Genomic DNA, 108,861 nt, shown 5'->3' with positions numbered 1-108,861 from the left:
TATACCACCTGTCAGGGTTGGGTGGCTGAATGGGTGAGGTCCCCTAAAAAGCAAGTACAACAGACATCAGCAACAACAGCAAGCAGCACCTTAATTGTCTGGCTTGTGTATATTACCCAAGTTTACATTCTTGTATGCTGACATAACCGAGTAGCGCATGCATAGTGGTCTAGATATGCGTAGATAAATGTATCCCACTGTGCACCTGTGCCCAACAGCAAGGTCGTGTCCTTATGCATGCTCAGACACCCTGGGCTTTAAAACAGTCTTGCTGTGGCTCCTCGCACTGTTATTCCATTGAAGTGTACCATAACATTATGGGCTGAACTGCATCTACTTCCTTCCATATTCATATGTTGAGGTCCCCCCAGTACCTCAGAATGTGACTGTGTTTGGAGACAGGATCTTCAAAGAATTAAGTTAGGAAGACGACATTAAGGCAACCCTAACCTACCTGGATTGGTGTCCTTATAAAATGGTATGTGGGTGCAGGCACAGAGAGAGGACCGTGTAAAGATATCTGAAGAAAACCATCACAAGCCAAAGTGATAAGCCACAAGGGAAACCAGCCCTGTAGATAAGATACCTTGATCTTGGCAGGACATGGTAGTGCTCACCTATAATCCCAGCACTTGGCAGAGTGGAGCAGGAGGGTCACCATGAATTTAGGACCTGGGCTACATGGTCAGTTCAACGCCAGCTTGAATACATAGTTCAAAGTCGCACACACATGCGCATGTATGTGTGCATGTGTTTTAGACAGACTTTCATTCTGCAGTGCAGATCTGCCTCTAGCTCACTTTATAGCCCAGGCTGGCTTCCAGCTCCCAGCAATCCTCCTGCCTCAGTCTCCTGAGGGCTGGGATTATAGTGTGTACTCCCACACATGGTGAGACCCTGTTTCAGAAAAATAAAAATAAACAAACAAACAAGTTACCTGGATCTTGGATTTTTGCCCTCCAGAATTATAGAATTAATGCCTGCTGTTTAAACCACATCCCTGTGGTGTTCTGTTGTAACAGCCCTATCAGACTGACTCAGTACATATAATGAGAAAATTTGACTTCACCCAGATGTATAGTTGAAAAGGGCAGATTTAAAAAATTTGTTTTGTGCTGGAAATGGAACCCAGGAGCGTTACCACTGAACTATCTTCTAGTCCTTAAAAAAATTTTTTTTTAATTGTGAAAGGGTTTCACTAAATTTCCCAGCTGAGACTCAAATTTGCTTCTGCCTGCCAGAATGCTAGGATTACAGGTGTGCACACCACCACACCTGGCCAATGCAGACCATTTTTATGGTGGATCTGTTTTTTCTCTCTCTCACTTTTCTCTCTTTCTTTCTTTCTTTCTTTCTCTCTCTTCTTTCTTCTTTCTTTCTTTTGGCATGAGGAACTGAACCCTAGGACTTTATGCCAAATTATACCCACAGGAAGCCCCTTTTTTATTTTTTAGTTTGAGACAAGATCTCACTGAGTCACTAAATTACCCAGACTGGGCTTGAATTTGTTAGTTTCCTGCCTCAGCCTCTTGGAGTGCTGGGATTACAGGTATTACCATCATACCCAGTTTAATGATCTTTATACATAATTGTAGCTCTCTTTGATACTGTACTAAAACTTGACAATTAAAAGTTTATTTTGGCTGGGCATGGTGGAATATGCCTATAATCTCAGTACTTGGGAGGCTGAGGCAGGGGATCACCATGAGATCAAGGCCAACCTGAACTACATAGCGAGATCCTGTCTTAAAAAAATGCAAATGTATACACACATATATAGTTTATCTTATAGGTTAACTGCACAGTGAAATCTGCAATCTGCAGTCCTGCCAATTAACTTTTGTAGTCTCATATTGAAATTCATTGGTTTGCTTTGCTATTTGATTGGCTCTTCACTGGTGTGATTTTGTAATGTTATATTTGCTCATGGGGAAATATTGTTTCAGTGAGTTATGCAGATTTTTCAGATATTTTCCTATACAAAATTTAAAAATCACATTTATTAACATCACTACCAATTTAATCAGAAAAGAATGTAAATCTTGGAAAGCTGTCAGATTCACAGTGGTAGATACAAATTTTCCAAATGCCAATTTACACTTGAAAACTCAACTTTTATAATTGCTAACAAATCTTTCCGTCATTTTCCTCCAAGTGACAGGCTCATTTCATTTACTGCTAAGATGATGTTTGCCAAATGTCCAAGTCTGGGCACCCCTAGTTTTTCCGTCAGTCATTCTTGCATGGAAGAGGATAATTGTTCTTTTATTTATTTATTTAGGTACCAGGGATCAAACTCATGACCTAGTACTTGGCAGGCAGGTGCTTTGCTTCTGAGCTATATCCCCCACCCAACAATCGTTCTTAAAGGGAGCTGTTTGTTTGGCCACTCTTTCCCTCAAGCCATTGCTTTCCCTCGAGATGACCACTGACCTTGGTTGGCAGAAGTGCTCTCTAGTTCATCACACAGACTATTAGAAAATTCTGGACTCAAGTCAAGATTTAAGAGAATTAACCATGTTAATGACTTCATCAAAGACTTGCTCAGTGAAACAGGCTTCCCCACCAGGCTCCTCACTGTACAGTGGCAAAGAGACAGTAAATTTACATTTACTAGTACATCTCAAAGCCATCCCGTCTCACTGAAAACTGTCTTTCCTTCCTGGTCTGAGCCTCAGCAATCTATCTGATTACTGCAGAAACTTTCCAAGTGGACTCCTGGCACCATGAACAGAGCCCTTCTAGCTTTCTCCACACAGTTACCAGCCCTGGCACACCCCCTGCTTTCTCACTAGGCTTTGGTTTTCTTCCTAGCCCTTATTGCTCTCCCAGGCAATGATTTTCTTTGCTTCTTACCTGTAGAGCTACATAGCAATTGCTCAATAAACATGAGTTTGATGAATGAAAAAGTGAATGCTCCGAGCTACCAGTATTAGGCTAAACCTCCCCTACCAAACTCCAAAGGCTGTTTTTTCTCTGGCTCGCCATCCTCTCCCATTTGTCCCAGCCCTTCCTTGAACTTCTGTGTTTGGCCCTGTGGTTGGCACCACAGAAGCAAGTCAGACACAGCCCTCCCTGTGGGACTCTGCTGGTTGAGTGCAGAAGTCAGACACATCTACAGATGGCTCTGATATGGTTCAGTGGTCAGCATCCAGGACTCGGGGTGACAGAGCCATTTTCTTAACCCTGAGCCTCAGTTCCTTATCTGTCAAGTAACACTAATGATAGTACCTATGTGACCATTTGTGCTTATTGTGAAAATTAAGTGAGCTAATAATAATATTTTGCATATTATGTACTAAGAGTAGCTGTTTTTAAGTGGCAAAGGTAGAATTTGGTTCTTTAGGCCTAGCTTCTAAAGTCTAAGCGTGGAAGTTGCAGAGAGACAGGGAAGACAAGATGCGGAAGGGGGCATCCGTGAGGAGGGACTGGGAGACCATATCTGAGCCTGGCTGTCTTGGTGAGGTTTGGTGAGGTGGCTCACTGACGTGGGGAGTGATGGGAATGGTGCAACCTGGACGGGCAAAGGCTGGATGGGAGAAGAATTTTGCTTTGCTTTTGCTGTAAACTGAAACCAGAGCCTTTATCCCCAGCCCTTTTTATTTTGACATAGGGCTCCACTGAGTACCCAGGCAGGACTCGAACTTGCAGTTTTCTGTCTCAGATTCTAAATCATGAGACTTTTGTTTTTTGTACCAGGGATTGAACTCAAAGTTCTGGGATTATAGATGTGGGCTACTAGGCCCAGTTTTGGATGGCAGAAGACATTATGACCATCCTGAGGTGCTGGGGCTTCTTGCTTGCAGGCAGGGACAGGAACGTGGTCCTAGACAGGGTAAGATGATCAGAAGGGTAAGATGATGCACAGGATAAGATGACTGACAGCTTGGAGAAGGTGGGCTGGGAGAGGCAGGGAGACCTGGGGGTGGGTGGGGCTCACAGGATATGGTGGGGATGAGTGGAGGTGGACAGGGTGGTGGAGGCTGAAGTGACTGGGGAAGAAGCCTGCATTGGAAGAGCCTCAAACATCATGTTGAAAACTGGGCTATGGTTATGACTGCCCCCCCCCCCCCCGTTTCTTGCAACTGTCAGTTGAGATATTTGTTGCCCAAAGCTTTTTGTCACTCCTGTCTGTCTCAGTAAGATGGTGTAGCTGGTAATCCAGAATGTCTATTTCTGTAGTGAGGCAGGATATTTAGCAGCTAGTCTGACAGATGGGTCCCTGGCCTCTTATATTGCTTTATTCTACAGCAAGGGACACACAGAGGGACAGTTGGAGCTCTCTTTAGGGATCGGTTGGTTTAGCTACATCACACTTCAATCCCCCAAAAGATCTTCCCATTCAGATGCTTATTCAGTAAGTCCTTATTGACTGATGAATGTTAATGATATCAGACAATTTTGAAATACAATAATCTTTGTTACCAATTATTTATATTGAATGTTCTTAAAATGAACCGGGCTCTTTTGAGCTGCATGGAGAGGCTGGGAAGATGACAGCCTGCCTTCTGTAAATGTTCCTTACTATATAAAAGTCACACATGCTTATTAAAGAAAAAGAACAAAATTGAATGAAGCTAAAATAAAAGATCCTATTTTCTTCCCACCACCCCCACATCCTTAACCCACTCCTCAGAGGTGTGGATGTAGCCTGTCAGACATCTTCTAACTACATCTTTTTATAATGTACTAAAAAAAAAGTAACCAGAAATGAGCCCCCCTACATCCTGTTTTGCATCTTCTTTTTTCAGTAGATGGCCTTTTGGAGGTTCAGGCATTGAATTATACCCCATTCTCTCTTGGCTGCAGTTTTTCTCATGCAGGATTTATTCTTACAGGAAGTGTAGCCTCAAGCCTGGCCATCTTTAGTATAAAAGAGAGAACTCAAAGCGACCAGCTTAATTTGTCAGGGGATCCTTGGAAAAAGGGCAGTTTTGTTTTTTGCAATGCACCAGCCTGTGGCTGGATGCCATGTGCCTCTCACTTATGGAAACGCCAAACCTCCCCAGGGAAGGAGGAGATCGCAGCAGAGGGAGGCGGTGGCCAACCCATAGAGCAAAGGGAGGGGGTTTGAGGCTCAGAAGGGGTTTGAGCTCCTGCTGAAGGAGAGATCCCAAGAGCCCCAACAGAGCCTGGTTAGACACATTTTCCATTTCCTCCAGGGCTTTGGTCTTTGATGCTGAGAAACATAATAGCAAGTTGATTGATATCAAGATAAAGTTCCTCTTAGGGAAACTATAGCATTCAGCAGCAACAGTGTAGCAATAATGTTTCTTTGTTATAATGAGGTAGTTCTATGGAACACAAAGGAAATCCTCTGTTAGTTTATGGAGGCCTATACAGAAATGTTTACTATAGGATTATTTGTTAACATTTTAAAACTTGGTAATAAAATGTTTATTAACAAGAAGATGAATAAATTAAGGCATCCTCATAGGATAGAATGTTTGACAAGAATGAAGATGAGTGGACTAGATTTTAAATTAATATTGAGTGAAGGAGTAGTGATATATAGGTATAGGATATATGTTATAAGATCATTAAAAATACACAAGTGTTATAAATACATGTGATTAGTACTAAAAAAAATCTAATAATGCCAGAGTTGTGGTAATGACAACCTCAAGAAGATAGGCCCAAATGAGCCTGGACTTTCCCTTTCCCTTGATGTTAATTTCTTCTTCCTCTTCTTCTTTTTTAATTTCAGAGGAATTTATTAGAGCTTTTTTTTTACTTATTTTTTGACCAGCTTTATTGAGGTATACTTGATAATAATCATATATAGTGATGGCTTTAAAATGACATTTTGATATACATCTATGTTGTGAAGTGATTGCTACAATCAAGCTAGTTAATATATACATGACCTCCTATAGTTACACTTTTTTGTGTGTAGCAAGAACATTTAAGATCTACTCCCTTAGCAGATTTCAACTATGTAATAGCTTATCATTAACAATAGTAACCATGTTACACAATAGATCTCCGGGATTTGCTTATCCTTCCTAACTGAAACTTTGTAGACCTGGAGCCACAGCTCCCTAACCTGCCATCCCCACACCTTGCAGAATTTCCTTGTGCCTGTATTATTTCATTTAATGTAGTGCTCTATAGGTCCACCAATGTTGTTGTGAAAAACATGCTTTTATTCATTTGTGATGCCAACTAGCATTCCACTGTGTATGGATACCATGCTTTCCTTACCTGTTAACCTGTTAATGGACAATTAGGATGATTACCTTAGGTATTATGAACAAAGCTGTATGGACATAACAGTGCAAATAGTTCTTTGAGGTGCTAATTTCACCTTCTTTGGCTAAGTATTCAGAAGAAGCATTGCTCTGCCACATTTTCAATTTTTTGAGGACTCCTTCCCACACTGTTTTGCATAATGGCTGCATTAGTTTACATTTTTACAAGCAGTGTACAAATGCTTCCTTTTTGCTACATTTGCCAATACTTTTTCTTTTTAATAATAGATTTTACATTAAATGTAAGGTAATACATTATTGTTTTTCTCTTCAGATGATTAGTGATTGTTATTATTGGTATCTAGGTGGCCACCCAAGCCTCATGTGCCTCATGGAGGTGGCTGACTCTAGCACTTGTGATTGGTTTGTTGTCTAGCTCTAGGATTGGCAACGTGAGTGCTGCACCTGCCCAGGAGTGGTGTCAGCATACAAAATAAGGGAGGAAAGAAGAAGTGTTTTTTGCTCTCTTTTGCTCTGTTTGCACTTGCTGGTTGCAGCTGCCCTGCATGGCTGCCCCTCAAGCCACACCACTCTACTTGGAACCAGCTGAGTATGGACTGAATCCTCCAAAACTGTAAGATAAATAAGACTTTTCTTCCCTAATTTTGGGTCTTAGGTATTTTTGTCTTAGTGATGAGAGAAAAGTAACCAAGACACAATCTGGTCATTGCTATGACTATATCTGACAATGTGGTTCAAGTGCCTTCAGAAATGGCTGATGGGGAAGAGTTTGGAAAGGTTCAGAGATGTTGCCTGAATGTGTAGAGTTGGAACAGCTTGTTTTCCATGGGAGATTCTGGTCAGAGCTCAGGAGACCAGAAGGCTGATAGGAAGCCTGTTAGTAATGATGAGGCTTGGGAGGTTTCTGCTGGAAAGAAGGAGTACATTGGTTGTTGGACTTCACAGGATGTGTGTTATGGCTTGGCAGAAAGTTTGTCTGCATTTTGCTCATGCCCAGAGACTTTGCCTGAGGCTGAGCTTAAGGGTGGCAGACTGATTAATCTAGCAGAAGAAATTTCAAGACAGTGAATGTTGAGATGGTAGCATGGCTGTTGTTGAGGGTTTTTAGCAAGATTTATGTGGCAAATCAAGAGCAAAGAGCTCAGCATGGTGATATAAAATGTTTTGAGTTTGGTCAGAAAGCTGTGAACTGTAAAGATAGAGCTGAGCCCTCAACTGCTGAGAAGAAATAGAGAAACACTAAAGATGGCCTAGGAGCATCCCAGGAAGCAGCAGGTCTCCACTCTGCAGCTTCAAAACTGCAAAAGTGAAAAACTTTGCTCAGAGAAGAAAGCTGCAGAGCACCATGTTCCAGAATGGTGGCATAGAAAAGCTGTTTCTCACAATCAGGTTCAGAGAGCTCAGTGATTCAGACACTCCCCACTACACCCAAAAGAGAAGAAAGCCTGCCTACTGCTCTAGCTGGCAGCAGACCTTGGCAGCATGTATGTGATACTAGTTTTAGGTGCATGGAGAATACATGAGTTCTGAGGTTAAAAAGATTTCTAATCCAATTTCAGAAGAAGACCTGGGATGTAGGAAGTGTGCCCCTGAGAGGGTGGTGTGTGAAGCTGTGAGTGTAAAGTCAAAAGTTGCAATAGAGAATCCAGAAATTTGGAATCCAGAAAGCTACAAGAATTGAGCAGAATGGGCTTAACAGAGAAGCCCTGGGAGCTAAAACCACTGGAAGTGCCATGGTGGTGGAATTACTCAAGTCTTTTGGAGCTTACAACCAGATTGTTTCAGATGCTGAGCATGGAACTCCAGAATTTAATGTTTGCCCTGCGGGATTTTGGACTTTCTTTGGTCCCAATCCTTTGTATCCCCTTTGGAATAGTACTGCTTATCTTGTGCTGTTGCATGTTGGAAGTGTTTAATTTTGTTTTCATTTGTACAGGGGCTTACAGCTAAGAGTTTGCCTTAGATCTCAGAGGAGACTGGATTTGGATTTTTCTGTAATATTGAAACTGTTAGGACTTTGGCAACTTTGTGGATGGACTAACTGTCTTTTACATAAAGGATGTATATGAGTCTTCCGGGCCCTAGGGGTGGAGTGTTATAATTTGTGTCTAGTGCCCTCCCATGCCTCATGCAATCATGGAGGCAGCTGAATCTAGCATTTGTGATTGGTTAATTGTCTAGCACTGGGATTGGAGCATGGTTTCCCTCTCTTTCCCTGTGTACTCTTGTTGTATGCGGCCACCATGAATGGCTGCCCCTCAACCACACCACCCTGCCGAACAACCAGCTGAGTATGGACTGAAACCTCCAAAATAAATAAAACTGTCCTTCCTTAATTTTGGGCATCAGGCATTTTGTCTCAGCAATGAGAAAAAAGTAACCAAGACAGTGATATTGAGCACTTTATTTTCATATACCTGTTGACTATATTGTATATCTTCAATGTTTATTCAAGTCCTTTGTCCATTTAAAAAATTGAATTATTTTCTCAGTTGAGTTACATATATATTTTAATACTAGTCCCTTACCAGCTGTATGGCTTGCTAATATTTTATCACGTTCCGCAATAGGTTATCTCGTTGCTCTATTGGTTGTTTCCTTTGCTGTGTAGATCTTTAGTTTGATGTAAGAGCCTACTTGTCTATTTTTGCTTTTGTTTCTGTACTTTAAGGTCATTAAAAATTGCCAAATTAATGCCAAAAGACTTACCTTCTATATTTATTTCTAGTAGTAACACATCTTCACATGATTAAATCTTTTATCCATTTTGAGTTAATTTTTGTACACTGTGTAAGATAAAGGTCCACTTTCATCTTATGCTCATGGGTATCCAATTTTCCCAACACCACTCACTAAAGAGATTTTTCTCTCTTCCTATTGTATGTTTTTGGCAACTTTGTTGAAAATCAACTGACTATATATATGGATTTATTTCTTGGCTCTCTATTCTGTTCCATTGGTCCGTGTATCTGTTTTTATCCATGTACCATATTGTTTTGGTTACAGTTTTACAATATATTTTCAAATCAAATAGTGTGGTGCATCTAGCTTTGTTCTTTTTGATTAGTTTAACTTTGTCTATTCAGGGTGTACATTAATATTCATATGAATTTTAAGATTGTTTTCTATTTTTGAGAAAAATGTTACTGAAATTTTAAAAGTAATTGCATCAAATCTAAAGATTGTTTTGTGCATGGACATTTAACAATATCAACTATTTCAATCCAGGAACATGGACTATCTTTTCAATTATATGTCTTTTAAAATTTCTTTTGTCAATGTTTTATAGTTTTCAGTATACAGATATTTCCTTACTTGGTTAAATTTATTCCTAAATATTTTTATGCTATTGTAAATGAGATTGTTTTATTGATTTTTCAGTTTTTGTTAGTGTATAAAAGTGCTACACTGATGTTTATTTTATAGTTCTGCAACATTATAAATTGATTTATCAGTTTTAGAAATTATTTGAGAAATCTTCAGGGTTTCCTGTATATAAGATCATGTTAACAATTTGTGGCTGCAACATTCCTTTCCAGCCTGCAACCCTTGCTACCAACTCTTTCTGTCTCAGTGGTTCCAAACACAGAGATGGCCTGAGCAAACAGCAATAAAAATTCAGTACTTGGTTGTCTCAAAAGAACCTCTCTAAGGGGTTTGAGCTCTATGAGGGGAAATTCATTGGCTAATAGCTGGAGCAGAAACAGACACAAGTAAAAGGCAAATAAAGTCCATAAAAGCTTTTAAACTATTGAATGAAATTTGGTTGGTCTGGGACAAAGTTTGTTTCTTTCTGCTTATTATAAGTGGGAAAAAATACAAAAATAAAATAGCATGGAACCATGGCTGTCTAGGATGGGAAACTTAATACGGGCTAAAGCCACATGGGAATCCATCATATGATGCTGTAGTTGCCTTCCAGGAGTCTGATTGAAGGCACCAACTTAACAAACTGCTGTAACTCACAAGAGAAAAAAAGGTGAGCTCATAGTACAAACTCAGCACCATAAGAGCTTGGAAGGAACAATGTTTTAAACTGAAAGAGTGGGGACTTGAAGACTTAGTGGAATTTGATCACATAGAGATCACAGGGAACAACTTGAATAAAGATTCTTCATTTGGAGATCACAGAATGTGGGCAAATGTGGAAAGTAATGTAGTTAGCAAAAAGCTTCTGCATTGGGTTAAGGTAGCAAAGGGAAAGGAAATATATTAAAAGAGCATTTAAAGAGAGTAAGTGAACATAGCTGAGGGATTTTACCAACACTGACACGTAAAATGAGGTTCTAATTTAATCTTAGTTTGATGCATTCAAAAATAACTTGTGGGCCAAGAATATAGCTCAGTGGCACAGCACTTGCTTTGCAAGCACAAGGTTGTGAGTTCAATTCCTGGTACAAAAAAAAAAACACTTGTAACTGGATACATTGCTAAAAGAATTGAAATCAAGAGTGTAGACAGATACTTGTACATCGATGCTCACTGGCAGCATTACTAACAATAGTCAAAAGATGGAAATGGCTCAGATTTACTACTATGGATGATAAAATATGGCATTTCTATAAAATAGTATATTACCCAGCTTTGAAAAGGAATGAAGCTTTAACACATGGTACAACATGGATGAACATTCAATACAATATGGTAAATAAGTCAGATACAAAAGAACAAATATTGTATGATTCTATTTATATGAGAAACAGAAAATAGAACAGAAACAGATTCCTAGAAACAGAAAATGGAATGGTGGTTGCCAGGGACTAGGGAAGAGAAGGGGGTGTTATTATCATTTTTATTATTATTTTAGAGAGAAAAAAGAAAAATTATGATACAAAATTTCAAAGATAATAGGAGAGTAACAATGGTTGATACATTATGCATTGTTATTTTAAAATAATTGCTCAAATTACAAGCTGTAGATATGAAAAATGAATCAAACAATAGAAGTGCAGACCTTTCTTTTCAATGAACTAAAAAATAGTATAACTATCTTACATATTTACATATATATTTTTTTCTTTTTCCCTTTTCTTCCTTTCTCCTTTCCCCTATTTAATTAAGTTTCTCTTTCCTTTTGAACAGTGTTATGATTTGTGTTTGGATGGCCTCTCAAGCCTCATGCAGTCACAGAGGCAGCTGAATCTAGCATTTGTGATTGGTTCATTATCTAGTGCTGGAATCAGCAGTGTCAAGCTGCATCCACCCAAGGGCGGGGAGCCAGCATACAATATAAAGGACAGAATGAGCTGTGCTTTCCTGCTTTTTGCCCTTTCACTCTTGTCGCTCACTACCACCATGAATGGCTGCCCATCCGCTCCACTACCCTGCCTTGGAACCAGCTATGGACTGAAACCTCCAAAATAAATAAAAGTTTCCTTCCCTAATTTTGGGCATCAGGTAATTTTCTTCTCCCAGCCTTCTTGTGTACACTGGGACTCTCCTGATGGTGGCAGATACACAGGGCTGTGTTTGCCTGATTCTCCTGGTGGGTGTTGGCTGCCCAAAAGAAACAAGAGTCTCCCATGGTGGCCTGCAGGCCACACTGGGTGTATCTGAATGTGTCTCCCTGCCTGTGCTGGCTGCCTGCAGGAACCCAAATGACCATTTTTGGATTGAGTGTTTGAATTTAGGTGGACTGATTTTTTTCAATTCTTTATATGTTCTAGATAGAATTCCTTTGTCAGAGGGACAATTGGCTAATATTTTTCTCTCTGTGTGGGTTTTCTTTTCACTCTGTTGGTGATTTGATTTGATGTGCAAAGCTTTACAATAAGATGAGATACCAACTGTTGATTCTCTAAGTGTTTCCTATGAAGTCTGGATTTTGGTCATAAACTCTCTGCCTATACCTATGTCTTCGAGATTTCTACTTTCTCTTCCAGTATATTTAGTGTTCCTATTTTAATATTTAGACATTTGATACATTTTGAACATTAATTTAGTACATGGTGATAGACATGGGTCTAGTTTTAGTCTTTGGCATATAGAGAGACAGTTTTCCAGCATGAGACTATCTTTCTTCCAGTGAACGTTTGGCTCCTTTGTCAAAGATAAGGTGGTTGAGTGTGCTTACAGATGTGTCTGCATCTTCCTATCTGTTCCACTGATCCTTAGGTCTGTTTTTTGCCAGTACTGTGCTGATTTTATCATGGTAGCTTTGTAGTATAATTTCAAGTCAGGAATTGTGCTGTCTCCTGCTTTACCTTTGTTGTCTAGGATTGCCTTGGCTGTTGTAGGTCTCTTCTGGTTCCAGATGAACTTTAGGAATGTTTCCTCTAGATCTGAGAAATATGCTAATGGTATTTTGACTTGGATTGCATTAAATCTATATAACAATTTTGGGAGTATGGCCATTTTCTTAATGTTGGTTCTTCATATCCATGAGCAAGGAATATCTTTCCATTTTCTGATATCTTCTTTAATCTCTATTTCCGGAGTACTGGAATTTTCAATGTATAGATCTTTCACTTCCTTTGTTAGATTGATTCCTAAGTATCTCATGTTTTTGGATGTTATTGTGAAGTGTGTGGTTTCCCTAATTTCTCTCTCAGTGAGTTTGTTGTTTGTATACAGGAATGCTATTGTTTTTTGAATATTGGTTTGTATCCAGCTATGCTACTGAATTTGGTTATTAAATCTAAAAATCTTTTGGTGGAGTTTTGGGTTCTTTCATGTAGAGTATCATGTCATTTGTGAATAATGATAATTTCACTTCTTCCTTTCCTATCCTTATTCTTTTTATTTTTCTCTTGTCTAATTGCTCTGGATAATGCTTCCAGAACTATATTGAATAGGAGTGGTGATAGTGGACATCTTGTCTTGTTTCTGAGTTTAGGTTGAAAGCCTTCCATTTTTGTCCATTTAGTATGATTCTGGTGGTTGGTTTGTCATAGATAGTCTTTATGAAGTTGAGGTAAAGACCATCTATCCTGATTTTCTGTAAGGTTTTTATCAAGAGTGAATGTTAGACTTTGTCAAAAGCTTTTTCTGTATCTATTGAGATGATCATGTGATTTTTGTCTTTTGCTCTATTGATATGGTATATTGCATTTATTGATTTACATATGTTAAACCATCCCAGGTTCCCTGGGATGAATCCCACTTGGTCATAGTGTATAATCTTAATAATTTGTTGCATTCTGTTTGCTAATATTCTATTGGGGAGTTTTGCATCTATGTTCATTAGGGAGATTGATCTGTTGTCTCCTTTTTGGTTGGAGCTTTCTCTGTTTTTGGTATTAGGGTAATATTATCTCAAGAATGAGTTACGGGGGGGGGGGGGATTTAGCTCAGTGGCATAAGTGCCTGCCTTGCAAGCAGGCAGTCATGAGTTCGATCCCTGGTACCAATGAAAAGGAAAAAGACAAAAAAAAAAAAAAAAAAAAAAAAGAATGAGTTACAGAGAATTGCTTCCCTTTGAATTTCGTTAAAAAGTTTGAGGAGTATTGGCATTAAATCTTCTCTAAATTTCTTGTAGAATTCAGCTATGAATCCATCAGGACCTGGGCTTTACTTTGTTGATGTTTTTAATTGCATTTTCAATTTCATTAGCTGATATTAGCTATTCAGAATTTTTAAATCTTCTTGATTCAGCTTTGGTAATTCATACATATCTAGGCACCTGTCCATTTCCTCTGTGTATTCCATTCTATGAGACTAAAGATTTTTGAAGGAGATATTGATGATGTCCTGAATTTCCACAGGATCTGTAGTGATTTTACCTTTTTCATTCCTTATTTATGCATTTTAATTTTTTCTTTACTTTTTTGATGAGGTTGGCTAGGAGTTTTTCAACTTTTTATAGTTTCAAAGAATCAATCTTCAATTTGTTAATTCTTTGCATTGATTTCTTAGTCTCAATTGTGTTAATTTCTGCTCTGATCTTTACAATTTCCTCCCTTTTTTGGTCTGTGGGCCTCACTATCTCTTCCTTGTATAGTAGCTTGAGGTGTAGCATTTAGTTGTTTATTTATGTTCATTGTTTTCATGATGTGAGAATTTACTACCATCATTTCCCTATAAAGGCTCCTTTCATTGTGTTTCACAGGTTTTTGTAAGTTGTATTTGCATTTTCATTTGATTATAGACATTGTTAAATTACTTCTCTAATTTGATCTGTGACTCATTGGTCATTCCAGAGAGTGTTATTTAATTTCCATCTGTTTATGGGGCTTTCTTGTTTTTGTCATTAATTTCCAATTTCATTGCACTATGGTCAGAAAACACACAGGGGATCATTTAAATTCCTATGCATTTACATAAGCATGTTCTATGGGCTAATATATGGCCTATTTTAGAGAATGTCCCGTGTGCAGCTGAGAAGAATGTGTATTTTGATGTTGTTGGGTGGAACACTGTAAACATCTACTAAGTCCATTTGTTCACAAGTTTGGTTCAGTTCTGTTATTTCTTTGCTGATTTTTTTGTCTAGTTGATCTGTCTCTTTGTGACAATGGATTGTTAAGGTTCTCTGTTACAATTGTGTTATTGGTTATTTGTTTTTTTGTGTCTATTAATATTTGTCTTACATAGTTGGTTGTTCCCATATTTGGTGCATATGTATTTATGACTGTTATCTCTTCCTCTTGAATTTTTCTTCTAACAAGTATATAGTGAACTTTTAAAATCTCTTTTCATCATTCTTAGCTTTGAAACTCACATTGTCTGCAAATATAGAACTATCCCTGCTTTTCTCTGGGTTCCTGTCACACAGAGTACTGTTTTCTATCTTTCACTCTATGAATTTCCTTTTGCATTAAATGTATTTCTTATATACAGTATGTTGTTGAATTTTGTTTCTTGAGCTACTCTGCCAGTCTGCTTCTTTTGCTTGGTGAATTGAGGCCATTTTATATTAATGGTTTCAATTGATATGTAATGACTTATCTTGTCATACTATCTTCTTGCTGTTGGTTCCCTACTTTTCTCCTCTAATTGCTTTCCCTGATTGGTGGCTTATTTTTCTCGGAATTGTGGTACTCTCTATCTCTTTCTAGACTATCTTTCAGTACTCTTTGTAGGGTTGGTTTGGTGGTCATGAATTTCTTCTGTTGTTCTTTGTCATGGAAGTATCTTATTTCTCTATCAGATTTGAAAGATACTTTTGCAAGGTACCTCAATCTGGATTGGAAGTTGTCTACTTTCAGGACTTGAAATACTTCAAGTTCTTCTTGACTTGATAGTTTGTGCTGAAAAGTCTGCCATGATTCTGATGGGCTTTCCTTGAAGGGGATCTGTTTCTTTTCTCTAACAGCTTTTAATAGTCTGTTCTTGTGCTGAATTTCTGGAACCTTTATTATATGTCTGGGTATAGATTTATTTTAGTCATGGTTAATTGGAGTTTATAAGTCTCACTTATCTGTTTTGTCAGATCCTTTTCCTGTGCTTGGGTAACTTTCTGTTATTAATTCTGCAAATAGTCCTCTTATGTTACTTGTGTTGACTCCTGCTTTTTTGTTGACACCTTGTATTGCTATTATTTCAGAATGTTCCAGTATTTGACTTCCGATTTTGTTATTACAGTCAGCTTTAGATTTTCCCTGGGTAGGTTTGCATTTTGCTTCTGCATCATGTTGTTTTCTGTTTTCTCTTTTTTATTTTTGTTTTCTTTTCTTTGTTGATGCTTGCCAATTTCTTTGTTGTTTGTTTTGGTACTTGGAATTGAACTCAGGACCTTGCACTTGCCAGGCCGGCACTTATGCTGCTGAGCTATATCCCCAGCCCTTGCTGATTTATTAAGGTAGATAGCTTTATTACTAGTACTGAGGCTTCCTGAAGAGACATCTGTTCTTCAAAGATGTCCTCAAGATGTAGATGATTCTTTATAGCTATCACAAGAACCTACCTTCCCAGTTTGTAAAGGATGCAAAGTGACTATTTGGTTCAGTACCTAGTTCTTTTGTACTGAACTGTGGTGATGATTACTACCCCATACAATTATAGTGTTATCATATAGAGGAGAAAAATTGATTATATCATGCATGGCTTCTTGGCTAAAGTAATGCAATTAGTAATAGCAGTTTCAAGTACAGCTTAATTGCTGACACTATGGTAACCAATAACTTATTACCTCTGTGCACAGGTGCAGTCCCTAAAGTTATATAACAAAATCAAATATATAGCATGTACTTGTGTTCGGTGATCTTTTTCCCCTTAATGGAGTGACTTTACTCTGCTTCTTGGGGAAAGAGATTAAGATCAGTAGAGTACAGGGTAAAGTGATAGATGAGGTCAGATGTAGTGGAATTAAGGCTGGAGGTTAAAGGGTGATCACTGAGTTTTGGGAAACTGGAGGAAATGGCAGGGGCGGAATGAAATGGAATGTGAAGGAATAATCAGAAAGGGAAGAGACACTGTTTAATCACTTGAAAGTTTAAATCCGGGAGTTAGTTGAAGAAAGAGAGAAAGAGGATGAGTAGAAGAAAACAAAAAAGAAAAATATGAAACCTAAATAGTCAAAGAAGGGAGAAATAAGAGAAGAATTAAAAAGAAAATTGAAAGAAAAAAAGGGGACCAGAAAAATAGCAAAAAAGGAATAAAAAAACCCCAAAAGACAAAAGGACCAAAAAATACTAAACAAAACAAGACAGAATACAATCAGACAAGGAAGGGAAAATAAAAATAGTAAAATAACTGGAGTTTACAGTTTTGTGATAGTGTCCAAGTCAGTTCCCAGAAATGTGCTGTGTACTCCAGCCATGTCTCCTTGGGAACTGTGCTGGGTATGGAGCTGATCTTGGCTTCTGGGTGTGGGAGCTGGGATTGGTCTTGTGTTGGTGGGTTTCTCCAGAGCCCATTGCTGGCTCCTTGTTGTTGCTTCAGAGACTTCCAAGTTAATGGTCTGCTGATTACTCCAGCCATGAAAGGCATGTGTGCACCCGTGTGTCCAGGTCTACCTGACCTTGATGTCTCTGGTGATGGTCTGGTGGCTCCATCCACCAAAGACATGTGTGCACCAGGGGTCCACCTCTAGGGTTACTTTTTAATGAATCAAGTTTTAGTTTGAAAATACGAACAACTTCTAGAGATGAATGGTAGCAATGGTAGCAACATGAACTACTTGATGCTAGAGAACAATATGCTACAAAGGCATAGCAGGTTTTATGTTATGTATATTTTTCACAATATAAATAAATGAATAAATGGAAAAAAGCAAGGAAAATGGTAGACTAAGAAATTCTAAAATTCTGGCAAACATGGTTAGAATTAAGTTTTTCAGAACTCTGTACTAACCAAACCTCAAATGTAACTAGGGAACCAAACCTCAAATGTAACTAGGTAAATGCTTAAAAAGAAAAACCAGCTTAATCTCAGTAATAATAGTGAGTTTTGCTGTGTGTTAGCGTGCTCTGGTCCCATACCCTGTTCGCCAGGACCTTAGAGAAAACAGCTCCTATCTGCTGTAATGGAACTATACCAGAAGAAACAGATTGGACCTCATTCACAAAAAACTGTAGTTGCTTGTTCTGACTTTTTTGTTGGTTCTATGGGAGTCTGTCAGGGACTTGGCTAAGATCCCAAAGAGTCTGTATGAGGGGTACAGTGAAAAGATAAAACGAGAAGCAGAGACAAATTTATTAATGCATGACAGAGGGGCTGGGAGGTCAATGCCTAAGGATGGGCAAAGACAATGGTATGCTGAGCCAGTCACTATTTATTGGGTACACACGATAACTGAAGGGAGTATTGGATGACTCAGAGGGGGATCATCTCATGCTGATGTAATCTTGCCTTGGAGCATCACAACATCATGGAGCCATTAAGGCCTCCAGGCTCTACCCTCAGTTTATAATATGTGGCCTCCAACAAGAGACCAACTCAAAGGGCTTGGCTTTTATCTCATCTAGCTCAGGATCTCTTTCAGTGCTGAGCTAGCTATCCAGGGGTGTTTGTTGAAAACATTTGGTGCAAATATATTTGTTTCAGCTGCCTGAGTTAAGAGATAAGAGTTGCTGGGGGGGGATGGACTACAAAGCTCAGAAGAAAGACTAAGAAATGATATGATTTAGAGAACAAGACTTGTGAAAAGTTCTGATACTTTCCTGGAAATCTAGAAGAATTTATGCATGCCCAGATTTGCATACTCAGAACTAAAACAAAAACAAACAAAAAAACCTTGAGCTCTCAGCTCTGGCTGACCTTTAAGCCCACATAATAGGAAGTGAAGGCTAAGGCAGAGCTGTAAACTACCTAGCTGCAGGCTGAAGTTCTGCCCCAACACCCACATAGAAGATGTGAAAAGATGAAACATTTATTAGATTCATGATGAGCATTTCCAATTGTTCATCAGTAATCTAAAAGAACAGATACTCTGTAATCCACACATTAGTTCAAAAACTTCAAAAACATTAGTTCATCAAAGTCACTTAATGGGCAACAACTCTGACAAGCAGAAGCAACAAGCCCTGTAGGGAAGGGAGAATCTGATTTCTGTAATTTCCACATTATATTTAAAATATCCAGTTTTTAACAAAAAAATATGAAGCATGCAAAGAAAGAAAGAATGAATGGCCCACACACAAGGTGGGAAGAAGCAATAATAGAAACTGGCACCGAGGAAGTAACACACTGGAATCGTAAGATACAAATTTTAATCAGCTATTTTAAATATACTGAAAGAGGTCACTGGGAAACCAAGCAACCAGCTCGCCCCTCTGGGAAGCGGCTGTGGCTTGGCAAGCTGTGGCCGCCCCAGGGTGAGAACCACCAGTGACTCCTGAGATCCACACCATGTTGGAACTTAGGGTGCTGGGAATCCAAGCAATCAGCAAACCTCCCTGGTAAGCAGCTGTGGCCACCCCAAGGGGAAAACCACCAGCATCTCCTGAGATCCACGCCATGTTGGAACTTAGGGTGCTGGGAAACCAAGCAACCAGCTTGCCCCCTTGGTAAGCAGCTGTGGCTCGGCAAGCTGTGGCCGCCCCAGAGCGAGAACCACCAGCATCTCCTCAGATCCATGCCATGTTGGAACTTAGGGCATTGGAAGAGCAAACAACCAGCTTGCTTCCTTGCTAGGTGGTAGTGAGCCTACCTGTGCATGGGCTGAGAATCCAACATCTCCTCCCTCCCATTAGCAAATAAAAGCCAGAGATCTGAGCACTTCTTGGGAGGTTGACCATATGCAAAATAGCAAATAAGGGAGGTTTCCTTCTACCATCTCTTTGAAGGCAAATATTTTGACCATTGTTTTGCTTTATTCTGATTAAATAAATTGCTTTATTCAATATTCTGTTTTGATAAGTTCTAAAATCTTCTGTATTTTGTTTTACTTTGCTACATGTGATTGAAAGAAAAACTATTGTGCAGATAATGAGACATACTGTGGTACCAATTACTGTTATCCCAGTTACCTACTGTGAAGTTCTGTACCAATTTCACTACATTGTCTAAATTGGCTTTGTTCTGTTGTATTTTACTACCTTCAAAATAAAAAATTTTAAAAAACAAATATACTGAAAAATCTAAAAGAAATAAATATACTGAAAAAACTTCTGAAACAAAAGGAAATCTCAAGAACAATGTATCAAGAAATAGATAATATAAGTAAAGAGATGGAAAGTATAATAAGAAACCAAATAGAAATTTTAGAGTGGAAAGCACAGTAGCTGAAGCAGAATGCACTGGAAACATTTCAGCAGCAGATTTGAAGGGATAACTAAATTTAATGTTAGATTGATTAAGACCTTCTAACCTGAGGAGCAGAAAGGAGAAATGACAAAGACAGATGAACAGAGGCTGAGAGACCTCGGAGACATCTGGAAGCATATTAACATTTATAGAATGAGAGGAGAAGAGAAAGGGCAGAAATAGTTGGAGAAACAATGAGCAGAAAATCACCAAATATGATGAAAGCCATGATTCTACACATCAAAGTAGCCCAATAAATTCCAAGTAGAATAGACAAAGAGTCGCATTATTCTTACAAACCACAATATGGAGAAAATAAACCAAACAGGTGTGGTAGCACACACCTATAATCCCACCACACGGGAAGCTGATGCAGGAGGGTTGCTGTGAATTTGATGCTATATAGTGGGTTCAAGGCCAGCCTGAATTACACAGAGACCCTGTCTCAAAAAGCAAAATAAGACAAAACATGTGTAAACAATCTGATGTCCATCCAATTGAATGGTTAAACAAAATGAGGTATATCCATACAATGCTGATACTAGTCAATCAAATAACAGAAGGAAATACTTACACATAGATGAACCTTGAAATCATAATGGTAAATTCAAGAAACTATACACATAAGACTCCATATTGGGGGATCCAATTTGGACCAATGTCCATCACTGGGAAATGCACGGAGATGCAAAGTAGCTTAGTGGTTGCCAGTGGTTACAGAGGAGGGGGAATAGGGAGAGGAAAGATAATGAGAATGTTCTGAAATTAGACAGTGTTGGTGACTGCACAATATTGTGCCCACATTAAAAAACCACTAAACGGTATTTATACCATAAAAGGGTCACATAGTTTTCACTTTTACTTTATGGGAAGGAATTTGAGCTCAATAAAAAAAAAAAACCATGTTACAGGATAATAAAATGAAATAAAAATAAATTGTATATGAAATAAGATTAACCCCCAAGTATGTATTTTTCTGCCCTTCTAATTTTAAGGAAGCGCCATTCGTTTCTGTCAGTCGCAGTCAGGAGCTGCTAACTTGCCTGCCAACTATAGTGCGGGCAGTGTCCCACTCTCTACAGGTTCCAGTGGTCTAGGTAAAATTCAAGGAGGCCAAGGCAACAATATTTGGGTGGCAATGTGAAGAACCTTATCCTTACACAGATTACATGATAGTGAGAAAATGCTTTTTCTGGAGTTGGCAAACTACATGCAGTGAGACAAACCAGCCCCCTTCCTGTTTTCATCAGACTGGTTTTTGCAAAGGTGAGGAGGGAGAGGTGGGTGTAGGTCGCCCAACATTGCTCCTTTGGCCTTGCTGGCTAGAGACGAGCTTCTGGGCCCTCACCTGGCAAGCATCTGCTGTGAGCCTCGTCTCTTCCCTTTCTTTTTTCCCTCCAGATGTCCAGGCCCTGGGGAGCTGTGAGATAGTTTGGCTTCACAGAAGGAAGGATTTTTCAGGGCTCAGAGTTATCACTCAGCTGAAATATGGTCTTCCAAAAAGAATTTCATTATTGACAGTACATTTGTATTATAAAAAATCATATATTGTTATTGTTACTTAGTTACTTTCTCTTTGCTGAGGCAAGATACCCTGACACCCAAAGTTTATTTTATCTTACAGTTTGTAGAGGTTTCAATCTAACGTTGCCTGGTTCCAAGGCAGGTGGCATGGCAGAGGGGCATGGCAGCCGAGGACCAGTCCATGGCAGCCAGGCAAGAGACAGGAAAGTAGCAAACAGCAGCGGCGGGGGCAGCAGCCCACTTTTCCTCTCCCTTTATATTCTGTCCAGACTATATGCTTATTGATTGGTGCTACCCACATCCAGGGTGGATCCTCCATTAGCCACACCCTCAACTATGCTAATTCCCCTCAGTGGACTAATGGAGTGCCACAAATACTTAATCCCAGTATCATACACTCTAGATCCAGTCAGCTCCGAAAAGCCCCACCTGTGAGCTCATGTTTGGGGGCACATCTAGATACAGGCCATAATAATTATTATTGTGTTTGTATTTTGTCAACGAAATTTGGACATTCGATTTTTCTTTTGTTGTATATGTACCTATATATATTTCAAATTTTCTTTTGGTCCTTCAAAGCCCAAAATACATTTGGAAATAAACTATATGGCTGTTATGGCTTGAGTAAGAGCACTGTCCTTCCAAACACCTGTGTGTTAAAGGAAGTGTTTCCAGTGTGGCACTGTGGGGAGGTGCAGTGAGCCTTTTGTAGGTAGGTCCTCCTGAGAGCTCCTTGGGTTACTGGGGGTGCACCAATTAGGTTATTGGTGTCTCTCCACTTTTTGGCTGGAGATACAAACCCTCATTCCCACACATATTTTCTTGGGATGTGCCTTTCTCAACAGAGACCGAAACCCATAGGACCCCCTCATATTGGACTTGACTGTCTAGAGCTATGATGTAAGCAAACCACTTCTCTTCATAAGTCAATTGACTCAACTATTTCACTGTAAAATGTGAAATTGACTGAGACACTGGTTCTTGAAGGAAAAGGTTTTGTAGCCATGTGTGGTGGCCCATACCTGTATTCCCAGCCCTCTGGGAGGATGAGGCAGGAGGATTGCAAGTTTGAAAAACACCTGTGTAATTTATTAACTTAGTGAGATCTTATCTTAAACAATAAACAAGGGTTAGAACAGTAGCTCAGTGTGAAGGCCCTAGGTTTAATTCCCAGTACTACAGAAAGACAGTGTGAAAGAGAGAGGTTTCAGAGCTTTAAATTCTCTCTCTTCTCCTAACATTTCTCCTTCATCCCTTTCCTCCTCTTCCATTTTCCTTCCTTCTTTTCTTCTTTTCTTCCTTTTTTCCCCCATCCTTCCTCCTTCCTCCCCCATCACACACACACACACACACACACACACACACACACACACACACACACGGAAATGAACAAAGGGCCTTTGCATTGACCTACATCCACAGCCTTTTTAAAAATAATTATTTTTTAAAATTTTGAGTCAGGGTCTCACCAATAATTTGCTAAGTTGCCCAGGCTGAGCTCCAATTTATAATTTTTCTGGCTTAGTTTCCCAGAGTGTTGGATTACAGCCATGTGCCACAACACCCAGTTTCTGCTACTTTTTTTGTTTGTTCCCTGCACTCCTGGGTTTCCTTCTTCTCTGCATCAAGACACAAATATCTACTTTTTTGCCCCACAGAAGCTTGATCAGAAAACTCTAAAGCCAATTGCTAGCAATGAAGTGTGTTAAAACTGCGGCCTGGTGTTTCCCCTCATTCCCTCACTTAACTGGAGGCGCTGGCCTTTCAGTGTTTTGATCCTTTCACTTCTGTGGCCAGGTGGTCCACATAAGGGGATCCATTTTCCTGGGGTCTAGAGTCTCCAGGGAAAATCAGACAAGCAAAAGGGATCTTATGTCCCCCAAACCTTACCCATATGCAACTCTTTCACCATCTCATCTTTAAAATCAGATTGCTTTTCTTTATTTTCTTTACTGAACATGCATTTGTCAGATTGTGTAGAGTTCCCATGATAAAATATTTGCCATATTACCTCAAAAATTCCTTTGCCTAAAAATTTCAATCTATTAATAGTAGATACAAAATGACAAAGTACCCTCTTGTTCAAATCCCCTTAGTATTCATTTGTTATGCTATGTTTATTGAGACATAAGTCATAATCATAAATATTTTACCTTTTCAAATAATTTTAAATGATTCATTTGGAAATAAATGTTTTATGTTGTAGAACTGGTCATTGATATGAGATAACCTTGTTTTAAAGAACAGGGCTTGCTGAATAAATATATCTTTTCTTTGGAGGGGAAAGTGTGTACTAATTTTATCCTTGTCACCCAGAGATGACACATAGGTTTTTTCTTGTGAAATAACTGGGTGATCAGTAATGGCTGCCTGTTTGAAAAGTATTTCAAGGAGGGAGTCCAGGTTCAGGGGAAAGGGTGTGGTGTTAGTGATGTTTGCTGTGGCCACAGCACTGGAAAAGTGTAGTGTGACTACCAGTTATTTGCAGTTCTGGCCAATCATTTCATTTCCTTTTATCAGCTTTCATGGAGGGTGAATCACTTACCATTTCCCAAAGGGTTCTTTAGGATATATGTGAACTTCTTTTCCACAGATAAGTGATTAGAGAGAAATCTGTGAACAGGTCCTCCTCAAAAGTACTTTGGATTTCTTTGAAGGACTCTTTATGTTTATTAAAATTTGTGTTTTTATAAATAAATTCCAAAGTGCCATCTATAATTCTGGTAGAAACTGCTCCCAACATTGTAAGTATGATAATTGCAGATATAGACTGGTGAAATCAGGTGATATGTTTGTTAAATTGTTCATTATAATTTGAGTCTTATTTGTGCTGTTTATAAAGTAACCAGTGAGTGACAAACATATGTTAGATCCATTAACTGCTTTTAAGTTGGAAAAAGTATCTTCAACACCTGAACCATTCAAGAGATGACATTAGGGACACTTCATTGATGGAGGATAAGTGACAATTAGGCGCTTTGGGTAGGAGGTGGAAATCTTTAAAGGGAAGCTTTGAAATAATTTTCAAATGAGGAATGTTCAGCCGGGCAAAGTGGGTTTTTTCCTCAAGCCTCTCCTCAATTGTTTTATCTTTATACTGGGACTATTTCTTGATTTTTTTTTGGCAAGAAGTAATAACATGGATTTTCTTTTCACTTTCTTTAAAGGGACAGCAGTGAAGAGAACATGTACATTTGAAATAAATCATTATTTGTAAAAGTTTTATTTTTCTGATTATAAAATTGATTTAACTTTGTAGTTCAAACAATATTTAAAAGAACAATTTCTCATAATTCTAATCTTTCATTCTTCCTCTAGAAAACCAAGGTCCAACTTTCTCTAGCAATATTTTATTAGTATTTATTTTATAAATAATCATATATATTCAGTTTTGCCCACATTGACTTTCAATAGCTGTATACATCTATAGTTGTGTCATTTTCAACAGTAGACATACAGTATTTTGTAACAGTATTGTTTATTTAGTCAGTACCCTATTGGTGGACATTTGTGTTGTTTCCAATTTGTCACTATGAACTACAGACAATGCTGTGACCATTTCCTCGAGGGTGCCCCTGTCACCACTTTATTATTGTTATTATTAATACTGGGGGTTGAACCTAGGGCCTTTCCACTGAGTTATATCCCCAACCTTTTTATTTTTATATAGAATTTCACTACGTTTCCTAGGCTGATTTTAAACTAGCGATCATCTTGCCTCACCATCCTTAGTAGCTAGGATTAAAGGCCTGTTTTACTGTACCCCGTACCACTGTCACTGTGAAACATTATGAGTGTGCTATCTAAACTCCTCTCCTGTGCGTGAAGAAACAGGCAGTGCTGTGGTGCAGATCTGGGGCTTAAGAGTGAACAAGATTGAGGTGCATTCTTATTGTATCAGCTTTATTTGTGCAGGATTTCCTGTTGCTGGGGAATTTGCTTTTTATTAAAACAATGTGATTTTTCTCAAACTAAATAATAATAAAGCAACTTTGTGTATTTGGGTGGGTGAAAATAAAAACCCTGTGGAGTCACCCTGGCTGGGAAGGAAGAGGAACGTGGTGGGAAAGGGCCAGCGAAGGGCTTCAGATAAACCCTGTACTGATGCCTTGGCCTACCTCACAGGCCGGGGTGTGGACACCCAGAAATGCCATTTTATGTTTATGTTGTATAATGGTCTGTTATAGAAAAATACCTGGGGCTGGGTAATTTAAAGAGAGGTTTATTTTGCTCACAAGAAAGTTTTCTTTCGAGGATGAAAGTCCAAGCAGCATGGTACAGGCTCTGGCAAGGTCAGCCTGACTGAATCGTATCATAGAGGACGACATAATGATGAGAGCATGGCAAGAGGGGGTGACTGCATGGCGAAACAAGATGCCAGTCCTGCTCTTTAACAACAGCTTCTCTGTCAAGAACTGAAGTCTCATGTGAGCTATATTAACCCCTTCTGAAGCCAGAGCCATCAAAGACCTAGTATGTTAGTGAGATATTCATCACAGTGACCAAATGCTTGAAAAAAAAAGCTTTGAGGAAATATATTTATTTTGGCTCATATTTTTAGAGGGTTCAATCCATGATTGGCTGGCTCCAAGGTAAAAAGATCACGGCAGAAGGATACGGTGCAGAAAAGTGCTCATCTTATAGCAGCAAGGAAGCAGAGTGAGATAAAAGGGCCACAGAAGAAAGGGTGGGAATGGATATGCTTTCCAAGGTCACATTCTCGTGATGAATTCCCTTCAACTAGGTCCCACCTCCTAAGTTTCCATTATCTCCCAATATTGTATCAAATTATGGATTCATTAATAGATTAACCCATTGGTAAAGTTAGAGTCCTCATGGCCAATAATACTCTGAAAGCCTCATCTTTGAACATGTGAGATGTTGGGGGAACATTTTAGATCTAAGTCATATCACCTATCTTGCATTAAGCATCCCCTATAAATCCCATCACCCCCCCTATGGTTAAGATATAAAATGGCCCCTCAAACCTCATGCATTTGGAAAGTGATTGGGTTATGGGGTTGCTATAGCTGACTTGATGTTAGGAGGTGAGGACTGGCCAGAAGAAGTGGGACTTGTTTACTGGGGGTGTGGCGTGTGCCCTGAAAAGGTATACCTTCCCCACTGCCTCTGTTCACTACTGTCTGCTTCCTTTTTCCCCCCATGTCCTCTCCAGCATTGGTTATTATTTGATTTGCTCATGATAGTCATTCTTTCTGGCGTGTGATGGCATCTCAATGTAGTTTTAATTTGCATTTCTCTAATGGCCAGAGATGTTAAACATTTTTTGTGTATTCATTGGCATTTTTTGTGTATTCAATGAACTGTTTATTCATTTCAGTTGCCCATTTTTTATTGGGGGGGGTCTGGTTATTTATTAGTTCTTTATATATTCTATATGTTAATTCTCTGAGGAATAACTAGAAAATCTTTTTCCTATTCTGTAGATTGTCTCTTCACTTTGTTGGTTGTTTCCTTTGTCATGCACAAGCTTTTTAATTTGGTATGAATCCATTTGTTAATTCTCAGTATTATTTCTTGTGCCATTGGGATTCTGTTCAGAAAGTCTTTGCTTATGCCTATGTCAAGATACCTATTTTATCTTCCAGCAGATTGTTTCTGTTTTAACATTTGGATCTTTGATCCATTTTGATTTTAGTTTAGCACAAGGGGAGGTGAGTCTAGAGTTGATCTTCTGCATGCGGGTATCTAATTTTCCCAGAACCATTTATTAAAGAGGCTGTCTTTCTTCCAGTGTATATGTTTGGCACCTTTGCCAAAAATCAGATATGTACCTGGGATTGTTTCCTCTTCCTCTATTCTGTTCCATTGATCCACGTCTATTTTCGTGCCAGTACTGAGCTGTTTTAGTCACAATACCTTTGTAGTATAACTTTAAACCTGTGATTATGATGCCTTCTGCTTTGCTTTTGTTATAAGGATTGCTTTTGTTATTCTGTGTCTCTTCCTATGAATTTTAGAATTGTTTCTCCAGATCTGTAAGACATGCTATTGGCATTTTGATTGGAACTAGATTAAACTTATATGTCAGTTTTGGAAGTATGGCCATTTTGTTTATATTGGTTCTGCCTATCCAGAAACAGGGGCTGTCTTTCCATTTTCTGATGTTCTCCTCAATTTCCTTTTTCAGAGTGATGTAATTTTCATTGTAGAGGTTTTTTACTTCCCTTGTTAGCAAAGACCTAATTATCTTACACTAGTCCCAGCTCCTATTTTTAGATCTCAGAAAGGATGGGGCAGGGAGGTTTCCTCAACTGGCAGCAGGGTGTGTTGCTGGTCTGGCTGGGTGGTGTTTCCAGCTTGACACAAGACTCAAGGATGAGGAGATCCAGAGGCCTGTTTGGGATTGAAATCCTACCACTGGGCCCACGGAGATACTAGGACTATGAGACCTTAAAGCCACAATTTACAAAAGATGATGTCTTGGTTACCTTTTGTCTCTTTGCTGAGACAAAACATCCAACACTTAATGTTAAAGAAGGAAAGCTTTATTTAGCTCACAGTTTGTGGAGGTTTCAGTCTGTAATCAGTGGCTCCAAGGCAGGGTGGTGTGGCACAGGGCACCAGTTCACGGCAGCAGAAGACAGCAAAAGTGACAAGAGCAAAAAGGTGGAGTGAGCCCCTTCTCCTCCCTTATACTGTATGCAGGTTAAATGCCCTAGGGAGGATGTAATACTCAAGCCCCTATTCCCAAAACTAGACAATGGATCAATCACAAGCTAGATGCAGCCACCTCTGAACAGCCTGCTCCCCATGACCACATGAGGCTTTGAGGGGACATACAGACACAAACCGTAACAAATGAGAAAATGGCCAAACGAGGCCAATGAAGCATACCGTGAAGATGAAAACTAGGAACATAAATACTGTAACTCAATAGAAGAGTGGCCAGGACTCACATGTGATTCACCTGTATTAGGAGAAGTGGATCCAAGAGTATAATGAGTTCAAGTGAACAGCTGAAAACCTGGATGAATAAAATCAAGCATCAGCAGCACCAAATCCACAAGTGTGAACAGGAATATGAGACTGCCTGAAAATCATGTTTATGCTACTGGGAAGCCATCAGCCCAGTTTCTAATCCCCAGTTCATTGTAAAGATTGGTCCATTTTGGCTTCAAATTCACTGCTAACCAGGTTGTCTGAGAAGGCTGTCATGCAAAACACCCTTTGATTTATTTTTGCTCTTGCAAACTTCAGTAGAGAATTCCAAGAGAAGTGAGCTGAGGTCGGAACTGCTAAAAGCTGGGGAGGATTGGTTTCCTGAAGGCAAGGGCTTTGTAGAGTTTGACCTGTGGAAATTGTAAACCAAGCCAGAGGCTCTGGTTAGTGGCGCCCTCTGGTGACCAGTAGTGAAAGGAGCAAATTCTCTCAAAGATCACCTACCCAATTTAGATTCCTCATCCTCCTGGATTAAGACTAGCATTTAGGATGAAGGCACAAGGCAAGGTGAGCCACTTTGTATGACAGAAGACAGAATTAAAAAAAGATTAGAATTGTTATACACCTTCAAGAGCACATCTTGGAAATTTAAGATACCAAATATAGAACAACTAAACACAAAATGGTTGAAGAAATGAAGGCTGTAATAACAAGCATGTGTTCTCCCCAAAAATATCATCATAGGCAGACAAAGATAGAAAAATAAAACTCGTAGAAATTTGAAAAACAAGTTTTTTCTGTTGACTTACCTTCTAAGGGTGGTTGAATGTAAAATTAAACATTAATGAAGAGAGAATTAACAAAGTGGAAAGTATATCACAGTAATCATCCAGAACACAAAAGAGTACTTAAAAGATAAAAATATATGAAAACAACAATAAGAGATTTGAGGAACAATATGAATGTCTCTCATCCCGGTACTCTGGGAGGCTGAAGCATGAGGATTGCACATTTGAGCCCAGCTTGGACACAGCATAAAGGTTGTGGGTTCATGAGAGAGACAGACAGAGAGACAGAAACAGACAGAGAGAAAAAGTGAAATGAGAAAATATGACACATCTATTTGGACTCTCAGAAGAATAGGAGTGTGAAGAGAAGAGGAGGCACTATTTGGAAAGACAATGGCTGCAATTGGTCCAAAACCTTTAGGAAAATAAAACACAAAAATAGAAAGACAGAAAATGAGGCATACTTTTTTTTTAGTACCAGGACAGAACTCATGACCTTGCGCTTGCCAGGCATGTGCTTGTGCCGCTGAGATAAACCCCTCAGCCCCAACAAGGCACATCTTAAATAAAAAGAAATTCAGTGTTCAACTTATCACAGTGAAATCATAGTACACTAGAACCAAAAGTTGTTTAAAGCCAGGAAGAAAGGTCAGCTAAGAATGAACAGGATTTTCTAGTCTTAGAGATACTAAAGAAAATAAGTCATAGGAAAAAAAAAAACCACCGCCACACAAAGCAAATACCAGGTTCAAAGAGTTTTCCGAGTTCTTCAAAGCTTCCGAGAATTGGTCATTTCTGTCTTCCAACCAGTTCAATGAGGTCAGTATTACTGAGAAGAAAGAAGGAAGTGTTCAGACTAACCTAACTCATAAATGTATTTTCTAAAAATTCTATATAAAACACTGGTAATAGTGTATAAAAAGATAAAAAATTAATCCTTGTAATTCTACAGTTGTTTAATTCGAGGAAGTCTATAAATTTCATTATTAGCAATAACAATTTATTTTGTTTTCTTTTTTGAGCAAGGTCTTGCTATATAATCCAGGCCAGCCTAGAACTTGCTATGTAGCCCAGGCTGGCTTCAAATTTGCAGTCCTCAGTCTCTGAGTACTGGGATTGTAGGCATGCACCATAATGACATATTAACAAATTAAAGGATAAAAACCAATGATTATCTCAATAGATGACAAAAAGTTATTGGACAAAATTTAACCTTAGATTTTTATTAAAACAACAAAAAACCTGGACTAAAAAAGGAGTTCCTTGACCTGATTAAGTAAATCTATTTAGCAATCTATATGCACATGTCATTTTAGGTAGGGAGGTGATGGAAACCTTCCTTTATTATGATGGTGAGAAGAGTGTCCCTAACACTGATTCTATTAAGCTTTGTCAATAGATCTTAGCCAAGACAATAAGAAAAAGAAATGAAAGGCATAACAAAAGGAAGAAACAATTTTCATTATTTTCAGGTTATATAATTATTTACACAGAGGACCCAAAACAACCTAGATTATTAGAAGTAAGACATTTGGTCATTAATTAACCATAAACTACTATGAATCAAATATTAATAAATGTCAAAAAAGTATGTCAATAAGAGAAAATATTGATTACAACCAAAATGTGTTAGCTATCTAGGAATAAATTCTATCAAAAGAGGTATCAGGTCTATGCAGAAAATAATAAAATTACATTGAAAAATCTTAAAGAAGATCTAATTAATTGGCGGCTGCGGCCACTGACTGTTAACGAGGCTTGGGTGGTTGTCTTGGAGAATCAAGATGCTGAGATGGCAGCCGCAATGGCCGCTGAGGAGGACACAGAGCTCCGGGACCTGCTGGTGCAGATGCTGGAGAACGGCGGCACCCTGAACTGCATCAAGGTTGAACTCCGAGCAGCTGTGTTTTCAGCACTAGAAGAGCAAGAAAAAGTGGAGTTGTACCAAACATCTTAAATATCCTGTAACTTGTCAACAAGAATCACTTCTTCAATTTCTAAACTCTTTCTCATCATTCTTGGTTTGGAAGAAATTTTAATGCTTATTTCATCCATCGGACTCCTTTCCTGTTGCTGCATAGGAACTGCTCAAAAAAAGTCAGCCAAGGTCCCGCTGCAACTAGCCAAGGTCCCACCGTGACTTGCCAAGCCATCCGAGGTCCCACCGCTTCGACTCACTGGAGGTGCAGTTACATTGAATTCAGGGGTGGCGACCCAAATGGAGAGCTGAGTTGGCAGGGTTCTTACGTTGACCTGTGGTGAGTGATGGGAGTGGAGCCATTCCATAAATAGGGGGACTCCGGCAGATGACATTCTGGGACTGGGCAGGACTGGCAAGTACAAGGGGCAGCAGTGACTTCAGTCAATTGTTCCCTTCCCAAATGGGATTGGTGGAGTGATCCTGGGTCACGTGACCTGGCTAAGACCCAATAGGTTATCCAAAATCAAGTCCCTACAGCGGTGGTGCACAGTAACCACACTAACCCAGTGAAGCTTCAGAAGTTTGACTGACCTGGAGGGGAGGGGGCTCAAAGTAACACAGTGCAGACCACAGCAGCTTGACTGATCCAGAGGGGAGGGGCCAGCATACGCTGTCCCTGACTGCAACTCACTAGCACATGGCAGTGGGAAGGGTCATCTAGCCAGTGCACTTCAGAGGAATCGTAACCAACAAAGAAAGAGACTGGGGCCTCCTGGAAGAAGTGAAAAAGATAGGAAGAGGAAGCAACAACAAAAAATCCTCAGGTCCCAACCCTGAGAACATTGACCCAGGACAGGTAAATACAAAGGAGAATTAGAACAACAAACATGCAATATCAGACACGGAACCAGTGGACATAAAGAGATATATTCGTGACCTCATGGATGAGTTCAAAAGTGAAATATTTAGTCAAATAAAGCAAGATATAAGAAGATTAATAAAAGACATACTAAGCACCCCTCAAGCAGACACAGATGGAAGAAGGGAGGAACTCAAACAAAGGAGAGAACCATCTGGTGAAGAATATAAAAAATATATAGAATACATGAAGCAGATTCAAAGAGATTACCAGGAATTAAAAACTATAGAAAGATGGCAAATCAGCTTGAAAGAAACTAAGGATAGATTATCCAAACTGGAGGACAATTTTGCAGTGTGGGAGTATGAAAGGGAAAACTTTTTAAAAATAACAAGGAAACAAGCAGTAACAATGCAAAAGCTAGAAGATGACAAAAGGATCTATAACTTGAGAATAAAGAATGTGAATGAAGAAGCTGGGTTACAAACAAAGGAACCACAAAGGTTATTCACAGAAATAATTAAGGAAAACTTCCCAAACATAGGAAAAGGAAATGATATTCTGATATATGAGGCATACAGAACTCTAGCCACCTACAACAAAACAGAGCTACACTCAGGCATATAATAATCAAGATCCCAGAAATCCAGTATAATAACAGAATATTAAAAGCTGTTAGAAACAAGAAACAGATCACCTATAAAGGAAAGCCCATCAGAATCATGGCAGACATTTCAACACAAACCATCAAGTCAAGAAGAACCTGGAGTGAAATATTCCAAGCCCTGAAAGAAAATAACCTCCATCCCAGATTGATATACCCTGATAAACTGTCTGTAGAAATTAATGGAGAAACAAGATTCATTCAAGACAAAGAGGAACTTGGGAAATTCGTAACCACAAATTCAACTCTATAGAAAATACTGCAGGGCATTCTAGAGAGACAGAAAAGTACTAGGATTCCAGGAACAGTGGCAGAGAGGCTTCAATGAATGGAGCAGAAGACAGAATGGAGAAGATAAGCAGACAACTGATGGCAAAAAAAGAGCATAACAGAAATGAGGCAGAGAAGATTTTATTCAAAACTGATATGATTGATAGTATCAAGTCTGAGAGTCTACACTGAAGATGACAAGACTCTGCGATACACATTCTGACTTGATAACTGCCGGTTTTTGAAATTCTATACTACATATAAAGTTGTGTTTTTATTAATACTGTTATGTACTGATATATTCAATTATACTATGTCTGATGATATAGCCAGTTCTATTGGAGATAACAAGAGACAACACAGGAACCGTGGTAGAACTCTTTGTACAACAGTCTTATATATTTATTTTGCTTCACGTGTTTATAGGAATATGTTTTGTTTTGCCTTGCTTTGTTTGTTTCTCCCTCTACAGAAATACATGTTAAGACTCATGCATGTGTGGAATCTATAAACAGTTTATGAGAACTGATCTTATGACACATGATGAAAAAAACAGATACTTTGAAGAAAAAGAGACACTAAAACACCCAGTGCTGATCCTGGAGTGTCATAATGTTAAATCCATTATTAGTATTATTCTTTGTTCAGGGTGATATTAGCCTACTTGGGTTTGTTCAATCTCAACATAATTGAAGATATGGATAACTGCATGTACGTTTAAGTGTATAGGATTGATAACTATACTTCTAAGTTTTTGTTGGATAGTTGAACAGAACTGGTTGCAGTCTCACTGTTTGAATCCCCACTTTATATGCTCCACTTTAGTATCTTGAATAACTATTTGTAAGAAGACAATGTGTAATTGTCAACTAGTTATTTCTTACTGTTTAGTTTTTTCTTTGAAATTATGTATTATTTTTACCCATTTTCTGTTTGGCTTAGTCTTTCTTTAAACTTTTTCAAAAGATACTATAGTACCCAGTGCTGATCACGGAGTGTCATGACATGAAATCCAGCAATACTGTTATTCTTTGTTCAGAATGATTTTAACCTGCTTTAGTTTGTTTAAACATAAATGAAGATATGGATAACTACATGTATGTTTAAGTGTATAGGATTGACAACTATGTTACTAAGTCTTTGTTGGACAGTTGAACAGAACTGTTTGCAGTCTCGCTGTTTGAATTCCCACTTTACATGTTCCATTTTTGTATCTTGAACAACTATTTGTAAAACGACAACATCAACTAGTAATTTCTTACTGTTTATTTTTTTCTCTGAATGTATGTATTATTTCTACCTATTTTCCGTTTTGTTTAGTCTTTCTTTAAAATTAAAAAAAATAAAGAAGATCTAATTAATTGAAAGAAGCATTGTGCTACTGGATAAGAAGATATTAATTTATTCTCAAATTAATCTATATAAGCAATGCAATTCGAAGGCAAATACTAACAGATTTTTTTTCATTGTGGTGCTGGGGTTCAAACCCAGGGCCTTATGCATAGAAGGCAAGAACTCTACCACTGAGCCACATCCCCTGTCCCCCTTTTTTTGTATTGTGTATCAAACATAGGACCTCACATTTGCCAGGTAGGTGCTGTGCTGCTGAGATGTATCATTGGCCCCTAGCAGGAAATTTTAAAAGAAAGTGTCAAGTTGTTTCTGAAATATATAAAGGACACAGAGCCAAGAACAGTAAAGATACTCCTAAAAAAATTAGGTAGGTGTTAGGGGTGAAGTTGTCTGTACCTAGGGTATCTAGGACAAGGCCATTGCTTCTCTTGAGATTGGCAGGGCCCCATGAAATTTGTGCACAGCTCAGGGAGCTGACACACATGATGAGCTGAGCTTTCCTTGGGAAAATATAGACAGTTTCCTTCTTGTTCTCCATGAAGGCACCAAGGCAAGCTGTTCTGCTAAAGATTAGACACTCTTCCTGTCCCAGATCCTACCCTCCCCTTAAACTCTTCATGAACTTATTGTGCTGATTGTAGAAACAAATGTGCTGTGGGTGCTTGACAGTGCATTCTCCTTTCAGGAGAAGGGGCTCCAACCTAACCTCATATTCTGTATATTGACTCCTGTCTTCATCCTCCACTGTGCTCCCTCCAGAGTTTCAGGAGTTATGCTGGACACGTCAGGAAGGAATCTTAACTTTGTTGGATATGAAGACTTACAGAAAGCTATAACACTTCAGATTGTGCTGGATTGGCACCAGGATGTAGACCAATGACCAGTGTAACAGAGCCACAGATCTCAGAAACAGTCCCAGGCATTCATGATCTTTAATATACAGCAGAGTCACACTAGAGACTTGGCTCAGCTGGGTTTCCAGTAGGAAAAAGTAGATCCATACTGAGTAGCCAGCATTCAATATTAATGCCTGGGGAGAGTTTAAAGGAGGAAAACTTCATTTTGGCTTTTAGAAGTTTTAGTCCTGTGGTTGGCTGGCTCTGTTTCTCTGGCCTTTGCAGGATATCATGGCGGGCGCATGTAGCAGAGGTCACCTCATGACATCCAGGAGAGAGAACAAACAAGATTCCTTCTAGCAATATACAAGGATATGCTCCCAGTGACCTGTTTACTCCAAGTAGGCCCTACCTCCAAAGTTTTCACCAATAATACTATAACGTTATACATATATAATTGGATTAATCCATTGATGATGAGCTCAAGGCCCTCATGATCACCTTCCTGAAGTCCCTTCTTCTGAATGATGCTGCACTGGGGAATGAGGCCTTCAATGCAGCTTTTGGGGGACATTTCAGATTCAAGTCATCACACACACCATAGACACACACATACAAGCACACACATACACGCACATACACGTGCACACACATCGAACCTAGATGAATTGAGGACTTAATGTGAAGGATAAAATTTTAAAGTTTGCAGAGTAGATGGAGAGAAATAGATCTCTAAAGCTATTACTCAGCCTTGGAGATGATGTGACACCATGGGTTTGGAAAGATCTGGCTAACCCCTATCCCTGCCACTTATTAGTACGTGACTTGCTCACTCTGAGCCACCCTGTTCTATCAGTAAAACTTAATTTTCATCATGCCCTGGGACTGTGGCTCATGAATGAGAAAATGGTCACGAAAGCTCTTTGAGATCTTCAGCATGAAAGAGACAGAAGGGCTAATTTCCACTTCTCCCACACTCAAAAATCCTTCCCATTCTATTTACCCCACAGAATCCAAACCTCCTGGGATTAAATGTGATGGAGGGTGATTCAAGCCTATAATACTAGCACTCTGGGAGGCTAAGGCAGGAGGATTGCAAGTTTGAGCCCAGTTTGGACAACTTAGAGATGTCTCAAAATATTAAAGATGGGGAGAGAACAAGGACTCACCAAGAAGCAAGTCTTTCTTGCAAACCAGTGTCATGCTCAGACCACTGCCAGTGGGGGGACAGCCAGACTCAAGTCTTTCCCCATGAGTCAGCACCATTCATGGACTGCAGGGGGAGGGAACAAGGCCTCATCAAGAAGCAAGCCCTCCCTGCAAACCAGCACCATTTGTGGGCCACTGCCCTTGGGGGAACAGCCAGACCCTGAGCCCCTACAGCGTGCAGAAGGGCAAATAGGAAGAGCCAATCCTCCCCACTCCCCGCCCCAGTAAGCGACCAGCTGCTCCAGAGAAACACAGGCTGTGATGCAATTTGATGCTTGTGGTGTTTTGGTGTTTCACTGACCTTGCAGGTCTGGGGCCAGTGGTCTGATTATCTACTCAGAACATGGTGGTACACAGTGTGGCACCTAGGGGGGATCTCCTTCTGATGGTGGTAGCCATTGTTCATTTCCTATTGTCTTGTTTTGAAGTCCTGTATCATTTTTATTGTTTTGTTGGGTTGGGTTTTGTTCTGTTTTGTTTTGTTTATATCAGATGGCATGGTCAGCTATTTCGAAGATAGCAAGATGTATTATGGTAGCCATTTTGGATTTACGATTGTCTTGTTTTGAAGACCTTTATTGCATTCATTGTTTTGTTTTTATTGGTTCTATGCTGTTTTGTTCTGTTTGATTTTCACTATGTCCAAGGGTATCTGCAGGTATTTTGAGGACAGCAAGGGGCATTATGGTAACTATTATTGATTTTGTATTGCTTCAAAGTCCTGGGTCACTTATACTGGTTTGTTTTGATTGGTGTTATTGCTTTATTTTCTTCGGTTTTATCCTCTTTAAAATAAAAAAATTAAAAGTGGGATGGGCCTGGGATATAGTGTTGCATCTGTCTGCATTCTAGTTGGTCCCATGGGGAAGGACAGTGAATCGCTGGAGAAACAAAGGTAAGATACAGAAAGCTGAGTTGGGTAGAGCTCTCTCTCCTGAAGGGAGGAAAGGAACTGTTCAACCACTGCAGGGCTTTATTTACACACTGGGGAGGTTGATTCCAATTTCAACCCCTCTGTTTTGCAACTTTGTATGACTCCTGCTCTTGGAGCCAGAACAGTTTACTTGGAGCTGGAGCAGCTTGTTTGCTTGGCTCACCTGGGGCTCCATGTTCTTAGGGCTGGCCTTGCTTTAGCCCTGCATGTGCAATTGACCTCCAGCTTCAGCTGTTCCTCACAACCTAGTTCAATGTTAAGGCCCTGAGTTCAGTAATCAATACTGAAAAAAAAAGGGGGTGATGATAAGGCATGCAGGACATCAGGGCTACCATGCAGGTAGGAGACAGAAGCCCCTTTCTGACGCTATCTGGGAATCCTCCTTCCCTTCAGTGGTCCTTATCAGTTCAGTGAATCTCTCCTGACGTTCTCAGGTGCCCATGAGCCCTCTGCGACTCCAACAAGTTACACCTTACCACAATGCGGTGGATACTTTCCTTGAGTCCTGGCAGATGTGTGTGTGTTGAAGCCAAACTGCTTAAGAGGCTGCAGTGCAGATCTCATCTGAGGTGGCAGAGCTTAGATAGCTGCACATGCAGGCCAGGGGTTGGGTGCTAAAGAAAACTGATCCAAGCCTTGAAGAAAATGTAAGATGCTAACAAGCACTGGAGAGCTCAAGCCCAGCCTCACTGTGGCTTTCCTCAGTGTAGTAGTCTGCCAGCCAGACTCAGGTAGATGCTGGGTGGGTGCTGAGTGGGGCAGATGAATTGTGGCCATGACCAGAGGGAATTCCATGATCTAGCAAAAGAGAAGTCTTTTCAGCCACACCTGAGGAGCGCCTGGCTTCCAGACACTCAACAACACACTACACACTCAACAACAGCCTTTTCATTCCAGCTCCTCCGATGTCCCCATGTCCAGGTGTTTGCTTGGAGATGCCATGGTAACCATGATGTCACAATGGAACGTCATTCTTCCTGAGGTAGAAGGAGAAACTCCTCTGCTGAGCGTTGCTGTGTAAGGTCAGAGCAGGTTCATTTCTTCTTTAGTGGCAGAGTTCACAGAAGAGCCCCAAGGACTATCCTGAGAACAAGAACCATCCAGTGTCATGAAGGGGACATGGTGATTTAGAGCTGTGCATGGCTTATTAGAGGCAAGCGCATTGGTGTGGGGTGTGGTGAGGGGTAAAGCACCCAAGGGCTTTGGATTCAGGCATAGTTTGTGACCTTGGATTGGTGGTTACTCAATGAGCATCAGTTTCTGAATCTGTAAAATGGGGATCATGAAGGCATCTACCTCCAGGGGTGCTTGTGTGAATGATCTAAGCTAAACGCTGGGGCTGTTACTGTGTTAAAGCACATGGACTATTACTAATGAAAAAGTAATCCCAGAATTTTTAAAGCCAGCAGAATTTTGTAAGAGGGTTAAAATCATGGGGAGACTTTAAGGCCAGGGTGAGCTTCCACCAAAACCCTGCCTTTTCTTTCAGCAGCATATTATGACTACAGAGTTAAAGCAAGAGTCGAATTCCACAAGTCAAAAATCAACCCATTTTAGAGACCCAATTCTCTGGGACATCCAGGGATCCGGGTTGGATTGAGAAGATAACTGGAAAAAAGGCTGGCTGCCTCTGTCGGCCTTCCTACCGACTGCTAGTTGACTATTTGTGCCAGACGGCTGGTTCCTGCCACTCTACTGCACAGAAGCAAGCACGGGAGATGTGACAAGTTGGTTTCCATGTCTTAGAACCTTTATGAGTAGAAAGGAAAAGACAGGGCCTCTGATGCTGGGGGACGGGAATTGCCACTTTGGGGAAAAGACGAAAGCCCTGGGTGTGTCCGCGGAGAGGATGGGGCCAATAGACCTTCTCTCTCCCCAGCTGCCCATGGTGTCCACAGAGGTTCCATCTGGGAATGGCAGAGATAAGAGGGGTGCTGCTGGTGTTGCTGTACGTGTCCCACTCTTCTGCCAGTGAGTACACAGCATTCTTCCATGTGACTTTACGTAGCCTGTGTGGCCTGGCAGAGGGAATCACTTAGGAAAATGAAGGGCTCCTTAGTGTTCAGAGAGGAACGCGGGTAAAGACGACTCACAGCCTTTGATCCTGGTAGTATGTGTTGGTGGCAGGAACCAGGCAAATTAGAGACCCTTGGGGCATGGATGTAGGTCACCAGCTGCTGAGGCTGACACCAGGGCTAATCCTGAGGGCAGGAGAGGATGGTTGGCTACAGAAAGCAGGAGTTGGCATGAGGCCTGCCTCAGTCTACCCTGCCTTCTGCAGACTGTGAGCCCCACTGCCTCCAGTGGCAGAAGTGTCAACTGTGGTCCCCTCCTCGCCTGACTCTAGGTTGTTTAGAAGAATTAAAAAGTCCAGCCTAGAAAAGGTAAGAGGGACAGGGGACAGCCCACTAAAATAGGCTCTGTCCTGCCTCGCTGTCGGCTCAGCTGGCTCTGTTCTGCCTTCTTGGGGTCAGATGGGAGACTCAAGAGAAACACATGCACACACACACACACACACACACACACACACACACTGCATTTCCTCAGCCGCCTCTACCACCTCTGCCTCCTTGTAACCCCAAAGAGATCAGAAAACTGTGGGAAAACACAGAAAGGGTCTTTCTCCCTTTAGAAAGCTAAGGTGACTTTGGACAAACATTTTGTCTCAGAGTCAGATTTGCTCGCTATCTCCTGGTCTTCCATGGATTTAGCAAGATCCAGTGAGCGCTTTGAGGAATGAAAATCAAAAGTCACCACACACATTTAACACTGGTTAACACTGGCTCACAAATTATAACATAGATTGCCAATTCCCAAAGAAAACAATCAGACCTTTATAAGGAATCCTGTCTTTGCTGGTTGCTGAAGCACTGAATAGCCTTCAGCACCATCTTGGTGACAACCAGCTTTGTCATCCATCCAGCAAAGTCTCTAAGGGCCCATTCATGGAGACGTTTGGTCATACAATGTCCCATAATGGAGAGGTCTTTTGTGGTCTTTCCATGATACTCAGGTTTGGAAGCTATCTTTAATGCTTATATCAAAAGTCACTGCTATGGGGAAGCCCTCCCAGGTGGTAAGCCCTGGGATAATTCCTGTCTCCTCCTCTGTACCCTCAGGGCACACTCCCTTTCCTCTTCTCTCTCTCTGTAGCTGTCACTCAGTAGCCTGTCACTCAGTGACACAGACTCCTGAAATCCAGGCCTTCAGACTAGTCCCCAGCCTAGAGCCTGGCAAGATTGAGTGTCATACGGTTGAAAATAAGTCACCAACCTGTACAGTCCCCTGAGGATACCACCCAGAATCTCTTATGCCAAAGCAGATCCCCTCCTTTGAGAAAAGAAGTGAGGTGGCAGTTAATGGCCAGCAGGAAAGGGGCTTGGGGGCTGGTGGATGGTGATGACCCCAAGGACAAGGTCCTTGCAGTGAGGTCCTGCACTACCTCTGCAGGTTGCGGCATCCAGAAAACCCCACTGGTGGACGAATCCGAAGAGAACCTGGTCAGCGCCATGGAGTTCCCCTGGGTGGTGTCCGTGCAGGACTCGCAGTACACACATCTGGCATTCGGCTGCATCCTCAGCCATTTCTGGATCCTCAGCATCGCATCCGCATTGCAGGACAGGCTAGTACTCTTGTCCTGGGGCCCAGGCAGGTTCCCCCATCTACTGCTTCCCAGCTTTAATTACACTCAGTCTCAGCCTTGGAGTCTTTCAATCACGTCTGCTCTGAGGACTGCAGGCAACATGGTGATGAACCACCAAGTGTACGGTGAGAAGCAGCTCCCCTGCCTTGTCCCTCGGTTATTAGCATCTCTCTTATGCCATGCCCGTCACCAGTGTCCTGGATATTTTCTATTAGATTCTCAATGCACTCATGGATATTTATATAGCTATGAGTCTGGTTATATTGATGTTTGCATCTGTTGGACTGAGAATTCTCCTCCTTCTTGTGTTAGTCAACGTGGGCTGCCATAACAAAGTATCATAGACTCTGTGACTTGAACAACAGAATGCCTTTCTTGCAATTCTGCTTAGAAGTCCAGACCAGAAGATGTCCACGGGTTTGTTTTCTCCGAGGCCTCTCTCTGTGGCTTGCAAGCAGTTGCTTTCTAGCTGTACCCTCCTGTAACCTTTGCTTTGTGTGTGCATTCCTGCTGTGTCTTCTTCTCCTCTCCCTCCCCTTCCTCCACACCTCTTCCGACCTCTTCTCCTCCTCCCATTCTCTACCCCTCTCCTCCCCTCCCTTCGCCTGTTTCCTCCTCCTGTTTTGGGAATGGAGCCAGAGCCTGGTGCATGCTAGGCAGGCACTGTGCCACTGTGCAACATCTCCAGCCTTCTTCCTTTTCCTAAAATGACACCACTCAGCTTGGATGGGTGCCCAGCCTGACTTCACTTAACCTTGGTGATCTCCAGCTCCAAATATGGTCACATTGGAGGTCAGGGCTTCCACTTAGGATTTTGGAGGGTTACAGTTCAGCTTATAACATTCTGCCATCCCCAAAACTCATGTCCTTCTGCCTCATCCCATGGCCCCCAAAATCTTTTCTTGCCAATCAGATTTTATTGGTACATTTTAGGTATATGTAACGATCACATTCATAGAGAATTTGTACCTGTACATGATGTAACTTATTTTTTCCCATCCCCTTCCCTTCCTTTCAGCCCCCCTCGCCTCCCCATCTATAAAAGCTGTTTCCAGTTTTTCTTTTCTCATTTTGTTTTCTACTTTTCCTTTCTTTCCTCCTCCCCTCTACTTTGTTCTCCTCCTCATTTGAACATTTTCTTCCTATTTCACAATACCTAGTATTACATTTTGGTCCTAATTTACACTTTTGGTCTCTCATACCAGAGAAACACTGTGGTGTGCACACACCTGTGTCCAATTTATTTCACTTAAGCGTGTGATCTCAGGGTGCATTTATTTACCCAGAAACATCTCAAACTTATTTTTCTTTATGGCAGAGTAGCACTCTATGGTATACAAAACCCCACATCTTCTTTATTCACTCACAGTTGGTGGGTATTTGGGCCCCAAATCTTAACCCAAGAGCATTAATTCCAAGTCCAGAGTGTCGCCTAAACCAAGTAGGCTGAGACTTAAGGTTTCATTTATTCTAAGACAAAATTACTTTCCAAATAGGAGACCTGTGAAACCACACAAGTTATGCGCTTCCAAAATGCAATCGTTAGGACAGATGTGAAATAGATATTCCTACTGCAAAAATAACAAATCCAAAAGAAGGCAAGGATGATTTGTCCCAAGCAAGTCTAAAACCTAGCAAGGATATGGCACAGTTGCTCTATTATCCCATGCTGTAGAAATCAAGAAATTCAACAGCCATCCCTCATTTTGTCCTGTTTCTGTTTCGTTTTTTTTTTCCAAACTGGCTGGGTTTTTCCTGATATGATCCATAATCTCTTTATCAAGTAGAAATCTAGTCATACCCTTAAGATTCTTTACAGGACATGATGTTTTTATTTTTTGCAATGTGAAGAGACTAAAAGTTTTCTAAATCGTTACATTCAGGTCAATGTTTGCTTAACAATCCCTTCTTCAAGTCATGGCTTTCTTCTTGTGTTTTAATATAAGTAGTAGGGAGAAACTAGGCTACATCTTCTATATTTTGCTTAGAAATCTCCTCAGCTAGAGTCCCAAGCTCATTACTTTTAACTTCTTTTCCACAAAATTTAAGAACATGATCTAGCCAACTTGATTTGTTTTGGTTTGTTTGTTATGACTTTAATGTAAGGATTATCTTTCTTCCTGTTTGAGAGACATCGCTAGAATCACCTTTACCACTCAGCTTTCTACCAATAGTCCCCTGGCTGTCTAGACTTTTAAAACATGTTTCTCAAAACTCTTCCGGGCTCTGTCTATCACCCAGTTCCAAAGCTGCTTCCACATTTTTATCTATTTGTTACAGAACACTCCACTTTTCAGTGTCAAAATTTGCACTAGTCTGCTATGAGTGACAATAAAACATTGTATCTCCTAGTTCTGGGGCTGAAGTCCAAGCCCAAGGTATAGGCAGGTTGGTTTCTCCCGTGAGCTCTCTCCTTAGCTTGCAATTGGCTGCCTTAATGTTGTTTGAATGGCCTTTTCTTTGTGAATGCTCATGTCTGGTATATCTGCCTCCATATATAAGAGTATCAGTCCTGTTAGATTAAAGCCATACCTTTTTAAGCTTAATTACCCTTTTTTGTCAGGCCGGGGATTTTGATTTTACTATTATTTTTACTTTGAGACAGCTTCTTGTTAAATTGCTAAATTGCCAAGACTGGACTCAAATTTCAGATTCTCCTGCCTCAGCTTCCCAGAATGTGGGAACTACAAGTATATGTCACTGTGCTGGGCTACTTAATTATTTCCAGCATGTCTGAATTTTCAAATATGGCTACACTGGATATCAGCTTATGAATTTTGGGGAGGGGAGACACAATTTCATCCATAACATTCTCCAATACAACTGGTAGCACAATGTACACATTATCCCATCTGATCTTTTTCATTTCCAATACATTTTCTTACCAATGCACAGAGAGCCTTCTATCAGAGGCAGTTTCTTATCATGGATAAAGCATAATTGCACGGTAGTGGGTTTTTTTGTTTTTTGTTTCTTTTTTTGTACTGGGGATCGAACCCATGACTTCACACTTGCTAGGCAGGCACGTGGGCCACTAAGCTGTATCTCCAGCCCTCTGCACTGTTTTCTAATAGTGGAAATTTGGGTCATTCTAATCTTTTATAAAAACCAAAACAATGCTGCAATATACTTGTACATATGTCACTTTGCACAACTACTTATGCAATTATATTGTAGCATGAACAAGTCAGGTGTGGGAAGATAAGGCTAAAAAAAGATGTTTATAATCTTTACAGCTATTGCCCTCTAGCCCTGCTCTGAGCTTCTGCTTTCTGTGCAGTGTTTTCAGTATTCATATTTCCTACCTAGCCACTGTTTTGGTTTTGATTTTCTCTTTGAATTAAGGATTTTATTAAAGATGGAGTTTTTAAAAAATCTGTGGATGCTAGAGTTATTTTCTAAAATTATTAATTTTGAGGTATACTGCATAGTGATCTATTTAAGAATTTGTTGACTTATATCCACTGTATGTGTTCCATGAGAATCTTTTCCACCATTAAATTAAAAAGTTGATTCTCTGTGCTTGTTGTATAACTTAGCATGTAGAGTTGCAGCTAGGATTCTATTGGAGCTGTCCTGGTAACAGAAGTGAATTTAAGTATCAGACCAGGAAGACGCTCTGCTTGTGGTCCTCTGTCCCGTAGTGTGTTCTTCATGAGCCCTGTCACTCACTGTAAATGCTCACACCAGTGAGGTCTGCAGACTAAACTCCTTGTCATTACGAACCCTCCTTGTCCCAGCTCTCTTCTGCCCTAAATTGGTCTTCAGAATGTGACTCCTGCTTCTCATTTGTGTTTTTAGGTAGTGTTTTCTGTTTTCATTGCTGCTTGTTTTTCGTTCTGCTCCATGATATTTCTTTTGTTTTAGATGTGTCTGCTGATGAGTTTGGGGAGTTTGTACTTTGACTTTGCTAGATCTATAATGTCATGGAAGACACTAAAAAACCTCCATTCCTTTCTGGGCAATCTTTTTTAAATTGCTATTTTATAATCCCATATTTGCAGTTTGTAATGATGACAGTCCTTGTGGGGAGTTGGTATGTGTACATAACACCATCATTCTTCTTTCATTCCCTCTCCCCCTTCCTCCCCCACTCCTTTTGTCATTCGGTCTCCTCTTTTGCAAAAAGTCTGTCTCCCTGTTTCCTTTTATCTTTTATCTTGCTTTATAATTTATTTGTATTTTGAGTTTCTCATGTAAGAAAAATCATGTGATATTTAAATTTGTCTGTCTGATTTACTTCACTTAACATTATGGTCTCAAAGTGTATCCATTTTCCAACAAATGACTACAGTTGGACAATCCTTTATTTTATTACTTTATTTTATTTTTTGAGACAGGGTCTTGCAATATAATTCAGGCTGGCCTTGAATTCATGGTAATCCTCCTCCCTCAGTCGCCTGCCTTTTTAAACTCTGGTATGGTCAGTGTCAGGATTCCTATCTTTTCACTTCTTTCCTCTTTATCACTCAATTTTAATGGATTATATATGTGATTCAGGGTTCACCTCAATTCCTTTACATACTTATACATTTGTAATACTTTATACATTAGCTGCATGTGAGTAATATGTTTAGGGCACATAAAAGATGATAAAATTGATCTATACACTTATATCTATATTTCCAACTTCAGTTATATACGATCATTACATTCATACATTTTATATTTTTTTCTCCAAAACACTGTTTTTCTTTCAATTTTAGTCCATTGTTATGATGAACTTCATATGTCCTGACCTTTTGCTAGATTTTCTTCACTGCATATTGTGTGACTAAAACTTGTCTTCAAGTAGTTTCTTAAAAGGCTGTCCAGAACCATATTTCCTTTTTCTTTGGATATTCAAAAATATTGCACTGCAAGGTATGGTGGCACAGCCCTGCAATCTCAGCACTTGGGAGGTTGAGGCAGGAATATCACCACAAGTTCAAGGCCAGCCTATACTACATAATGAGTTTAAAACCTGCCTGCAGTACATAGTAAGAACCAGTCTCAAAAAAACAAGCAAACAACAGCAAAAATGTACTGTTCTTTAACTTGAAAGACCACTTAAAAATAAAATTCTTGGCTCACAGTTTGCTTTTGAGCGTTTTATAGGAAGCACCCCATCTGACCCCACCCCCACCCTGGCATCCAGTATTAAATCTTGCTGTAGAGAAGCCTGAGGTCATTTGACTTCTATACAGGTAGGGTGAACACACATCCTTGTGTCCCTGGGAGAGCCTGGTTTACACCTATTACTCTAGCTTTCTGCTAGAGTAGCAGCTCCTTTTTCTTAAGTTCCTTGGGTTAGATAATACAACATATAGCCAAATGTAGGATGGTTTCATCTTTGTTGGTCTGGATACACAAGGATTCTTCCAGGTCTCAGATCCAGCAACGTTACTAGCTATCCCGCCTCTCTCCCATCTGTTCCTCTAGATCCTCTCTGTACTCCCCTGACACTCCCCACTAAGGCCCAGAAGCCTGACTCCTGTGGGTCCCCTTGCATTCAAGTTCCGGCTGGGTTTGGCCAATAGAAGCACTGACTAGAGATCAGGAGTAGGGTCAGTGTCTTCACTGCCCTCAGGGGTCCTGCAGATTGTCTTTCTCTTTCCTCAGCCTACAGGTACCATCAGCACCCTGTTGTGACTTCAGCTTATATCACAGGATGCTTTCCCTGCGTCCTGGCAAAACCTTTATAAAGAATCGCCTAATGAACTCTCCCCAATTTACTTTGAGTGTGCCACCTGTTGCCTATGGACTTGACCAGGTGATGGCTCAGCAGGGTTATTGTGTATCATTTTTCCCCCTGGGGTAGAATATCCTTCCTAATTGTAGATTAAAATCTTATTTCTGGAAAACCTTCTTAAATTATGTCTTGAAATAGTAAATACTTTTGTGGTTTCATTATTTTGGTTATCTTCATTGCGGTCTTCTGGCTTGGAGAAGAGGGTGGTTGAGAGAAAAACTGTAACAAAAAGCCAGAAGAACAAGGTTTAATCTTTGTTAATTTCCATTATATTCTGATCACTTTTCTCAGTTTCCTTTCTACCTCCCTATTTGTGTTTTCCGAAGTCCTTATCCTTTATGTTGCCTCCAGCTTGGTCTTTGCTTTGGTGATGGAGATGGTTTTCTTTTCACCTCTTTGTTAAGAATCTTCTTGACCAGCTTTTTCTGAGCTCAGTGGCAGTGTCATCTATAACTCCGTGAACTCCTGCCATCTCTCCCTGCTTTTGTCTGCCCTTCCCCTCATCCTAAGCTTAGGATTTTCTAGTGGTTGGTCTTATGATGTTTACATCTGCTTCGTATTACTCTCATAGTTCCTTGGGTGATTCTCAAAAGAAGAAATGGTGAGCACTCAAATCCATCATTATTAAATCCAAAACTTCTCCAAAGTGTATTTACAGAGTATATCATTTGAAAAGATGCATGTATTAAGATATTAAGCTCTAAGAGCAGGAGTCATGATTACATAGTTAATACAACTAAAGCTATGTTTCAAAAAAAAACTATAGAAAAAAGTGAACAAGCAGTAACACGTTACCAGATCGTTTTTGGTTGCAAGGACAAACGGTGTTAAGACAGAAGCATCCCCAACATCCTACAGGTTCACAAGGGAAGGGAAGAAGCCTTCCGGGGGTTCAGAAAAGATTTCCAAGAGACTAAACCCAAAGCAGTGTGCAAAACCTGACCCAGGGAAGATGAGCAGGGTGAGCATTCTGGGTTGAACACATGGTAAATAGAAACACAGGGGCATGTGAAGCACCCTTCCTGTCTTGGTTTCTCAAGATTCCTCTGCTGTCTCTCTCTCTAGGAAGGAAGTGATCGCTGTGGTTGGGATAGCTAACATGGATCCCAGAAAGAATGCTTACATAGAGTACCCGGTCAGCACCATCATCATCCACGAGGACTTTGATAACTACTCCATGAACAATAACATAGCCCTCCTGAGGACAGACTCGACGATGCATTTCGATGATCTGGTCCAGTCCATCTGCTTCCTGGGGAAAGAGCTGCCTGTCCTCCCAGCCTTGCAGAACTGCTGGGTGTCAGGATGGAATCCCACATCTGCAGTTAATGCAATCCTTCTCCTAGAGGAGGCTGTGTGTGTGCTGGTGGTGGGGGTGACTTGGATGAGCTGTTCTAGGGCTTCTCTTAACAATTCAGGTTGTTTGAGGTTCTAGAGTTGGGCTGGAACTTCCCATAATCAGGGGAGATTCCCTGTGCTTGCCTTTCTGGAGCCTTCCTTACATTATGTTACATCACTGTCTTCTACTTATGTCCAGTGAGCTGCCTAGAATTTGTATCAGATGAAGCAAAGCTGGTTGCTGCTTTGTGCTAAATCATCTCTGTTTTCTGTCATTCTCCAGAAAGAAGCAAGGACACAGAGATTCTTTAGATGAGGAGGAAGGGCACAACAAAGATAGTTTGCAGGGTGAACTCAGACATATGTTCTGGCTTCTATGAAGGAAAGAGATTTATAGGAACGTGTATCTACTTAGGTCCATTTGTATATGGGAGTTGCAGTTGCACTGACTTAGGGACTGCCTTCTTAGTAATTCATGGGCTCTGTGTTCCATGGTCCAGACAGGAAATCACATGACAATGAGTATCCTGAGGAGAATCTCCGTGAAAGATGTCGACCTGTGTCCCCTACCCAAACTCAAGAAACTAGGCTGTGGCAGTCACACAGAACGGGAAACTGATACCGTCTGCTTGGTAAGACATGATATAATAGAAGCTAACTCCTGAAAACAAGCATTGGTTATGTCCGCAGGGCAGTGGACAGAACCATGAGGGCAGGGCCTATGATCTGGGATTCCTGGATGTCTCTGAGGGCAATAGCACTTGGCACAAAGCAAGTGTGAGATAAAAATCTGCTGAATGGACTAACCAGTTATAATTTTCTCTGTAACCCGATTAAGCGTATCTGAGTTACAGATGATTGATTATTGACTGCTTGATGGTACAGAAGATTGAACCCAGGGCCTACACACTGAGACACATGCAGTGCTTATTTTTTACTTTTATTTTGAGACAGGGTCTTGCTAAATTGCTAAGTTGGCCAGGCTAGGTTTGAACTTTCAATCCTCCTGCCTCAGCCTCCCAGAGTGCTGGGATAACAGTTATAGATCACAATGCTGGCAACAGATGTTCCGTAACAAGCTAAAAATATGAAAATGTAAGTCCAAACTCTATATGCACATATACTTCACACAGGTCTATGGTGTGGGAGTCACTGTGTCTAGCATCCTCTGATGCCACTGTTTATCAGACACTGGAGTTTCCTTCTGTACAGATATGGCTGTCCTACTGTCTCACGATAGGGTGAAGAACCCACAGACACTTGTTTCCACCCCCTCCCCCACCACAGTTTTCAAACTCAGAGGAAACCCCAGCCCAGTGTATGCTCCTGGGAACTCTGGCTCTGCCCATCCCACTGGGACTGCAGATGGGAGGGAGCAGGTTAGATGGAAGAACGGAAGCCAAATGAGAGAAAAAGGTGGAATTAATTCCAAGCCAGGAAAGAAAGAAATATCAACCTTTGAGAGAGAAGAAGTCAAAGGAAGGGATGATTCTTGTCAAAGGACTAGAAAGGGCCAAGAAAATGAAATACAAATCAGGAAGCTATAGGCAATCTTCAGGCTCCTACAAACAATTTGTATCATAAAATTAAAGTCACCATGTTGGGATTTGTGGTCATAGTTTTCTAGGTTTGAAATAGTATCCTGTAACTTGCCCTATTTCCAGGGAGAATCAGTTTAAGACATTTCTAGAACAATAATAAATTGCACAAGAATCTACTAAGAAAGAAAACAAGTTCTTTTCTGGGGCCTGAAGTCTTCTGTCCTTTGTCACAGGGGGAGCCAGGAAGCCCCATGATGTGCCAGCTGAAGAATTTGGATCTATGGGTCCTGAGAGGGCTTCTGACCCATGGTGGTGAGAAATGCCCTGGTCTCTATCTGTACACCAAGGTGGAAGACTACAGCGACTGGATCACATCCCAGGCCAGCCACGCCGGCCCTTCCCTGTCTTCGCTCCATCACTGGGAGAAGATGATCCATTTCTCCCACCACAGAGTCCCTGCTGTCGTGACGCGGAATGTATATTCTCAACACGTCCATGTTGGATGGTCCAAATCCTACCTCCAAGAACAAAGAAAGACCGTTGCACCTTTACAGCAAGCAAACAGTTCTAGCTCCAGACATGTTCTAGATAATAGGATAAAGGGTCTACAGCAACCAGGCCATCCTGCAGAAGTGCCTTTTCAACCCATGTACTATGACTACTATGGTGGGGAAGCTGGGAAGGTGTCTTTTGCAGGTCAGGACACAGTGCAGCCCCAAGGAATCATCTTGGTTTTCTTCATGCTTATTTTCTTTAGCAGCAGTGTGTAGATCTAGGAGCAAACCTACCAAACTGAAGAGAAAACTCAGAATGCTGAGTGCCAGGTCACCATGCTGTTGTGGTACCTGGTTTTGACAGTTGCATGCCTGGGCTGCCACGGATAGACCCATGGCATGCACCGGGCTGGCTCTCCCTCCTCTGTCCCACTCCCGCTTGTGGGAAGGTCACTTTCATTTATGCTTGTGAACTAAATGTCAAACCATTAGAGTGCCCTGTGGTTCTTTCACCGGTGTTAATGGCTCAGGCCAGGCTGTGAAGACAGTCCCCGGCAGCAGATGTGGCCAGGAAGGTGACAATTGGCATGGCTGGGGAATGGAAGACACCAGCCACCACAGGGAACACAGTGAGAGGATCTCATGATTAAAAAAAAAGTTGAATCATTTAATGGATCACTTCTTGTCTGCAAGCTGTGGCCTAACCCTGGTTATTTCCCAGGGGAGAAATCTGCCTGCAACTGCTCATTGGTTATTTTCATTCTATTCCAAGCCTTGCGGTAGCCTTTTAAAGACATCTGCAAAAGGGAAAGAGGGGGAGGGAAAGAAAGTCACTTAGTGTGCCCACTCCAAATGCAACCGTCATCCCTCCCTGCTGATGGTACAGGTGACTTTCTGGGAGGCAGGGCCCTTTCCTGTATTTGCTGCGCAGGGGTCACTAGGAGCAGCACCCACCAGGGAGTCTTCTAAAGAATATGTTTCTTTTCGGTGAAGAAAGTGCAGGGTTTTGTTGCAATTTGGTGCCACTTCTCAGTTCCATGTTAACGTGCCCGTGTTTGACTCCTAATTTATTCCCTGCCACCAAATGACCACAGCAAAACGAAGATGTGACATGGAAAATGCAGCCAGGACCTGGATGTGAAGTACCAAACCTATTTCCCAAGCAGTCTGACTGGGGTGTTTTATCATAGCTGTTGATGTCTAAGTATTAAGAATTGAACATAGAGCCTCATGCGTTAGGCACAAGTTCTACACTAGGCTGCATCTCGAGTTAGGGTCTCTCTAAGTCACTAAATTGCCCAGGCTGGCCTTGAACTTGCTGCCCTCCAGTCTCAGCCTCCCACTACATCCAGCTCTCAGGCTGGGTTTTAAACTACGCTAATGACATCTTTTATAGACCTCAGTTTGTGACCTGGCTGTGGCAGTCTCAGTCTGCTCCTTGTTTCTGAAACAAGCATGTTGTTTTCACGTTCCCATTTCTCTCCTGCAGCTCACAGGGTATTTTCTGTGAGTCCTACACCATGCTCAAAGGCTACAGGATTAGTTAAAAACTCAAACATTCATAGCAGCTATATAAACACTTGGAAATAGATTTCCAATGATATTAAAAATCAATTATTTTATTTTTATTTAAAAAGCTTTTTTCATGTATACAGTAACAAAAACTAAATTACCCATAGTGCAGAAAGATTCAGAAGTTTCTAGAATTCATTAACAAGCAACTAAAAACATAGTATTAGTAGAGTATCCCCCTGATACCGCAAAAGGCTTTGTCCTTAAGGAAAAAGAACTTTTAAAAAAATCCTTCATTTTGGTTTAATAATTAAAGCAACTGCTGAAATTTCTCACAGATATTATGTCCAACATCTCTATAATATTAGCCATAAAACTAAACAAAAAGTTGATGGCACAGAAGACTGGCCAATCCCATTGACAAGGTTGAGTCAACAAGACTGAGTTCCATCTTGGGGTGACTCACCTCTGCAATCTCCACTTTCCTCTCCCACATCTTGATGGTCTTCTCCAGGTCCCTATTTAAGATCTTCTCCCGGACGTACATCATCACTGGCGGCACCCGGAACTCAGCCATCTGCTTCCGCAACTTCCTGTTCACAGCCTCTGCTTTGGCCCGGTCCTGTGATGGGATGGAAAAGTTATCAGAGGAAACCTTAGTGGTTTCTGCTTTGAGGACCTGCTGATCCTACCATTTTTCCTCCCAGTCTCAATGTAATTCTAAAAATAAGGGTTAAATTTGTGAATGGTGGGGAAATCACAACTTTCTGTGTGTCTATGTGTCTCTGAACACATTGTGATGTTTTAATGTAGTTGAAAAACACCAATTTTCCCCTTCCTTTCCCTTCCCTTCATTCCTTTCTCTTATACATTTCTTTCTTCCTTTCCTTTGTTAAGGAATGTACTTATTTTGACTTTTTACATTTTTTCTGTATAAAAATATATTTAAGTATATTTTTATTTTATTTTTATAATTTATTTTGAAGGTAATAAAACAAAATATTGAATTTCAAAAACAAGACAAGGACATCCCCATAGTTGCTATATTGTGTATTGTTATACTCTAAACAGATGCTCCAAGTACCATTCCCAGGCCTGCAAAGTCAATCAATACAAGCACTAAGTTGCTTTTGTACCTTAGTTGCTATCATCCTAGCCTGTGTTTCTCCAAATCAGCCAGTTGCCTACATGACAAGGGGCTCCTGTCTCCTTGCCTATGCACCACCTGACTCACAGGAAGTGCTGGCTGACTTCCTTGTTCTTAAGTATATTTTTTATTTCATCCTCATTCACTGCCATCTCATTATTGTTATCAAATACACGTAACACAATTTGCTACTTTATGCATCACTTCACTAGCATTAAGTATATTCAAATTGTGGTGCAACCATCATCACCACTCATCTCCACAACTTTTGTATCTCCTCAGACTAAAATGCTGACCCTTTAACAATCAGTCTCATTCTCCCCTCTTCAAAGTTCCTGCTGACCGCTATTCTTTCTGGTACCATGAACTGACTGTAGTAGGTATCTAAATGGAATCATACTGTATTCATCCTTTGGTGACTGCCTTATTTCACTTAGAATAATGTCCTCAAGGTTTATCCATGGTTTATCATGTGTTAGAATGCCCTTCCTTCCTGTTAAAGCATAACCATTGTGTGAACATTTTGTTCATCTATTTGTTCACAATGAATACTAGGTTTCTTTTACCTCTAGGCTACTATGAATAATTCTATTTTAAATATGAATATGCAAAAAAAACAATTCAAGCTCTGCTTTTAATTTTAATTTTTAATTTTAATTTTTAAAATTATAAAATTAGTCTTTTTAAAAACTAGTCCACTTAATTCAGTAGATTTTTTAAAAATTAGCATTGTCCTTTTTTTTTTATTTTATCAATTGTTTGTGTAGGCAACACATTTGAAAAATAACATGCTGCATGCCTGTAATCCCAGCAATTCTGACGCTGAGTCAGGAGGATTGTGATTTCTTAGTAACTTACTAAGACCTTGTCTCGAAGTTTTTTTAAAAAAGGAGGCTGGCGGCTGGGCATGTGGCTCAGTGATAGACCTCTTGCCTCGCATGCACAAGGTACTAGGTCCAATCCTCAGTACCACTACCATCACCCAAAAAAAGCCAGAACCATAAAACAAACAAAAAGTCCAAATATCTTTATTAAATGAAAATGTTAAAGGCATAAACTAACTCAAAATGCAAAACCATCTCCATTATAAAGTATAAAATTCACAGTGCCAAGCTCCCATTACCACCTCGCATCCTACTCATGGAAGTCCCCTTCCCAAAAGCATATAGTAGTAGTTTTTGTGTAGCTTTCCAGAGATTCGGGCCAATAAAATACGTTTCTTTTTTCTATTATTTATTTTAATGCAATACAAGTAGATATTAGTAAAGAAAATATAAAACACTTTTCTGTCATGAAAAAATAAAATTTCATAAAATAATCAGAGAACAATGATGGTCAATATACTGCATAGCATGATCCTGAAAGTTTGGCCAAAATATTACAGTGTAAGACAAACACAAAAGATTATTTCTTATGATGAAGAATGTTTCTCTTTTTTGACCCAAAAGGTAATGCATTCTTTTCATTTTTTTATTAATCTGGCTTTTTTTCACTCAATCTTGAAGCTTCCTTTGTATCAACATGTGATTTGTGCACTATTTTTGACAGCTGCATGACTTTCCCTGGTGTACATAATTTAAGAAGTCCTCTGTGAAGAGTCACTTAGCTTTTTCATTTCATGCTGGTATAACAAATACTGCTGCTGTTCCTAATCTTCTGAGTACAGCCACATTGTAAAAACTCAAGTTTATCAGTAGGACCAACTACTAAGAGTGAAATTGATAGTCCTAGTGGTTCTCACCAGAGGTGATTTTGCCCCCAAGGGATATCTGGCAGTGTCTGAAGAAATTGTTGTCACAGATAGGGAGATACTTCTAGCATTTGGTAGAATAAAGCCAGGGGTGCTACTATATAAGACAGCCCCTCCCAAAGAGAATTATCTAGCCCAAAATACCAGTAGTACCTCAATTGAGAAACCCTACCCTAAGCATATGTGTATGTTCATATGTGCTAATTTAATTCTAAATTGCTCTCCATAACGATAAAGTAAATTACATTTCTGCAGCAGTGGTTGTGACTGCCTGTTTCCCTCCATTTGCTAACTGCATTCTTATCAAACCCAATCTTTGTTAATCTAGAGAGAAAATAATATCCCATTATAGCTTCATTTTGTAGCCTTCCCATTATGAGCAAGGCAGAATAGTTTTACATGTTTGAGATTTTTTAGCTTTTCTATACAAGTATTTAAAGCCTCATTTTTTCTATTAGTTCATTTATTATTTTTAATTTGTAAAACTTTTTGAAAAATAAGTAGTTCCTTTTAATTCCAGCTACTTAGGAGACTGAGGCAAGAAGATCAAAAGCTATAGGCCAACCTGGGCAATCTAGCAAGAACTGTCTCAAAGTAAAAAAATTAAAAAGGCTACGGATGTAACTCAGCATTTGCCTAGCATTTGTGAGGCCCTAGTTTCCATCCCCAGCAACCCCCCACCACCACACACATACTAGTTCCTTGTGGTGTTAGATCTGTTTTCCAGTTATTTTTAATTTTCACTTTGTTTACAGTTTTTGCCTTGCAGAAAACTTTCTATTTTTATTTAACTGACTTAATTGATTTCATTCTTTTGTTTTATATTTTTTGAAGGGTTTTCTCATTCTAACATTATTACAAAATCTTCCTATTTTCTAAGGACATCGATAATTTTACCATTTACATTCAAATCTCTGATATACCTATCTTAACTGCAGCATAAGATATAGTTCATTTTATTTTATCACAAACTGCTACTGAGTTATACCTAATCTTTTATTCAAATATCTAGCTGCCCTTTGCTTAATGTAATGCCACCTTTATCATAAAGGTCACACATATATCGATCACAAATATGTATTATATATGATCGATACTGGGCTAACTATAGGCCTTTATGTATTTTTCTTTGCATTTCCAGTCTATTAATTAGCATGCTTTTAATGATGTAACTCATAACATTGTCAGTATCTGAAAGATTTAGCCCTTTTATCTACATATTAACAAGTTTATGGATATTCACTTATTTCTCCAAAGAAATTTCGAATCCATTTATTTAGATCCTATACTCTGTTTGTATTTTCATGGGAATACCACTATTCCACAAACCACTTTAAAGAAAACTAACATTTTATGATGTTGAACCTACCTTACCGTGCATTGCTTTTTAATTTCTCGCTTCACAAAGTACAATTGGATCACTGTGTCACCTGAGAGCTGGTTAAAAATGCAGGCCAGTTATTAAGGAGAACTTACCTGAACAGCAATCCTCCCTGGTTGTCAGGGAGACCACGTGCATGACCAAGGCTGCATCCTTTAAGGATCAGCATCAGAGGATATTAGCAGCGGGGCTCTAATGACCTCATCCTGCCAACACACTCAACAGTAATAAGCCCTAGAAGAGAGTGGGTGCTTTTCCAGAATCACTATATGTTACCTAAAATATATAGCTTTCAACAAAAATTGTAAGACAAAGAAAGAGGAAAGTGTAATACACACAGGAAAAATAAACTGCCTTTGGAAAGTCCAGATGGTAGACTTTGCAGACAGCCTTCAGAGCAGCTATGCAAAGACTCAAACTATTCATTCAAACTTTAAAGACTTAAAGGAATGTATGATAATGTTTTATCAAATAGGAAATATCAATAAAAGTAGAAATTAAGATGATCAAATTGAAAGTCTAGAATCTTTTCCAATATGATAACTAAAAGTAAAATTTTGCTAGATGGAAATCAACAGTAGACTTAAACCATAAGAAGAAAAATCATTAGACTTTAAGACAGACTGATAGAGATTATAGAATATGAAGAACATTAAAAAAGAACAAAGAACTGAGGCTGTGAGAGATATGGAATATCACTGAGCGTGCTGACATATATGTAATGGATAAACAGAAGAGAAAGGAAAAGAAAAAATATTCAGAGACTCAAAAAACAAAATGTCCTAAATTTGATTTTAAAAAATAGCTACATACATAAAGTCAATAAATGCCAAGTAGGACATAAGCAAAGAAATCTAACCCCAGACACATCACACTCAAAATGTTTCATAACAAGTCAAACAGAATATATTGAAAACAGCAAAAGAAAATAATTCATCACATTTAAGGAATAAAACAACAATAAAAAAAAGCAGCAAGATTAACAACTGAGGCTAGCCAGCTAGTCATGTTGAAGCATGCCTATAATTCTGGCACTTGGGAGGCTGAGGCAAGAGGATCACTGTGAATTTAAGTCCAGTCTGGACTACATAGTGAGACCTTGCCTCAAAAAAAAAACTAGACTTTTTAAATAGAAGGTGTTATTCTCCATCAAGGATGTGATATGCAGCCAAGGGTGGCAGTGTACACTTGTTATCCCAGCACTCTGTGTGTCTGAAGTGGAAGAATTATAAATTTAAGCCCAATCTGGACAGTTTAGCAACTTATTGAGATGTAGTCACAAAATAAAAATAGAAAACGGGTTGGGATATAACTTAGTGCAGAAACCCTGTAGTTAATCCCCAGTACTGGGAAAAAAGGGGAAGGAAGGGATATAGTGTGGATGACATGACAAAACCAAGTCATATGGAGTGATCCTGTGGCATCTTGGCTGTTGCAGGCAGGTTTGGGGTCTCATACACTGATGGGGTTGCTTCCGACCCACTCAAGATAATAAGGCTAAAAATTGTACTAATAGCTTCAGAAGTCGACAAAACATCCTTATGTGTGGACCCACTGAATCACCCCCACAGGCTGTGTCCTCTATTTCACACACATGCAAAAGTCTGATCTCACTAAAAGGCATGTTCAAGGCTGGAAGACGGTAGCACCAAACCAAGGTCAGGTTTTATGACTCAGCCCAGTGCTTCTCCTCCATCCTCCTAAGAAGATCTTCTCTGGATCACATCTTATGTTAAACTTTATTGCAAAATTTCCAAAAAAGTAAAAAATTGTGTATGCATTCACCTACATATGCTTAGCAAAATAACCTGCAATGCAGATGTTCAGAGAGCTCTGCTGATCTTGCCTACTTTTTCATACTGATCACAGGCCCTGGAATGAGGGACACAAAGACAGTGTCCACTGTCCCTTAGCTGGTCTCTGCAACAGGCTGCTCACCTTGTGTGCATCTATAGCACCAGAAGACAGTTAGGTCTTTAAAGAGTGCACACACACTCTGGCTCGGGGAGAGATTTGGACCATCGCTCCCAGCAGTTAGAGCCTGCTCACCTTCCTAAAACACCGGAAGAGGCTCAGGAGGTCCCGTGAGCCTGACTGGACCATGCCTAGTGACCTTATTTCAATCCGGGGAGCTGAGGACACACGAGGTGAGTTCCAGTGCTTTGGACCATTGCTCCTAGTGAGGGCACATGAGGTGATCTCCAACATGCCTGGGGGAAGATTTGGAACATCGCTCAAAACCCAGAAATATAGAAAAATGACAAAACAAAAGATCAAAATGCAATCTCAAACCTCCCGTCCATCCCAAGAAAGTCTGGGAACCATGTACATAGAAGAAAATATAAGCCATACACCTGAAATGCCTGAAATGATATAAACTAAAATAAAGAAACAGCTCTGAGAAGCTATAAAAGAACTCAAATCAGAAATAATCTCCCAGGTAAAAGAAATGATAAATGTAATGAAAGAAATGCTGAACACATCTAAAGAAGACATAGTTTAAAAAAATTAGAGGAAGGAGTCTAGGAAGATGGCGAAACAGTAAGCAGCAGAGTAAATAGCCTCTCTGAGAGAAACAGTCCAGATGCTGGAATATAGCATTCTGGAGAAGACATAAAAGAAAGAAGTGGGTCCCCTCAACCCAAGAAGAAACTAAAGCAAAATTGAAGCCCACTGAGCAAATAAAAAGAAAAGAAGAAGAAGAAAAACTTAAACAGAAGAAGGCAGTAGCTGGTCACACTTTCACTGGAGCCAGAATCACCATGCCGGAAGTGCTGCTGGAACCCAGAGATGCATGGGCACAGTGAAGCTGGTATAACAAGCCTGAAGGCCTTGGCAGGAGACATGGTAGTGGAGGGGAGCAGCAGAGCAAAGAACTGCACTGGCTGGCAGTGAGTGTGTGGGACTCAGTTCTCCCACAGAAGTGAGAGATTAGCTAGGCATCATTTTGGAGTTGGGCAGGATAAGCCTGGAGACAGAACTTTAGCCAGCTTCATTCAGCCTCTCCTAACTTGGAGTAGACTGGTAGAAATTGCTTGAACTGAGTCCTGCCCCTTTGCATGATCCAATAGCCACTGCCAAGGTTTCCCTAAAGCTATCTCTATCCAACCCCACCTGCCCAGTGCACACTAACCTGGTGAAGACTCCCTGTGGTTAACCAGCTCAGAAGGGAGGGTCCAGCCTTCCCCACCCCTTACACTTATACTCCAGTAGGGGTATAAGGGGGGGCTTATACTCCAGTAGCCCCCAGCAAACTGGGGAAGGCAGCAAACAGCAGAAATAGCTACCCAACACACTTCACAGTAATTATAACCAATACAGGAAGTGCCGGGGACCTTGCTACCCACTTATCTGGAAGAAACCAGTAACATGACAAGAAGAAGAAGCAAAAGACAGTCTCTGGACTCCAACCCAAGCAGTACTGGTCCAGGAGATGTAAACACAGCAGAAACTGGGAGTGCACACCAGCAGTTTTTAAAGCAACAGCCACTGAAATAAAGAAACAACTCCATGAAGCTATAAAAGAACTTAGAACAGAAATACTATTACAGGTAAAAGAAGATAAGAGAAACATAATAAAAGAATTGCTAAGTACCTCTAAAGAAGACACAGATAAAAGAATAGAGGAGCATAGAAAAAGGAGGGAAGCTTTCAATGAAGAATATAAAAAAATTTTAGAAAACATGAAAAAGATTCAAAGATATTACCAGGAAATTAAAAACTTCATTGAAGCTGGCAAACGGCTTGAAAGAAACTAAAGATAGACTATCAAACCTTGAAGACAGGTTTGTAGCTTGTGATCATGAAAGGAAAGATCTCTTAAAAATAACAAGGAACCAAGAAGTAACAATACAAAGGCTAGACTATGACAAGAGGATTTATAATTTAAGAATAAAAAACATGAGTGAAGAAACAGGGGAAAACACAAATGAAATACAAAAGCTATTTACAGAAATAATTAAAGAGAACTTACCAAGCATAGGAAAAAGAAATGATATTCAGATATATGAGGCATACAGAACTCCAGCCAGCTATAATCCAAATAGATCTACACCCAGACGTATAATAATCAAGATGCCAGAAATTCAACACAAGAACAGAATGTTAAAAGCTGTCAGAGAAAAGAAACAGATCACCTATAAAGGAAAACCCATCCGAATCATGGCAGACTTCTTGGCACAAACCATCAAATCAAGAAGAACTTGGAGTGAAGTATTCCAAGTCCTGAAAGAAACTAATCTCCAACCCAGATTGATGTATACTGCAAAACTATCTCTCAAAATTAATAGAGAAACAAGATACTTCCATGACAAAGAGGAACTGGGGGAGTTCATGAATACCAAATCAACCCTGCAAAAAATTATGAAGGACACTCTAGAGAGAGAGAGAAGACCATGGTTTCAGGAACAGTGACAGAGGGGGCTCACTGAACAGGGTAGACAATGGAATGAAGAGGAAAAGTAAAACACCAATGGCAGAAAAATAACATGGCAGAGATGAGACAGAGAAGGTTGGCTGTAATCACTAATGTGGATGGCCTAGATTCACCAATAAAGAGAAACACAGGCAGAGTGGATCAGGAGGATAGGCCTAACAATATGTTCTATATAAGAAATGCAACTAAGCCAAAAGAGGGTTTATAGACTGAAAGTCAAAGATGAGAAAACAATACTCTATGTCACAGAGAACCAGATAAAAGTGGGGGTAACTTTCCCATCAGCTGCAGACTGGCTAGAAAGCCATGACACTTTGATACAATGGAGAACTACTCAGCTATAAAGAAAGAAAACCTTGAGGCTCTTGTAGGTAAATGGATACAATGTGAGATCATGCTCAAGGGAAAAAAGGTGCAGAATCACTTAGGTGAATAGTGGACTGCCTCCCCAATCTAAAAACTAAAGGAGTTAGTGGGATGCAAAATGTACAATACACCCTGTGAAAGTGAAAGGGGAGAAATTGTCTAAAAGGGGAAGGCAGTGGCTATTGTTAATCTTTTTATCATGATTTGAAACCCATATTGTTTTCATCATTCTGTTTAGTTTGTTTTATTCTTTTCCAGTTTGTCTACCTACCCCATTAGATTTGATGGCATGGCCAGCTATTCCAAAGATAGCAGGATATATTATGGTAACCATTTTTGATTTCCTATCAACTAGATTTGAAGCCCTGTATTGATTTCACTGTCTTGTTTTGACTGATTTTATTCTATTCTGTTTTGTTTGATAGTATCAAGTCTGAGGGTATAGGCAACTACTTTGAAGAAAATAAGATTCACTATGATAGCCATTCTGGTTTGACTATTATCTTCTTTTGAAGCCCTATAATGTCTTCAATGTATCAATTTTATTGGTTTTGTTCTGTATTGTTTTGTTCAACTTTATTATACCTGATGATATGGGTAATTCTTTTGAAGATATCAAGAGGCATTATGGTAATCATTGTTGATCACCTTGTATTTTGTTTTTACATCGGCTACTATGTCCATACTTTTGTTTTGACTAGCTGTATTTTGTTTTGTCACATTTGGTTTTATTCTCTTCAAGATAAAATCATAAAAAAGAAAAAAATTAGAGGAATAATGCAAAAAAATGGAAACCCTGAATGAACAATATAAGAAACAAACAGAATGCATGAAGCAGATTCAAAGATATATACAGGAAATCAAAAATTCCATTGAAAGCTGGCAAAATTGCCTCAAAGAAAGTGAAGATAGAATTTCAGACCTTGAAGACAAGATTGTAGCTAGTGAACAGGAAAGGAAAGATCTTTTAAAAATAACAAGTAATCAGGAAATAACAATTCAACAGCTGCAAGATGATGCAAAGAAAAATAACATAAGATTGATAGGGATAAATGAAAAAGAAAGGGACAACACAGATGATATCAAGAGGCTATTTACAGAAGTAATAACTGAAAATTTCCCAAACATGAGACTAGAAACTGATTTATGGGTCAGTGAAGCATATAGAACTCCAAATAGCCATAACCAAAATAAAACTACACCCAGACATATAATAATAACCAACCCAGAAATCCAACATAAGAACAGATTATTTAAAGCTGTTAGAGAGAAAAGACAGATCATCTATAAAGGAAAACCTATCACAATCATAGCAGACACAAACAATGAAGTCAAGAAGAGCATGGAGTTAAGTTTTTCAGATCCTAAAGGAAAATGACTTCCAATCCAGACTGATGTACCCTGAAAAACTGTCCTTCAAAATGGATGGAAAAATAAGATACTTCCATGACAAAGAGCAGCTGAAGAATTTCATGACCACTAAACCAACCCTGCAAAGAATACTGAAAGACATTCTAGATAGACATAGGAAAACACCACTAACCAAGGGAGACATTAAATAGAGTGGAAAGGTAAAGAAGCAACAGCAGAAAACATGTCAAAAATAAACCAATATATAACAGTTATAACCATTAATGTAAATAGCCTCAATCCATCAATTAAAAGAAACAGACTGGCAGAATGGATCAAGAAACAACCACATATTCTGTCCACAAGAAACCCATCTAACTCAAGGAAATTCATAGACTGAAAGTCAAAGAAAGGAAAACAATACTTCATGCAACAGGAACCCCCCCAAAAAGCAGGAGTAGCTATTCTGTTTGCAGACAATGTGAACTTCAAACCAAGAATGATCTGAAAAAATAAAGACGGCCACTACATACTAGTTAGGGGAAAACTTCAAAAAGAAGAGATCTTAAATATATATGCACCAAACTTGGGAGCACCCAGCTATATAGAACAAGTATTACAGAAATAAAAAATCAAATAAGTAATAACACAATTATAACAGAAGACATTAACACACCATTGACACCAAGGGACAGATCAATCAGACAGAAAATCAGCAAAGAAATAACAGAACTGAATCACACCTGTGAATAAATGGACTTGATAGATGTATACAGAGTGGTCCACCCAACAACATCCGAATATACATTCTTCTCAGCAATACGTGGGACATTCTCTAAAACAGACCATATAATAGCCCAAAGAACATACTTAAGTAAATGCAAAAGAATTGAAATTATCCTATGCATGTTATCAGATCATAGTGCCACAAAACTGGAAAATAATGATAAAAGAAACTGCAAAAATCCCACGAACACTTGGATATTGAATAATACACTCTTGAGCAATCAGTGGGTCACAGAGGAAATTAAAGAAGAAATTAAACAATATCCACAAGCAAACAAAAATACAAATACAACTTACCAAAATCTGTGGGATGCAATGAAAGCAGTCCTCAGAGGAAAATTTATTGCAGTGAATTCCCACATCAGGAAAACAGAACCAATACAACTAAACAACCTGATGCTACACCTCAAGCATCTAGAAAAAAAGAGTGAGTCAAGCCCAAAGCCAAAAGGGAGGAAATGATAAAGATCAGAGCAGAAATTAATGCAATAGAGACTAAGAAAACAATCCAAAGAATCAATGAGTCAAAGAGTGGGTTATTTGAAAGAATAAATAAAATTGATAAGCCCCTAGCCAAACTTATTTAAAAAAGAAAAGCAAAAACTCAAATTCATGCAATAAGGAATGAAAAAGATGAAATCACTACATACCCAATAGAAATACAGAAGATCATCAACATCTATTTCAAAACCCTCTACTCTCATAGGTTCGATAACACAGAAGAAATGGACAGATTCCTAGAAACATATGAACTATCAATGCTGGGTCAAGAAGATGTAAAACTGCTGAAGAACCCAATTTCTATGAATGAAACTGAAAATGTAATTAAGTCCTTACCAACAAAGAAGAGCCCAGGCCCAGACGGATTCACTGCAGAATTGTACAAGAAATACAAAGACTTAATACCCACACTCCTCAAACTCTTCAATGAAATTGAAAAGGAAGCAATTCTTTCTAAATCATTCTTGGAAGCAAATATTACTCTAGTACTAAAATCTGAGAAAGACCCAACTAAAAAAGAGAACTATAGACCGATCTCCCTAATGAACACAGATGCAAAAAATCCTCAATAAAATATTGGCTAACAGGATGCAGCAAATCATCAAGAAGATTGTACACCACGACCAAGTGGTATTCATCCCAGGAATGCAGGGGTGGTTCAACATACATAAATCAATAAATATAATCCACCATATCAATAGAGCCAAAAATAAGAATCACATGATCATTTCTATAGATGCAGAAAAAGCTTTTGATAAGGTCCATCACTTATCCACATATTCACCTTACAGAAAACTGGAATATATCATATTTTATCAATATGATAAAAGCTATCTATGACAAAGCATAGAAGACCCCCGAAACTCCACTGAAAGACTCCTAGATATAATAAAGTCAGTAATGTAGCTGGATACAAAGTCAACACTCAAAAATCAATAGCATACCTATACACTAACAACAAAATCACTGAGAGAAAAATAAGAGAAGCCACACCCTTCACACTAGCATCCAAAACAATGAAATACTGAGGAATTAATCTAATGAAAGAAATGAAAGATCTATTCAGGGAAAATTTTATTATGCTGATAAAGAAATCAAAGAGGACCTCAGAAAATGGAAAGACATTCCTTGTTCATGGATAGGAAGAATAAATATTATGAAAATGGCCATTCTCCCAAAATTGTTTCACAGATTCAGTACAATCCCAATCAAAATACCACTAGCATATCTCACAGATCTAGAGAAATCACTCCTAAAATTCATCTGGAACCAGAAGAGACCTAGAATAGAAATGCAATTCTAAGCAGCAAACGCAAAGCAGGAAGCAACATCACAATCCTTGACTTGAAGTTATACTGCAAAGCTACTGTAATAAAATCAACATGGTAGTAGAAACAGACCTGAAGATCAATGGAATAGATGAGAAGATACAACTACAACTACAGACACACTCAGCCACCTTATCTCTGATAAAGGACCAAACATGTTCACTAGAAGAACAATAGTCTCTTTAATAAATGGTCCCAGAAAAATTGGCTCTCCATATGCTGCAAACTAAAACTAGATCTATGCCTATCACCATGTACTAAACTAAATGGATGAAAAATCTAAATATTAAAACAAGAACACTAAATCTGGTGGAAGACAAAGTATGCAACAATCTTGAAGACATAGGGGTAGGTAGAGAATTCATGAGCAAGAATTAAACCACATGGGAAATACTTCCCAGAATCAATAACTGAGATTACATCTTATTAAAAAGTTTCTGCGTGCCCAAAGTAATCTCCAGCATAGTAAAAATAAAACCCACAAATTGGGAAAAAAAAATCTTAGTGAACTGTCCCTCAGACAAAGGACTTCTGTCTAGAACATATAAAGAATTTTAAAAAAACAGATCCCCCAAATTCAAAGACCCAATACAAAAATGGGCATCCAAGATGAATACAGGGTTCTGAAATGAAATACAATTGGCAAATAAATATATGAAAAAATGTTCATCATCATTACTCATTAGAGAAATACAAATTAAAACCACACTAAGATTCTTTCCATCTTATTCAAGAAAGAATGGCCAGGATAAAGAAAACTACCAACAACAAATGCTGGAGAGGCTGTGGGGAAAAAGGAACTCTTCTGCACTGTTGGTGGGAGTATAGACTGGTGCAACTACTGTGGAAGTCATTCTGGAGATTTCTCAAAAAGTTGGGATTAGAAGTCCCATTTGACCCAGCTATTCCACTTCTGGGCATATTCCCAAAAGAACTGAAAACATCAAACACAGGAATATATGTGCACCCATGTTTATAGCAGCACAATTTGTAATAGCTAGATCTTGAAAACAACCTAAGTTCCCATCAACTGAGGAATGGATAAAAAAGATGTGGTATTTTTATACAGTGGAGTACTACTCAGCTATAAAGAATGATCAGATTGAGATATTTATAAATAAATGGGTGCAACTTGAGACCATACTCATAAGTGAAATAAATTAAACTCACATGTATAAATACCATATAGTCTCCCTAGTGTAAGAAATATAAGATTTATGGTAATCATGGTTCTCCATTACATTGCTTTGAAGTCTTATGTTTTCATCATTGATTGGAATGGTTTTATTCTGTATTTTTTATTTTAGTATGTGTGACTCTATGAACAGCTACTTTGAGGAAAACAAGACATTATGGCAGCCTTGCTGATTTAATATCATCTTGCTTTGAAGTCATGCCATACTTTTGTTCTTCTATTTCCATTGGTTCTATCACGTGTCTTATTAGATTTTAGTATGTGTGATAGTACAAACAAATTTTTTATTGAAAATGAGATATTATAGTAGCCATTGTTCATTTTCTGTTATTTGAGTTTGAATGTCCTATAATACTTTTATTCTCCTAAATGGTTTTATACTATTTTATGTTTGATATTATTGTGTGTGAAGATATGCTCAACTATTTCAAAGAAAAGAGACATTATGGTAGCTGCTATTAATATCCAATTGTCTTGTTGTGAAGTGCTGTGTTGCTTCCATTGTTCTGTTCTGATCTGCTGTGTTTTGTCCTCTTTTATTTTATTCGCTTTAAAATTTAAAATTAAAAAAATTGCACACTCTCTCTTTCATGTAACACATATTTTGGCATGTGTACTTCCTCTCATAATAGATGATCACATAAAGAGTGTACTTTTTTTGACACTGAACTTTAAATGTATTTTATTGGTCAAGTAAGTAAGGAATTCTTGGGCATTATTTGGATCCCATGAAATTTTTACTTTGCAAGCCTACCCTAAGAATTTAACTCAAAAGTAAATGCAGCATGGCTGGGCTGTCCATCTGCCTTCTGTTCTGATAGCTCAGAGCTATTTTGATTTTTGCAGTTTAGGCTTCTCTTGAGACCTAACGAATGTGGCATGAGCCTCAGAGGACCCTGACTCAAGCTCCTGCAGACAGAAGGAGACAAATGTCCCATTTTCCCTTTCCTACCTCTTCTACTTGTAGGGTTTCTTTTTGAATGTTTTCAAGAAGCTCTTTTCTCAGCAAGATCTCCTTGTCCAAATCGCTGTACATTTCCATTGCTCGGTGGAGCTTGTTCTGAAACACATTGAATCAGCAAATCTTGAGCTAAGAGGACCTTGAAGAGCTGCAGAAGTGTAGATAGAGAAAACACTGCCTCTGGGGAACCCAGGTCTTCCCTTCCTGCAGGTGGTCAGGTTTTCAGAATCCTAGTCTCTGAGCACCAGTGGTGGAGGAATGGCCCTCAGACTCTTGTCCTCAGCCGGAGAAGCAAAGTAGTCAGATCCATCAAGACCAAATCATCTTACTTCTTACTAAGGGAAACTATGGGCAAGTTCCAGACTGGTCCCCTTGTAGGGGGCTGAAGGACTCATCTGGGTAGAAAGCAGAGTGCGGTGCCTGGTGCGGGGAGGATACTTGACATACAGCTCATGACTACCTCTCCAGGATGGTGAGGGAGAAACATTTCATGGCAGGTGGGTGCTATTGTGGTCCCCACTTACAGCAGAGAGGACTGGCTTTTAGGGAGATGAAGCAACTTGCTCAAGTTCACAGAGATGGGGGAGCCAAGACTTAAATTCAGCAAGTGTGATTCTGTAGCTCGCAGGGTCCTCCACTGTTTTAGATGCGTCAGGAGGTCATGCCTGGTATGGACAGATTGGGGGATCCTGCAGAAGCTGCCTTGAAGGTTCCCTTTCCATAATCTGCCTTTTACCAGCTTCCCCAAGGTCCCTGCTTCTTAGATTTAGATCACTCTCACTCAGCAAGGAGCAGAAGCTGGGAAATGCTCTGCTTGGCTGAAAACCGGGCCAAGGGAAAGGTCACTGATCTCAGTCCACTCCCTCACTCTGGGAACCCACCCACCCTGCACCAGCCTCTGGTCAGTGAAACAGCATAGCCCCTGCCTTCGGGAGGCTGCTCACAGTCTAGACAGAGGTGGGAGGCAGTCAGATGACTGAGAAAACTGGTAAAACTGCAGCTTGCCAAGCGGTCTGGATGCCAGGACAGGTTGCCCTGTAAAGGAACTTGGGAAAGACAGCTGAAAGGATGAATCAAGCATGGCTCCAGGAGGAGGGAAGAGAGGAACATTCCAACCTAAGAAAAGAGCCTGAGGAGAGGGTCTAAAAGGAGCAGGAAAAGGAGATAAGCAAACTTGGGGTGTCAAAACTTAGACACAGCAGGAGATCCTGGAGCCACCTACCGGGGGACCTTAAGACCCTGGGCTCAGTCCCCTCACCCTTTCCTTGTAGCCCCACACTTACAAGGCCGATTTCCACTTGATGTCCTGCACTCACTTAAGAGATCAGATGAGGGACAGCTGCAGGGCAGAGGGACACAGCAGAGCTCTGCTGCCACAGCCATTCAAGTGGGAGAACAGAAGAGCAGAGGAAAGATGCAGAGAAGGAGAAAAAGAAATGCAGGGCCACAGCAAGGTGACCACTGGCTCTGCTAGGGCAGGGTCTTTAGGAAGCCAAGGCCAGAGCTAAGCGTGATCTGTTGAGACATCAGTTACTTGAGGCTACTGCTGAAAAGGTAGGCATGTTTCTACCACAGGGTGCAAATGACTACAGACCTTGTGACTCAAAGCAACAGAACTTCCTATGGGTCAGAAGTCTGGTGCAGGGTGGCTGGATTCCCTGCCCATGATCCCACTGGACTGAGCTCAAAGTGTAGTCAGGGACTGTGGTTCTTATCTAAGATTCAGGGTTTTCTTCCAAGCCCATTCCTTGTTGGCAGAATGTATTTTCTTGAGGTTGTAGCCCTAAGGTCTCTGGTGTTTTGTTTTGTTTTATTTTGTTTTCTGACTGCCATCAGGAAGTGGCTTTCAATTTTTAGAGGCTATACTTAGTCCCTTCCATGTGACCTTTCTATCTTCAAACAGTCATGGAGAACTTCCAGCTTCCAAAACTCCCTCTGTGCTTCGTATCTCTGACTTCCTGTTCCAGAGAAACTGCTTTCTGGTCAGACCCATCTAATGTGATTTAATCATGTAACAGACAGAAAGTGACTGAAGCCGTAACGCACGCGATCCTGACCAGATTAAACAGAGCGTGCACCAGGGATGGGAGTCTGGGGACAATTTACAATACTACTTTTTGCAGAAAGAAATCAATAGTGACTCACTGCAGCTGTAGTCACAGAATTTCACTCTATCAGAAGACACCAGGCAGGCTTGGTGTCTTCACAATGTCAAAGAAAAAGGTCCCACTTTGACTTAGAAAAGTCAGAGAGGGTCATGGCTGTCTTGTGCTATGTACAGTACCCTCAGCACTTGGTCCTGTGCCTGGCATACTATAAGTACTGGTGCTTTTTCTAATAGAGGAAAGCCATTCTGTAGGTTCTTAGCAAAGTGTTTGATGCTTGTATCACAGAGGCCCCTCCCGTCACCTTCTCACCCAACCAAGAACACACCTAAACTACTAGTGTTTCTTGTATAATATTGGCCCAGTATGAGCTCTGGCCACACCCTGTCCTCAGGTCTGGGGACACAGCCCAGACCAGATAAAACTCCCTCCTGTGGTGAGACACATTAACCTCTGACAGGTGGATGCATCTTGGCCAGATGAAGCACCTCCCCTAGTAAAGCACTATTTAATCCCAGGTGAGGTCCAACTCCACTCACCACCAGTGTTCTGAGAACTGGGATGAAGAAGAAAAGCTCTGACCTCTCTAACTCCATTAAGTGTGTTACCTTCAGACTCCTGTGGGGCACGTGCCCCTAGCTCTTCCATCTGTTTACCGTCACATGAACAGGCCTATAGCACAGTGACCACTGGGATTCCAACCAGAATGGCTCCTATTTGGCCTTGTGTGGCCTGTGTCGCTGCCACTCTAGTACAGTGAGCACCATGAGTTCAGACTCATCCTATTGAGCTCGGGCCTACAACCTGGAAGTCTCATTTTATAAAGTAGAAGCACCTCCACTCCCAAAACTGCACAAGATCAGACATGCCTGGTGCTACTTAACTGATTCACAGGATAAGATCAGGCCCAGCTCTCCAGACAGTGAGGGTCTGAGAGTCCTGGGACTGGCTTCATCCTGAGATAAGAATGATCAGATAGTAAGTACAGATGAGATAAGCTAAGAGCTGATGATCTGTTGGACAATTATTGCGCATAAATGTCAGAGTGCTGGCATGGTATTTTCTCTCTGCCAGGGGGAGGCAGTTGTGTGGGACACGCACACTGAGCTGGGAGTCCTAGCTTTGTCACCAATGTGGGGCTCGAATGGCAAACACAGTACTCTGCATGTTTCAGCCTCGGCTTTTTCATCTGTAAAAAGAAAAATGTGAAACACAAGCCTGGTCTGAACATATTCAAATGCACAGTTTTAAATGATACTGTGTGGGCCAGATAACCCACCTGTGAGCACCCTAGGCCCACAGACATCGCTGCCACCTGGGCACTGAACTGGGAGTCAACAATTTTTTTTATATATAAAGAAACATATATTACCTATTGTAGGCTTTGCAGGCCCAGAGGCAAAATTATGTAATTACTTATACTGACAAAAGAAAAAAAACCAAATTCCTATAAATGTTTTATTAATGACATTAAAATTATAACTGAACTAGAATCCCAGCCACTTAGGAGGCTAAGGCAGGAGGATCACGAGTTCAAGGCCAACCTGAGCAACTTAACAAGACTCTGTCTCAAAATAAAATTAAAAGGGCTCAGGGATATAGCTCAGCATTCCTTAGTTCAATACACAGTCTGCTGACTGCAGGTTAGGGAGTCCCTAGAGGGTGACCAGGTAGGTCTGGTCTGCTGGGGACAGGCCTCATCCATGCCTACAAGTCCTGCTTAATTATTAATAATGCCTCCTCTCTCTCTCTCAAAAGCATTGCATTTGGATGATTAATAATTTACTAGCCTTCTAGTTTAGGGGTAAGACTTTTTCTTTGCAAGCTTTTAAGCAAGGAAGTGCTTAATATATGCCTAAGTTAACCAGGGCCCTAAATGTGGTAAGCTCTCAAAATGTGCATAAAAATCACCTGGGGAATTAAAAGAACACAAAATACATGGCCCTCACTCACTATTTCAATTAGTGGGGAGGATGGGGGTGAGGCTTGGGCATAGGTATATTTTTTGTACAAAGAAAAAGCTCCCCAGGTGGTTCTCAGACGCAGCCAGAGTTGTGGGGGCACTCAGGAAACTTTAGGAGACGTGGCTTTGTCGAGACAAATGGGGGACAGGGAGGGACACCTAAGTGCTGGATGTGCACAGGAACCTCCTTGTGGCTGGGAAGGATGGTGCAGGAAGCCTGGTGGGGGGTGCTGGACATTGGATGGGCCTTACCTTGTAGGTGCTGAGGATCTGCAGGGTGTTGCCGGACGTCAACTTCAGCTGAATCAGTTCTTGATTCTTTGCTTCAATCATCTCCAAGAACTGAGCGTTTTCAATGTTCAGCTGCTGAAAATCAACTTCGTGGAGGGCCTCGCCTACCTCTTCCTTCTACAGCTCAAAAGAAAAGATGGCATTTCAGGGGCAGCACACGCCTTGCAACCTGCTGAGTCATCATCTGGTCATTTAAACATGTACTGGGCACCTGCCTGGAACCAGGCACAGTGTTCTGCTCTTAGAATAGTGATTTCAGAGGACACATGAGGGGTCATATTTGGCTGATGGTGCTAAGAAAATGTTGTCTCAACAGTGTGGTTGCAGGGACATGGGTAGGAGGACACAGAAGCCCCTTGGCCAGGCCAGGGAAGGCTTCTCAGGGGCAGGAGTGCTTAACCAGGCTGTAAAGGAAGAATGGGAATCAGGCCATCTGTAAGTCATTTTTTAAATCTGGAAATTCAGAAAAAGCAACCTGTGGATTCCCCTCCTTTGACTCTACGACACTTCTGCAGGTTGGCTGTTTTAGTGTACAGGGTTCCCTCCCTGACCCACCAAGCCCATGCCTTCTTACCTTTGTAGTTGCATTAGCCCACCTCGGGGACTGCCGTAGTTCCCTACCTCAGTGCCCTGCTTGCACCCATTGGCTCTGGGGACTCTGCTTCTTCACCTTTCCCCAAACAACACACTGTTCTTAAGCCCAAATCAAACCATCCCTCCAACATCGATGTTTTCAACCTGTTTTCCACACTTCTCTCCTCTGAACCTCTGGCAGTTTAATGCTGTGGCCTTTGTTACTCTCTCTCAAACCCACTCCCTGAGTCTTAAGTAGACAGGGACCACATCTCAGTCATCTTGGTGCAGCATGGCATGCAGACTGGATGGAGGTCATCGTCTTCTCCCCATTTCAAGCATCAGGCCCTCTTCAAGATACCTGACTGAGCTCACATGAACCCTTGAGGACCAGGAACTCATCATCTGTAGGCAGCTCTACTGGGGCAAGATTCTTTCTTCCACTGACCTGGAAATTCCTTCCCTGACACCACCAGCTCCAGCCCTACCCTCAGTGTCCTCCCCATCAGTGTGTTTGCTCTTCACACTGCAGTTTTGAGAAGCCAGAGACAGTAGTCATGGCCCTTGTGGACCCTCTGTACTTGGACCTGTCAGTGCCAAGCCTTGCATTGGTAGCTCCCATTCTCTTTGACATTATCCTTCATTCCACCAAACTCTGGTTTCTTCTAGAACTCTTTCTTTCAAGTATGCTGCTCATGCTGGGATATTAACATACAGGTTGGGGCACTCAGAACAGAACAGGGCAAAGCCAGCCTTTCCTTGGTCTGGGCACTGTGTTTTTATGAAAACCACTTGGATAGCAGCACTCCCTCCAGATGACCTGATTTTATTAGATACTTTGTGGCTGAGTCAGCCTGTACTTGTACAGATATTTGGGGAAATTGAAGTGGAGGATCTTACATTTGTCCTTAGTCATGTTTTAAAGTTGTCTCAGCCTGTTGAGGTCTTTCTGGACCCCTCCTCAATCAAACAGGATTCCCCCAGACATTAATTCTCCTACCAGATTCTGTGTCACTGTCTGTGGCCACCTCTGATACATATAGTATCAGTGCCCATGTTTGAATTAATGATAAAAACATTGGGTAAAAAAGGGATGGAACTACACATCACTCTGGAGGCCTTGAGCCACATCTGCCTTATTGCCTTTACCCAGGAGTCCTCAACATCAGCTGCCACCAAATCAAACCAAAAAGTGTCACATCGCAGCATGACTGTGCTACCCAAGATACAACAAATGTTTAAAGAGCATCTTTTAAACCCAAACCAACCCTATCTTCAGAAAACTCTTGCAAAAAAAATGGTACAGATTTCTTATGATTGCTGTAACAAATTACCACAGATCTGATAATTGAAAATAATGCAAATAAATTATTTTACAGTTCTGAAGTCAGAAGTCTGAGATGGCTTTTAGAGCTAAAATCAGGATGTTGGTCTGCTGCTTTTCTTCCAGAGGATCTAAGGGAGAGAGCTTCCTTCCTACTTCAAGAGGCTACATGCGTCCCTTGGATCTTGGCCCCTTCCTCTGTTATAAATCTCACCACTCTGATCTCTGCTTCCTTTATCACATCTTCTCTCCTCCTCCTCCTTCTCACTGATGAGAGAGCTCATACTAGGCCCAGTCATGTAACCCAAATCATCCTCTCATCTCAGGGTCCTTAAATTAGTCACTTAGCATGTCAGACAACTTATTTATGGATTTCAAGGATTAGGACAGGAACATCTTGGAAAGAGGCACTATCATTCAACCAAAGGAAAGAAGAAGGAAAAGGAGAAGGGAGGGACACATACCTGCCTCAATTGTAAAAGCATTTTTTTCCTCTGAACTTTGAGAGAAACATTTTTCAAGCGTAATTTATCCTTTATACTATCCTAAAAAAAATAGAGGCATATGTTAATTGACTTCTTATTCCCAGTTGGTTTGAAAAGTAGATCAGTGGCTGCAAAGCAAACTTTGGCTCTAACATTCAGTGGTTTATTTTCAGACTTTTGCTTTTGTCTGAGCTGGTGTTGCTAAAACATTCACTTCACTCATTTGTGAGATGCAGAGGAAATTCCACCCGCCCCATGCACATTTTACATTGCTTTTAAATTCAGAATTATTTGGATAGGCGCAGGAACACACACGCCTTTGGAGGGTGGGCCTACCAGAACCTTGAAAGCCAGGACAACTGGGCCCGGGTGTATGGGTGCCCACACACCTTTGATGAGTAGACTGAACAACACGTGGAGACCCAGGACAGCCGGACCCCAGACACACAGGGGCACACACGTCTTTGGAAAGGGACCTAGCCAGCAAGACCTGTGTCATGGAAATATCTGAAGCAGCAGTGAGGAGCCAGAAGTGTGACTCTGGAAAACCCCATCCAAGAAGACCAGTCCACCCCACATCCAGAGGCCAAGATAAGCTCCATACCCAGCACAGATCTGGAACCTAACATGGACACTATCACAGAACTATAAACTCCAGAGGTATTTTACTACTTTGATTCTCCCTTGTTTGTTTGATTAGCAATCCATTTCCTGCCTGGTTGGAAGTTGTCTTGTTTTGTTTTATATTTTGTGATTATTTTTGTTTTGGGGCTTCCCACCCCACTTCTCTCCTCTCTTTCTTTGATATCCTTTTTTTCTTCTCTTTTACATTCTTTTTCTCTTTCTTCCTTCTTTGCTTCACCATTTCAGTTTCTTACATTTCTTGTTTTTTCTGTTGATCCTTTCTTTCTGCAACTACTTCTTGAATTTAAACTTTCAGCTGAGCCAATACTGTCTCTTCCCTTTCTGATTATTCCTTTGTATTTTATTTCATTCTTTTCCTTCTGTGTTGTCCAGTTTCCAAAAACTTTGGTGATTATCCTATGACCTCCAGCCTTGACCCTACAATATTTGACCTCATTAATAGGGGACTTTATTCTGTCCCCTACCTATTTAATACTTCCGCCACCACTCCCTCAAGAAGGGTAAAATCACTCCACTAAAAGGAAAAATCACTAAATACTAGTACATGCTATATGTTTGATATTGTTATATAACTTTAGAGTTTGCTCCTGTGGTTGGAGATAGCAGGTTAATGTTTACCATAGTTTGTCAGCAGTTAAGTAGTACTTAAAACTATTGTTACAACTAACTGTACTACTTTAACCAGGATGTCATACATGTTACAATGACCTTTTCTCCCCTGTATGATAACACTATAATTGTATGGGATCATAATCATCACCATAGTCCAATATCAAAGGACTGGTGATACTGAACCAAATAATAACAGTGCAACCTTTACAAATTGGGAAGGTAGGTTCTTGGGGTAGCTATAAAGAACCACCTACGTCTAGAGAATATCCCTGAAGAAAAAACATCTCTTAAGGAAATCTCAATACTAGTGATAAAGCTATCTATCATAAGAAATCATCAAGCATCAGCATAGAAGATGAAATAGAATAATATAGAGAAAAAAGAAAACAACACAATGCAAAAGCAAAATGAAAGCCCAGACACCAAGCCCACCTCATATGAGCCCATAATTCAATGAGATAGATGAAATTGAAAGTCAAACACCATGATCAAGTTAGATTCACCCCAGAAATCTAGGGATAGTTCAACATAAATTAATAAGTGTAATACACCATAACAACAGAGGCAAAGACAACAATCACATGACCATCTCAACAAATGCAGAAAAACTTGACAAAATCCAATACTCATTCATGATAAAAAAAACCCTACAGAAAGTCAAATTAAATGATATTTATCTCAATCATATAAAATCTATCTATGACAAACCAACCACCAACCTCATACTAAATGGACTAAAACTGAAAGCTTTCCCTCTAAAATCAGCAATAAGACAAAGATGTCCATTATCACTACTCCTACTCGACACAGTTCTGGGAACATTAGCTAGAACAATTAAATAATAGAGAGAAACAAAAGGAATAAGGTTGGAAAAGAAGTGAAATGATCATCATTCACAAATGACATGACATGATACTTTACTTGAACACCCCAAAACTCCACCAAAAGACTTCTAGATTTCATAACCAAGTTCAGTAGCATAACTGGATGCAAACTCAACACTCAAATATCAATAACATTTCTGTCTACAAACAACAAACTCACTGAGAAAGAAATTAGGGAAACCATGCCCTTCAATATAGCTTCCCCCCCCCAAAAAAAAAAAACACTTAGGAGTCAATCTAACAAGGAAGTAAAAGATCTATGCATTGAATGTTACAGTATTCTGGAAAATGATACCTTGAAGAAGATATCAGAAAATGATATTCCTTGTTCATGGATAGAAAGAGCAAATACAGTGAAAATGACCATACTCCCAAAGTTGTTAAATAGATTTAATGCAGTTCCAATCAAAATACCATTAGCATACCTTACAGAACTAGAGAAAACATTCCTAAAATTCATTTGGAACTAGAAGAGAGCCAAAATAGCAAAAGTAATTCTGGGTAACAAAGGTAAGGAAGGAGTCATCACAACCCCAAACTTAAAATTATATCAAAAAGTTACTGTGATAAAATCAGTATGGTAAAATCAGTATGATAAAATCAGTACAGGTGAAAAACAGACCTGAGGATCAGCAGAACAGAGTAGAAGATGCAGACACAACTACAAACACACTCAGGCTACCTTATCTTTGACAAATGGGCCAAACATGTTCCCTGGAAGAAAGATAGCCTCTTTGATATACGGTGCTGGAAAAACTGTCTCTCTACATGCCAAAGGCTAAAACTAGACACATGTCTATCACTATACACTAAAGTCAAAATAAATCAGTGATCTAAATATTAAGACAGAAACACTAAATCTACTGGAAGAGAAAGTAGGTAGAAATCTTGAAGACATAGGTTTCATGAACAAAACCCAGACTGCACTGGAAACATTTCAAAGAATCAATAACTTGGATCTCACCTTATTAAAAAGCTTTTGTACATTAAAAGAAATCACCAACAGAATGAAAAAGCAACCCACAGACTACGAAAAGAAGTTTATCCAATTGTCCCTCAGACAAAGGACTTATATCTAGAATATATAAAGAAATAAAAAAATCAGATCCCCCAAATAAAAAGACTCAATCCAAAAATGGGCATCTGAGAATACACATTTCTCAGATGAAGAAATACAGATGGAAAATTAATATATGAAAAAATGTTCAACATCACCGGTCATTCAAGAAGTGCAAATTAAAACAACACAGAGATTTCAAGTTACTCAGAAAGACTGGCTACCTATAGAGGTCCTTTTTTGCCTTCACTGTGGTCTGGAAAATTTTTATTTGTAATCCTATGGGAACATTATTGGAATTCTGGTAAATTGATTTCAACCTACTACCTCCAGTGCAATCCACAGCGAGAACAAAGACACTAAAACATATTTATAGTTATGGGCAGCCAAGGGGTCCTGAGTCCAGTCCAGATGAAGGTTCACAGAACAACGGCCTTGGCCCAGAGCCTCCTTCGGTCTTTATTAACTCATGAAGAAGGCAGTGGCTAGAGGATGAGTGACTGTGAGAATGGCAGGAATAGGCTACATATGTCACTCTGTGGCTCAAGTGCCTTCATGGCAAGCACAAGGTCCTGAGTTCAGTTTCCAGTACTAGAGAGAGAGAGAGAGAGAGAGAGAGAGAGACAGAGACAGACAGAGACAGACAGAGAGAGAGAGAGAGACAGAGACAGAGAGAATAGCAGAAATTAAATAAGTGCTGTGAGCTGGGCTATCTAGGCAGCCAGAAAACACCTCTGCAATATGCAGCGGAAACGATATGCAGGAAGACCAACCTGCACAACACACCTGAGGTAGCATTTAATGTTTCGGAGGCTGTTGCTTTAGTTTCTGATGTGCATACTTTTGTGCCCTGGGAAGTAACAGCCTCTTTCTCAAGGCTTAAGCCTAGCTGATGGACCTGGAGCTTTGGCTTTGCCATCCCACTGGGCTCAACCATTTAGGGGTACACCTTGGTGAGGAAACAGTGACTGTTGCCTGGCTTCAAAGATTACACATCAGTACCTCAGCTAGCCCTATTTACATTGTTCAGAGCCAATTGAAGAGAAAAGGAAGTAGCTTAGCCAGTTCTGTATATCCGTACATGGAGATAGGGCCAGTTTTAGCCAAAATGAACGTAATTGCTCCTTATTCAAGGAGAGTCATTCAGATGGTCCTCTACAACTATCATCAAGAAATCAACCAATAAAAAATGCTGGAGGGGCTTGGTGAAAAAGGAACCCTTCTCCACTGTTGGTGGGTGTGTAGACTGATACAGCCACTATGAAAATTAGTGTAGAGATTCCTCAAAAACTACAATTAGAGATCTCTTTTGACCCAGCATTTCTCCTTCTAAGTAATTTCCCAGAATTAAAATCACCATCCCACAGTAATATATGTGCATCTTTGATCATAGCAGCACAGTTTGGAAACAACTCAAATTCCCATTGACTGAGGAATGGATAAAAAAGATGTGGTATTTTTATACAATAGAATGCCATAAAGAAGGATAGTCTTGAGACTTTTATAGGTCAATGGATGCAACTTGAGACCATACTCAAAGTGAAATAAATCAGACATGCATGTGTAAACACTGTAGTGTCTCCCTAATGTAAGAATTTTAAAGAGTAAATAAGATCCAAAAGGTACAATAGATATTGTGAAATGGTAAAAAACTGTTCAAAACAAAAGAGAAACTGGGATGGGGGAAAGAAGAAAACAAAGGAAAAAGAAAAATATGTATATATGATAGTTAAGATAGTTGTATTACTAATTCACTGAAAAGAAAGGTTTGTGTTTACATTGTTTGATCAATTTTTCATGCCTGTGTCTTGTAAGATGAGCAAATACCTCAAAGATAACAATATGCAACATATAAACCATTGTTACTCTTCTATATCTTGTTTTGAAATTTTATATCGTTTTTTCTCTTTAAAGTAACATTTTTAAAAAAACTGATTATTTGAGTAGAGTGCTCCTGTAGGGGACTTTCCTCATGAAATGATCTTATAATTCTTTGGTCTGTTACTCTTGTGATAGTTTACAGAATCTTTATTACTCCATATGTTAGGGTTAATAACATAACCTTACCTGTGCCCAGGATGCCAACAGAATCCATCTCCTTATAATGAGGAAACACAGAGAGCTTGAGATTTACCTGTCCTGCTCCTTGCAGTCACCTGACTAGCTCTGCATCACACCCTTTTCAAGAAAACACATTAATACAAATAACAACAATGAAATACAATCTGAGATACTATATTCATATTACTATTCATCTGGCCTCATTCATATATAATATTCATCCGACCTAATTGATTTTAGCCTTGGTAAGCGTGCATTTTATTTATTTTTTGTTTTTCTTTTTCAAATACATTTTATTTCAAAGAGATAAGAAAAAAAGAAAATAAATTTTCAAAACACATCAATCAGGGGGCAACAATGTTCATACAATTGCTCATTGTCATCCCCAAATCATTTACCCAGAGCACAAGACATCTGCATTCAATTGTCTGAACAATATCAGCACAAATCTTTCTCTTCTGTAAACTCAGAGAAATCAGTAGTATAACTATCTCAACTATATATATTATATATATGTGTGTGTATATATTATATATACACACATATGTTGTTTCTTTCAAACTGAAAGAAACAACTTGCACTAGTGAGACAATATGATGTTTACACATGTGTGTCTTATTTATTTCACTTATGAGTATGGTCTCAAGTGAAGCATGCATTTTAAACATGCACATACAAAATAAAACTCACACGCACACACTTTTAGGGTTGCAAAGAAGCTACATATGTGGGCAACATTTATGGCGGACCAAATGGAGCTGGGCTGCCTCTCATGGGTCATTTCTGTGTTGTTGCTGTCTGTTGCCATCTGACCCCATTCTCCCTTCTGGAGCTCTAACCACCTGCCGACTCACCCTCCGGTGGTTCATGTCTTCAATGTACTTCATCACTTTCTGAGTAGCCAAGATACTCCCTTTCTTCTTGGATATGGTTTTTAGAATATCTTTTTCAAACTCATGCACTGCTTTCTGCACTTCAGTAAATCGAATTTCAGCTTCTTCGATGATTGCCTAGGAGAGGCAGCACGCAAAAGAAGATAATGTACAAAAATTTTTCAAGGATGTGTCTTCCCAGGAAATCTACTTACCCAGGCCTCCTTGTATCTCAATGTACGTTTTGTCTTAGTCTTAAAAAGATATCCTAATATACAAGCCTGATGATGTATTATTCCTAAAAAACATGACTCAGAAAAGCTAGTTGCCATAAAAGAGGAGCAAAGAAAGAAAGAAAAAGTTTCAGGTATCTTTTACATGGTATTTCCATATCTGGAATATTATTCATCCTTTATAAGTTATGATACATCAAGTATCTGAATGCTTTTTTATCATGAATCACAGTTAAATCTAGAAAGACAAATTGGTGAGGAGCTAAAGCATTCTTACACACTTCTTTGATTTTTACAAAAGATGTTATAAATGAATATACAAATGGACCTTAAGGCTAAGTGAAATAAACCAGGCACAGAAGGCTAAATATGTGGTTTCTCTTGTATGAGAGACTGAAATATAAAGAGCAAAATAAAAGGGAGATGATAGGAAACAGGACAGTAGACTTGTGGGGAAGGGAATGGGGATTTGCAATGCCGGGGAGAGGAAAGGACGAGGAGAGGAAGGGGAAGAATTGATTAAGATGCAATTGTGTATGCACTAGTTTCCCAAGATGATTATAATTATACCAATAGAAATATACATAAGCAGCCACCCATTCACATTTGTACTTTCTGCAGAATTGCCTTCCAAAAACATTAAATAGGGAAATTTCAGAAATAGGTAATTCCTAGGTTTTAAATTGTGGACCAATCTGAGCAGTGTGATACAATCTCCGTCATCCCACTATGTCTTGCCTGGGACGTGAATCATCCCTTTGTTCAGTGTTCCATTGTTCTGTATGTTTTCCTCCCATTAGTCACTAGTAGCTATTTCAGTTATTATATTGACTATGATAGAACTTCAATGTTTGTGTTAAGTAATATTTATTTAACAATGGCTCCAAAGTGCAAGAGTAATGATATAGGCACTTTTACTATGTATTGTGATAATTATTCTATCTTATTATTAGTTATTATTAACCTATTACTGTGCCTCATGTATAAACTAAACCTTTTCATAGGTATGTATGTAGAGGGAAAAACATAATACATGTAGGGCTTGACATTATAGAGTTTCATCAACCCACCAGACACCTTGGGACATATCCTCTGCAGATAAAGGGGAACTATTTTACACCGACAAGGAAAAATGCTACTGAGCCAAAAATATAATTCATAAAAGTATGATACCTTTTTAAAAATATTTATATATTCGAAGAAAATTATTTGAACTCTACAAGGGCACAAGTCCAAGAATTAGTAATTATTATTTCTAGTAAGGTAGAAAATTTGTATATCCCTTTAGCTTCCCTGTATTTCTTGTGTTTTAAAATGTTCTACAACAGGTATAGATTGTCTTGAAATAAACATACTTTTTCTTTGTACTGAGGAATCAACACAGGACCTTCACACTGAGCTACCTCCCAGCCCTTTTTTATTTTTTATTTTGAGCAAGGTCTCATTAAATTGCTAAGTTTCTCAGGCACATTATTTTAAAGGGCAAAATGAGAAACACATATGGCTGCAAACTAGCAAGTCATCATAGTTCAGGCTTTCCCCACAGCATCAAGAAGCCTAAGAGTTTCCACTGGCCCTCCTCAGGCTCCAGGTTCTTCATGCCCAGAACCTCAGTCACTTTACATGCCTCTTTCAACCTGACGCTCTCCTGCTGTTATCCTCAGTGGGGTCCAGGCTTCTAAGATATTAAGGGTAAACTCCTCCGCCTAGTGCTCAACCTTATTGGCTACTTCTGTCCCCAAAGCACCATCAAACCAGCCTCCTTGGTTTCATGAACTTGCCATGCTCATTTTCACTTGCATGTCCTTGCCCATGTCATTCATCTTACCTAGGGCTCCCTTCTCTTCCACTCTTGAAACAAATGCCATCATTCTTCAAGGTCTTGCCAAGGTCCATGTGTAACCCTATTCTGACCACCATAGTCACACTTGACCATTTACACAGTTGATCTACCAGGATAGAACAATTCTAGTGAACCCTAGGTATCCTTGACTTGCTAGGATTTGACAATGAATGTTTGGAAAGGGAAAGAGAAAGGAAAGTTTGGCTTATATGGCTCAGGGATTCTACCAGTGTGAGACATGAGTCCACTGATGTGGCCATTTCAAAGCATTGAGTGTGAGTCCATGTCTGTCTACCTTTCAGTAAAAAAAAAAAAAAAAAAAAAAAAAAAAAGAAAAACTTGGAAGTATCTATTTTTCATTTGATATGGCTCTTGAATGCAAGCCAACAACTTCATGCCATGGCAAGTGAATTAAGGCAATGTATCTTCTCTGGAGGAAAACTGACTTTGTTGGACCCATTGAGAGATACTATGTTGGTCTCCAACAGGACAAGGCCTGTGATTATGCATGACGTATGTGAAGGGTGACAGGAATTTTTCCATCCACTTCCCTGACTGTATTAGTAAAGAACTATTATCAATGTTGAAAGATACTCATGATTATTGTGATTATATTTTTTTAAAAGAATATGTGTCTTAGAGACAGATGCTAAAATATTTGCACATAAATGATATGTCTAAGGTTTGTGTGATGGTTGATTGTGTCAACTTGAGTAAGAGGAGCTCAGCTAAATTGGCTCAGCAATACTACATCCTAGCGTGTGGAAGACCCACACTAGGGCAGTTTGCCACCTGGGTGGTATAAAGGGGAAGGACAGATTTGCTCCTGTTTCTTTGGAGGAGCTCCAGTCTTCCCCTTTATCTCGGACATCACCTCCTGGTTTCCAACGCAGATTCTTCAGCCTTTCCTCACAGACCCAGTCTCCTCCTGATAGGAACTCACACAGGACGCTGCAGTGAGCTCCAGACCCTCGCCTGGATCCCTCAGTTTCCAGTGTGTACACAGGCCCTTTGCACTCTTCCTTATCAGACTCTGTGAGTGGCCACTGTAAGCCAGTCTTGTAAATTCTGATATATTTGTATATCTTGTGTTATATCCATTTCTCTAGTAAACATTGACTGATACAGAGCACTTCACAGAAACCCTACCCTAGGGCTGGGGGTTTAGCTCAGTGGCACAAGAGCCTGCCTGGCAAGCGTCAGGTCATGAGTTTGGTCTCCAATACCAAAAAAGCCAAAAAGCCAAAAGACATACTGTATATCCCTGCACTGTGAAGGGAAGCTGCTGGCACATCTACAAAACAAGAGTGGCTGTGTGTTGATAAAGGTTGCATTTGGGTGTGCAATACACAAGGGTTTGTTGGGCTAGCTCTCAACTTTTGAGTACTTTTGAAATTTTCCATTTTGAAAAGTTTTAAAACCTGACAGAACTAGAGGAAACAGTCCTAAAATTTATACGGAACCAGAAGATACCCTTCTTCCCAAAAGAGTTAAAAACATCATACCACAATGATGTATGCATACTCATATTTATAGCAGCACAATTCATAGTAGCTAAATCTTGGAAGCAGTCTATATGTCTATCAAAAGACAAATGGATAAAGAAAATGTGATATTTATACACAATAGATAATACTTTAACATGAATAAAAAAGGATAAACTTGAGTCATTTGTAAGAAAATAGATGCACCTTGAGGCCACAATGCTAAATGAAGTAAATCAGACACATAAGCTTAATATCTCATGGTTTCTCTTATTTGAACAGGAAGTGCAATATAGAAAGTGCAAAAACAAAAAATAGACAATAGGGAAAAAGAGAATAAAAGTAATACAGCATGGACAAAGTATCTTAAAAGTGTATCTTGATTTAGTATAACTGTTTTATGTATTTTACATAGCTGTTAGCCGGGCTATTAACCTCTATGTATGATAATTAACTTTATAAGGACTTATAAATAAATGAATCTGATGCTGACAAAAAAAGCAGAGTGATGGGAAGAGGAAAAAAAGAATTAAGATGTGTTATGCATATGTTCCAATTCACCACAATAAGGTAATCATTATGTACTACAAACATGTACTGATAAAAGTTAAATGTTTTTCAAGTTTAAAATTTGTTGCCTCCTAAAGCAAGTGGTAATGTCTTAATTGTGCTTCTCCCAAACCACCAACAGCAGCACGGATGCGTCACAGGTACTTCTCAGTAAGGTGGAAGTGGGGGACACGAATACCTCATGGTGCTGCAGGTCCCGTTCAGCATTGGCCCTCACGTGCCTTATTTCATCCTTAGTGTCTTCCAGCTCTTTTTTTACAAGCTCGAGTTTCTGGTCCACAGTGAGGCCTACGAAACGCTCTGTACCTGGGCGGGACTTAGATTTCCGCCGGCCTCTTAACTGCAACCCGAGAAAAACAAAGCCATGTCAAGGAGGACTTGGCAATTAAGCAGCCCAAGGTGGGTATCAAAATGACCCTTTGGGCATGTTAGACATTGCCCTGAATAAATCCAGGAGAACAAACAGATGGTGAAATGATGCTAGATATCAAGCCCAAAGTAACATTTATTTCGTAAGACCTAAATGCCTCACTAAATGACTGTACTAAATGCCTCAAAAGCCTGTGGTTGAGTGAGATGAAAACAAAGGAAAAACAGCTTGAAGGTGGAAATACTCTGAGCCCACTGTATACTGTAAATCAGCCTTCAGTTAAGGGCAGGGGAAGCCCAGAGCACAGTGGTTCCTCTCGAGGCACAATGCTTAATACAACAGAAAATAAACAAAAATCTTGGATCTAAGATTTAAACATAAATCTTGGATCCTATCTTAGGATCTAAGGCAAAGGTCACCAATGGATGATTAGGAAATGTGTGGGCTTCAAAGTAAGTCTGACCCTACAAAATAGGCCCTTTGAGACAAGGCCGCACACGGGGGCCGCTTCACTTCTCTATGTGGCTGGCCAGGCCTTGGAAACAGTTGAGTCTCTCAATTCACGGTGTACCTGTGCAAATTCTGCTGCTGATATTTTAGCGTCTGATATCCGGACAGTTTGCAGATCCCTTGTTTCCAGCTTAGCATAATATTTCTCAAACATCTCAATCTCTCTTTTGAGACCAGAGTTTCCATAGCTGCAAGACAGAGAGAACTTATATAAGTTCTATTAACAGAAATTTCCACTCCAAATAACTAGTCCTTAACATTTATTGGCCAGGTGTGATCTTATGTAAGCTACACAGCCTCTTCATGCCTCACTTTCTTTACACATTAAGTGAAAATAAAAATAATATCTACCTTTCAGGGTGTCAACAAGAAATGCAAAGATTTTAGGACAATTCTTGGCCATAATGTAAGGGCTACTTAAGACTTTGATATCTTTATGATTATGTTTAAAGAATGTCAAAATCTAGAACACTGGTATTAAATTAAAAATTCCTGTTACTGTTTCCATCTTTAAAATATCATCTAACTCATTTGCAAAATTTCTTCTAAGTCACTACTTTCTTGAAGTTACACACACCCACTCTCTTCAGATGTTTGGTTTATATTTCTTGTTTTATTTCCAACACCCAATAGGTGAAAGAATCCCCTGGAATTTTGTCATAAACTGTGGAAAATTTTGAACATTTTAAACAGAGATAGCAAATATAGTTCATCCTATCCAAGCCAAGATTATGACCTTTTTAGCTTCTTAATTTCTCATATATACAACTTACATACAACTATACATATGTGTGTGCATAGTACACACATCCATATATTAGAGAGAATGGCTTGATGTTTTCATGTATTGCTGCTTGACTGAATTTTAAGATTAGTAAAAAAGGTTGCCTGGAAAAAAGAAAATATAAAAGTGTCTTGCAAGCCAGATGTGATGATTGCACCCCTCTAACCCCAGCAATCTGGGAGGCTAAGGCAGGAGGATTGCAAATTTGAGCCCAACCTGGACAACTTAGTGAGGCTACATCTCCTAAAAGGGCTGGGGATGCATCTCAGTGCCAAGGCCTTGAGTTCAATGCCCAGCATCACACATACACATACAAAGCGTTTTCTCAGCATGTATTATGTTCCCAGTGTAGCCTGTGGCGTTGCTTCTGAGTCTGAGTTCTAGCATGCGCACTTACTAGCTGAATGACTTTGTGTGATTCTTAGGTTTGCTATATCATATAAGATCATACATACATAGTAGCTGACACAAAATAAGTAATTAAAGTGAGTTATTATAATAATACTTCAGTTTTGGACTACATGATAGGTGTAAAGAAGTAACTCTATTCAGCTGCCAGAGCTTAGATACTCTATGTGAGACCACCAGCACCTTGTACAATTACAATTAACCTCTACTACACTATGCAGTCTTGATACCCAATTTACCTACTATAGTAGGTATAAAACGGGCTGCAGAAAAATGAAGAATGCTGGCCAGGCACTTTTTACTGCCCATCTGTAGGCTTACACCCTGTTTCAAGCCCATGGCAGCCTCATGGTAAAATAATCTCAATAGTTTTTTGTCTGTCCACATTAATTGTACCGCAAAATCTTAGCATTGGAAAGGGCACAGAGGTTACCTACAGTTGGGCAGCAGGGCTACACCAGGCTAAAGCTCTGGCTTCACCAGTTACCCTCTGTGCTTTCCACCACGGCTCTGCACCTTCCTTCCTGGCCCCCTCAACCCTGTCCCGATCCAGTCGAACACGTAGGCTCAGTGACAATAGAGACGCAAGGATAACCCCCACTTGGATCTCATCAATGTTCAGTGAGGTCTTCGATGGTCTCCAAGCTTGAGCCAAGGTCCGAGACCGTTCTGGGCCGAGGGTCCAAGGCGAGTAGCTGCAGCCCACAGAAGTCCACAGGCAGGTACCTGAGTTCCTCCACCAGCCCACACAACTGCATAACGGGCAGCTCCCTCTCTTCCCCTGTCTGGGAATCGGTGTACACACTGTCAGAATCTTCCTCAGTCATCCTTCTGCCAGAGCTGCCCTAGGCTGTGCAGATCTTCTCCAGCAGTCCCTGGTGCTAGTAGATACCAGTCACTCAGGCTGAGACGCTGCCGCATGTTGCCAGGACGACCGGACTCAGGCAGAAAGGGGCGGGGCTTCTGGAGGCTCCGCCCAGCCCACACAAGCTTGTCCCTGAGCTGATGTCATGGGCGAGGTTGTTGGCCTGGCCCATGCACCTAAGTGCGTTCAGTTTCACTTTTAAAATATGTAGTAATTCTTTTTTCTTCAGTCAAACTCTATTGGTACATTTTAAATATAATGATCACATTCATCATAGAATTTGTACCCATACATGATATAACTCGATTCTCTTTTTTTTCTCCTCCCTTTTTTTTCTCCTCCCTACCCTCCCTTCAACCTCCCCTCCCTTCCTCATTTACAAAAGCCAAGCAATTCTTAAGTCGATATCAATAATAACAGCTACATTTGCTCAGCACTTCCTATGCCTGGCACCAAGTTAAACAGTTTATAGAAATCCTTACAACACTGCAATACCATCTGTAATTGTATCCGTTCTACAAACCAGAAATCAATCTCAGAAGTTAATAGATTTGCCAGTGTGTCTTCTTTCCCCCAACTCATGGTGAAGTCTCTGCTTCATTCACAACCTGCTGCTTTATCCATGCTAACTGCAATCTCTCTCAGGTATCAACATCTTGCCTTCCTGAAGGGAAAAAACGTGACTGACATAAAATGATATAAATTCAAAACACATGTCTAAGTAGGCATTGAATATCTGCCGTGTCCTTAGCACGCTGCAACGATGTGTAGCAAAGACTGTTCAGCCCTCAAAGGGCTTCCAGTTAACAGGGAAATAATCCCCATGCAAGCTGTCACTAACAAAGATAGCACCAAAAAACATAATGCCAGTGTACACTAAGGAGTGACTAAGATGGTCAATTTTACATTGTTTTTTCACCCCAATTTTTTAAAAATGTAAAGCAGTCAAACAATGTAATATTTTTGTTTGGTAAGTGCAAAGTTTAGTTCATATATGTAATATGTTACTAAGTTTAAATAATGCCTTCAAGATTGGAATTTACTTTGTAGTTTTGGGGGAGTGCAATGTGCTGATTCCTTCACTCGAACTCAATGAATTTAGTTTTGGAATTATGGTCTCTGGAACTCTAAGAAAATAACTTTGTCTTTAAGCCTCAAAGTTTGTGACAGTAGGTTGAAACAGCCACAAGAAACTAATACATCTAATAAGTTAACAAAGAAGATAAAATAAAATCACTTAAGAACTCGGTTGAGTTGAGCACAGCAGCACATGGCTTGGGTGATTAGCAGACTGTACCTCAAAAAAGCAAAATAAAAAGCCCTCAACTAAATCCAAAAGAAAGTAAAACTTTGTGCTGCCACTCTTGGCGGCTGAGGTAGGAGGATCAAAGGTTTGAACCCAGCCTGCCTCGGCAACTAAGTGACTTTGTTAGATCCTGTCTCAAAATTTCAAAAAGAATTTCTGTTAGTTGATTCTGAATACCCTGTAATAGTTTCATTCTCTTGAATGGGTTTACACTGTATTTTTATGTTTGATACTATAGTATATGAAGGTATACTCAATTATTTCAAGGACAGAGACACTATGGTAGCTACTGTTATGTCGGATTGTCTTGTGGTGAAACACTATGTTGCTTAAACTATTCTGTTCTGACTTGTTTTGTTATGTTCTCTTTTATCTTAATTTTTTTAAATAAAAAAAGTATACTAAAAATTTTTTTTTCAAAAAGAAATGTAAAGGGTTGAGAATGTAGCACAGTGTCCAGGCTCTGAGTTTAAGAGACAGACAGACAGACAGACAGACAGACATAGAGATAGGAAATGGAGAGACAGAGGCAGAGGCAGATAAAACATGTACAGAATTATACATTGAAAGCTAAATCACTGCTGACAGAAACTAAAGGAGATCAAATAAAAGAGACATACCGTGTTCATAGGTCACAGGAGTTACTCTTAAGACATCAGTTCTTCCCAAACTAATCTATAGATTCAAAGAAACTATAATTAAACTATCATCAGAATTTTTTAGAATTGATAAGATGATTTTAATATTTATAGGGAAATCCAGAGAACAAAGAATTACTAAAACAGCTTAGAAAAAGAATAAAGCTGAAAGATTTACATTACCTGACCATGAGATTTATTATAAAAGCTATAGTAACTGAGAAAGCAAGATAGAATGACACTTAGGGCCACATGGACAAATAGATCAACGGAATAAGATATTTCAGAAGTAGACTCACACATATGAGACTAGTAATTTTTCACAACAGTGGAGAATAAATTATTGAAAATGACTTGTGCCCAGAATTTAAAAATCATAAGAAAAGAAATCAAGGAAAGATGAGAAAGGAGAGAAGTGAGAGGATGATGAGAAGAAGGAAGGAGGGAGGGAGGGAAGGAGGAAAGAAGAATGAAAGAAAGGAGGAGCTTCCAACTCCTAAATCTTTTTTTTTTAATTTTTATTTTGAAAGTATACAACAGAACAAGTCAGAATAAAGCCAACTAAGATCATACAGTGAAATTGGTACAGAACTTCACAGCAGATTACCGGGTTAACAGTAATAGGTATCACAGTATATTTTGTTATCTTTATAATAGTTGTTCTTTCAATCCCGTATATCAAAATGAGATATGAAATATAGAACACTATAGAACTTATCAAAACAGAATATTGAATAGAGCAGTACCATTAATCAGAAAAGAGCAAGACAGTAATAAAAATATTTGCCTTCAAAGAAATGGTAGAAGGAAGTCCCCCTTATTTGTTATGGTCAACCTCCCAGGAGATGCTTGGATTTCTGGTTTCCATTTGCTAATGGGTGGGGGTGGGGGGATAGGGGAAGTGGGATATTTGACTCTAGGCCATGTAGCAGTAGGTTCACTATTGCTAAGCAGGGAGGCAGAATGGTCATTTGTTTTCACAGCGTCCTCAGTTCCAACATGGCGTGGATCTCAGGAGACACTGCTAGTTCTCCCCCTGGAAGGGCTGCAGTCTGCCACCCTGCCTCTGCTTACCAGGGAGGGGAGGTGCTGGCTTGGCTTCTCAGAGTCCTAAGTTCCAACATGGCGTGGATCTCAGGAGACACTGCTAGTTCTCCCCCTGGAAGGGCTACAGTGGGCCACACTCCCAACTCCTAAATCTTGATCCCCTTTTGCTCTTACTCCATAACCTTTCATCTTTTTTTATTTTAAAGAGAATAAAATTAAACAAAATAAAGCAATAAAAACAAGACAATGAAAGTGATACAGAACTTCACAACAAGATAATAGGAAATCAACAATGGCTACCACACTATATCTTGTTATCTTCAGAATAACTACCCATACCATCTGATATAATAAAATCAAACAAAACAAAACAGAATAAAACAAAATGATTGAAAATTATACAGGACTTCAAAAAAAGTAATAGGAAATTAACAATGGCTACCATAATGCCCTTATCTTCAAAATAGCTGTCCAGACCATCAGACATAGGCATGTAAAATTAACTAAATAGTACAAGAATAAGTTGCTTCTTTACTTCAGTTGTTATCCCTTCAGAAATTTCAGGTGTTTGACTTCCAATTTATACTATGTCTGTGTCTCTGTGGGCTGGAGATCTGAGATTGTATTTTGCTCCTTCACCTTGACATTTTCCTGTGTTCCTCCAAATCAGCCCATTGCTACATCTCATGTGCTTCCTATATTGGCTGCCAGTCCCTCAGTGTAGTGAATTGGACTAGGCACTTGGGTTCCTCTGACCTGGAGTTCCTGGGGTAGTGGAGAGGCATAGGGTAGTGGTTTACCAGTGCTCTCCCGATAGCAGCAAGGCCTGAGGATGTGTCTTCTCTGGGCCAGCAAGCCTGGATCACTGGCACATAGCCTCAGGATGTGGTTTCTTCCTATTAACTCCTCTGATATTTCAGCTCTGATATTTCTTTGCTGATTTACTGTCTAGTTGATCTGTCTCTCTATAACAGTGGGTTATTGAAGCCTCCCATTACATCTGTGTGATTGCTCATTTGATTTTCCATGCTTACCAATAACTGTCTTATTTAGTGCTCCTGTATTAGATGCATATATATTTATGATTGGTATGACATTTGTGCCATCTCCTACTTTTTCATTGACCCCAGTCAATCTTGTGTTATGCTTCTTTGTTTCACCTTGTAGCTGTTCAATTGATTTCTCATGGTCTCTTGCTAATTTTGAGATATCTTTCTTTTCATTATCATTGGCTGAAATTCTGTCTTCAAAATATGAAATTCTACCTTTTCCTTCATTCAATCTGTTACATATCCTTTTGATGGAGGTTTTAATCTCCTGAATCTCTGTTTGGATCTGTTTCACGGATTCCATTTCTCTCCTATGTTGGGAATGTTTTGTTTCCATCTTTTTTTAAAAGCATCTTTTCTTTTATTTGTGTCTTCCCTATTGTCTTTGATTTTAAGCATCATTTCTTTTTGTATCTGAGAGATCAGTTGCTATATAGCCTTTCCATTTGTTTTTTCACTTCTGTTGTTATCAGTTTAGAAAGTTCCAGTGTTTGACTTCCAACTTCATCCATCTTGTTGAGTTCCAGGCCTGTCCTAGTTGGGCTGGGGGCCTGGAGCCACACCCCACCTCTGTGTCTTGCCATGATCCACTTTTTTTTTTTCTTCTGTGTTTTCATTTTGTCTTCTGTGTTGATGCACAACAATCTCCCACGATATATAGCTCTACCACTAGCACTGAGGGCTCTCTCAAGGAAGACAGGAGATGTCCAGTCTTCAGGGATGTCCTCCAGATGTGGTTGGTTCTTTGTATCTCTTTATATCTCAAGAACCTACCGTCTGGTGTTCACAGTTCTGTGATAATGTCCATATTACATCCCAGAGATGTACTACAGAATGTGGAGCCCATTTTGGCCTCTGGATATGAGGGCTGGGACTGGTCTTCTGTTAGTGGAGTTCTCCAGAGTCCAACTGCTCTCTCCTCACTACTGCTTCAGATGCTTCATGTTACTGGCCTCACCGGTTACTTCATGCTCCAAAAGTGTGTGTATCTGTGCACCAGGCTGTTGTTTTGGGTCTTGGGGTTCCCATTGGCCTTACACTCTTCCAGCCAGCCCCACAATCCAGGGATATAATGGAGGGATGGAGGGATACAGAGCTCAAACTCACTGTCTTCCAGCTCACCCTGCTTCCCAGGGTGTAATGGAGGAACCCTGGAGTGCAAAGTCAGTCTTCCAGCATTTAGAGTCTTCACTGTACAACAAAGTGATCTGGTTAAACATCGATTAAATCACATTCCTTTTCACAGATTCCTCCAATGACTTGCCCTCTTACTTGGAGTAAGCAAGCAACAACACCCCTCATGATGGTTGCATTAGTCATTTTCCCATTGGAGGGACAAAATGTCCAATATGCACAATTTAAAGGAGAAGAGGTTTATTTTGGCTCACAGTTTCAATAGACTCAGTCCATGGTCAGTTGGCCCCAAGGAAAAACAGTGTGCCAGAACAACACAGTGGCAATAAGCTCCTCATGTCATGGTGGCCAAGAAGCAGGGAGAGAAAGGAAGAGCTGGGAACTGGAATATACCCTTCATGGTCACATCTTCAGTGACCCACCTCCAAATACCTGAGACTTTGGGGAAACATTTTAGATCTAAACCATAAACATGACACACCTTCACCACCCCAGCCCCTTTTCTTCTCTGCTCACCTCTCCTACGCTGCTACGCTCACCTCTTCACTGCTTCCTTCACACCCCTCTCCTGGATCTTTCTCCAGTGTCCCAGACATACTTCTGCATCCACAGCTCTTCTGCATCCACAGCTCTCCTAACAATTCCCTCTGCCTAGACGTGCTTCTTCTCCCTGGTAAATACGTTGCTCCGCTTCATTGTCTTTCAAGAATATCTTCTTTATGCTCCTTTCTCAGTCCTGGAAACTTAGCAAACAAAATAGGCTGATTTTTAAACACACTCAGGAAAAAAAAAGTTCATACTAGGAGAGTCCATCACCCTATCTACCCCTGCTGTAGATTCTCCCTTCTCCCCTTCCAATCTCCACCTTATTCATCTTTGCGAAAGTGATGCACCTTCCTCTGGTCCCCTTCTCCCAAATCTTATCCCTGATGCTCTACACCCTGTACTATAATTTGAGTATGGAGTGTCCTCCATGTGGAGAAGGCTGTTGTCAGCATGATTCTATCGATAAGTATGGAACTTTTAAGAAGAGGGGTCTAGTGAGTCTTCTGGCATGCCCTCAAAGGGAATGGGCGATCCCAGATGTTTCTGTTATGCCTTGTGTCTGGATGTCCCCCCAAGCCTCATGCATTCACAGGTGGGGATTTTCAGAGGTGACCAGATCTAGAGTGTATGATTCTGGGATTCAGTGCATGGTACTGGGATAAAGGGTGTGTGATTACTAACTGAGTCCACTGATTGGTTGGGCATAGTTCTGAGTGTGGATAAAGGGAAGACTGTGTGTTCAGATTTATGACTGAAACTTTATGCTTGGGCAAATATGAGCCTACTGTCAAAAACATAAAATTCTGCAAAGATGCAGGCAGGTACCTACATCTACACACAGCTACAGAAATTGTCAGAGGAAGTGGCCCCAGAAAGGTAGAGGAAGACAATGGGCAGGCAGGAACAGTCTTTGGACTTTAAGTAACTCTGAAAGCCTTCCTGTTTCCAACTGTCCAAGAGAAGCACATTCTCCTTGCTTCCCAGAGAAGAGATGCCTCAAGAGAGCAGAGGTTCTCAACTTTAGCTTACTGACCTTTGGGAAAAGATTAGTTTTTGTGGAGCCTGTCCTATGCATTGCAGGACTTTTGGCAGTGTCATGGATTTCTCCAAAAGAATTAATGTCATTGTGGAGCCTCTCTTATTTGGAGTAAGAGTCTTTGTTCCAAATGCTCCAAGATGTAATTGATTCAGAATTTTGAGGTGAAAGAATTCTGGGTTTTGAGCTGGTTCTAAATATAACGAACTACATTTTTTTTGAGGCAAGGTGTTGCTATGTAGTCCAGGCTGGCCTCAAATTTGGTGATCATCCTGCCTCAGCCTCCTGAGTGCTGGGATTACAGGTATGAATGACCATACTCAGCCTATAATTATTTTTCAATAAAATAGGATTAAAAGAACAGCAAACCTGATGACTTATGAGAAGAGCAGAGGATACATGAAGACACGGGGTAGGAGGCCATGTATACACAGAGGAAGGGACAGGACAGTGCATCCACAAACCAAGGAACAGCAAGTTTGGCCCAGAGCCATCCGGAAGAGTTAGAGAAGAATTCTTCCCTAGAGCCTTCAGATCGAGAGTGGCCATGCTGACCCTTGATTCTTGATGTCTAACCTCCAGGTTCGTGAGAGAATAAATCCTGGTTGCTTTTGTAGTTTGTTACAGCATTTGTTACAGCAGCCTTGGAAACCAAAGCAAGCAGCAACTCTCATGCTATCCACAGATTCCCATATCCCCTTCCTCAGTTACGACAAACAAAAATGTCTCAGGTGTTGCGAAAGTCCCCTGAGATTTGGGGTCCCTGTGCACTCACTGCTGTAATGCAGCAGATAGGGTTTAAAAAAAAAAACAGGATAAGATGAAATTGGATTTCAATTCCAGCCCCACCCAATAGCTACGTGACCTTGGACAAGTTGCTTAATATCTCTGAACCTCAGTCTTCTCCTGAGTAAAACAGGGTTCATAAAGATGCCTGTATCTCACAGGATCATCAGGCTGATGAAAAAAGATAATTTGAAGAATGTGCTTTGCACAACTTTGAGCACACAGGTAGTACTCAATACATAGTAACTGAAACAATAATAGCATAGATGTTTTCATTAAGTAATAACAATATTACCTAATGGGTAATAAATATATTAAGAAATAACAACGGTGATTATCACTATTATTATTTAAAGCCTGCAAGCTGAGTCAGTTCATCACGTAATCAAGATCGATGAATGGCTGTGAGACTGGGGCATGGCTCCTCTCAGGTGGAGGGGTGTTGGGGTGCCTGTGTGGTTGTCACACTTTCCAAATTGCTACTTTTTCTTATGCCTCTCCATTTGAGTCTGCTGGAAATCTTGGAAGATGTGTATAGCATAATCATTTAAAATGTTTGTCCGCATTTCACAGAGGTAGACTGAAGAATAAAAACATTGAGAGATTTACCCAAATTTTAACAGCCAGTAATCACATCAGGGCTGGAACTCTAGACCATTAAAATGATCTACTCTTAACTCCCAGCTGCAAGCTATCCCCGTCCTCATTTCTAGATACCCAAGACTACTAAAAGAACTTGGCTTGAGGAAAAGAAGATAATGATCTATATTTTAGAGTGACTTTATATTCAACATTTCTGTCTTCCAGGGATATCTGCACAGTACCCCCAGCCACCAGTTGTCTGACACAGAGTAAGTCACCTCACCAAGCCTCATTCCTCATAATCATAGTACTGCCCCCTTAGGGGTATGTGTCCTTGTGTGCCATGGAGATGTCAGGCGCCCATCCCATAAGAGTTCAGCACAGAGTTTGGAACCTAAAACTGACCTGGTTCTTCGGACCCATTTTTTCTCATTGCTGGTCATGAACCAAATCCTATCCTCCTTCTTCACCCAATTTCCCAGGAAGCTCTCTGGGCTCAGATGACAAAAACAGGAAGCAGAAAATAGAAAATAGTCTTTTTGGTAGGGTATTCATTTTTTAATTAAAGAATTGTATATAAGAAAATGTGCACAAATCATAACTGTACAGTTTGACACAACTTTTAAAAAACTGAACAGATTTGTGTAAATAACATATGATTGAAGGAATAGAATATGATCAGCCCTCATAACCTCCCCCAAAGCCATTACACATTATCACTAGCACCAAGAGTAACTCTAAAATCAGACATCATTGTTACCTGTTTTTCTTTGTATGGTAAATATAAATATGCGGCCCATACTCCTTTGTGTCTGGCTTCTTTCACCTAACAACATGTTGATAAGAGTCAGCCATACTGATCTGGGTAATTACAGGCCATCCATTCCTGCGGCTGGACAGTATTCCATCGTGATTACCCAGTCCACTGTTGATGAGCATTTGGGGAATTTCCAGTTTGAGGCTGTTGTAATAAGTGCTGCTATGAATATTCCAGTATATGTTTTGGTGAGCATAAATATGCATTTCTGTTAGGTGTGCACTTAGTAGAATAGCTAGGTCAGAATGTGTTCAACTTTGATAGATACTGACAAATAGTTTTCCAGAGTTCTTCTGATTGATGTTCATTTTAAAAAGTGGTCAGTGGCATGGTACCCTATGCCCTCATTCCCCAGCGGTCAATTATTTATTCACACACACACTTATGAAACTGAGATCTGTGTCAGGCACAGACGAATAATTAGAATTCCAAAGTAGAAGGCCCTAGACTGGTTCTGACCCCAGGTGCCCTGCAATCTATTTCTCTCTCTCTCTCTCTCTCTCTCTCTCTCTCTCTCTCTCTCTCTCTCTCCTTATCTCATGGAGTGTTGCACACATGGAGTGGAGTGTCCCTGAGCACTATGGGCATATTTCCCATCCCCTGGGACTGCTGAAAGGCACTGGCTGAGCCCAATGGGCAGAAAGGAAGAAGCTTGGAGTTCCCCTCTGTCTCTGCCCCAGCAGCATCTCTGGCTGTGGCACGTCTCTTCCATGGGCTCCAGGACCATCACCCGCTCCCTTGCCCCTCCAACCAGGAGTGGCAGTGCCTTACCACTGTGTCATCATGTGCACACCCAGTTCTTCACAGGATGCCCCCTTTAGACATTTGGAATAGGTTCTCTTTTCCCATTGGACCCTTACTAATATTGACTGGGTCTCCCAGAGAAAAATGAGAAGTCTCTTTCAGAACAGATGCATCGTTGGTGCATGTGTGTATACATGTGCTAGACTGCCTGGGGAGTCTCCAGGAAGACAGCTGCCAAATAGAAGCAAGGGAAAATGCACAACTGCTCTCTTCAGTGTTCTGCTGGCCAAGGCTGCTCCTGTCAAGGCATCTTTCTGTCTAGTTCTATGGAGCAGAGAGCCGTAGGCCCATCCTCATCTTGCCTGCTGTGGTTATATATCTTTGTGGGTATATGACCTGCTTTCCTGACTAAGGTGTAGTCCAGAAGTGAAGAGTGGCTTGCTAAATTTCATGATATTCCTTCTGCATTCTGCACAATAGGAAATAATTATAACAACTCAGATGTGAACATTCGGTGTATACACACTGTCCTGAGTTCTTGTCATTTGTAGCTCATTGAACACACGCACGCACGCACGCACACACACACACACACACACATATATATCAGTCATGAGTTCAATCCCTGGTACCATTGAACTCATGACTGTGAGCTTGCAAGGCAGGCACTTACGCTGCTGAGCTAAATCCCCAGCCCTGAACACCTATATTATAATCCCATTCCTTGGATAATGAAGCTGAGGCACAGAGCCGGTAAAATAAGTGGTGCCCAGTCAATGTTTTTTATGACAGCAGCATTCATACTTAGTGTAGAAGAGTGTTTTAAAACACTGGCTTTATCATTCAAAAGGCAATGTTTTGAGTCAGGATTTGACTCCTTGTTAGTAAATGACTTTTTCCTCTTCTATAAAATTAAATAATGATGCCTACCTGGCCATCTTCTGTGAAGGATTAAATAATAAGTAAGGATCCATGAGGTCGTGTGTATTTGTGTGTATGTGTGTGTGTGCATAATGCAAACTTGTAATTCTTAGTGTATATGTTACCCTTCAGTTTTTGCAGTCATGTCCTTGTTTATTTATGACAATAAACTGAAAACACGTCATAGCCTGCAGATTTAACAAACCAACAATTAGCTTATTTTACCTGATAAAATAATATGTTATGAATTTGCCTGTTATTCTAAAACTTGCCTCAGCTCATAAATTGCCACTTACGTGATTACATTCATTATCTCCAGATATGAGATTCTGCACTATTTTTAACTTTTTATTTTGAAATATTTTCAATTGCAAAATAAAATAAAGAATTGTCATGCTCTGTTTACCTAGATCCTCCAAATTTCCCAAACATTAGCATTTTACCACATTTGGTTTATCATTGTCTCTTTGTCTATTTTTATGAAACAATGAGAGTTATTTCCAAACTTGCTGCTTCTTTATCCCAGGTGCTTCATTGTGTATTTCCTAGAAATGTGGATATATTTTATTAGTAAACTATAAAAATCAAAAGACTGTTATATTGTTGCCTAATATAGATACCTTATGTAAATTATATCAATGGTTTCACTAATATCCTTTCATAGTAAATTAAATACGTGAGGTCTTCTGTTCCAGAATTTCATTAAGGGCCATATCTCTTTAGTTGTCTTTGCTCTGAAACAGTGGCTTCATCTTTTGTCATCTTTGACCTCAACATTTTAAAAGAGCACATACCAGTTATTTTGGAGTCGTGCTCCTCAATTTGGGCTTGTCCCTCGTTTCCTCATGATTGCATTCATGTTCTGCACCTCGAGCAGGCAAATCAGAGCAGTGAAAGATTGTTCTCAGCCCAGCAAGTGTTTGATGTCCATGCAGTGATTCACCTTTGATCTCTTGGTTAAAATGATGCCCCAATTGCAAAGTTACCACTTTTCCCTTTGAAATTCTCAGTATCAGTGGGAAGATATTTTGAATCCATGTAAATATCTTGTTTCCCATTCTCTCACCTGCCAGTTTTAGTATTCATTGGTGATTCTTGCCCAAATATATTGTTACTATGACGTTACCAAGTGGTGGTTTTTCTAATTCCATCTTTCCCTTCATATTTTTAGTCAATTCTATTTTTTTACTATATCAGTATGAACTGCTGAACCCTTGTTATTGTTTTCTTGTTTGATGTTCAAATTGTACCACATCAGGCCAATAGAAGCCTCATATAAATTAGCACCTGTATCCTTCTGATATCATTTTTTGTGGGTGTGTGCATGTACTTGCTTATTTCCTGGGTCATCTGTATTTTTCATATCCAACTAAAGAATCAGTCGTTTCTCTAAATATCCCTAGTTCCATTCTGTGGAAAATTTGTACCTCAACTTGAAAAAAGAAACAAACAGGAAGTGGGAGAATGCAAACAAATAAACAAACAAACACATGAATATTGCAGTGTGTTTTCAATGTTTACATTTCATGAGCCAGTTGTATACAATATGATTGTCTTTCCTATAAATATAAATGAATTTTGTGTTTAGTCTAGATTTGGATATCTTGCCCCAAGGTAACTTCAGATATACACATTTTCAAAACAGGAAAAAAATCTGAAACACTTTTGGTTCCAAGCATTTTGGATAAGGAATACTCATCTGCAGTGATGGACAGTTGGAGGGAATTCCAGTGTCATGATGAATCTCAGTGAACTCACCTCTGAGTTGTCTGAAACCTCACTTTGATTCCCAGCCCCAAATGAGCTTTTTAAAAAAAAACCTATTTTATACAGAATATGCCCCCCAAAATATATACACACTTCAGGAAAAGAAAAACTTGTATAAAATATTTTAATACTAAATCTATTGAGACATTATGGGATTAATACAAGTTATCTTTGGCTTCTATAACTACAAGAGGTGCACAAAGTGGTGGCCATTAGCTTCCGGACATTTATGAGTATGGCAAACTGCTGCTTGGGTGACCTTGGTCATTGAGATTGTGCACATGCATTTTCAACTTCTCTAAGGGCCAGCAGTGAGTGGGTTTTCTGCAATACACAACACCCCTTAGGGTCCCCCATATGAAGGTAACACCATCTGTAGAAAACGCATTATGTTATTTTTCTTTTCCTGAAGTGTTTATATATTTTTGGCTGGCTCTGTATATTAATACATTGAGATTTCACTCAGTTTACTTGGGAAATATTCAGGGGAGCATGATGTAGAAGGTCATTAAGAAGAGCTGACTATCTGAGTTCAAATCCCGGCTCTCACAAGTACCTTGACATCACTCTGCCTTGGTTTTCTCATCTGTAAAATGAGGCCATGGTGTTCCTAGAGGATTTTGGAGAGGGTAACGTTGATGCATGTCAAGAATGAGGAGCAGCCTCCGGCCTGTGAGAATTTTAATGACTGCATTGATGATTTTCATGACTTCATGTAGAGGTGCTGCCTTTGGAGAATCTTCCCATTCTTAGATTCCTCACTTAAACTGAGCTCCCAGACACTCTCTCCCCTCAAGGATTGGTACTCACAAACCATCTCACATAACCTAGGACTGGAAGTCTCTGCTCTGGCCTGATTTTAGTCTTGGATACCTGCAGGCAATTGTACACTGGCCACCTGCATGAGTCAAGATGCTCCCTTGTGCAGGTGACAGAATCCCAACTCCTTACCAAGTTAAACAAAATAAGGATCTATTGGCACCATCGGTACCTCCTCCACCTTCAGGAACGGGTGGTCCCAGGGACACAATATTTACACCACCAGGAAACTGACTCCATCTCTTCTGAACTCAGTTTTCCCCAGCTGGGTTAGCTTCACCCTTGGGCAGCAAGTGGTCCGTAGAGTTCTATGTCTTAAGAGTTCAATGAAAGTCCTAAGGTTGATGTTCAGTGGTTTGCTTGGATCCTCTGCAACCTCCAAGCCATTCCCAGGTCACTTGCAATGCTAGATCTCTTTGCCTGGCCCTTCAAAGCCTCTCTTTATCTTTCCCACCTTGCTTTGTGCTTTTGGGAAGCTGACCGACTTAGAGAACAAAAACAGGCTCTCTTGCCTCCTGGGTGTGGCTTGGGTTCAGCAAATGGGAGGCTCAGGCAGGTGACTGGAAGGTCAGAAGAGAGTATGGTCAGGGTACCTGGTTTCCAGCTTATTCTCTTTCTGTCTCCACAGGCTGGCTGTGTGTTTCCAGTGAAGGCCGCAGGCCTTGCCAAAGCACTTTTTCTGAGCAACTCCAGTCTTCCTGGGCCAAACAGTCACTTCCCGTCTTTCCCCTTCAGATGGGGAGTGATGGCTCCCCAGTACTGCAGCCCCAGGACCCGCACCAGTTCCTGTTGTTTTTTCTAGATCCCTTGTAAATAGATTTTTTTATACCCTCCTCAGCCATCCAGTTGAACGTGTTTCTTTCACACACTTATTTCTGCAGCACAAGTGAGTCCACGCCAACCAACCCCAAAAGGAAAGACAGAGCAATACACAAGGAGACAAGCATCTGAGTGTTTTGTGACATCTGAGCATCAGGCAGCAATGAGTGTCAGCCTGGGAAACCAAGGTTCCTTCTGTGGCTAGTTTTATCCTCTTTCCTCTGAATTGTGCTGAATGGCAGAGTGAGAAAAGAAATTGAATTTGGAGTTCAACCAACTCCTCCCTCTTTGACTCTTCTGCTAGCTGTGTGACGTGAAGGATTTACTCTGCTTCTCTGAACCTCCTTTACATGGAAAGACATCAGGTCCCTCCCCAGAATGGTTACTATCATGATAACATCATAGCTGAGAAGAGCACTGCTGACATCCAGAGATCTCTACTCACTGTGTGATGATGCCTTGGGACTCTGGGGCACTCTGAGGTCCCTTCTTTCTGTTGCGGTACCATTTGGCTATGGGGGATCCCCATCCTCTGTCAGTCACTTTCTGCAGAACTTAGGGAACCACCTGTGCCCCCTCCAGTGTGTTGTGGAGTTTAAGATGAAACTACCTGTTTAGAACTGGGATCAGTGGTGCACACCCATAACCACAGCACTCTGGGAGGCTGAGGCAGGAGGACTGAAAATTTTGAGTCCAGCCTCAGTGACTTAGTGACTTATCAAGACTCTGTCTCCAAATTTAAAACAATTTAAAAGGGCTGGCAACGTAGCTCAGTGCAAAGGCCTTGGATTCAGTCACCAATACCAAAACAAAAGCAAACAGAAAAACACCAAAAAGAAAACATGTATTTAGGATCTTTCTGTCCCCAATTCACAGGAACTGGTAAGCTCCTACAGGCCGAGATGTCGTCCCTTTGTCCTCTGTTGTATCCCTGAGGCTACGATTGACCAACACAGACCAATGCTTGATGAGTAGGTGCCAAATGAACAGAGCCAGACGAGAATCTAGAAAGACCTGGGTAACTGATGTGGCTGTTAAAAAACAGAATTAAGAAATGTAAAAACAGGTTACAAAATTGCCTGAAAGGTCAACTTTGCTGCAAGTGGTAATCAGATCTCAGGCACCAGAGGCTTCCTGTGAGACTCACATATGTAGCTTTGATTGCAGTGCCCCGTGCAGCAATGTGTTAGATTGGTGTTGGGAGGATTACAGGGCCACGATTCACAGGAGCGACCCAGCAGAGAGCCTGAGAGCCCAGTGAGAGTCAAGGGTCCCTCTGCTGCTACCAATCTGTCATAAGCTGTAAAGTTAATATCAGATATTAGATCTTAAGGATGGAGACTGCTGTCGTGGGAGAGAGCTGGAGTCTCTCTAATTGTTTCTCAAGGGGGGTCCTGTGGCTGGTAAAAAGCAAAGAGAGACTGAACAAGGCTGAGAGAGCATTGGACTCAGCTTCTAATTTTTATCTCAGTTTCTAATTTTGCTCTGAACTCTGTGGACCTCAGTCTTTCCATCTGGAAAATGGGGAGATTTATGCTAGTTCCATCTACTTCACAATTTGTCTCAAGAATCAAGTAGAAAATGACTAGAATTAGGAGCTCTTGGAAAATAAAAGGTGACTAAGGAAGCTCCAGTGTTAATTAAAATTTTTCTCATACCCCCCCCAACCTCTATGCACACAAGCCCAGAGATCCTCTTCCCCAGCTCTCCTCCCTTCTTCTTAGGCTTTGCTTTAATCAGTGAACCTTGCATGACTTCCACAGGTGGCTCCAAGGGAGCTCTACGCAGTCCAGGCAGATGCAACCCCTTGTTTCCACAAGTTTGGAAAGGACCCTTTAGCATTACTGAGACAGATTGCTCTGTAGACTCCAGCTCCGTGTGTGCCTAAATGGGGAAGGAGTGGAGAGAGTCATCGTTGCCCTGCTATACATGAGTCACCCTGTCAACATGCCCTTTGTACGTCACACTGGTTCTACCAGATGCCACGGGAGCTGGGGCCTGCTCTTGGCCTTGCCAAGCCGGAACCTTCACCCTCCGCCCTCTTCCTGAGTCAAAAGCAGAAGGCACATGCCAGGCCAGAACTGCCAGGAATCCCAAACCCCATCCTGGTCAGAAGTCTCTTTGACATCACAGTCTCATAAAACAACGACAGTTAGTACTGGATAACTAGAGAAAAAACAGAAAAAAGATTTCAGCCCAGTTCCCACATCAAAGGAAACCATTTTTAATAGCTTGATGTGGCCTGTTCCAGATTTTATCTAGTGCAGATCAGATTTTTAAAAGTAAAATTTAATTTTGCAAGAGAGATTGGAGGATGTGGCTAACAGTAGAATACTTGCCTAGCAAGCACGAAGTCCTGGGTTTGATCCCTAACACTAAAAAATAAAAATAAATAAATAACACAAACAATACAGAAATTTATCCAGTTTGGGGGAAAAAAGTGTGCAACAAAATAAAATCTGCCTTGATCCTTCTGAGTCTAAATCCACTCTCACCAGCCCCTGTTGGTGATGCCTGCTATCTCTTCCTCTCTTTTTCTGTTCTCACTTGTATATGTTTATTTCCACAGGAAGCATACAGCTCTACTTTGTGTGCCTGTGTTTTATATAAATCCTGACATTGGCATCTATTATTTGCTAGTCACAGTCGTCCTGAGTTTCAACAACGCCCCTCTTGGTGGGCAGCCCAGATATCTCATTCTCAGCACAATTAGATAAATATATCAAAAATTATTTAATCTTCCCCTCGCTATCAATGGATATGTAAGTTATTTTAATTTTTTATCCTTTATAAGAGTTATTTTCAGCTGTGATCACATGTATGCATATTCATTGTGTTAAGTAAAATAGTGTAACTTGTAAAGTCACACACACACACACACACTTTTCATCCTACTCCTCTAAGAAAATGACTTGCTTTCAGCGGCTTCTTCTTGTGCATACCTCCATATTTCTAAATAAGATGCTTATACGCAATTTTTTCCTTTACTAGGGATGGAGCCCAGGCTTATACATGCTAGGCAAGCATATTACCACTAAACCACATCCCCACTCCTTTTTTATTTTATTTTGAGACAAAGTCTTGCTAAGTTACCTGGCTGGGCTTAAATTTGCAGTCCTTCTGCTTCAGCCACCCAAGTAGTTGGAATTATAAGCATATGCTACTGTACCTGGTTTATACGCAGATCTTGATTTATCAACCATAGACATGATCAATTGTCTTTCTATAATGTTAAAAGTGGATTTAAACCTTCACACTCACAGGGCTCACCCACATGCCTTCTCTCTCCATTCTTACCATAAAATTACCAGAAAATTTTCCAGTTAAATCGATATTCCCTGTTTACATACAAGGACCGTAGAAGTAGTTTTTCCTGCCAACTAGAGTTTTTCAACTGTAACTGCATCCTAAATTAGCCAGGCAGTTTTAACTAATCATGAAGGTCAGCCTGCACCCCAGACTCCAGAGCTCAGGGCTTTTCCTTGTGGTTTATCCATGTGGGCTACTCTGAGCTTCCTTATATCACGGTGGTCTCAGAGAAGTCAGACTACTGACATTGGCGTTTAGGTTCCATTCCAACAGTTCTGGGATTGAAAATTATATAGCAGGGGGCTGGGGATTTAGCTCAGCGGCATAAGCGCCTGCCTTGCGAGCAGGCAGTTGTGAGTTCGATCCCTAGTACCGATAAAAATGAAAAAGACCAAAAAAAAAAAAAAAAAAAAAGAAAAGAAAATTATATAGCAGATCACTTCTGCTGTCTTCTGTTGTTACGAGTATTTGAATTGAGCCTACCTAAATTCCAAGAAAGGGATCCTACACTCCATCTCCCAAAAGGGGTAGGTCACAGTCACTTCACAGAATAGCACGTAAATCAGGAGATATTACATTGGTCTTCTTTGGCAGGTAAAATGTCGATAGTGGCCTTATTGCTTCTTCTGCAGGTTCCTAGTCATGCTTTTTTGCCACCCTACTCCACCTCCAACACATCATTCTGGCTCAGTTGCTGACACTGTGGGGCTGTAGTCCATGAATTTTGCTGTTTGCTGAGTGCCCCCATCTACAAGGAGGCAGGCTGGACAGGACATAGTGTGGTATAGGTGCCATTTACCTGCCAGACATCACCACCTTGTCCATTTATGACACTTTCCCCGCAGATGCAGTAGAAGGAGACATATTTGTCCATTTCTCACCCTGAGGAAGTCAAACACCTAAAGGAAGGAAAGTGGTTTCCTCTGCACACAAAGACTACAAGCTAGTGGGGAGCCAGCTTTTGTTGTCACCTCTTACTCAGCTGCTTTCTGCATTCCAAAAATCTATTAATAACCTTGCTGTTGTCCCCTGTCTGAGTCTTTTTGTTCATTTTGTTGGGTTATATCTTCTTGGTTCATTTACTCTGACTTTGATTGGGCTTTAGGATGGGATCATTTACTCAATCTATTATTTTAACTAAAAGTGCCACGTTTTCAATTTGTCCCCTGATATAATTACTGTGGTGATGCCTCATTATGCACACAAGCAAGTGTTCATACCACTTTGCACAGTTTTACTTTTACAAAAATGGTTCATGCTGTACATATTGTTGAGCAATTTGCTTTTTTCATTTAAAATATTCTAGACATATTTCAATGGAAGTATATATAGATCTTCTTCATTCATTATTATAGCTATACAGTGTTCCATGGTAGGGACAGGAATTCAATGCCAGAGGAAACATCCTTTATCTCCCAGAGAAAGAGGATGACAGAAAGAGGGTGCACTGAGAACAGGGAATAGGGCTGGGTACCTGGGGACAGAGTAGCATAACGTCAGCACATCTTTGACTCCACTGTTACGTACTTGTAATCTTAGAATGGGTTTGCTTTATGTTTTCTCCTTGGCTTTATTACTGTAAAGCAGAATTGTTCAACTTTGGTGCTATCGACATTTGGGGAATTAAATTTTAATTTAAATTTAGGATGGGGCATACAAACCATAGCATACATATTTTGTCTTCACCTTCATTTCCTAACACACAGCTCCTAAAGTCCTTAGAATCTCTAGAGTGAAAATAGATACGGCAGAGTGGCTGAGAAACTAATGGCTAATGATTTAATCAACCATGTCTGCTTCCTGAAGACTCCCTAAAACCCCAACAGGGCTGAGCTCCAGGTAGTGGAGCACGTGGAGGTTCTGGGACAGCGGTGCTCCCTGAGGACCGTGGTAGCTCCACACCCCTCCTCTCCTTCTTCTGGCCTGTGCATCTCTTCTTCTGGATGTTATCTGTGACCTTTGTTATAGCCTTTACAGTAAACAAGTAAATATAAATCTTTCCCCAAATTTTACAAACTATTCTCACAAATTATCAAGCCCCAAGGAGCTAGTTGGTCAGAAGCATAGGCTAAAACCGTGCTTGCAACCGGCATCTGAAGCAGGGATAGTCTCATGGGCCTGAGTCCTCAGCCTGGGGGATCTGTCGTTGTCTTTATTTAGGCAGCAGTGTCAGAGCTGATCTAATTGGAGGATATTTAGCTGGTGGTTACTAGTGAATCTGCTGAAAAATGGCTTGTTGTATGTGGGAGAAACACCACAAATCCAGTGTCAGGAGTGTTGAGCAAAGGTTGAGAGTAGGAAAGTCACTTTTGTTTTTTGTTTATTTGTTTTCCTTTTCCTTCTTCCTCTACATATTTGCATAAAATTATTATATGGCAACATTGCAGTATCTCCTCTTGCTTTAAGCACCCAGAGTCCTTTGCAAGTTCCTCCCTATTTGTTTATCTTCAGGGTGGAGGTACCTCCCTAAAGCTCAAGTTCTGGGGTCTATTTTGGTTCAGACCATCACTTTTCAGGGCCATTTGTGAAGTACAGCAAATGACTCTTACTCCTTGTAAAAGTATAATCTTAACATTTAAACTCTTACTCATTTAAATGAGTATGCACCCAAGATATATTTAACGTGTTCATGGCGGGAAGCAGGGAGCAGTAAAAATGGTACTAGAGGAAACTGGAGGGAAAGGTTATGTAGTCCTTTAGAAAAGGCCCGGCAAGAGGAGTTTGCTAAGTTAGGGACAAAACTAACAGCACATAGGATAATAGAACTGACCTTTGAGGTTTTCTACCTTGCAAAAACCATCTGCACCACAACTGAGCAAAGTTCTTCAATAGAATCTGGGCACTAGTGCGAAGTCAAGTTCAAATCAAATAAAGGGACATCTCCTAGACTATGAAGCAGTCCAGGGTGGTCCGCTGGACGATGCTCCAACATTCACTGAAGAGACAGGCAGTCCTCTTCTTGGTTTATTTCCAAGTTTGGGATACAGATTTTTAACATCTTCATCTTTCCCCTGCATCCAGGCCAGCCAATTCTTCACGTACTTCCCCGAGGGGAGTAAGCCAGTCCCTCCTCCCCTCTCCTCTCCCTCTGCTCGAGCTGCATTCTAAGAAGGTAAGACCAGTGCCCACGAACCTAGCAAGCCCAGCTCATCACTGTGCCTAGCCAGATTTCTCCTTCCTTCCCTCCTTCTTCCTTCCCTTCCTTCTTGGTTTCCTTTTCTTCCTTCCTTTCCTCCTGCTTCCTTTTTCTTTCTTCCTTCCTTTTGCTTCCTTCTTCTTCTTTCTGTCCTTCATCCCTTCCTCCTTTCTGGCTTTAATTTTTTAAAATGCATCTATTTCATTGAGATATGATTCACATATATCCACTTCATATATCCACTTCAAGTATACAGAACTTTTAGCATCTTCACAAAGTAAGCACCCTGAACATTCTCGTCACCCTTAAGAGAAACCCTATACTCATTAGCAATCTCTCCCCATTTTTTCCCATCCCCTAGCAACCAGTAATCCATGTTCTGTCTCTGTGGATTTGTCTGTTGTGAATATTTCTATAAATGAAATCACACAATACATTGGTCTTCAGGTATGGTTTCTTCTACTTAGCCTAATGTTTTAGGTTCATTTATGCTGTACCACGCATCAATACTTCATTCATTGTTATTGTGAGCTAATATTCCACTAGAAAGGTTTATTACATTTTACTTATCCACTAATCAGTTAATGAATAAATGAGATGTGTCTGTCTTTTGACTATCATGACAAGTACTCCTACAAATATTTGTTACAAATTTTTGTGTGAATGTTTATGGACATATGTTCAGTTGCGCTTGCCTATATATCCAAGACTGGAATTTCAAGGAGACATAAGAACTCTATATTTAATCTTTTAGGAGCTGTTAAGCAGTTTCCAAAGGGGATTGCACCATCTGAGTGCAGCAGCACATGCTTATAATCCCAGCTACTCGGGAGGCTGAGGCAGGAAGATTGCAAATTCAAGTTCATTCTGTGCAACTTAACAACTTCTGATACCTTGTCCCAAAATAAAAAATACAAGGGAAAGAGCCCTCTTGAGGGCCCTGTGGGGATGTAGCTCTGTTTGAAGGCCCTCAGTTCAATTCCCCATTCTACCAAATAAAAGAATGGTGGAAATGTAACTCAATGGTAGAGGGCTTGCCTGGTGTGCACAGCTCCTGTGTTCAATTTCAAGTACCTCCAAAAACCAAAAAAGAACTGCACCTTTTTTCCATTTCTACCAGCAATGGAAGAGGGTTTGAATTTCTCCACATCCTTCTCAACATTTGTTATCATCTGCCTTTTTCACTAAAACCATCACAGTATCTCATTGTGATCTTGCGGCCTTGCTTCTAAAACTAGTCTTACACAGAAACCAGTTTTGTAAACAATCTTAGACTCCCAGAGCTGTGTCTAGAAGTAAGTTGAGTCTGATCACAGAGTGAAAGCTGCTCTACTGAGCCATGTCCCAGACAGGAGCTCACAAAAAGGCATGGCAGCTACCTCAGGTCCTGCTCTGGACCACACAGAGGTCAGGCTCTGTGGGGAAAAAGGCAGTAAATGCCCAAGATGGCTGTTCAAGGCAGGGAGCCAGGAATGCAGCCTGGCCCTGGGCTGGGCACCTTTGTGGAGGACCAGACCTCTGTAAGGTGTCATTTGAGCACTTCCCAGAACAAAATAACCTCCTTCACCACCCTGCCTTACTGCCAGAGACTCCACCACATGCCAAGAAGTAAGAAAATAGTTTCCACCTTTTTAAAAATGTGAATCCTTCTGGGAGGAGTAAGCACCTTGCAAGAAATCAACACTTAATTGGTAATTAGCTTATCAGATGCTGACCCACACCCTGCGGAGGACAGGGCTCAGGGGAAGTGGGAGTTTTGACTCATTGGGTAGAGTGGAGGAGATCATGAGGGAGCTCAGGTTGAAAAAGAGTAGCTCTGTGTGAGTAGAAATATTCCGGGGCACAAAACAGGAATTAGGGGAATTAAGGAAAAGTTTTTGTCTTCATTCATCCACATGCAAACAGTAG

At 40.3% G+C, this 108,861-nt stretch overlaps 2 protein-coding genes across 3 annotated transcripts; one reads left to right on the top strand and one right to left on the bottom strand.

Annotated features, from left to right (window-relative positions):
- Positions 1-38,948: 38,948 nt before the first annotated feature.
- Prss54 (serine protease 54) lies at positions 38,949-50,476 on the top strand. The gene is given in 6 exon segments (XM_023566000.2): positions 38,949-39,020; positions 39,022-39,070; positions 40,550-40,721; positions 47,539-47,797; positions 48,312-48,443; positions 49,586-50,476. Coding segments are annotated over 6 exon segments (1,221 nt in total). The 3' UTR covers positions 50,123-50,476.
- A 16-nt stretch (positions 50,477-50,492) lies between these two features.
- On the bottom strand, positions 50,493-86,541 carry Cfap263 (cilia and flagella associated protein 263). Of its 2 annotated transcripts, XM_003471958.3 has the most exons (9): positions 86,359-86,541; positions 84,502-84,628; positions 83,739-83,900; positions 79,413-79,568; positions 73,279-73,359; positions 70,879-71,034; positions 66,550-66,657; positions 51,825-51,980; positions 50,493-50,643 (listed from the first exon to the last, which is right to left on the bottom strand). In XM_003471958.3, exons 1-9 carry the CDS (start codon positions 86,457-86,459, stop codon positions 50,557-50,559), a joined length of 1,134 nt encoding a protein of 377 aa, XP_003472006.1. In that variant the 5' UTR covers positions 86,460-86,541; the 3' UTR covers positions 50,493-50,556. The 2 variants fall into 2 exon arrangements, with proteins under 2 accessions (XP_003472006.1, XP_063103479.1); XM_063247409.1 differs by lacking the exon at positions 66,550-66,657.
- Between the last annotated feature and the right edge of the window lie 22,320 nt (positions 86,542-108,861).

Source organism: Cavia porcellus, unplaced genomic scaffold (assembly GCF_034190915.1).
Source record: "Cavia porcellus strain 051 isolate PalLab524CR breed Dunkin Hartley unplaced genomic scaffold, mCavPor4.1 scaffold_4, whole genome shotgun sequence".
Taxonomy (NCBI): domain Eukaryota; kingdom Metazoa; phylum Chordata; class Mammalia; order Rodentia; family Caviidae; genus Cavia; species Cavia porcellus.
This window is presented reverse-complemented; position numbering and strand designations above follow the sequence as displayed.

Coding starts and splice junctions, on each gene's coding strand:
- Cfap263 (XM_003471958.3), bottom strand. CDS start 86,459: ATGACTGAGGAAGATTCTGACAGTGTGTACACCGATTCCCAGACAGGG. Junction 79,569..83,738: donor GGGACCTGCAGCACCATGAG/GTATTCGTGTCC, acceptor TGCCTCTCCTAG/GCAATCATCGAAGAAGCTGA. Junction 50,644..51,824: donor GGAAAGTGGAGATTGCAGAG/GTGAGTCACCCC, acceptor TCCCTTTTGCAG/ATGTCTTTAAAAGGCTACCG.